General features: G+C 44.8%; 13 protein-coding genes and 1 pseudogene across 17 annotated transcripts; 5 read left to right on the forward strand and 9 right to left on the reverse strand.

The window, feature by feature from the left end:
• Positions 1-2,567: 2,567 nt before the first annotated feature.
• On the reverse strand, positions 2,568-4,429 carry LOC128459100 (MOB-like protein phocein; annotated as a pseudogene).
• A 227-nt stretch (positions 4,430-4,656) lies between these two features.
• LOC128459156 (methionine-R-sulfoxide reductase B1-A-like) lies at positions 4,657-6,883 on the reverse strand. Its single transcript, XM_053444262.1, has 4 exons — positions 6,724-6,883; positions 5,869-6,011; positions 5,656-5,770; positions 4,657-5,242 (listed from the first exon to the last, which is right to left on the reverse strand). Exons 1-4 carry the CDS (start codon positions 6,776-6,778, stop codon positions 5,223-5,225), a joined length of 333 nt encoding a protein of 110 aa, XP_053300237.1. The 5' UTR covers positions 6,779-6,883; the 3' UTR covers positions 4,657-5,222.
• A 6,216-nt stretch (positions 6,884-13,099) lies between these two features.
• Positions 13,100-20,846, forward strand: LOC128458611 (testis-expressed protein 2). The gene is made up of 11 exons (XM_053443510.1): positions 13,100-14,412; positions 15,358-15,558; positions 15,948-16,227; positions 16,315-16,502; positions 17,615-17,815; positions 18,293-18,392; positions 19,027-19,159; positions 19,274-19,411; positions 19,987-20,196; positions 20,285-20,405; positions 20,557-20,846. Exons 1-11 carry the CDS (start codon positions 13,219-13,221, stop codon positions 20,701-20,703), a joined length of 2,913 nt encoding a protein of 970 aa, XP_053299485.1. The 5' UTR covers positions 13,100-13,218; the 3' UTR covers positions 20,704-20,846.
• A 541-nt stretch (positions 20,847-21,387) lies between these two features.
• On the reverse strand, positions 21,388-25,646 carry LOC128458613 (60S ribosomal protein L3). The gene is made up of 10 exons (XM_053443511.1): positions 25,511-25,646; positions 24,704-24,896; positions 24,252-24,420; positions 23,561-23,696; positions 22,773-22,959; positions 22,515-22,675; positions 22,280-22,381; positions 21,896-21,991; positions 21,608-21,727; positions 21,388-21,458 (listed from the first exon to the last, which is right to left on the reverse strand). Exons 1-10 carry the CDS (start codon positions 25,511-25,513, stop codon positions 21,399-21,401), a joined length of 1,227 nt encoding a protein of 408 aa, XP_053299486.1. The 5' UTR covers positions 25,514-25,646; the 3' UTR covers positions 21,388-21,398.
• Positions 25,647-26,682: 1,036 nt separating this feature from the next.
• Positions 26,683-28,310, forward strand: ndufb10 (NADH:ubiquinone oxidoreductase subunit B10). The gene is made up of 4 exons (XM_053443514.1): positions 26,683-26,914; positions 27,210-27,348; positions 27,864-28,003; positions 28,175-28,310. The coding sequence occupies exons 1-4, from the start codon at positions 26,767-26,769 to the stop codon at positions 28,261-28,263; spliced, it is 516 nt and encodes a 171-aa protein (XP_053299489.1). The 5' UTR covers positions 26,683-26,766; the 3' UTR covers positions 28,264-28,310.
• A 493-nt stretch (positions 28,311-28,803) lies between these two features.
• On the reverse strand, positions 28,804-30,904 carry rps2 (ribosomal protein S2). The gene is made up of 6 exons (XM_053443512.1): positions 30,698-30,904; positions 30,514-30,603; positions 29,790-29,897; positions 29,365-29,698; positions 29,018-29,109; positions 28,804-28,927 (listed from the first exon to the last, which is right to left on the reverse strand). The coding sequence occupies exons 1-6, from the start codon at positions 30,887-30,889 to the stop codon at positions 28,847-28,849; spliced, it is 897 nt and encodes a 298-aa protein (XP_053299487.1). The 5' UTR covers positions 30,890-30,904; the 3' UTR covers positions 28,804-28,846.
• A 1,243-nt stretch (positions 30,905-32,147) lies between these two features.
• Positions 32,148-34,327, reverse strand: rnf151 (ring finger protein 151). Its single transcript, XM_053443513.1, has 4 exons — positions 34,204-34,327; positions 33,490-33,659; positions 33,268-33,364; positions 32,148-32,756 (listed from the first exon to the last, which is right to left on the reverse strand). Exons 1-4 carry the CDS (start codon positions 34,204-34,206, stop codon positions 32,301-32,303), a joined length of 726 nt encoding a protein of 241 aa, XP_053299488.1. The 5' UTR covers positions 34,207-34,327; the 3' UTR covers positions 32,148-32,300.
• Positions 34,328-34,738: 411 nt separating this feature from the next.
• On the forward strand, positions 34,739-48,555 carry tbl3 (transducin beta like 3). The gene is made up of 23 exons (XM_053443065.1): positions 34,739-34,911; positions 35,041-35,092; positions 35,898-35,993; positions 36,189-36,236; positions 36,352-36,493; positions 36,585-36,669; positions 37,184-37,354; positions 37,492-37,567; positions 37,705-37,801; positions 37,889-38,109; positions 38,491-38,629; positions 39,083-39,141; positions 39,309-39,415; positions 39,551-39,686; positions 41,909-42,148; positions 42,434-42,504; positions 42,725-42,881; positions 43,251-43,309; positions 44,351-44,454; positions 45,961-46,032; positions 46,184-46,342; positions 47,201-47,294; positions 47,793-48,555. Exons 1-23 carry the CDS (start codon positions 34,880-34,882, stop codon positions 48,160-48,162), a joined length of 2,787 nt encoding a protein of 928 aa, XP_053299040.1. The 5' UTR covers positions 34,739-34,879; the 3' UTR covers positions 48,163-48,555.
• Positions 48,556-48,724: 169 nt separating this feature from the next.
• Positions 48,725-53,697, reverse strand: LOC128458286 (NADPH oxidase organizer 1). The gene is made up of 9 exons (XM_053443066.1): positions 53,578-53,697; positions 52,112-53,491; positions 51,950-52,030; positions 51,786-51,858; positions 51,520-51,691; positions 50,842-51,026; positions 50,636-50,749; positions 50,410-50,527; positions 48,725-50,093 (listed from the first exon to the last, which is right to left on the reverse strand). Exons 2-9 carry the CDS (start codon positions 52,175-52,177, stop codon positions 49,343-49,345), a joined length of 1,560 nt encoding a protein of 519 aa, XP_053299041.1. The 5' UTR covers positions 52,178-53,491; positions 53,578-53,697; the 3' UTR covers positions 48,725-49,342.
• Positions 53,698-54,024: 327 nt separating this feature from the next.
• gid4 (GID complex subunit 4 homolog) lies at positions 54,025-58,718 on the reverse strand. Its single transcript, XM_053443067.1, has 6 exons — positions 58,364-58,718; positions 57,648-57,707; positions 56,582-56,689; positions 56,388-56,489; positions 56,165-56,295; positions 54,025-56,043 (listed from the first exon to the last, which is right to left on the reverse strand). The coding sequence occupies exons 1-6, from the start codon at positions 58,586-58,588 to the stop codon at positions 55,980-55,982; spliced, it is 690 nt and encodes a 229-aa protein (XP_053299042.1). The 5' UTR covers positions 58,589-58,718; the 3' UTR covers positions 54,025-55,979.
• Positions 58,719-59,323: 605 nt separating this feature from the next.
• On the reverse strand, positions 59,324-62,478 carry drc3 (dynein regulatory complex subunit 3). Its single transcript, XM_053442695.1, has 12 exons — positions 62,291-62,478; positions 62,092-62,208; positions 61,842-62,008; positions 61,598-61,744; positions 61,352-61,471; positions 61,151-61,263; positions 60,879-61,053; positions 60,570-60,701; positions 60,365-60,435; positions 60,146-60,269; positions 59,698-59,829; positions 59,324-59,575 (listed from the first exon to the last, which is right to left on the reverse strand). Exons 1-12 carry the CDS (start codon positions 62,448-62,450, stop codon positions 59,468-59,470), a joined length of 1,566 nt encoding a protein of 521 aa, XP_053298670.1. The 5' UTR covers positions 62,451-62,478; the 3' UTR covers positions 59,324-59,467.
• A 615-nt stretch (positions 62,479-63,093) lies between these two features.
• On the forward strand, positions 63,094-80,178 carry LOC128458072 (TOM1-like protein 2). 4 transcript variants are annotated; one of them, XM_053442696.1, is made up of 16 exons: positions 63,094-63,201; positions 67,267-67,351; positions 68,289-68,367; positions 68,846-68,995; positions 69,437-69,571; positions 69,658-69,801; positions 70,062-70,178; positions 71,018-71,151; positions 71,602-71,644; positions 72,528-72,699; positions 73,177-73,291; positions 73,728-73,803; positions 74,688-74,762; positions 76,806-76,865; positions 77,436-77,472; positions 77,614-80,178. In XM_053442696.1, exons 1-16 carry the CDS (start codon positions 63,150-63,152, stop codon positions 77,757-77,759), a joined length of 1,620 nt encoding a protein of 539 aa, XP_053298671.1. In that variant the 5' UTR covers positions 63,094-63,149; the 3' UTR covers positions 77,760-80,178. The 4 variants fall into 4 exon arrangements, with proteins under 4 accessions (XP_053298671.1, XP_053298672.1, XP_053298673.1 ...); XM_053442697.1 differs by lacking the exon at positions 74,688-74,762; XM_053442698.1 differs by lacking the exons at positions 74,688-74,762; positions 76,806-76,865.
• A 968-nt stretch (positions 80,179-81,146) lies between these two features.
• On the forward strand, positions 81,147-96,073 carry srebf1 (sterol regulatory element binding transcription factor 1). Of its 2 annotated transcripts, none has more exons than XM_053442701.1 (19): positions 81,147-81,832; positions 83,805-84,563; positions 85,458-85,633; positions 85,748-85,885; positions 86,051-86,269; positions 87,052-87,166; positions 87,419-87,576; positions 87,939-88,155; positions 88,244-88,428; positions 88,577-88,838; positions 89,119-89,285; positions 89,489-89,657; positions 89,809-89,917; positions 90,170-90,279; positions 91,156-91,288; positions 91,424-91,589; positions 92,690-92,905; positions 93,588-93,699; positions 94,307-96,073. In XM_053442701.1, the coding sequence occupies exons 1-19, from the start codon at positions 81,727-81,729 to the stop codon at positions 94,525-94,527; spliced, it is 3,738 nt and encodes a 1,245-aa protein (XP_053298676.1). In that variant the 5' UTR covers positions 81,147-81,726; the 3' UTR covers positions 94,528-96,073. The 2 variants fall into 2 exon arrangements, with proteins under 2 accessions (XP_053298676.1, XP_053298675.1); XM_053442700.1 differs by adding an exon at positions 86,377-86,421 and having other exon boundaries at positions 93,588-94,310.
• A 2,367-nt stretch (positions 96,074-98,440) lies between these two features.
• LOC128459101 (retinoic acid-induced protein 1) lies at positions 98,441-109,642 on the reverse strand. Its single transcript, XM_053444211.1, has 6 exons — positions 103,148-109,642; positions 102,848-102,941; positions 101,625-101,717; positions 100,460-100,620; positions 100,264-100,322; positions 98,441-98,540 (listed from the first exon to the last, which is right to left on the reverse strand). Exons 1-6 carry the CDS (start codon positions 109,640-109,642, stop codon positions 98,441-98,443), a joined length of 7,002 nt encoding a protein of 2,333 aa, XP_053300186.1.
• Between the last annotated feature and the right edge of the window lie 29,201 nt (positions 109,643-138,843).

Consider the following 138,843-nt stretch of genomic DNA (forward strand, 5'->3'; position numbering starts at 1 on the left):
AATATCTTGGACTTCGGCCCATGTTTTTTCAAACAGGTTTTGAGAGACGTCTTTTGGTTCGCCAGGGAGAAAGGTCACCTTGGACTTTAAATACACTCGAGTGACGAGCTGGTCGATGAGGAGACTGAGATACATCTTTTTGCGGGACTCTTCTCGTTCCTTCGCAGTGTCGATCTCTGAGACCCGAGACACTACGATTGATTCAATCCCCATTAAAGCGGAGGTCACCCTCTTGGTGTAGTCACCGGCCTCTTTTGAGAACCACCAGTTCATCAGGGGCAGCGAATTTTTCACTCTCTCCTTTGTGTCCGCGTACATCTTTCTGTGGGACTTAGGAACAGACACTTTCGTCACATCAACTGGATTCGCCTCGAAAGTGTCACATGTGATGTACCTATAGAGGACATTGGAGAGGACGGGGGCGTTTTCAGGTGAAACTCTGTTCTTGGTCTCTGTCAGAAGCAGAGACCCCACACTGTCCATCAGAGACTTGACTGACTCCCTGCTCTGGACTTGGGTCCCCTTACAGAACTTCTTCCGGACTTCTGTCCCCATCTTGAGCATCCATGCTGTGCAAAAAAGCTTTGCAAAAAGCTTCCTGATCTTCTGCCCCACTCCTTTCCAAAACCCTTTGGGGCTCTTTGTGAATTTGGAACCTCTACACGAATCAGATGATTCACTGATTTTCTGACAGATTTCATCTGCAGTAGATTTAAGCTCCAGAGACGATTCAGTTATCAGCCCACTCAGGTCCGATTCAGCCATTTCATCCACAAGGAGTTCGATGATGCCTCTAAACTCCTTCATAAGGATTTCCTGGACAGCCTCACTTTTTCCACTGTCCCTGGTGCGGATGGTTGATCCTGAGGATGATGCTCTGTCAGAGTAACGACTGTGTGATGTGGAGTCAGAGTCTGAAGAGGTTGAGCTTGTTCTACCCTGAGAAAGCTTATTTAAAAGATCCAATGTCTTTTGACTACGTAGTCTTGGCTTTGACAAGCTCTTGATGTCCAAAACAGAGTCCCTAAATACTCTGCAAAGACAACTCACCATTTTCTCCACTTTGTTGGCTGTGGTCTGGTGACACCATGGTGGTCCACTGGACTGTATGCTGGTGGAATGGGAATGCAGGCTGGCGTTGATGCTCTCTGTCACCTCCTCTGCAAACAACTCTGTGAATTCATCCAAAGTCTCACAGTTGGTTGAGCTGCCCAGTGCAAAAGAGAGGGCGTCTACCAGAGTGGACTTGACCTTTTCTACGGTCACGGACATGCCTTCATTTCCAAGAGTCGCTAACAGTTTGGAGGAAGCAGTCGATGTCATGTTTATGACAAGTTCTGCCAACAGAAACCTTGTGACACTGTTCGGTGTACTTAATTTTAACAGCCTCCAGTCCTCCGCAATTAGGTTGTTAAAGACATTGTCAATGTGCGGGCGAATAGTTTCAAATGTTATATCGGGTAGCTCTAATTCATGAGATGGACCCATTGTGAAGCTGAATAAGAAACTCTTAACTCAAATCTGTCTTTTTACTTATCTATTGCAAGTCTTGCAAGCTCTTCTTAATAAATCCTGTTAGTAGTTCGGTTTATAGTCAGGTGAAAACCAACGTCTGAGTATACCACATCTCATCATAGACATGTACACGGTCAAAGGAAACTTTAAAGGAAGCTATGAAAGATGAGATCCTATATATAGTGACACACAGATAAGCCCCGCCCCCATGAAAGACATCTTGACAACCTTGTTGGTTCAACTAATTATTTTGCTTTCCTCACATAGGGTAATAAGGGATAAGTAACGCACCCTGACATTGGATGCCACCTGCCAATGAACCGAACAAAGAAGCAGCAGCAACGGATTTTTTGCATATAACCATAGAGAATAAAGATTAATTTAATGAACTTGAAGAGCTGTTTTGTATGTGAGGTGTATGAGTGTTTAGCTGCTTTCAGACATGCACTCCAATCCAGACATTTTGCTGAAATCTCTCCAAGGGGCTGTGTTTGAGAAAGCCAATTAACTTGTCTGTTGCTCCAGTCATTTTCTGGAACTTTTCCTCCCAGACCCCAAGTAAGTCCTTGAGAAAATACAGCTGGAAAAGATAGCGGGGTGAGCGTGTTGATGACGTCTGTAAATGTGACAGACGTAAAATTGGAAGAACATAAATATCCCAGGATAACAATGAGGAACCATACATGTGGAAAACGCAAACGAAGTTGTAAACTTGGAAAGACAGACAAGATTCAAGAACATTTTGCAATACAAGCCAACTTCGGTGTCTATGGGCTCATAAAAAAAACGAGTCATGTCTCCTGCTGCTCTACCCATAGCCACCTCTCACCTGAATGTTTTCAAAAAAATGTCTGATTCATGTTGCGACCACATCTGACCTGGATAATCTCCTGCTGTCTTTTTCGTATCTGAAAAGTAAACTCAAGAAACTGTCCGGACCCAATTTTTGGGATATCGTTAAAAAATATAATGTCTGACCTAACTGACCCTAACCCTGGGAGAGTTTTATAACTGGACTTTGTCAGCAAATTAAAACAAAAAATTCCCACTATTAGCATTTTGCTTTGCAGAATGATCCATACAATAAATGGTTTGTATTTATATAGTGATTTTTTAGTCTTGATGATAACTCAAAGCTCTTTACAGTACAGTTATACTTTCCCCCAGACACAGTCATGCAGTGCAATCTATGAGCAGCACTCTTCATTCTGATGGGCAATCTGGGGTTCAGCATCTTGCCCAAGAACATATCAGCATGCAGATGGGTAAGACTGGGATCGAGCTGCCAACTTTTGGTTAAAGGACGATCGTTTTACTCCCTCAGCCACAGCTGTCCAAAAAGCACTGCATTCATTACTGGCTGAACAGAAGCCTTTTTCTAATGATACCGAACTCATACTTGACAAATATCTGGCGGTGGTGGAAGTAGGCATGAGAGAATATCCTATAGATGCGATGACAGCCGGAGCCGAGTTTAGCCACTGATGACTCTTTAAAGCTCACCCTACAAGGACAATCAGACATAGATGGCAGCTGTTTAAACTATATCAAGTCAGGATCGGGTCAGTTTTCTTAAAGCAAAGTGCCTATTGGATCTCCTGTCAAAGTCCAACCTTCTAAGATTCACTTCAAGACTCTGTGAGCAGCAGATTCAACTGAGTATTATCTGTAGGTTCATCACTACGAGCCAAACGTTTCACATTATTACACTGACATTTAATACTTTATCAATCATAGTGGCTCAGCTGCAGGAGACTGACCTGCTGGGGAAGTATGTGTTGCTATTGAGAAGACAGGCAGCTCTGTCCAGCGTGTGCCTGGTGTAATCAATGGCAGGTCACTATGGATGAAGCAGAACAAAACCCACACACTCACAACTGTGAGTAAGAGCGGTTTCTACTTGTTATTTACACACAGGCAGATACAAATAAAAGCAGAGGGGTTCATACAGGACGGACTCACCTCTTTGGGTGTCTTGTGGGCAGCACATCAAAAGATCCACTGCTCTGTGGCCGTCATCTGGGTGCGGGTGTCTGGGTGGCACTCGCTCTGCAGGAGGAGAGACAGTACAAAAAAAACTAGTACCACAACGATACTAGTCTAGACTTGTCTGCCTCAGGACAAAATCCTTTCAGTCAAAGTGTGTATTTATTCAGTATGATCACTCACCTGCAGATTTACAGCTAGTCCATTGAGCTCCAGACAAAACTGGCTGAAAAACCGGACATAACCAGAAAGAACAAAACACAGGCATGAGAGTAATTCTGTCAGATTTTATTTTGAAACCAGTGGCTTGTCAAAAGTTTGAGATCATTGCAATTATGCAAGACAACTGGACGGATTGTCTCAAAACATTGAAGGATGTGGTATGGATCAGGAAAGAACCCTTTGAATGATTCTATATTATAAGTTATTAAAAGAAAAGATTACACCTGTAGTGGTACAAAATGGAATATGGTGGGGGCATTTTAGGCCTTTATATGTCAAGACAGGTGTGAAAGGGGGCGGGGGGGGGGGAGGCCGCCAACGGTCAGGAGCTGGAGTCGAGCCCGGGCCACTGCAGAGGCATGAAGCCTTTACTTCAAATGTGGGTTAACTAATGCAGGCTGACGAGACCATATTCAAAAATGTACTCAAAGTACTTTTTGCCCCACTTACCTGAGGTGTACTGTCATACTTCCACACCCCCTCACCCTGACCCTCCAGAGGTTCCAGGATTTTGTCGATATTGGAGCAATCTGATCTAATGTTCTGCTGACTGTACTGAAACCAGAGCCAATAAACACATATTAGAAGACATCCTCATTCAGCCACAGCTTTTAATGATGCGACCGTTGCGTTTGTGTTTGTCAACCAGCCCCTGCATGTCCAGGTCATGCGTCAACAGCTCCCTTCTGCTTGTGAAACACCTCATCTTATTCTCTTTGCGTCCACATGATGGCAGTGCTTACATGGCTGAGCAGTAGTGGCCATGTAAAGGCCAAGTGGGCCGTCGCGCTCTTGAAGATTGGTTATTGATAACAGTGCCATTTAATAAATATAATGATCACATAATTAGTACGCCAATTATTAACAAGAAACGGAAAACTTGAATTAGAGCGCTTTCATTTCCTCCAGGAAAAAGAAACCAGATTAACAGCATGAATTTTAGTGTTGTTTTTTATTCAAAGATATTTATTCTTGTTCTTTTTGCATATTACTTAGTTTGAACCTTCACATTTCAGGGGTGACGGCAGTAGCCAGAGACACTGTTAGCATTACCGTCAGAATTATTTCATTTGAATGAAAATGTGATTTATATATCGTGATTTTCTACACCATCAAACTGAAACACATTGTTGACAATTTAATTAATTAAAAACATTGTGAGTCCATTTGTAAAAGGTTAATCTCGTCTTAGATTTCAGTTTCCCAGTGAGATATAGCTATACAATCAATGTACATCAGCATTCAGTTCAAACTGTTAAAAGTGACTGCGACATAAGGAAGTGTTCCGGTTTACTGAGTGTATGTTGATTGCATAATACAAAAAAGCTGCTGAGACCCGTCTTCTGTTCTAGCTGTCCAGTGAGGCCATCCATCCATCAGAGGCCTGGAGCTCCCAGACCGGGCTTTCTTCCAGGACTCCTCATCCGCTGGCCACACCTTCAGCCGCACAAAGACACTGCTACAAGTCCAGCAACGCTATCTCCACCCACCAGCTCACCTTACTGTCCATCAACCTTATCTGGGGAGAGCAAAGAGAGGCAGGGACATGTGGGGTTGTGAAAGAGAAGTTTTCCGGCAAGTGCATCTAAATCTTTACCATCTGTCGAGTCGGGAAAGACGGTAACTGTCTATGACAACTTTGGGGAATAAATGAATAATCAGGTCGACTTTAACTGCGTCATTTCATTTATGACACATACAAAATAAGCGTCGAGTTTGACATAGTTTTATAATAAAGTATATAAAAATCAGTTCACCAGCCTGAATTCTCCATTAACAATTATTTTACATGGTATATCGTGGAAAAAACTAAAAACTCGATATCAAAACACATTTAAAGAGTAAAAATGCCTGTATAGGAGGCTGCATTACTACACTCAAGTTATTTCTGCTCAATGGAAACGTACACAACTTATGATCTGACTGTTGTACCTTTAGGGACGAACTTCAGTGAGCTGCTGAATATTCAGAAGCGAGACGACCCTTTGGATGGCCCGTCATTCACAAACTCATGGCCCAGTCCATTTCCACACTTCCCACATAGCACCTGGAACAACACGTCACACACACGTGAATCAGGAGTTTTCGTCACGCTAGAGTTTTACCCTCCACATCCTCGGAGGGATTCAGGTTATCTGAGGGTACCTTGTACGCTCCAGGTCTCTCCTTGTGTTTGGACACACTGTCTTCCTGGACGGTCTCTGTGAAGGCCGGCCAGGGGGACGAGTGCTCATACTTGGAGCGGCTGGAGAACAGCTGGTGATCACACTGGGAGCAAACATAAACACCTGAGAAGTAAAGGATGGGAAGTTATTATGAGAGTAAATATAGGAAAAGCTATCAGACTTCAAATTACTTTTACACAGGGGGCTATATAAGGATAAATACATTGAGGTAACCTGTGATAATATGAGGTTGCTGTCACTTTGGAATATCTTTTAAATGAGCTTAGTATATTAATGCATCACAGCTAATATTCCCTTCTACTAATAGTAGCTTCTTATGTTAATTTTAACGTTTGCCAAGTGTCTTCTAGAACTGTGAAAAGCGCTCTATAAATACAATTTATTATTATTACTATGAACATTACATTTGTGTTTATTTAAAAAGGTGAGTTTCTTTAAAAGTTGGTGCAACTTCTCGTTACTTAAGTTAACTAACATCCTGTTTTATAACACAGCTGTTGTGTAACAGCAACATGCGTAACCAAGGTCTAGGAGCTAACAAAGTTTCCTCGCTGTTTCCCTGCCTGTAACTTCATTTTCTGTCACCGTGTAAAAAGTGCCACAGCTCCTTAAAGGTTTATATCCATCGCTGCAGTCTGCAGGAGCACAGAGGGAAGATACAGACAAATACACACTGATGTGTACAAAGTTATTCGCTCTCACAGGTGGTGGCTAGCTAACTGTGCTGGTTATGGTTCACTCCACGTCTGCTGAACAGCAACTGTTCCGCGTGGAAACTTGAAGCAGAGTGAAGTCGTGAAAGTTGTGAACGTACCTGGTTTAAAATGGTCTTTAAAAACCTCCCCGCCGAAGAAGGAGCAGAACGACATCACTTCGCCGCTGAGTTCGTCTGAGGAGCTTCTTTCTGTGAGCGGCGTAGACACCGGTGGCAAGAACACCACTTCCGGTGGATGAGTCCTCCTTCAAAATAAAACCATTGACCGCCATGAAGCCGCATGTGTGTGTGTTTGTCGGGTAACCATGGCGGTGCGGTCATGTGAATGAATGACGTCACATGAAACTGGCTTCACTTTTCATTTTAAATAAACGATATTCACAAGGTTACACATAGTACAACAGTAAACAGAGTACTGCACCAACACAGAGTACTACATTACAAAGGGCTTGTGCACGTGCAGTACACAGCGTACTATAGAATACAAATAATTACAATATACAGAGTACTACCCTACACATAGTTCTACATTGCATTTAGTACAGCAGCACTCACAGTATTACAGCTACACAGAGTAACGCAGTACGTAGATCACTACAGTACTAGGAGTACTACATAACACAGAGAACGGCAGAACATATTAGAGTCTTACAGGACACATAGGACTGCAGTACAAAAAGGAGATCATTTACACAGAGTACTTCAGTACACATAGTATTAAAGGTACACATAGTACTACAGCTGCAAGAGTACTGCAGTGCATATGGTATAGCATTTACACAGAGTGTTACAATCACAGTGAAGGCAACCATCCATTTTGATATGACGCTCTTATTGTGAAGGATGGAAACCTGATCCCGCTTCCTGAACAGAGCCTGTGTGATCTTGTTGGAGCTCGGCTGTTAAGAAGAGGATGAAACAGTGGATCTTGAATATTTAATATTTTCTATTTACTATTTGAGCCATGAACCCCTCCAGGTTTAACCTGAAGTCCTTCCTCCACCAGCGGCTGTTCCTGGCGGGGGAGGAGATCGTCGGAGAGATGGAGAGTACCATCACCTCAGCGAGACCCGTAGCCGGAGTGAGTGTATCCACGTGGGGGTTGGAAGGTGTGGGACACCGGCGAATGGCGGCAGGTGAGTGGGTGTTTGTTGCAGGGGGACGTTGTTGTTGTTGTTGTTGTTGTTGATGTGGCTGCAGAAGTAGCCTAGCTTAGCCTAGCAAGTTGGCAGGGAGCACTTCCTCTGCGCATGCGCACCCCACCCCACTCTCATATTGACTCTGCAGCTGCAGCATCAAAAACTAAAGGTAAATCAGAGAAAGACAAGATGAGATGAGACTGTATTGATCCCACGCTGGGAAATTCCCTTATTATGGCAGCAGAGAGTCAGAAAGATGAAGGCAAGAGATTAAAATAATCACAAATAGTTAAAACCAGGGTTCAAATCAATAAAACCTAATCATGAAAAAGTTTAAAATGTACAGATATCATTTTAACACCTGTACCGTGATATTCAGCAGATATTCACAACAGCATAAGTGCATAATAAAGACTACTTTAAACACTGAGCGACCTGCAGTGTTAGGTGGTGTAGAGTGTTCAGGAAACAGCTTTGGGATAAATTCTATTCTGGAATCTGGTTGCTCTTGTCTTTATGCGCAGGCTTTGTGTAACTTTTTGTTTCTGTCTCTGCAATGGCTACAGCTCGTCCACTAACCAGCAGCACCACAGAGCCAGGAGACCAATGTGACCCCCCACTGATGCAGCAGAACCCAGGACCTTCACAAACCAGCGCAGGCCTGGACTGTAAAGACTGGAACATCAGCCCGGAAGACCCAGACCTGAAGATTTGTCAGATAAAAGAGGAACTTGTGGACGAGAGTCAAACACAGGAGATTGTTTTTCCTTTTCCTGAAATCATGAAAAGTTAGCAAGATCAGCCAGCGATACAAGCATTAACATCCTGTGACGTTTGTGGGATAGAATTCAAATCCACAAAACTGTTGGTACTTCATTTGAAGCATCTTCACAAAAATACATCGTTTTTTGGAGATTCATGAGAGAATGCATACAGACATGAAAGAGTTTCCTTGTCAGGAATGTGGCAAAACATTTAACAGTAGCCATACTTGGGGAAACCCGTATCAGTGTGATATCTGTGGAGAGACATTCAGTCAGAGCCAGGACCTCACAGTCCATAAAAAAAGCCATTCTGACAAAATGCTGCATAGTTGCAGCCTGTGTGGCCAGCGTTTTAATAAGAAAACCATTCTCAAATCACACATGAGATGCCATTCAGGGGGAAACCCGTACCCGTGTGATATTTGCGGTAAACGTTTTTCCCAACCTGGAATGTTGAAGAGCCACAGGACCACGCACAAGAGGAGGTTTGCCTGTCAAGTTTGTGGCAAGCGATACAAGTCTATAAAGACTGTTAAGGTGCATCTGAGAACTCATGAAATGTCAGATGCTGAGTGAAGACAGTTGAATTCACCTGACCTTCTCACTTTGTAACATTGTTAAGAGAAGTGCTATGTTGATAAAGTTTTAGTACTGTTATTATATGTCATAGATTCTGTGTGAGTTGTAGAAGAAAGGTTTACATGTGTTACATGATTCACCCATTTATATATAAATCATATGTTCTTACTTTACGGTCATTCATTTCTGAAAGCATACCAGGAGCTGTTAATGGTTTATATATAATATATACACACACTTGCTGATAATTATCAATATTTGGGTCTGAAATAAAAGGTTGGATCTTTAAAGTGGTCTTGTTTTACTTTTGCTTTACTTAGAATTTATCAATAAATCCATTATAAGTTATGAATTGAATGTGTAAATCAGATTAGAAGAAGTGGTAAGAATCCCGAACGTTTTTTTAAATGTAAACAGACACTGAGAAATTGACAAAAGAATTTTTAATTTTAAAACCAGTAATTTTACCAATTATGACAAAGAGAGGCAAATACAATAGGAATAGCTATTAAATATGAATAATTATTATTAGCAGTAGTGGTAATTGGCTGTGGTATCTTCAAAAGTTGTACAAGTACGTAGGCATCTGGACTTTACTTTGTAGTATTATTATCGAATAACAGCAACAGTAATAATAACTATTGTTAATAAATTATATTGTACTCAGTCCGGGTAAATAATGAAAAATAAATAACTCTAACTGTTGTTATTACTAAGGATGCACACTGGGATGTTCTGGAGCAGTACAGTTCCAGCGGGTCGGGTAATTACATAAGTGTGCGCACAGGACTGCGGAGTCAGCGGCTCAGTTTGTGTTTTGACACTGAGCCGTCAACTCCCGGCCCCTCGGCACTAATCTGGATTAGAGTTTGGTCCGTGCTGCAGCCAGGACGCCAATAATCACATTATTCTGCGGTGGTACTGACGCGTCCCGAAGCGGAAGGAAGGAGGAGCGACGTCAAACGGTGCCAAATGCCTCAGACGCGTTCAGCTCACGGACACACGGTTCGTTTGGTCACAGATCTTTTTCAACAGTTGGCTCGTATCGCGACGATCTGACTGAAGTTGGCCCCGTGTCTTACCTGTTATTTTTTTGTTGCCTGTAAACGGTCGGGGTGCGTGGTGCGCATCTCCTCCGTGTGCACTGCAGCATCCACACCGATCACTGCAGCCGAGTCCTGAAAGCAGATTCCTGCACAACCCGATGCCTTGTTTCCTCCGGAGTTCCCGCAGCCTCTCTGCCGGTGATCTCCCAGCAGCAGCCGGTGAAACATGGCAGATTCACGTGAGTGCTCTTCTTTCACTTACTCGTCTTTAAAGTGCCTCGATCCGTGCAGCAGTTAAAACCTGCCTTCATTTTCAAATAGGCTGTACAACTGGCTGTGGACTGTGCAGGTTGGGAAAGATAGAAAGAGTAGTGGTGCATTTCTTTATCTCTGGAACCTCCCAGGAAAGTTGGCGGTGATTCGCCTGATGGGATAAAGTAGAGCTTCATTAACATTGACCATGTGATTGATACCCAGACAGAGCCAGGGCCCAGGGCCAAATGGTTCAGCCAGGGTCAGACGGTAGTTTTGGAACAGCAAAGGAAAAGCTAAATAAGAACCGTGTCACGCTAAGACATGGCTTGGACGGTCTTGACATGATCTCGGATAAAAATGTATCCCCTCCCGTTTGTTTTATTTATTTAAGCCGGGATAGAGGAGGATGGAGCGGGACAGACGTGGTGGTAGAACCACAGGATTTGATCTCATGGTCAGGTCCCATCATCCCCTCCATTTTAACCTGTTTTAAGTTATACTACTCACAGAGAGACTCTTAAATCTACCTGTTACATTACAAGCAAATTTCAAACATATTCAGTCATCAAAGATTTCTCAATTTGACCTCAACCTTATCCTTCTGATTGCATCAGCACATACTGTGAAATATACGGACGTGAGCCTCTTCAGTCGATGATGCGTTGCTTCTGGCCTTAGTGTGGCCCAAACCAAATGGATGTGAACCTAAAGTGGTCTGTGGGAAAAAGTGAATATGGCTCAAATAGATTTGATGATCTGGCAAACAGGAGCGAACCGCCCAAGTGCCGTCTTTCCATGAAGTAAATGGGCCAGAAGTGAGATGTGGGCCGAATCTGGGCCAAACCAAAAAAACATGACTTACAGTTGAAACGTTCAGTTGATCGATTGATTGGTTGATACAAATTGAAGCCTTGCAAGATTACCTTGTAGCACCGAGAAACTGTGATGGGCTTTCTTTTAGTATTTACACATAATCAATTATAAACTGAGAGAGAAATATGCAAACTAATCAATAAAGGAAATAGTCTTCGTTTACGGTCCTGATGTGACCTTTTCTTCAATTTAATAAATCCAATCGTTTGTGGAAAAGATCAGTATTAAATACATTTCTATTGGACTAGATGGCAGCTCTGTTTTTCTCTAGATAATCCCCTTTTCTCCCTACATGTTTGATCAATTACTTAATATAAAACAATGATATTTGCTCCACTTTCCATGGCTCAAACCAATCGACCTAAAGGACTCCAGACACCATCAATCCCTGTGTCAGTCCTTTAGTGCTGACTTGTCTTTCTTTCATCATTTCTGGAGGAATCCACACACAGGCCCGATTGGAGAGCTTCCAAATCCCTGCCGACTTTTTCCCTGGGCGGCAAAAGTTGTCTCCTCCCTGTCAGCACCAACTGATCCAAAATGACTCTGTAGTATAAATTGATTCGAGTAATGCAGGGCCGTTCGGAGCTGGTTAAGCACTGCCGGGGCTTTTTTGGTTCATAACATTTGACAAACAGTGCAGCAGGTTGGTGCTAAAAATTCATATGTGTACCTCTGAACAGGGTGCAGGGCAGAGGGAGTCAGTGGGAGGTTAAATCAAGTCTGCAGCATGTGACTGCATGTGTCACTGCATTCTATGTGTGTGTGACAGTTAACACACGTGAATCCGAAGACGTATGTGGAATTTGAGGAAATGCCGATTGTCCATTCCTTAGATTTACTTCCTGTCTGGTGTTTTAATGTGCTGCCTGAAAATCCTCTTTAATGTGTAGGATTGGAGTTAATCTATTCTCAGTCTGGATCGAACTGTTTAGCTGTTGATTAGAGAATCCGGCTGTGCAGGGTGTCTGCTATGATACATGTCAAACAGTGACTCTTGTGAAGGGAATATTTTGGATTCATATTCCCCCCCCCCCTGATTTCCAGAAAAGACAGTTTTATTGTTACGCTTTTAAAGGAATAATGGGCAGTGGTAAGGGTCGGTTGCAGAAAGCAGTTACTCATGACAAAGAGAAGCTCCAGCCTGGCTAATTGTAACTGAGCTCTTCCTCTGAATTGTAACATATTCCTAATCTGAATAAGGAATGTACAACTGCCAAATGAGGCTCGATCACAGACTGTATTTAAAGATGGACGACATGTCTCCACTTCCTTCTACTTTCCATAAATGAAGCCAAAATATCCAACTTTCGCAGTTGAAGCCAGATGCAGTGGGGATCAGGGGATGGAGCCAAGCCAACAGACATGATGTTTCTTTGACATACATCCATACATGTCCAATTACTTAAAATAATGACATTTTTATTTGGGAGTAGCTGTGAATCTCTGTGCTAATGACTTCCTGGATTATCACAGAAACAAAGCATTGTCACCCCTAATCTTACTTCAGACTTGTGCTGTATGTGAATTGATAGCTCACACAGCATGAAACACATAAAAGCCTGTAGAGGAATAATGAAAAGTGCTGGAGAGAGTGCGTGGGAGATTATAAAAGAAAGGTCTCAAGGTGAGAGGAGACAGAAACTTAGAGAAGGGACCGAGAAGATGGAAATAGGAAGAGGGTCCGAACAGTAGGTGAAGAAGTGGCAGAGAGGTTGAATGTTTTGCTGCCATTAAAATAAATGTTGTTGAAGAAGTTTGAATAAACACATTCTGATAATTTGTTCCTGTTTCTCGTGTTCCCAGAATCCAACGTGATCGGCTCCTCGAGGAGGATCTTACAAATCCACATGCAGTCACAGACATCCAGTGATAGCACCGTGCCCCATGTTTTGGAAATCTTTTGGTTCACCAGATTCTCACCATAGTTTGTAATTGATGGCCAGCATGGAGGAGAGCAAGCTCATCTTCAGTCTGGACCTCCACAATGATGGTCCCACTGTGGCCTTCTCCAAAGACAAACCCTCACCTGGAGAGAGCCGGTCTGACCTCAGTCTAGGGATCGATCTGGACCTGAGCCATGGCCATCGCTCCCAGGCCTCCTTCCTTACTCACTCTCCTTCCTCCCCAGGCTCTTTAGCGGACTTATCTGCATCGTCAGCGGGCAAGGTCCTCACCACCAACTTGGTGAAATCCTCCTCCACGGACCTGGAACCGAGGGAGAGCAGCTCAGTAAGAGGTAAACCTCTCCTCAGCCTGGTCAAGTCCCTGAGCACAGAGATCTCGCGTCGGGTCGAGCCTGAGGTCAACCTCTCCAAGTCTGACTCCAAGCTGCATTTGCATCCCTGGAAGCAGCCTACCCAGCCAAAGATCCCCGGGGTAGGGCCTGATGCTCGAGTGCTGAATCAGTATGACGACTGGGTGTCCCCTCCCTCCATGGGCAGCATGTCGCCCACTGAGCCCCGGGGCAGCTCGCTGATCGCTGAGTTTGAGGACACGCGGAGGAAGTTCTCGGAGGCCATGCAGGATCCTCTGAACATGCTGAGTAAGATGATGGGGGATGAGAGCTCTGGCAGCCCCAAGCAGGGGAGGGCTTCCACTGCTGGAGACTCACCAGCCTCCCAAGGAAGCTGTGGGAGAGAGGGGGGCAGTGATGACACAGACTTTAAGTGCCGGAGGAGGACTGAAGAGCATAAAGGCTTGTGTGACACTCCTCTCAGAAGACTCCATAAGGGTTCATTAACAAAACCCTCGGCCTCCCCAGAACAGCACAGCCACAGCAGAGACAGCCGTTTAGAAATTCAAACTTACGGAGATATGATTCAAGTGGTGGAGCTCCAGAGGGAATCCAGAGGGACACATCGCAAAGCGTACATCAAGTCTCAAGGCTCATCGCTGCCTATTCACTGGCTCCTTCCCGTGGGTCTTCTAGCTTATGGGTTCTTTGTGCTGCCCCTCCCCTCCTATCTGTCCGGCCTGTCGGTGGGGGTCGCATGTGGCTTTATGCTGGGCCTGGTGGTAGTGTTCATTTTTGCCCCACGACGCTCAAGCGCTAGAGATAGAAAGAGCCCTCGGTTCAACCCCAACATGGATCCACTGGATGGGAAGCTCACAGATACTGAAAGCCTTGAGGTAATAAATTTGTAAAATATAGTAACATCTAAACAAACATGATTTAAACAAAAGCTTTTAAACCCAGTGATGGCTAGAGCTATCAACTTTGATGGGTTTCACTTCTTGTTCATTCGCTTAAATACAATAGTTTATTTGAAATATTTCAATCTGAAATATGTTTATTTTTTTATTTTTCTTAGATTTATTGCCAACGTGTTCTTATTGATCATTTTATTTCATGTCTTTGTGCGGTATGAAAATTATATTTGTATTATTATATTATTCAACTATACTACTTTCACAGTCTATATAAAAATCAGCTTGTTAGCGTTGTCATAATGAGCAGGTTAGCATTTACTTCCAAGCACCACAACCTGACAGATCCAACAACATGGCTGAAGAGTCTTTGTCTTTAGAAACCTCTGCAGCTGCTCCCACAGAAGGAACCTGATTTTTGCATGTGACTGATTTGCTTTTAGGGAAATTAACTTCAAATCCCAGTGTTAGTTTCACAGGGTGAAAAATCGAAACAGCAAATAACAGCCGCCATGTGAAGCACTGGATTGTACTAAAGAGAAAGCTGGTGCTCAGCATTTAAAGAGAGCTTTGACAGTGTTGCTATCTGCTACAATAAATTCAGAGAGCAGGTTCAGATGAGGTGAAGTTTGTGAGAACAGAGGAGTTACTACCATGAGGCTGAGGTCGGCCCTTTCCAAAACACGTCCACAGTGTTAAATGAGCCGGATGTATTCTCCCGTGGCTCATGTTTCTCTCCTGCTGAGCCGTATTGTCACCGTTTGCATCTCTCTCAGTGACGTTCACCTGCCAGAGTGGAGTCTTTGTCAAGTTGACATATTTTTCTGGGTGATATTAAGTTCGCAGTCGAGATTGTTCGAATTCTGAAAGGATCATGTGACCTGATTTGTTACTCACTGTGCTGCCGCTTTCATCATTTCCCCCCAGGGCTGGATGAATGAGACGTACAGCTATGACCCAGAGACCTTCCACCCCTCCATCACACACTCTGTCCACGTCACACTGGAGGGCAGCCGGCTGCAGCTGAGGCACCCGCGTGCCAACATACCTCGCTGGGCGACGTTCAAGGAGACGCCGTGCGAGGCTGCGTTTGTGTGTTGGCGCACATTTCAGCTGGCTAACAGTAAGGTCAGTGCGTATGCAAGAAGTTTGTGTTCCCAACAGAGCAGTCATGCCCCTCGGATAGAAGTGAGAGAGAGAGAGAGAGAGAGAGAGAGAGAAAGAGAGAGGCAAGGTCATCAGGGACCTCCTCACTCTCATCTCTCCTCACCCAACTTGTCATCCAACACGGAGGTGAAAGACCAGAGTGATTACAACTGAAGTGATGATGCTCTGAAGGAACTTAACCCCGTCACCCCGCAGGTCACATATTGAGGCAGGCCACAGTAGCATCCGGTGGGGGAACAGAAAATATCCGACACACAATCTAATTAGTCGGGGAGGAGTGAACTGTCAACACAGTTTCTGCCTGCGAGCATCTCTTAAAGTTTAGATTTCTGTTCATTTTTTTATCCCAGGTGTCTTTGTTGCCTGCTGGCCTGGCTCGCAAGAGGCTGTGGAACAAAAAGTATCCCATCTGCATCACCCTGGCTGAGGGGGAGGTGGGGGAGGAGAGTGTGGTTGAAGGGCAGGAGGAGGAGGACAGGGCAGAGAGACCCCCCGCACTGGACCCCCAGCTTCCTGTCACCCTCTACCTGTTTGGCCGCACTGGAAGAGAGAAGGAGGAGTGGTTCCAGCATTTCTCGTCTGCCACCAGGGCCGCGGCCAAGAACAGTGCGGGGAGTGAGGAGAACGCAGGTAAGACAGTGTTATGGTGATATTACAGAGATCAGCTCCTTCGGCTCCTCCACTCACTTCATATCCATATTCAACCTGTCCCCCTAGAAACACCATCCGGTGGAGATGCAGCTAAAGACAGCGTGGAGGAGCTGCAGGATTTGCCAGGAGCCACGAAACCGAGAACGCTGTTGGACTACGGCACCTTCATGACACAGCTGATTGGCTCAGAGAGTTGCAATCGCACCCCGAGCCCCTGCCGCAGTGAGACGGGAAGCCCCACCACCCTCAAGAAGGTCAATAAACAACACTTTTATTCACTTTTATTGTCTATAGCCTCGGTTCCCAAACTGGGGTACATGTACCCCAAGGGGTACGCGAAGTGGTTCAGGGGGTACGTGGGGAGAACATTTTATCTGCGTTTTCAAAGTGAAAAAGCCCATTACATTTTCAAACTGAGCTATAAATAATCGTGCAATATTAAATAGTCTGAATAGCCAACTCGCATTGCCAAAAATACCCATATTCAGCAAAATAATTACACTGCCAAAAAAAGTTACAGGTAGGTTAGTGACCGTTAGTCAAAACTAGGGATGGGCATAATTAATCGACAATCGATTAATTGATCCTTAAGAATTTCGTAGATGACATTATTTTATTTTATATTATAAGTCCTGAAATCCCTGACTATTTCAAAGTTTCAAGTGTTATAGACTGTATACATGCGTCGGGGGGGGGGGGGGGGGTACGTAGCTGGAGATTGAATGTCTGAAGGGGTACGAGACTGTAAAAAGTTTGGGAACCACTGGTCTATAGGGTCACAGCCGTGGCATTTGTAAAGTGATGGAAACTTTTAGCTCTCCTCCTCGCTTTATCAGATTCCAGTTCGAGAATCAATTATGAGCAGACAGCCTTTCTTCTGCTCTATTCATCCCCTGGATGTGGCGTTAATACTCCACATGACTCCCTCTGATAAAAAAAGAAGGGCGATATCAGCTATTGTTCTGCTGCTCTGCGCTTCGTATCAGCCTTTTCCTGAATGCTGGCTCAGCTAAATATCAATGTGCAGATATATCAGCTATTTCCCCACTGTGGGACTATTAAAGGATTCTATTTATCACCTGGCTGGAAGGTGCTTATTGAAATTTAGTGTGGTGCATCTGCAGCATACCTGCAAATCCTGCACTGGATGTTTTGGATTAGCACCCTTTGTAGAATCGCTCCATCTTGATGTTTAGAGGAGGTAGATGCAGAATAAGCTTCAAAGTCTACGAATATTAGGTTTGGTTGTAGATGGATCATAGAAATTGAAAAGATTACTTGTTGCCTTTTGGTTTTATCAGGTCATACATGCTGTAAGAACGCCTGTGCAAATGTATTAACCTCCCAATGTCTAATTTCTCTGCAGATTCACAATGAAGAGCAGGACTCTGAAGGTCAAGCTGGAGCTGAGTGCAGTGCAGGTGCAGGGGGAGGAGGAGGCTCCGCAGAGAGCCAGCCCACCTGGGTGAATTCCATAGTGGGAAGGATTTTCTGGGACTTTCTCCACGAGAAGTACTGGACCGATCAGGTGGTGCACAAGATCCAGAAGAAACTCAGCAAGATCAAGGTGAGGGAGAATGAGTTCACTCTTTTGTTTCAAGGTTAGTCGCCAAATCCTTGATTCTTCTCCATATTCACAAAACCATCATCAGTGTCATGATGAATAATGACGTGGCAACAGTGAGTCGACTGGAGGCCAGAGCTCGGCAAAGTGTATCGCTCCAGCATCAGTGCTGGATTGTACACAAGGTCAATACACATGTCATTAGCTAAATCGGTGCTGTGTGTGTGTGTGTGTGTGTGTGTGTGTGTGTGTGTGTGTGTGTGTGCGTGTGTGTGTGTCTGCGTGTGTGTGAGTGTGTTTGAGAGTCTGCTGATAATGCACTCCCTCCGGAATGGAGGAGCACTGATGGCACCAGAGCATCCCATTACTCATTTCCTGCTCTCCTCTCAGACATACATCATCCTTTCTTCTCCCTCTCTCTCGGTGTTGTCCTTATAAATAAATAAATGACAATGAAATAGACCATTTGTCTCGTTATAGTTGCCGTACTTCATGAATGAGCTGACTCTGGCAGATCTGGACATGGGCACTTGCTTACCTCAAGTCCTCAACACCTCCAAACCTAAACTGGACCACAGAGGTACACTGTGTGTATGTGTATTATGATTTTGTGTATATTTACCTACACTCACCTTTGCTGATTTGCTGATTTGCTTTCTTCTTATGCCTTTGTGGTGGCGACAGCGAGTGGCCAGAGTCATTTTGTTTTAAATCTAAAATCAGTTTTTGGGGAATTTCTTCAAATTGGGACCAGTTGTCACTTGGACTCAAACATGTAATGGTTATATGTCAGTGGTCAAAGGTCAGATTTGTGTAGACTGAAACTGCAGTAATTTTGGTTACTTATAGAAGTTTACCTGACAGTCTCTCTCCAGATCTTTTTGTCAGTCACATCCCTGACGTCAGCTCAGGCCTTGATCTCATTTATTTAATTACAGAGTTTGTGGTCCCTGCCTTTAAAGCTTTCTATTGTCTGCTGCTGAGGCGATTAGAAATCCTCTTAGCCCACAAGTAAGCTCAACCAACAATAATAACAGGCCAGGGCTATACTCTGTTTGTCCAATGTTCACTCTGCAACAACGCAGATAAACATGTTGTCTCTGAACCAAACTCTAAAGGGTTAGAACAAAGCTCCTTAAGCAATCCAAAAGCATTACCTGCTACCTGTTACATGTCCCCTGCTCTGTGATGAACTCCCTCCCTGTATGCCCCAGGCCTGTGGCTGGAAATGGAGTTGATGTACACCGGCTGCCTTCAGATGACCCTGGTGACGAAGATGAACCTGTGTAAGCTGGGTAGAGAGGGAGAGGATGAGGCTCATGCCGTTCCAGAGATGCATCAAGTGGGGTGAGGCCCGTCTCACGTTCATGTTCCTCAACTGAGAAAGAGAGTGTGTGGAGGCAAAGAACAACATGAACAAGCTTTGTTTGCATTAAGAGATACCGCTGGTGTGTTTTACAGCTCCAAGCCCAGGATGTGTGTTCTGGCTGATAGCGATGAAGAGTCATCCAGCGCAGGCTCGTCTGATGAAGAGGAAGTCCCTCAATTTGAGCCCCAGGGGTCTGTGGGAGATAAGAACACAATGGTTGGAGCCGATGGGTAAATTTAAAAGTTCGTTGTTGTTTTACGAACCTGGATTGATCTGTCCAAAAATCCAAGAGTCTCCCTACCCTGTCTAGTGCCCCTGAGCAAGGCACCTTACTCCCCCAACATCTGCTCCCCGAGCGCCGTACGCGGCTGCTCACTGCTCTGTGTGTCCAGCACAAGATGGGTCAAAAGCAGAGATTAAATTTCCCTACCTGCATGAGTGTGCCTTTGCATGACTGTGCATGTGTTTGGGACGAATAAATGCATCTTATCTTATCTTAAATAGGTCACAAAACTGTGAATCAGACAAGAGGACATGCAAAAGATGTATTCACAAAACTAAACAAGTACAATGTATCGATTTTAGACAGGAATGATATGTCCAGCTGCTTTTATTAATCATTTATACATGTTTGCCGAATCCAAAATATCAATTTGCTCTCACTGTCGGAGAACTTTGTTTTTTCTGTGTTTGGATCAAGTTTAACAGCCATTTGTCATATTCACAAAAAAAGAGAAATGTGTGAAAAGAAACTTGCATTTACTTTTGAATTTGCAGGATACTAATACATTCCTTATTTTATCAGGCACACTGGTGGCAGCACAGGCAGGAAATTCCTGAGATTTGTGGACAAGATTGCAAAGTCCAAATACTTCCAGAAGGCCACGGAGAACGAGTACATCAGAAAGAAGATAGCTGAGATGTCCAACATGCCTCTGCTGCTCAGTGTGGAGGTCCTGGAGCTCTCTGGCACTCTGGCCATCAACATCCCGCCTCCTCCTACTGACAGGATATGGTACTGCCTCTTCACACACATTGAGTACACACTTCACTATCGTTTAATGCATTTATTCAAATGTTTCGTCACAAATGTTCTGTCTCAGGTACAGTTTCCAGGGGCCTCCCAGGTTAGACCTGCATGTGCGTCCAATGCTCGGGGAGAGGGAGGTCACCTTGACCCATGTCACCGAGTGGATCGAGAAAAAACTGCAGTGCGAGTTCCAGGTGAGTCCGTCAATGAATCTGTTTGTCTGTTCACACAGAGTTCTGATCATATAACCCTTTTAATCCACATTTTACTGTACATGCTCTTTGTGACAGTATAAAATTAGCACGTATGACAAATTCCTGACATGTAATCATTGCTAATCAACAGAAAGTGTTTGTCATGCCCAACATGGACGATCTGTATCTGCCCCTGATGACATCCGGCCTAGAAAGCTCCCCTGCATCCCACCACTCTTCAGTCCAATCCACATCCCAACAGTCCTCCATGGAGTCCCAGGAGTACATGTCCGAGTAGTGCCCCCCCGCCCTGAGTCAGCAGATGCATTCATAATGCAAAGGAACTACTGTGCAGCTATTGTCATGACTGTCTAATGGACGCTGAGGCTGCAGCTGGGTTACGACTTATTTTTATCCTGAGCATGTTTGTAGACAGATCCCTCTTGAGAGCACAAGGTACATGGTACAGGTTTTGACCTCATGACTGTGACGATGGTGCTACACTGCCCCCCACTGTGAAGACTATGGAACTGAACCACACACGCTCTTCACCAGGGAGAGCAAAGCGTCTGCTGGATTTCCAAAAGGGATTTTATCTAATGTAAGACTGAAAAATCTGATGCACAAACAGGAAGTCTTGTTGGTGGCTGCTGTTTAAAATGAATGTATGTTGAGCTATCCATCCATACATTTTCTGATCTACTGATCTGGTTAATTTTTTCTGAGACTAAACCAACTTTAACATTAACATGTTAAAAAATGGTTGATGGTTGGTCAACCAAGCTGCCATCGTGCATGTCATATGCATGTCATATGCTCATTGGTTTATCAGTGAACAATAAACTTGTCCAAAACTTTAAATTTATGGTCATTGAATATGTATGATGCACTTAAAAGACACAACTGCTGCATTGAACTACTTTAAATGGAACAATTGCTTTGTATTTAAATGTCAGTTTTATTATTGTTTGACAATATTATACTGTTTTTTCCTCAAACATCCTCAGACAGAGGCTCCTGCAGTGTCTTGAGGGCGTCTTTTTTCATCGGCCCCTGCAGGTAAACCAGAGGTCAGAGGTCAAAATAGTGCAGAATGACAAAACTTATGTCAATGCATTTGTGCAAATAGAGGCTCTAGTCATGCAAGTCCAGACTTCCTGGTATTCACATTCGAGTGTAGGCACCAAATGTTTCACACTCACCATGAAAGCCCTCTTCTCCTGGGCAGTCTGGAAACGGCCATGACCGAATTTGGAAGCAGTGTCGATGAACTTAAGCTCAATGGTCTCATGGGACTTGCGAGACGTGTGCACGAGTAAAGACTTGGGAAAAGAAGGAACACACCGAGACGTTCATATGTTATAAACACATCTGTGATGTTCTCCAACACTGTCCGAAGAGCTGTGCTTGTTTTCTCCGAGCGGAAACCAACATACAGGGTGAGAAATGCACTGATGTCTAGAATTTGACCTGCAAAATTTAGAGTGTACCTTTCTGAGGGTGAGCACGCGTTTCTTTGTCCCGACAACGCAGCCTTTCAACATGATGAAGTCATTATTAACTTCACCATAGTGGGGGAAACCTCCCTACAGGGACAAAAACACGAAAAAAGAGAAGAGAAAAGAAAGAACGAAGGGTAGATGAAGACTATTCAGGGAGAAATGTTCTTTCAAATCTATCATTCTAAATTGATAAAGCAACTACAAGTCTTTTTGACTGATATACAGTAATACTTCCTGATATGTTATATAGACAAAAAAAAAATCCTCTGACATGCAAATAATTGCTTCATAGAAAGCGTTACTTTAAATCCAACATGCTTTGAGAATCCATTCATTTCATTATTAATTTGTCACAGAAGGATTTAAGATTACCATTGGGTTTATGCTCTTCTGGCTGGCGTCATAGTTGGTAGAGGCACTATTCCGAATCACCTTTCCGTCCTGAACATGGATGCCCTGACCCATACGGTAGATCTGAGAACACAAGTGAGGATAAGGCCTCAAGCATGGACACACACCTATATATACTCATATAAATGCTTATGATAATTCATTGGTAAAAGCTTATTTCCCGTGGGTGAAACCGAGCTCTTAACCGGCAGCTAACCTTCTTGTTGACCTCAGTGCGGTGGTTATATCCCTTCTGACCGGCACGAGCAATAGTGTAGGCCACGCGGGCGGGATGCCAGGCTCCAATACAAGCCACCTTCCTCAGGCCCTTGTGAGTCTTCCTCGGGAGCTTCTTTACGTGCCAGCGGCTCGTCACACCTGTCAACCCAAACAGCAATATAACTATGGAATTCAATCAGAGTACATTTGGTTTACCGAGTTCTTGGACGAGCGGGACCAGGAGCACGTTTCGTACCTTTGAAGCCGTGACCCTTGGTGACACCGATGACGTCAATCATCTCATCCTGGACGAAGACAGCAGAGATGGGCACAGCCTGCTCCAGATGCTCCTTCGCCCAGTCCACCTTGTCTGAGATGCTACCCCCATTTAGCTGCACCTCAATGATGTGGGCTTTTTTCTGCTTTAGGGGCAGCAGTCGCATCTGGAAATGGACAAGTTACACCTTTGAGGGCTGAAAAAAGGCTGGGAAATATATACTTTTCTATGAGATTCAAAAGCCAGAGAGTATCTTGTATTGAACTTATTGTGTTTATAAGTCTTGTATTTTTAATGAGATGTATTGTTCAGCATGAAAAAACATTTAATAACTTCAGTAGCATCAGGTATTTACCACAGCTGTCATATTTATAGGAATATTTGATTTAATCCCCACTGCACAGAGAAAGACTGGTGTTAGCGACACTGTTGGGAGTGAAGATCTTGTCTGGCCTCCATTTTCCTTGCTGCCAACATAAAGGTCCTCCCTTGGCCCACCCTGCCTGAGCAGCCAGGTTGTGCTCTAAAATGTATTTTTAAACTGCTATTTGAAACGACACCCTCAAGAGCCCCTTGGCAGCCAAGGGGTAGTGGATGTGGCAGCTTTTTCTTTCTGTTGCATGCGGCTCAGGTCTCCGCCTCTGCCCTTTTGCAGGGAGCATTTCAAGAGGAGTAGAGATGGGGAGTCTTGTGATAAGAGACCACAGGGGTTGGGTTTTTTTAAAGCTATATTTTGCTTTCTAGGAATTGGGATTCGACCGGCCCACCTGGGAATGAATGATAACCCTGATGACGGAACAGTATTTCTTCAGCGCACTAAAATCCTTATCCAGCTGTTTCTTCCCAGTCTCGTCCTGCCACTTCTTACTGTACTTGGTGAAGGCCTTCTTCTTGCACTTGTACCTGAAACACGGCACAAAACAACACTGACATTTGGAAACACCAGTCCACTGTCAAAAACCAGGTAGTACTTCAGCTGAATAAAAAACCCTCTTTATAGCCTACTTTATTCATTTAAAATTATCTCAACTTAAAATTCATGTTTCTCCAACTAATAAACATGATTTGTAGCTTCTTTTTTTTTAACCAGAAACATAATGTGTTGAACTGGTGAGTTGAGCAACTGTCAGGGGAGAGTTCAGGGAGCTCATCAAATTACATTTCTGAAGAAACATCCCATCAGCCAAAGCAGCAACAACCACAGCTGTGCTTTGTGTCAAATGAAGAAGAGACTGAAACCAATCAGTCTGACACATTTGTCTGTGTTGCTGTTAATTCAACCTAATACTTGAAATTGTTACCTTGAGTTCTGTTAACTAACCCTGTTAATGGGTTTTACATTTTTTCGTGAGACAACTTTGAATTAATTGAACTAATATTAATGTCGGTTCAGCTGTACGTGCATAGCAGCTTGACTGAACATGGAATATGCTGGGGAGCAATAACAGAGCTACACACCAATTTCTGTAGAATCTGCGCTTGCACTCGTCACTGAGGTGCTCGGCAAAGACGGTTTTAAAGGAACGTAAACCACGGATGGTCTGGATGTATCCCACGATCCCCACCACAATGACAGGAGGAGTTTCGATGATGGTGACCGCCTCCACCTCCTCTCGCTTAGCCTGTTCTATGAGAGGAACGTGGAACACAGGAGGACATGTCAGTCGTCAGTGAAACTCAGTCCCCCACTGGATTTTTACCACGAGATATTGTAGGTATGAACAAAATGTACAGCAGGGAAAGGAAAAAAAGTGCAACAGAACAGGAGGTGACATTTGAAGAACAGATTTTTTAGGCACCACCACAAAGCAAAAATGAAAATTGTATTCCATGGCCTCCAGGAGCTTAACACCATTAGGCAAGGTACCATCTCACAAACATATAGCAAGAATTATTCCAGCTGTACATACTTAGGCCGGTGCGGTGAATATCCCTGAGGGTGTGGGTCATGCCAGCCTTGTATCCCAAGAAGGCCGTGAGGTGGACGGGTTGGCTGGGTTCATCTTTGGGCCACGTACGCACCCTCCCTATGTGCGTCTTGCTTCGCTTGTGGGGCAGAAACCCCATGTGCCCGTGGCGTGGTGCATGGAATTTGCGATGAGACTATAGACAAAATATAAGCCAGAGGGCAACACGCATATGTCACAAACACACTGCAGGAGCAGTTTGCATGATGTCCAGACGTGTGACCATCCCCTCGCCATCTATTAAACTGAAAATACACGTGTCTCATTCTATACTCAGTAATGTCCTATTGGTCTCACTTCCTCGTTTTTTTCACAAATTCAGACTCGTTCAGGGTCCCCAGAGGTTGTTATCATGCAAGACATTCAAACAATATAATGCAGTCGACTTCCACAGTCTTCAGATCTCTGATCTTTCTCTCCAAGACCTGTGTTTGTACTTGATTTCAAGGTCACATTAAGAGTGACTCGGTGATCCAGCCCAGCTCTATTTATAAAGAGAACTCAGATCACAGGATGTTGGATAAAAAATAAAAATAAAGTTTCAACCATTACAGGATTTCATGTTGTATCCTCACAAGCAGCCATTATCAGATAGCTTTACTGCACCTGTCGCCTTCCCCTTGATAATCCAGATGGCCAAACAAACTCATAAATCACACAAACTTGCCCGACGTGTACAAGATAAATTTAGATTAAACGGCACCATGATGTATTGTTTATAAAAGAACCAAGAAGACAATGAGTACTGACCATGTCCGCACACTGTCCAGTCGTGAGAGAGAAAGAGAGAAGAACCAGCGCTGACGATTTTAGACGTGCATGAGCTCTAATTTGGTGATAGGCCCAGTTGGGGAGCCGTATTTGCTTTCAGACGAAGCAATCTCTGCCAGGTTCTGACAGGGGGGGTGGGGGTGGGAGAGGGGTGAAGTATTAGGTCTGAGGTGGGGGTGGGAGGGGGCAGTGGACGGGAACCATGCAACCAAGAAAGGAGAGTTCTCGTTTTCAAGGGGCCAGCCTGGTCTGCCTCCAAACTACTGCCTGCTATTCTCTGTCTTTATAGAGCAGCGATACTGAAGTCAGTCTTTGGAAACCTGTAGCAGATGCCACACAGCGTCAGAGTGTGAGAGCTCCATCATTACCCTCTGCTGCGTGTGAATGCACGTGACACTGACTGATCCGAGTGTACACTCTGCTTAATTAGGTTGACTATGGCTGGGATTTAGCCGTGTGACTTTCTCACCCATGCACTATGTTGATTGTTTATTCATTATCTGTGGGTAGGTACATACAGCAGCATCACATATAACATTAACTTCAAGGGAGAGTGAATAAGTGGCAAAGTCGCCTGCCACAATGGGTCTCTCAACACAACCAGATGACAGCCGCTCACCAGTAAACTTCTTACCGTATCTTTGACGTTCTTTTCTATATATTTGACGTTCCCTCCTGCATATTTGTGTATCTTTGTGGTTCTTTTCTGTATGTACGTAGTTTATTCTGTAGCTTTATTGTTCTATTCTCTATGTTGTAGTTTTCTTCTGTATCTTCTAGTTATTATCTGTTTCTTTGAAATGTTCTACTGCATCTTTGCAGTACATTTTTGTAGCTTTGTATTTCTCTTCTGTATCTTCGTATTTCTCTTATGTATCTTTATAGTTCACTTCTGTAGCTTTGTAGTTCTCTGACAGTGGTTGAAGGTTATTAGCACTGCAACGCCCCCTGCTGCCTTTAAACGGAACAACAACTCAACCTTTAACTGTTACCCTTCAACCTTCAGGGTTTTTAAATCATGGTTAATGGCTTCAGCTAAATTCTTAATTAAACATCAACTTTCCACATTGTAATTATTTAAGAGTAATGTAAATATATATAAAGAGTAATAAAATAAAGTTTACATTTGCTGGTCGCCATTTCCGTTCTGTCTTCTGCGCATGCGCCCCACCGGAAGGAGCGCAGCTGAGGTCGAATTGGAGGATTTCTCAAGTCTCGGCTGAAATAAGGCGAAAATGCCGGCGGACTTTGACAAAGGAGCTTACCCGGAGCCTCCCCGGCAAACCCCGGTGGTGGACAAGCAGACAGCGCTGCCGAACCCGGCGGTGATCCTGTCCAAACTCTTCTACTACTCCGTGGACCTGCCTGTCACCACATTTAGAGGTAACCGACGCTAACGCTGCTAACTGCTAACAGGACATCAACATGGCTAGCAGGTCCCCGCGGTCATTTAGTCACTAAAACACTTGTATTCAGGCATTTAACCATGTTGTTACTTCTACGAAATGTTACATCAACTCAACTACAAGCCTCTTCTATGTAGAATTAACATGATAGACTTGAGTTAATCTGCCATGTTTGCCCCTTTTAGCTAGTTGTTGTGCTAGATCCCCATGCTACATAGCCTGGTCTAACCCGGTCTAACGCTGCAAGGGACTGTGTCTCCTCTCTCATCCAGATGCTGTGGACAGCATTCGCTCGAGCAACAAGGCCGTGTACTACCACCAGAAGTTCCGCCGCGTCCCCGACCTGGCTGATTGTCAGCATGGAGATTATCTCTGCTACTACGAGGCAGAGATGCAGTGGAGGAGAGACTAGTAAGTACCACGTCCTACACACACACACACACACGAGTTGTTCATCCTAAACACAGACCAGCCTGTGTTACTCCAAAATACTCCACTTTCACTTTACGGTAGTTAGTTTAGTCCAAATATCAGGGTTAAAGCAAAGTGGAGAGTAACCCTGGAAAGGCCAAGCTATCTCTCAAACTACAGGCAGAGACAGTCAAGTTTATTTCTGTACAATATAGAATGCAATGTTATAACTGTGTCATGGTGAGAGTCATCACGTATAATGTTAAAAACCGGACTGGAGACCTGCTCACTTGATCCACCGTAACAGGGGGGCTCTTTTGGCTGAAGAGGAGAAAACACCACCAGCTTGTTGTTCAATCATCATTCTGTCGGCCATGTAGTTAATCTGTGGAGCCTTACTTTTTAAATTGTCGGCCTTTTACAATGAGACAAAACAGGGTGAAAGTGTTTTTGTAATTACAATTATTCAGGATTAAAACAGAAAATAATGGTATTTGCATCTCCCCCCCCCTCAGTAAAGTGGACCAGGAGATTGTGAAGGTGGTCCAGGAGCGCATGAGGGCCTGCCAGCAGAGAGAAGGACCCAGCTACCACCAGAACTGTGCTCAAGAAATCCAGCAGTTCAACCAGACAACCAATAACTTCCAGTCACGCTGTAAGTACTGTGCAGTTTGGAGCGTGAACATGTGTAGTGCAATACAAGGAAAACATGGAAGCAGTGATTTTGTAATAGTTAAGCAGCTCTCGTTCATGAATCATACTGACATTGTACTTGGTTTGTCCGCTACCACCCACTGGTTTTGATCTGTGACCTGCCTCTTTTCAGATGGAGATCTTGGAGCATACGCGACTGGGAGGAAATGTTTAATGAAGCAAAAAGAACGAATGATGGCACCTCAGGCCCAGAGCGCTTAAGTTCTCTTCCTATGTAATAATTGTAAAATAAATGTACTTCAAACCAAGAGTCGGTGTGCTCTGTCCTCAGTGATAAAGGTTCAGTTGCATTACATTTAGTTGACGCTTTTATCCAAAGCGACTTATAAAGTGCATTCAAGCCAGAACAAAACAAGTAAATTTTCTTCAAAAATAAAGCAAAACTACGAAGTGCTATACGTAAGCCATTTGAGTGCTACTAAATTGTTCAAAAAAAGTTTATTCAAGGTATAGCAGGAAGAGTTTGCGGCGGAAGATTTGTAAACTCATTCCACCATTTAAGAGCCAGGACAGCAGTCTTTATTTTACTTAGACCTAGTTGACTTTAGTTGACTTCAGTTACATTAAAGTTTGGATGTTATACTATGAGGCCACTTTAGTTTAATTACAGATCTCTTGATAATTTACCATATTGTGAGTTATCCAAAGCACCTATTCCATGTTGGGTGCTTCCTTCAATTTCTAAACCACAACAGTTTCCATGAGCTAAGTTCATGCAAAATGAGACTAGTGCACAGATAATTGTTTCAGAATTGTTTATTCAACGATTCATTGTACAAAAAGTTTAGGAGGTAGGCGGTGGGACAGGCTGCCCCCTCTGCACAGACACCCTGGTGTGAGTCTTGGCCAGATGGTCAGTGAACTCCTGGAATAAGAACAAGGAAGCAGAGAGTCAAATAACTTTGCATATCAATGATAGTAACGAAAACAAGTGAGTCAAAGCTGTGTACTGTACCTGGTATGGAGACTTGGTGAAGACAGTCTCCTTCCAGAGATCAGGGGTCAGGTAGCTGTAAGTCTTTGAGATGGCATCAAAGGTGGCCTTGGCTGGAAAGTTAACAAATAAATCAATTAACATGATGCTCCAGCACGTGTCTGCAGTGTCACTCTTAAAATAAACAATGTTGAGCACCGTTTGAAACAGAGGAGACCACTTAAATGTCTTTCTGCTGTGGATTACAATACTCGTTTATTTATCTCCCGATTGACGACAACTACACCACGGCAGGAGGTGCGCTGAGCAGAGCGTGGAGAACACCAGACACAGAAAGGATGAAGGTGCACAACCAATAGGAATCTTACCAAAGTTGCCGAGGGTTGCGGTGCAGCCCCTGGCAGAGGTGTAACAATCATCGATACCAGCCATCGTGAGCAGCTTCTTGGGGACAGGGGCAGACACGATGCCGGTACCGCGGGGGGCGGGGATGAGACGCACCAAGACGGAGCCGCAGCGACCGGTCACCTTGCAGGGCACGGTGTGGGGCTTACCGATCTTGTTACCCCAATATCCTCTCCTGACGGGGACAATGGACAGCTTGGCCAGGATGATGGCTCCTCGGATGGCTGTGGCCACCTCTTTGGAGCACTTCACCCCCAGACCCACGTGGCCATTGTAGTCACCAATGGCAACAAAGGCCTGTAAAACACAACCAGGGGTAAGACTAGGACACTGGATCTGTGGAAAGTGTTGAACAACAGGAAGCCTGTGAAGAATTTGCGACATTCACCTTGAACCTGGTGCGCTGACCGGCCCTGGTCTGCTTCTGGACAGGCATGATCTTCAGCACCTCGTCCTTCAGGCCAGTGGCCAGGAAGAAGTCGATGATCTCTGACTCCTGCAGGACAAGAAAAAAAGAAAACACAGAAGAGATGAGTAATATGCAGAAACAGCACAGAATTGAAAAGGAGAATAATCAGTCTTGGTATAACTTTGCATACTTGGTGTTAGGATTGATGTACAATCATTTTATGTTAACGTTACATTAAAATAATTATAGGACTTAAACTAGTACAATTTCATCACGTAATCAGCTGTTATTCTAATAATCAGTTTATAAAATCTTGAGACAGTGGAATGGTTTGAGCAGGTTTCTGTCAATAGTTACATATAAACACATCATTCAACATAGTGCTGGTATAATTTTTTTTAGAGCCCATTAGATTATCAATCTTTGATTATACATATGTTAAAATAAATTATAACTATTCTTTTGACATTTCTCCAAATTTCACATACACTGGTGACAGGTGTTATACGTGTAGTGATGCAAATACTTGCGTGTAGTGGTTAATTAATTCCATCCAGAGCAGTATTGTGCTACAGTAGCAGTAACTGTGCTGAGTACAATTGGGTCAGATGATGCAGACATTCATACACTTCCGTCTCCTCCACTCCCTTGTTAGCATTTAAAAGCAACAGTCAGCAGTGTCACGTCCGGCTCGCACACATACCTTGATGGGCAGAGAATACAGGTAGATCTCCTCCAGGGACTTGATCTTCATGTCCTTGACCAGGCGGCCCAGCTTGGTGACTGGAATCCACTGAGGGGACACAGCAGGGACTCGGTTAAACTCACCACCTCTTGAATCGGTGTCACTCTTACAACATTACAGTATCATCAGGTGTGAAACCTACTTCCTTGTCCTCGGATTTGCCCCGGGCTCCGCGGCCCCTTCCACGGCCTCTGCCGCGTCCACGGCCCCGGCCGCCGCGGCCTCGGTCGCCGAAGCCGCCACGGTCGCCGCCGAAGCCGCCACGGTCTCCGCCGCCGCCACCACCGCCGAAACCTCCGCGAAAACCTCCTCTACCACCGGCGTCGTCCGCCATTTGCTACCGGACAAATACAAAAAAACATTAAAAATAAATAAAATACTTGCTGATAATAATACACATGAATCTCTGGATGTCTCTTTAGACGTCATCTGCCAGAACACGAGCATGGCCGCCATATTGGAAGCTACACGTCCAATCAGTGAGTCAATCTACACGTTTAGCTTTTCTCCGGTAACAACTACGCAGCGTATTATACGCTACGTGTTCTCAGGTATTTTAATAAGTAAATTCAGTCTGTTTGTCTGAAGGATGCGTGAGATACAGATGGATAACAGCCAGGGTAAGAATCCGCCATGTCTACTTACGTGATCTGTATAACAGGAAGAAGAACCACGAGAAGTTCCGCTGGGTTTTATGTAGATGTATTATCGCGATGCTTCCCCCCACCCCGGACGAGAGTCTGCTCACTACTGTCCTTTAGTGGCAGTTTGTGGTCATCCAGCTTCACTGCTCGGGCCCTGTTGCTGCAAAGTTTCACCATAAACTCCACAAAAGAGCCAAATTTATTAATTCACAGAATATCAACGGTCAGCAAGTTTTATGATTTTATCCAAAGATTATATGCAACAAGAAAAATCACTTGTTCCAGCATCTCAGGTGTGAATATTAGCTTATTTAATTAGGGCCCGAGCACTGACAGACAGTGAGGCCCTATTAAAAAGTGTAAGGATTATTAATATTAGGCAAAATGCATGCAACGCTTCAAAATGCATGTGCTCGGGCCCGCTCAGTGCTGCTTTGCAGTCCTAGAAGTTTGGGTTAGGGTTAGGGTTAGGGTTAGCCCGCTCAGTGCTGCTTTGCAGTCCTAGAAGTTTTAGAAATTGTATTTTATAGCTTGAACATTCCATGGTTGAGCAATCCTGCTTTTAGTATATATTTGATTTCATATAGGTAATATCCAAGAGCACCATTGTATGTTCTACGTTATTACATATTTTTGACAGCCTTACTTAAAAGTTACTTTTATATTTTAGGTTTTGATTTATTTATTGTGAATAGATAAGGAAAAAATACTCCTTGTTATTTATACCTGGAGGCAAACTGATAAAATAGCCAAGTGATATGGAGTGCACCGCTAACTTAGATCTCGAAAGTTTGTATATTTTTAGAATAATGTTAAATGTTTGACCATTTCTTGTATTCATTCATAGTTTTCATCAGATATCAATAAATGTAATTCTCATTATCATTAACGAGTTAGCACGTTAATCACCCTTGTTCAACGTTCAATAACTCTCTCTTGACAACAGTGTGATCTTAAATACTTTATTTACAAAATATATGAAAACTACAGCACGAAATTGTGACAAATCCACGCAATTCAATCCTACATATTAAAAAAAACACACACACATCTTCAAAGAAATACACACATGGAGAAGAAACAGCGGCAGGAACTTGTCGCTCAGCGGCTGCCTAAGTTGCTGCCTGGCGTCCCCCCGGAGCTGCCACTGCTCTCTCCGAGCTCCTCCTCCTCGTCCATCACCTCCAGGCTCTCACAGATGAGCCCTATCTGCCTCTTCATGTACGCCATGGTGCTCTGCATCCTCCTCATCTTCCTCTGCAGGGCAGCAGCGATGGCCCTGTGGTTCTTCTGCCTGGCCTCGTAGTCCTGCCTCAGCTGCTTGTAGCAGTTGTGTTGGGCCCGGGTTCGGTGGGAGAGTATCGTCCCGCAGCCCATGTGGCAGGGCTGACGCCAGTGCTCACAGTGGCGTGCGTGGATGTCCAGATCCCTGCGCAGGAGCTGAGCCCGACAGCCCTGGTAGGGACAGGGGATGAGCTCATGCAGACAGCTCATACTGTGGCAGTACTGCTCTGAGAGGGGGAAGGTCTCTGGACAACCACGGATCTCATTCTTACACTGCAGACACACAGAAATATGATGTGATTTGCAAATAAAGAAAGACAATTTATTATAATGTATGAAAAAATGAAGAAGTAGAGAAATAGAGTAGGCGGAGCAAGTACTCAGATCCTTCAGTGAAGTAAAAGTAGCAATACTGCAGTGTAAGGCCTGATTTGACAACAAGAAAAATAATAAAGCATGCAAATACTACAATAAAACTTGCTTAAACTATTAAAGCTTCTCTTAATGTTCTGTGGGAAATGACCCCTATGAGTGTTTAGAGTATTATTACTGATATTGATGTCACTTACATCACTTGTAGATGGCCGAGGTGAAACTAATTTTGGCTCTTATATGAACTGTTGGTTGGTCAAACTGCAACAAGTCTCTTATTATTGTAATATATTCATCTGTATTAAGTCATGTAGCATTTGTTATCATGTACTTGAATAAAAATGCTCAGTAATAATTATAATAACGTTTATGTTCAAATGCACACAAATTCACACTATTTTCAGTTTCCCACCTTGACCTTCAAGCGTCCAATAGATTTGCTCAGCTTGAACATGACAAAGATCAAGCTCGGGTTGACGGACTTTCTGCAGCAGGGACATGTCTCCTGTCTGTTGAGGACAAATATCAGTTAGTTTGGTTTCTTTCGTGTCGACTAAACATGACTGAAACTCTAATTCAGCACAATTATACTAAGCTCTTCCTCTGTTGTACTGATCCATGTTGAGTTCCGTACCTCTTGAGCCACTGTAGGATGCATTTCTTGCAGAAGATGTGGTGGCACGCAGCTCTCACTGGACACCTGAGGACGCCCTGACATATGGTGCAGATCAGGTCGTAGTCTGGGGAGTCCAAAAACAGCTCCACATCGTAGCCCCCGCTCTGTGTTGACACCTCTGGATCCGCCTAGATGAGGCCAACACAAACACAAGTTGATCCTGGGTTATCATTCTGTATTGTTATGTGTTGTTTTTTTTTTTACATGTCAAAGATCTGACAGTTGATGGACAGACTGTGACTGGTTATGTACCAACAGCTGTAAAACATGCTCTCTACAACTGCTACAACCCGTCCACAGTGTTTTTCAACAGAAAGGCCGAAGACAACAAAAGAGAATTGTTCTGGAAAGTCATATGACTGATCACATGATAACAAAAAAAGACAGGTGCCTTCACTCTTTTTTTTTCATGTTAAAGATAGAAAATGCTAAAAACATGATATCTGTTGTAATGGAATCATTCATTGATTTCAAATTATGTATATGTTTAATTAAAACATAAGAATATAGGTTACATAGCAATTCAAACGCATTTCAGAGTTGAGAAAATATATTAGAGAGGTAGCTGTCCTAATATCATATTACAGTAACTTGGTCAAAAGCAAAGAATAAATAAATCAATAGAAGTGAAAACCGAGACTAAATAAACAAAGTTGTCTGGTGTCTACTCACCATAATAAGCTCCTGTCCTCACCGTGTTTCCATCACAGGCGGTGGTTCCCGTCCATATCGATCCTCTCACATGTCACACAGGGAACACACACACCCTCGTTATCAATGCAACACACACATGAACATTCCTGACAAAACGCGAAGGAGGGACCGTGTGTTTCTCTCTGCCTCTGTCTCTGTGCGTGTGAATTATAAAAACGAAGGCAGATACTTCCCTGCTATTCTAGCAACAGAGCTCAGCCTCCACAAGTCAAACACAGACTTTTAAACATGAATGGCAGCGGCTGAGTCCATTGTTTATGAGCGTGAGGAACAACAAATCCAAAAGTGATTATGACATTTTAAACAGTAATTATTTATAATGACACTCTGCACTTTACACGTGTTAATAACTCTGTTTACTTATGACCTTTCAAATCACAAGTCTATCCCTTTTATTTCATGGATTTCTGTTTATTTACACGTTGACAATAGAAGCGGGATTTCACTGTGAAACCGTCCAGCCAATCGCAGCGTCTTGCGCTCCGATGACGCGCAATGTGAGCGACTCGGGCCATCAACATGCGGCATGGATATGTTGACTTGAGCCAACGTGTGAAGTGAGAAATAATCATTTCATCATCGCTGCGGAAAGTATTTAGTTTGTTATTGTGGCATTTTCCTTTTCGCGAGCAAGATGGCGAACATCAACCTCCAGTTCAAGACAAAGTAAGTGTGTTTTGTCACGAGACGAGAAAACATATAAGCTAATAGCTAACACAAGCTATCAGCTAGCACACGCTCAGCTAAAGTGTCACTCCAAGTTTCCACAGTAACGTTCCTGCTCTTTTCTCCCAGTTACGATGTTTCCAGCAAGATCGAACCGTTTTACAAAGGAGGGAAAGTGCAGGTGAGTTTCCCCCACATATATTCACTGATTTCCACATATACTTTAACAATATTATAGACACAGGAATACCCCCACCCACTAAAATATCAGTACCTTTATAGTACCACATGTTATAAGAAAATAATAATGACAATCAGTAGGACATAATACAAACACGAATAAGTAGCTAACTTATGATATTACAAATTAGTAATAAATATATGTATATATTTTTCGTTTGTTGATAGTTTTGCTTGTAAAATGCACATATCTATGAGTTTTGGTTCAAATGTATATTGTGAGCGTATAACTGAATTATAAGTTCATATTTATTATATCGCATTAATATCTGATATGCACATCCTGGAGAGAGATTTTTTTGTTGGGCTTTAGTTGTTAGTTATGTAGCTATAAACTTTGATGCAACATTTTAAATATGTACTAATTATATAGATATACATTTTTTATATAGATGTGTATCTCCGTATATTAGATTTTTCTTACAGTTTTTGTCTTTTACTGGGTTTGAGAAGATTCCAGGTCAATTTGATCAAATTTGAAGAGAAACACTTTGTGAAGATTTAGTCTGTAACATAATAAAGTAGTAATGATAAAAAATATTATTAAGTATAAATACCATGCTGCAAAGTTGAGGTTTTAAGTGATGCGGCAGTGGTCAAAATGTCCTGACTTGTCCTGACCAGCTCGAGACAGTATCCTTAAACAGACGGACTTCTCCTCACAAGACATGATACAGACGTGTCCACAGGCTGACTGACCTGACTGGTGACTGCAGCTTTATTCTCTCCACCTGTTTGTTTTCCAGATCAGCAACGATGAGCAACACATCTTCTGCACGTGTGGCTCTCGTGTCAATGTTTTGGAGATCAGCACAGGAAAGATTGTCCACAGTGTCGAGCATGTGAGTCCACAAGATCTTTTAGGGCTGGAGTTACATTTCAGTCGATATCGATAATCATCACAATAAATGTCACTGTTATCATTTCATTTTATACTACATTTTAGAAACTTTTTTTTACTCCTGAGTGCTTGTTGTGGTCATTTGTAAATTTGTACTTTTGATCACCGAGATCTTTCCCTTCTTGTCTGTTTACAGGATGATCAAGAGGACATCACATCTTTTGCACTGAGCTGTGACGATGAGGTAAAGCAGACGCCTCGGCCACTTGTCATTACTTCAGTGTGAATTTTCTTGATGTTCTAATGTCAGCCTGTACAAGAGTGGTATTTATTAACCTCTGTACTGTGTCCCACCTCAGCTGCTGGTAACAGCCAGCAGGGCTCTGCTGCTGAAGCAATGGGACTGGAAACAAGCTCAGTGCACTCGTTCCTGGAGGGCCATTCACACAGTGCCTGTAGCCAGTATGACCTTTGACTCGACCTCCACGCTCCTCGCCACAGGTCAGCTGACACTGGAATAGAAGCTGTGACATTCACCTGCTGCATAGACAATTTCCCAGTTCAAAGACCGTCTCCTCTTGTTGTCCTGCAGGTGGCTGTGACGGTACCATTAAGCTTTGGGATGTGTTGAAGCAGTACTGCACACACAACCTGAAAGGGTCATCTGGAGTTGTGCAGTAAGTCCAGATATCTGTGAACCACAGCTGAGACATCATTAAGATTATTTCTTAAAATTCGTTGTTAATACAGAAGTTGTAGCTTGGTTTTGAAAAGTTAGACCCTCAGTCGGCGGGTAAGGTTAGTGAGTTTTTTCGTGAATAGTCTGCTGGAATGATAACAAATCAAGAAGTGTCACATGTTACAGTAACAGGATATAACTGGATTGCACATACAAGGGCTTTTACAGTGAGGTGATCTGTCATGAAACTCCACCAGTAAAAACTAAAGGCAAAAGGGATTTGAAAAATCAATATTTGATTGGATTAAACATAATCCCAAAAGTATTATTCAATACTTTTATGGAAACAGCTACGATTTAAGTAGCATCACATTTACAGCGGGAGTTGTCGTATTAAAAAGTTACAGATGTCACATGTTAGAGATTTCAGGTTGAAGCGGACACTACTGATTCTGTAGCTGCCTTTATGATCAAGAAGTGACGGTTGGATTAATCTTCGTGAATCTCTGCAGCCTCGTCCAGTTCCATCCAGACATCAGCCGACTGCAGCTCTTCTCCTCGTCTCTGGACTGCGGCATCCGGCTGTGGGACCTGAGCTCCAGTCAGTGTGTGTGTGTGCTGCAGAGCCATTACAGCGCCGTCACCTCCCTCAGCTTCAGCGCTGACGGTGACACCATGGTCAGGTACTGTGTTCCCACCCCCCACAATATCCCTTCTGTCATCTTACCTATAAACAGCAGACAGTTAGGATTTGTCTCTCTTCTAAATCTGCAGGTTTTAAAGCTGTTGTTTGTAACTTTGTGTTGATCCTTGTGTGCAGTTCTGGTCGAGATAAGATCTGTACAGTGTGGGACCTTGAGACTCGGAAAGCCAAGAGGACTGTGCCTGTCTACGAGGTGAGACTGTGAATCGGATCTTATTTGTTGGACGTAGGGTAATTCCTGAAAATCTTTTTGACTCCTCATGTGAAGCAAATGTTTCAGCTGTGACTCTTGACGTCTGAACTTGCTGTGTGTGTTGTCTTGGTCTCCAGGCTGTGGAGGGCGTTGTGCTGCTGCCTGAGGATAAAGATTTCTCTGAGATTGGAGTGAAGAGCAATGACTTGCATTTCATCACAGCTGGAAGCAAAGGTTCGATTTTAACATAGTTCTGAAAATCGAAGCTGAGTCCCTGTGCTTTGTTAAACTCACGTCTTCTCCCCCATCGTCTCTCCGTAGGGGTGTTAAGAGTGTGGGAGGCCAGCACGGCACGCTGCATCTACAGCCAGAAGCTCCTCTCCACCCTCAGCCCTGTGTCTGGGGAGGAGGAAGAGCAGGACGACAACCCTCGCAGTCTGACGTACCTGCTGCACCTGCCCGTCTCCTCTAGACTGGCCACAGTCACTGCAGAACACAACATAGTGCTCTACCAGCTTCCCGCCCTCACCACACAGCAGCAGGTGGGTCATACTTATATTTTTGAAATCTACATTAGATTCAATTAAAATTCCAATATATTATTGGCATGACATTACTCACTTTAATTGCTTTTTTTTTTTTAAACCAGACAAATGTCAAGTCGCAGAAACCTCACACCAGCTAACTTTAAATGATGCTTTAAAGAGGATGACATCTGTTCGCTGTCTTTTAAACATTAACAAAAAAAAGAAATGCTTTAGCTCTTTTGCTTCTTTGTCTGTAATATGCTAAACTATATTGGCACTCGCACCGTTTAATTCCTTGGAGAGACCTCGGCATCTCAGTCGGATGTTCGCTGTCACAGATTCAGAACTAATGAACGCTCTTCCTCTGTTGCCTGCCCCCCCCCCCCCCCCTCTCAGTTTGTGGGCTACAATGATGAAGTACTGGATGTGAAATTCCTGGGTAAAGACAGTCACATCGTGGTGGCCACCAACAGCTGCCAGATCAAGGTGTTTGAGCTGCTCACCAACAGCTGCCAGATCCTCTACGGACACACAGGTCAGTCCCCACCAGCAGAGGGCAGCATGTGTTGGTGTAGAGCCACATGTGAAACAATCTGCAGTTGGAAGTGTTTTTCCTGTTGACATGTGACCATACAGGTTAATAGCACAGAAATATAGTATTCTTTTGACTTTATTTGTATTTATATATTTTACACATTTCAACTTTTCGGGCGTCAAACTTTAAAGATGGTTTTGCTCCACTGGTATTACAACACTGGTAATGATGGCAACTATTTTTTGTATTGAAGTCTATGCTTATTGTTTTTAGTTAGTAGACTGAGTAATGTTGAAATTAGATGGGTTTAACACAGAAAAAGGGAAGGTGGGTTAGTGAATGATAAATATGATATAATCTGCTCAAAGTTTCAGCTTTGCATTCTTAAAAGTTGACTTGTTGAGCCGGTTGTGTTTTTTATGCATCGTACCTTTTCGCCTCTATCTTCCACAGACACTGTCCTGTCTCTGGATGTGTTCAAAACCGGCTCTCTCTTTGCAAGCTGTGCAAAGGTGAGCTCACCTCCTTGCACCTAACAGGGAACAGCAACCCAAGGATTAATGATTAGTTCCACACATTGCCCTAAAATCAACATGTTCAATATAAGTTAATCTTTAACTAGAGGACCGTTAAATAGCATTTATGTCAACATTTGTGTGGTGTGTGTGTTTGTCTTCAGGACAGGTCAGTGCGTGTGTGGCAGATGGACGGGGATAGTGGTCAGGTGAGATGTGTGGCCCAGGGCTCCAGCCATGCTAATGCTGTGGGCTCCATCACCTGCTCCAGGTAACACTTAACATTCCTCCACTCACACTTGTTTTCTTATCACATGTATAAACACAGATAGCGAGTTAGCTGGTAGACGAGTCTTTGTGAAGCTGCTTGACGGTAATGACCCTCCATCTTTGTCTCTGTGTGAAGGATGAAAGCGTCTTTCGTGGTGTCTGGCAGTCAGGACTGCACCGTCAAGGTGTGGGATCTGCCCGCAGACCTGCCCACGACAGAAGAAGACATACACGAGCTGACCGCCCGATGCACAGAGAAGGCGCATGATAAGGTACACGTCCAAAATGTTTGCACACTGTCCAGAAAGAATAACAAACCATTGTGACCATTAGTGGCTGGCACTCGCCCAATGAAAAACACATGTTTTTATAGTGTAAGCCAGATATCACAGCGCTTGGACAGTGAAGAATTTGACTTGAGAGCAGGGTTAAACGCCAAGTTTTTTAAAGCCCGACAGTGGAGACTTTACCTTCCAACAAGAGAGGCGAGCTTTCCACTTAACAAAAGGTTGAAAAGGAAATGAAACGTTTCTCCATAAAAGCAAAACAATGGACTTATGGTGACATGCCCACTTGGCTGTTAACATTCAACTAAAGTGAAGTATCTGATGCAACTGTGGGTAACCGCCAGTTATTTGTGGTAGCTCTTTATTTAATTACTACGTGGTTTCTAATGCATTCCAGTGTTTTCATAGCTGTGTCAACAGGTCAAAACATATCATTGAATTAGCGTCTGTATGCAGTGGGGCAGAGAATGTGATTCACTTTGGTGTGGTGGGTTTAGGTTTGTGACCTGCACAATCCGGATCTTTTAAATCGGTGACAATGGTCTATTCTTTAACTTAGCCCCGCTCCTTACCGGGCTCTTTCACCACTGCTCAGTTTTTTTATTTATGGAATGGAGATAATATCCTTTGCACACTTACGGCTCGTCCCATTTCCTGTTTCCAGCACTATCACTTGTCTTTGACCAATTTTCTGTAATTTGAGGAGCGAGTATTATATTCATTTCCCCACTACAATAGAAGGTGTCACTGCTGTCATAACAGCGTTAACCCCTTGGGCAGCTTCACTGAGAATCACTAGGGATTATACAAATGATTAAATGTAGGTCACACGATTTTAGCAGTTGCAAGGTGGTTCAGCCTTTTGTTACCGTTTTCAGGTGATTTTCAAACTCGTAGATTTGCCATATCTGAATATTTTGTATAATCTTTAATCAAATCAAATTAGCAACTCGTCCGTCTGTAACGTGTCACTGTCCCAGTGTCGCTGCTTCTAACTTGACAATGTCGCATGATACACAAACTGTTTAAGATTAAATGTCCTTATCTGAGAGTAACTAATGATATTTAATGTTTATTCATAATGAATAATATTGGATTACCATTTGTTAATATATATCATATATACTACTGCTACACTACTACTACTAATACTGTATAAGCCTGTTTGAACAATTACTAAATTATTATTAACAAAGATATTTACGTTAATAACCATGGCAACAATGAAAACTTTTGGATCAGTCTTATTAATCACATACAGCTAATCTCTTATTTTGTTGACATTTACACAGGAAACAAGGTCACTTATTGAAATCAGTTAAAATTACATTGAATGATTCCAGTTACTGTATAAACCTGACTAGGCCACTTTAATATTTGTATACACGGCTGTTCTTGGAGTTGTAGTGGAAACCAGTACAGGCAGGCTGAAGGTAACATTATAACACAAATTGTGGATGTGTAATAGTGTTTAAAGCCAGCTTACTTGTATATAACAGCAGCATTATATTTTATACGATTCTTTCGGCATTAGCGAGAGAGAGAAACATGTAAGTCACTCTCCCACTGTCTCATTTTACAAAATACAATGTGTAGGCTGGCTTTTCCCATCAGGAAGTGCAGGTGAAACCACTGATTACCGTTAGCAAGATGCGGGGGGAGAATGTTTACGCTCACTCAAGTTTCCTGCTGCACCTTCACACTCCCGACACAACAGAACAATTGACTGTCTGTCCATCAGCGGACCCTGGTTTCTCAACTTGTCTTTTGTTTTCATGTAAATTATCAGATCTGAGCAATGTCGGCTGTGATTGCGGAGAATTTAGACAATGCAGCTCTTTATGCCTCCAGGCTGGAAAGAGCTGTTTTCTTGTGAACATGATATCCTCTGGTTGCCACTATGCAGACTCTGGCTCCACATGTGCAAGATGGTGGTGTTTGTATCCCGGATATTGAGGCTTCTTTTGTGGATGGTGTAAGGAAGTGGACAAGCAGTTATTACGGTGTTTATCGTACCAGGAATGAGACTTTTCTTTCACTCAATTAACATACACACAAATGTACATTTAGTGTGTATGTTAATTGATATAAAATCTATAACTTTGATAGCTTCTGCTTGTAATCCTTCAAAGTCTTCACTTAAAACCTCATCAACTTTGTGAAGTCATTCCTCCTCTCCCCCCCCCTCCCCCTTGTCCTTTCTCCAGGATATAAACAGTGTTGCAGTGTCGCCCAATGACAAGCTGCTGGCCTCGGGCTCCCAGGACCGGACCGCCAAGCTGTGGTCGCTGGCAGACGTGGGGAGCCTGGGCCTGCTGGGGGTGTTTCGGGGCCATCGCCGCGGCGTCTGGGCCGTTTGCTTCTCTCCCGTCGACCAGGTGCTGGCCACGTCCTCGGCTGACGGCACCACCAAGCTCTGGAGCCTGCAGGACTTCAGCTGCCTGAAGGTGAGCCACTGGCTGTAAATGTAGTACAATGTGTATTTTATTACGGGAGCAGATGATTGACTGGATACAGTGGTCGTTTGAGCGCTCTTCCTGATAAGTGTAATAATATCTGTAATTCTGTGAAGATGACACTCGTATAAGATATGACAGAAGTGTTTATCAAAGCTTCATTAGTTTCCGTATCTTATTTTAACTGATTGTAATTCTCAGCTGCCAGAGATGGTTTTGATTGTGAGGCAGAAACGATGGGATCATGTGGTTTTTTCTGTCTTTGTCTTTCTTCAGACATTCGAGGGGCACGACGCATCAGTTTTGAAAGTGATTTTTGTGAGTCGTGGGACTCAGCTGCTCACCAGGTAAACCCATGGGAAGCATTCCTCCAAAATTCACCATATATACACAAATACACTTTTACCTACACATGCTCAGATGAGGCATTGAAATGAATGGATGTTTGATTATCATGTAATCTCAGGAGTCTGATCAGGCTACATCCACACTTATACATTTTAGTTTTAAAACGCATGATTTCTGCTACGCCGTGATGTTCACCCTACTCCGATTTTCTATCCTTAGTGGCTCCGACGGTTTAGTAAAGCTGTGGACCATCAAGACCAATGAGTGTGTGAAGACGCTGGACGCCCACCAGGACAAAGTGTGGGGTCTCCACGCCACCCGCAAAGATGACAAGATGGTGACGGGGTCAGCTGATTCTTTTATCACCGTATGGGTGGTAAGTGTGATTTGACTAATAATTACCAGTTGATTCAGAAGACATGGAGAGTGATTAGTAATAAAACCGCTAAAAACATTGATATTACCAGATTAAGAAAGAAATAAACTCAAACTTTACAAAAATGCCCCAAAAGGCTCACAGCTGTTCTTTTGGATGTTGTAACATCACTTAAGTGCATTCCTACGCCAAAGCCCAGCAGTCATTTCAATCGAGCTTGTATCAATTCTCACAACACTCATAGATGGCAGTTCCCTAAATGTGCCCGATTCTTTTCATCAGTGTCCATGAGTTATTCCCTGGGAAATAAGGAATTACTTCTGCAGGGATCGATCACAAATATGATGTTCTTGTTCTCTATCTAACTAGGATGTGACTGAAGTGGAGCTGGCAGAGGAGCAGGCAAAACAGGAAGATCAGATACTCAAGTAAGTCCACAATGTTTTAGATGTGAGAAAAGTCCTCCACTTTATCTTTTCTCTCAAACCAAAGTGATGCACAAACAGTCTTATTGTCTTATGTTGGAGGTCAGGAGTCAAGGAGTAGTGTGTTAGGCCCAGACTCCACCTGAGTCTACCTCTCCTCCTCCTGTCTGTTTGTCTGTCTTTCTCTCCCCTGATGAGTAAACAGAGGCTGTGTTAGGCTCAGGTGGGCCTCACTGGGTCGCTGGTCAGGTCTAGCAATGTTCAGAGCTGTTTGAGTGGGTGTGTAGGAATGTATGATCTGGTATTCTGATAATACAAGTGAATTTCAGATCCCAGACAATTGATCATATGTGTGAAAGTTTGTCCACGGGTTTGTGCAGTTGTTCAGGGAAATTGAAATGGCAGCGACAAATAGCGTGTCTGTAATATATTTATCACCTTTTCAAAACAAAAACAGAACTTGAATGTCATTAACATATTCCAAAAATGTACTTCTTTCATTCAGACTCTATTTTATAAAACAACTGTTAATTGTGTTTGTTGTAGTGGTAAATCGAGTGGAAGTGTAACGATGAACTGAAAGCCACTGGCATTTTTAATTCGTTAAATATAAAAAGTAAAGAGTTCAGTTGGACTCATGGATGAACTGAGTAGGGTTGGGAGTTCAGAGGAGGTTGTCAGAGGTTAGTTCAGAGGTTAATTTCACTGAGACGTCACCAAACATGTTTTTCTTGTCTTGTGAAGGCAACCTTTTCAGGAACACCTCCAAGACGTTTCTTTGAAATTGGTACAAATGTTCCCTTCAGCTGTAAAAGTTCTCAATAATTGTTAAAGTCTGATATTGTGACAGGACAGCCCTAATCTCGACCTACAGCTACTGCTGTCGATGTATTGATCTTTGTTTTGAATATTTATGTTTTGGTCGTTGTCCTTTGAGCTTATTTTCAGTGAATATTGATGTTTACTGTAACAGTTCTAAAACTGCACTCGGCTGCGTGTCGCCTGCTCCTGTTTGATACTGTGTGTGTGTGTTTGTGTGTGTAGGAAGCAGGAGTTGTCCAACCTGCTCCATGAGAAGAAGTATCTGAAGGCGCTGGGTCTGGCCATCTCACTGGACCATCCTCACACCGTGCTCACTGTCATCAAAGGTATTTAATCCGTCAAGTCTGTTCCGCCATCTCTAACCAAGAGACCAGATCAGATTCTCCTTCATGCAATCAATCTCTGTCCCTCATCTGTTCACCTGCAGTTATCTTGACACGGTGTCGGGAGCGTGTCGTCAGTCACTGCTCACTTTGAGAGTTGCATCACACTCGCTTTCATAGTGAACAGGCCCTTGAGTGTAAAACCCAAAATACCTGGATTCCACACTGCCATGGTCCATTGACTGAGAAATATGTGCTCTTTTGTTTGAGTCTTTTGTCCCTTTCTGTGAGGCACAGGAAGAACCTCAGGTCATGTCTCATAACAAGTGACTTTGTTCATTTCAAGCTGAGAACAGAACTGCGAGTGACAAAAGGTTTTCTGGGACAAATCACAGGCTGTTGATGAAGTTGGTACTGTTGAGAATTATTAGTTATGCTAAAGTTAACGCTGCTACTGTCAGGTCATATTTCAGCTGTCGAAATCTCACCATGCGCTCAGGCTTAAACTAGGCGTCCTCAAACCTTCACTTTTCAACAACGAAGCTTTTTCAACAATGGAAATGATCTTGGTTGCTCATCGTGTGCAGCTGGTGGATCAACATCCACATATTTCTGTACCTGTGTCAGACAAAAGGCAGATCAACACAGCTTTACAACGTGACGGAAAGTAGCATGAATTTTGCCAAGTCATTAAATATGAAAAGAAAGAACGTGGCCAAACCCAGCTTTGCACAATGGGATTAGGCAGAGTATCTGTTTACATAATCCTCATTTTCCTAAATGGTTGAAATCATAATTTAATTTGTGACTCCAATTGAGTTTCACCGATTTTAAAGTTTGTTCATCCCCCCCACTGATTTTCTTATATTGATGGAGAGGTGTTCATATTGAGAGAAAGAGGTTTCGGTGGCAGCAGACGAGTTTTACAGTGAAACTTCCACACGTAAGAACCATAACATAGCCACGCCCTTCTGTCTATTACATAAATTATTTTACCCTAAATGGACACGATGCGCAGGGTTTCAACAATGAATGAGGTGGAGATGCAATTAGATGTTAAATATAGTACCATGATCTCACATAGATGAGAATTAGATAAATGACAATGTGCTGGTGCATGTGTGTCTTCCTCTCTCCCCATTTCATTTGAACTGTGCCGTCAATAAAAGTGATTGTTGTCGAGTGATCAGACGCTTCCACTCAGACAGTCGGTAGTTCGATCCCCGGCTCCTCCAGTTTGCATGCCTAAGTGTCCTTGGGCAAGATACTGACTCACAAATTGCAACTGACAGTGTTGTGGGATAAGAAAAAACATATAGTAAACCTGTATGAATGGGTGGGACTCTATGGTGTGAAGGGCTTGTATTTGTGTAAATCGCAAATACCAGTGATCATCAAGGCTAGAAAAGCACTTTATACAAATACTGGGAAATACAGCTTGACATGAACAAATGTTCGCTCCTGAGCTTGGACACTGACTCTCTGCTGTCGTGTTCTCTGTTTTGTTAGCGATCCGTCAGGGGGAGGATGGACAGGAGATGCTGGAAAAGACTCTACTGAAGCTGCGAGTGGATCAGAAAGGTAAAGGATCACTGATGAAATACAGAAATAAGAAAAAGATGGGGAAAGCTCCACAACACCTTTCAACTCGATCCTGAATATCACACGTAGACCCAACACTTCCACCACTGGCTGCTGCCCGTCACTCAACCCTCTTCTCACTCCCTCTCAGAGTCACTCCTGCGCTACTGTGTGGTGTGGAACACCAACGCCAGGAACTGCCAGGATGCTCAGTCGGTCCTCCAGGTGCTCCTCACACACCTGCCACCCGAGGAGCTGCTGAAGTACCAGGGAGCCCGAACACACCTGGAGGGACTCATTCCTTACACAGGTCAGTAGATGGTGTGTGTGCGCGTGTGTGTGCGTGTAAGTGTTTAAGTGTTTAAGTTTAAGCTTCGGTGTTCAAGCAGAGTAACGTCTTCACTTCCTCCAGAAGCTCAAGTGGTGTGTGCAGTAAACGGATGAGACGTTTTTTACAGCTCATTGGTAAAGTCTGTGCTCACCTTTGGCTTTATCATCTGGTTCAACAGGTTCAAAGAATTCTTGTTTAACTCAGGCTTTAAAAATATGAAATTCCAACGAGGGCCTAGTTGATTAGACGCTGACTGATGAGGGGTTTTGCTTTTGGTTTTAATGACGGTTTTATTGACGGTTTGACAAGCTCTCTGCTTTCTGTTGTTATTTTACGTTCTTATGAATTTGAATGTTTTTCTTTCGTGTGCCCGAGTCTCTGTGCCCATGTTTTCTGAGAGTTTCTTTGTTTTGCCTGGCTGCCAAACGTATTTCCCTTCAGGGATAATGAAGCTGTTGAAGTGAGAGAGGTGATTCTGTTTGTATCTGCCTTGGAGCATTGGGTGTGTCTTGCAATGTTGTTGTGCACATAGTTCAATTGATAACCAATGGTGTTTACCTGTGTACCACAAAGTGACAGTGAAGTTTAGAGCTTAAGAGGACCTCAATGAGTCAGTTTATTGTTTGTGTAAAGGACATTTAACACTGATTCTGTGTTTCCTGGTGTCTCCTTTGCTCTTTTTTTCTGTGAGACGGTGTAGCAAAGGCGATGTGTATTATATAAACCACATTGTTGTTAAAACGGCTTAAGTTTCCTGCTGCGTTCACATCATTACCTAATCCAAAATCCTGAATCTAGTTTTGGCCGAAATAACTTCCTCTCTTCTCTCTCCCTCAGAGAGACACATGCAGCGGATTGGAAAGTTGCTGCAGGCGTCCATGTTCCTGAACTACATGTGGCAGAAGATGAGAGTGGCCGGAGCACCGTCCAGGTGAGAGAAACATGAGCCGCTGACACATTTCACATACAGGCCCTCTGGATACCTCTGGAGTTCGGTGCAGGTCTGAAAGCAGCTTTAGAGTCTCAACCTGCATGTTCAGTCTCTAAGTCTCAGACTGGAGCTCATGAACTCTTTGTCCACTGCCCTGTCTTTTCTGCTGTGAACAGGTTATTATCTTGTGATCCTTCATGTGTGATAATTAGCCATCGAGTCTGTCATCGTTGTGTCAAAACTTGTTTCCTTCTCGTGAAAATCGAGGAAGTCAAAAAGGTTTTCCCTGTTACTGAGATAAACAAGCACTCCTAAACCTTGGAATGCTGCCACATTTGTCTTTTTCACATAGAAACTTAAACTACCAGATTTGAATGATCCACAAAAAAAGTTCCCAGTATTAACTTGAACTTATTTTTTCTGTCTAGTCGCATGATAGATACTGGTTGAAAATGAATCTCCATTTAATGAATCTAACTCATGTTGTTATCTGTCCAGCATGGATCAAGATGAAGAAATGGATACCACTCCCCTTGAACAGACCCAACCTGTCTTCATGATTGACAAGGAGAAAGAAAAGGGCAGCGGCGACGAGAACCAGGATGTCGGGAGTGACAGCGATAGCGGACAAGATGAAGATCCAAATTGCCCGGTTGAAGACGAGGAGGAGAAAGATGAAGTCAGCGCCACCACAAAAGATGGGAGAATAGAAATCAAAGAGAGCAATGGAACGAATGGCAATCACCACTCTGACAGCGAGGAGAGTTCAGAGGAAGAAGACACGAAAGAAGAGGAGAAGGATCAAAGTACAACGGTGAAGTGTCTCCCAGTTTCTTCTGCTCCTCAGGGCCAGGCTCTCGCCAGCTGACAGGGATCACCGAGGAGCACGCGGTGGAAACTCTCCTGAAGAAAAACAGGAGATCCTCGTATCTTGGACCATTAGCTGGAGCGACACACTGAATGTGTGGCAGCGAAGGAAGAGACGTGTGTGGGACTTTGCTCTGATTTCTGCAGACATGATGTACAGAAAAGATGAGGAAGGAGTGATGAATGAAAGAAGGTTAAACAATCAGACAGGGTTGAGCCAGAGTTCTCTTCACGCACAGCAAATACCAGCGCCCATTGTCTGGCTCTGCAATGTTGCAAAGTCCGGATCTACTGGCTCGACCACAACACAAAAGGCTCCTTATATCAAGATTCTTTTTTTTATGTAATGACTAGAAATGTTTATGAAATAAAAATGCGTTTGTTGTCATTTAAATTTAGTTAAAATTTGTAATATTTTGTCAAAACAGGACTTCGTAAAGAAAACTGCAGGTTTTTAACCCTTTGGTTTCCTTGTGTTTTAGAAAAGGTGGGGGTGCACAGCTTTAGTATTCTCAGTCCAAACACGGGAGGACAAAGTCAATGAGCTGATTTCACACAAGACGCATGATACAAGTGTTTTTATTTGTTCCCAGCTCCACAGTAACACGTGAACACACTCAGCTATTCTACATGGTTTAATCTGGGGTTTAAAGTCAGTGTTAAGTATTTGCACACGTCCCATTCTTCAAGTGAGGTTTAGTTTTACTTCAACAATAGCCTGATTTTTTTGCAGGTAAAATAACAAACCAATCACACTCTTGCACTCAACACAGTGAACATGCATATAAGGCACAACACGGGTTTCCAGTATGGAAAATAAACGTTTTAGAGCGGAAAGTGAAGCTGTGGGCTAAGAATGTCTACCGTAACCTGATTAATCAAACTATTTATTCAAGTGAGCTGGTAAAATTTAGCAGACTTTATCGAAGTTGAAAACATAACTGAATAGAGACTCGAAGAGAAGTGTTTTTATGCAGTTTTAAAGAGACAAACTTAATTCCCGCTATATATTCCCACAATCCTCTCACACTATATGATGCAGTGACTCTTAATTCCAGTTAGTTTTCTGGACACAGTCCTTGTATTGATAAAGGCAGCAGAATGTCAACGTGTATGAGAATAAAATTAAACAAAACTCATCAGCATCTATAGAACAGGTGAGGTTCCTTGATAGTAAAAGGTCACTGGCTCAGTATCTCAGTTTGTGTGGGTGGCAGGCCTTGGCCGGCGTTCTTGCGGGTGATGGTGGTGCAGCGGGTGAGGATCTCACGAGGCCGCGGCCTGGGCGGCACCTTCGGCGTGGAGCTCCCCTTGTAAATGTTGGGATCAGAGACGCTGGGGAGCATTTTCCCCTCGGTGCCGTGGGTTGGGCTGAGGCCGCTGCTCTTCACGGGTGGAGGCGTACGGCTGTGGCGCAGCCAGTCACCAGTGGCGCTCTGGCTCAGGTCAAAGGTCGAGCTGGCTGAGGAGGAACTGAGGTCGTCGCTGCAGCTGAATTCGCTGCTGCTGCTCCCAAAGCTTGCATCGCTCTCTGCTCTCAGGCTCCGGCCACGCTCCTCCTCCCCTCCGGCCATTTGCACCATTATGGTTGGCGGAGGAACGTGTTTTGCAGGGGCGGTTGCTGTTGCGACCTTGGTGGCAGAGGTTCTCGGAGGAGCACGAGGTGGCTCAGACAGGATGTCGAGAGAGCGAGACCTCTGCATCGTGTCTGGTGTGAGCAGACGGGGGGTTGAGGACCTGGTGGGTGGAAGCTGCAGAAGGTTTCCTGAAGAGAGGCTGAGCTGGTGGGACTGTTCCAGCATCAAGGAGGAGGAGGAGGCCGGTAGCTCAGAGGAGGAGCGACGGCTTTGATGGTTGGCTGCCATGCGGACCTGAGGGTGGCTGTAGGGCTGCAGGTACATGGAGGGGATGTAACCTGCTTTACCATTGTATCTGTTAAAGGAAAGAAAGAGACGGGCAGGATTTAAAATCTTGACTTTATAAAATCGAGATACTCGTGTTTACAGGCTAAAGGACTTCAGGAGGAAAACATGAGCTCAGAGTTTGATGCACATTATCCCATCTCCTTTAACTCATTTAAGATTATGCTGCCGTTCAATTCAGTGTCTTTCTTTTCCTGAATTAAATCTATTCATCTTCAACCATCTGACCTTTCTACCATTTTGAGAAGAAGTCACTGTCCCACCATCCCCAGTAAAGACTTAACTGAATCCATCTCTTATAAAAAAAGGCCTGATTTAATAAACACCTGATGAGCCACCAGCCGTTGTCAGACTTCTGCAGGACCTCCACCATTGCACCGATGTGCACAGTCAGCTCATCGTCTTTGGTGGCCTTGTAGCTCTTGATCGCAGTGCACAGCGTTCCTGAGAGTGATACAAAAGAACTTTAGTGTCCTGTTGACAGACATGAACGCCGAGGTGTTGATGGTGTCTTGAGAAAGAGCACAACAGAACCTGTTTCTATGCATGTACCTCTTTCAGGAGTCCCATCGGTTTCATCTTCATCGTAATCATCTTCCAGCTTCTCCAGATAGGGGGCAGGGAACCAGGCCATGTGTTTGTCCTCGTTCTCCACGAGCCACCAGCCTGAACCACCAGAATGGCACATTATACTGATGCCAGCGAGCGCCTGGGCCCGTTACTCTTAATCATCAACGGACTGAAGTTTCTCTGCTCACCTGCTTTATCCTTTATCAGTACGTCCACTTTTTCATCCAAGGCCACTTTGAAAGGCTTGTTCTTGGTGTCTTTGGTCTCGTACGCGGCCACACATCTGTACGTCTCCGTGACAAACGGCTGGGTCACGTGGCCGCCGTGGCCTGTGTCGCCGTTGAGTTCATCTTCCGAGGGCATGATGATGATGCTGAGGAGAAGAGCCGCCGGTTAGTGTGCAGGTAAACACGCGTCAGTAAAACGAAGAGAGGTTATGCACGGGTCGGATTTTATTCTTCTGGCCACGTTATTTTTCTGTGCAGTTTGAAAGGTGGATAGATCCTGGTCGACTCTTCAATAAAACTAGTGCAGTGACTGTGCTAACCAGGAAATGGGCTGTTTGCTTGGCCTGTGGTGTAGTTTGCTGCTTTTATTTCCAGCCGCCCATGTTTGCAGGAGTAATCTGCAAATTAATTTTCAAGTCTGTTTGTGACAGCTTGTTATTTTTTGTGCATTGTTCAACACTTTCACACCCTTAGCATCAACAATACGGTACTATTTAAGACAAATCTGCCATTGTTTAGAAATGATACACGAGTTGGAATCTGGGTGACACCCTGAGTTTGTTGAAAAGGAAGCCCAGAGAGCTAAAAAATCTCCTCCTGCACTAAACTTTAAAAATATATCCCACTAGTTTAGCGTACCTGTTCTTAGGGAAGTCCGGCTGCAGGTCCTGGTCCTTGGGCTGGAAGAACTGGATGAGGTCTCCAGACTGAGTGACCCGCGGGTCGCAGCTCAGAAGCTCGTTGCAGTATTTTTGCAAGGATTTGAGGCGCAAGAGGGATTTCTTGGGACCGATCCGCTTCGTCTTCTTGTCTAAAAGGAAGCAGGACACACGGAGTCACAATGCGCAACAGCCTCGATGGCGCATGAAGAAACCAAACCGCAGCTGGGAATTACGCACGCTCACCTCGGAACTTTGGGATGATTCTGTCAGACTTTTTCAATTGGCTTGCTGCTGGGAATGCCGCCTTCATTTTTTTCTGTAAGTTGAGGAAAAGAAACAGCGGGTTGGAAAAAAGAAGAAGCCACTTTTACGCACGATTTTGATTTTTCCGCGCGTTTAATACCCACGTGGAATTTCTTGAACTCCCGAAAAGTTCTGTAAACAACGATGTCACTCTGGTCCGACCACAGCACGGAGGTGATGTACATCTGGAAACAGGAGAATGCAGATTTATCACACTGATGTTCTGGATGGTAACACAAACGATGGATGACTCCTTGTGCGCTTACTTTGCTCTTCTCCTTGTGCAACACTCCGGTGAAACGCACACTCATAGGATACCGCTGAGCCTCCATGGTGCGACGACAGAACCAGGACACAGGGTGAAGATGATCCCTGTTTTGACTCTGAGCTGCAGGTGTAGCCTCTTAGCCTCGACCTGGTGTGAGACCGAGGCAGTGATGGCGGGTTTATATTCTCCACAGGGGCGCGGGCGTGGCTGCCCGGTGTGAGTCAGATGGCAGAAACAAAACCTCTTAACTCCGTCACTCGCAGGAAACTCCAGGATTGCTCCAAAACTGAGAGACGTGGCTCAGGAAGCTTTGTTGGCTCACACAGGTGAGTGAGGCAGAACATTGTCCCATTCTTTGCTGATGGAAACATTCTTTAGTAATGAACCTATTGTTTCCTCTCACAAAGAATTAGAATCAGAATAATCCCCTTGTTATAACATGATTACTAAATGAGATGAGCTTCACTGTCTAAAATAAGATACAACCAACTTGAGTTTAGATAATAACGTCAACTGTAACACATCTTCTCTGCTTTGTTTGTTCTGTACAATAAAAACCAAACCCTCGAGCTCTGACAGACAGTCCAATGATACAACATGATTAATTGAAAGGACAAAAGACAAAGCAGTTCATGGAAAAAGAATAAATATATGAAGAAAAACAAGAGGATCATTCTATAACACTAGACGTAGATGAAGATTTTTCCCTTTTTGAAGTTGGCACAGGCTACTTAGTAATAAAGAATAAAAGTCACTAAATAAAGGGGACGTCTGCTCATCCTTTACTTTTTATTTTGTTTAATCTGTAATACTTAGTACAATACTAGAAGCGAATAAATCACAAACTCTTTGAGTTCATCCCTCGGGCAGGAGGCTGCGGGCCATCAGGACCAAAACCGCCCGCCACAAGACCAGCTTCTTCCCGGCTGGAGTTGGCCTTATCAACAAGGCCCGGGACCCCCACGTGACTCTGACTTTTATTCCGCCCCCACACCTCAAGGATATGTTAAATTAACACATTATATTATATTATTCTGCATTACATTGCATATTGCAATCTGACACTGTTCACTGTCTTGCATCTTGCATTTCACCTTTATATCTTTTATCTATTATATATATTTTATTTAGATATGTTTATGTCTAAATAAACGTTACTTTGTATAAATATTAGAAAAAGGGAGTAAATAAGATTGCTTTTTTTATGTGTGTTGTATTTATTATGTTTCTATGTTCATTGTATGCATCAATAACCAGAGCAAATTCCTTGTAGGTGTAAACCTACTTGGCAATAAATACTTTCTGATTCTTTGTTTCATTGATTTGCCTTTTTTTGAGATTCTGTGAATGTCTTGTTCTCGATTGGCTGCATCAGATGCTGAAATAATAAAACGAATATATTATTTTAAATCAAGGCCAAAGTGCATAGATGATAGAACGGATTGAAAGTAGAAAGCATCAGACCTGGAGACAGTGGGTGTCTTTGTCTTGGAGACAGTCAGCATTGTTAAAGGCACACAAGGAAGTTGTTTCCCTTCTTCTTTCCTGATTTGAGAAAATGTTACCTCATCTCCAGGCAGGAATCCTGAGGTGCTGCACGTACACCAAACACAAGCCACATTTATTGACATACTAAATCATGTCAAAGGCCCTCATCATTTCACTGAAGAAACCCAAACCTGTATTTAAGGGTTACAGGAACTTTCACCACATCAATTTAACCCGAAAAGGGAATGTTGACAACCTCTGCGACAATGAGGTGAGGCACACTTTACTGTGCTGCTGCCAAATGTTCAGAGGTTTGAACGTAGAACAGTTTGGTTTGATTCCCGGACATAAAAAATTACTTTTGTGGTCCACTACTGACATCTAGTGTCCGCTGCCATCTCAATGATCAGACGTACAACAGTGTAAAAGCAATACAGTATAAATATTTCTCTTTATTCCATCTCATACAATACATTCATAGCGGATTTATCACACATCTGACTTTTACAGACACACTCTCAAACAAACACGTTTCTTTACATTGCACATTTTTGATTTAGTCGATTAATTTTAAAAAAGCAAGCAAATTATTTTGAGGTCATTCAGACTGAAGTGGTCAGTCCACTTACTTGGGTTTAAAAAAAAAAAAAAAACAGTGTGTCAAGAGTTTCCCCCCCAAACAACTCCACAACTCCTTGTGTCATGCTGCGGGCCAGCAGGCCGGCTGAAAGGCTACGAGCAACACACAGGCAGGCAGAGGACATGCACTCTCCAGCACGTGGCCCACAGCAACACTTCTCAGGAGACTACTGATCAGAAGCTTTCATTTTTCTCGCAGAAATATACTTGAATATCTTCAAATAAAACATCACCAACCATATAACCTCGAGCTCTTGTATTGCAACTCTACAAAACTTTAAAATGGTAAGGCAGCGGGTTAGGTTCTATCTCCGTCACGTCTTCCAACGCGCCCGAGCCACACGAGGTGCTTCTGTTCATCACATTCCCCGGTGAGTGGAACGGTGGCACATCGTAGAAATGCGCGACTTGAATCTCCTATTTTGAGACGTTTTCAAAACCAGACAAATGTAGTGAAACAAACCAGTTCAGCCACACATGAACTACAATACACGTGACACTGATTTGGTCAGACTGCATGTGTGACATTAGATCTCCCTGCTCAATCTCTCACATGACCACAATCCTGAAAACACAACTCAGCAGCTGAGCTACGATACCCATAAGCCTCCTTATTGAATCCACCATTAAACTTTCATATACACTTTTCCTCTTGATTAAAAAAAATAAATATCTCACTCTTGAAAATAAAACCAAAGATACCGCCCTGTGGTTGTATGCCTCCGCCAACCAGTGCAGTTTCAGTCTACGTACATTTCTCTTCCAGACGTATGAGGTCACCACTGAAACATCTTTAAATCCAACTGGTCAAAATTGGAAATTTCCTAAAGGCAGACTTGAGATATCCTGTTCAAAAAGCCAAAAACACGTTTTGTGAGACCTTGATCCACCAAAATCGAAATATTTGTTGCAAATTTGAAAGGATTCTCTTGAGGTTTTCTTGAGATATTGAGCCAAGAAGAATGGAGGAACAACCTGACAACAGAGGCTCCACCAACTGGCTGCCACCGGCTCACAGACGTAAAATAATTTAAAAAAAACTTCCATTAGTGACTTTTGCATAGCGAAAATTCAACGTGTAGCCATTAACTGTTTGTGGAGACAGTGTTGAATAGAGGATCTTTGAAAATCCCAGCAGCTTGGAAAATATTAGTGATCATTTCGAGTTCTAGTTCATTTCCTCCCTGATCATCGGACCATGACTTAGTCTCACAGGACAAAGTAGATCACTGCTCATCATTGCTTTTGTTGAAAATCTCTAAAATAAAATAAAATAAAATAAAAGAGCTTACAAACCACCTCCAACACCTTTACTCTCATGTGACTCTTAACTAAAAAAGGCATATTATGCTCATAATGTCTCCACGAAAGCAAAACTGGAACTGTCTGGATGTCCAGCTACAGGGAGACAGATTCTGTGAAGAGTACACAGAAAACCGCTGCACAAAATTGAAAATAAAAACAGTTCAGAGAGAGAAATTAAAAATGAAATACGGGGCAAACATCAAGTTCTACAGCAGCTGTGAGAACCGTCTTTGGCCTTCAGGTCTTCTGTCTCGCTGCACCGTCTTTCCTTTGACTCCATCAGAAGACTGTCAGCCTTCACTTCCCCTGCTGTGAGGAAACAGGTCACCCCCCCTATTCATGGCATCATTAGCTCTCCGTCGTTCCTGTCCCATTTAAGCACAGGGCAATGTGAACTGTCCTTTACCTCATGCTGAACACCTGAGTTCTTCTTGTCACCGAAATTCATAAATGGGCACGCTGTGCTCTTGAACATGGTTTAAGATAAGAGACTGGTACCTGCAGGCGCAAGATAAAAAAAGAGAGCAATATTAACATAAGAAATATTAACAATTCTCTTTCAATCATTGAATTTAGCCTGGCATTCTGCAGCAGGGCCACAGGGAGGCGAAGTAGTTACCATTCAGAGCTCCTGTGGTAATAGTAGCCCTCGATAGTAGCTGTGGACTTCTGAAAGCAGATGTAGTAGAAGCCTGCGAAGGAGGCACCGCTGATGTCTTTGATAGTGTGGTCCGGAACCAGAAACTGCTCCTGACGGTGCAGGACAAGACGAGCGGAGGTCAGAGTTTAGCACCAACACGAGAGAGACAGGGGGAGACGTGAGAGAAACATCACCTACTTACTTTCCACCTCATGAAGACGTAATCACTGTTGTCCAGCGCTTCATAGTCAAAGTCGTCCGAGTTGAAGCTTTTGGCATATTTGTAAAAAGGCGGAAACTTGCCCTAGTGAAGAAGATATACAAACAGTTTGAGAAATGCCAGTTTCTGAAGCTGTATTAGTCGGTGATCACAAATACTAACTCAACACGGCGTACCCAGTGCTTTCTGTCCACATCCTCATCTGCGTCCCACTTCCTGGTTAAGAAAGGCCTCTTCTGACTGATAATTTCTCCAGCAAAAAATGTTGTGAGGGTGGGATACTCCTGTCACACAGAGAAACAAAGGTTAAGACGGAAGGAAAAATGCGGTGGAACATTTATACATGAGTGCAGAAGTCAGAGAAAGTATGAAAGGCTCTGTTGAACTGCTATGATGATTCAAGACTCCAGATTTTCAGCTTATGGTTTCTGCAGGATTCAATAAGTAAAATATAAATTTTTAATGAGTGAAATTTAAAGACCTTTGTCAAGACAGTTCTGAAGGAAGAAGCTGATCCTAAACATCTCCATTATTGAAGATAAGGTGAAGTAGAGAGTAACCCCTTGATACTCCACATTATCTCACAAACTACAGGCAGGGCAGTAGATATCTGTAGTCTATCCCACAGCCAAGCCCAGTGAACTGCTGATAACCTGTGTTTGCAGACAGTTATCAGTCCCACGTTGGTCTTGGTAATAGTTTTATTACAGCATGATGATATCTGTATCGTTGACAAAGAGCTGCAACACAGATAAGTTCCCAACTATGCACGGAATTTTTACGATGGAGGAATAACATTAAATGAACTTTAACATATCTAAGACCAAAGTGAATTTTATACCACAAACAACAACCTGTCAGCAGCTTGTGTTTTGTGCAGCAGGAAATTTTTAAATAACCGAAATGTTGGAAATGATTTATTCCATAGGAATTTATGATTTATTCCACTCGTCTTTCACTCCACTCTGCCTGAGCCAACGTCCCCCCCGAACCCTGCTGACCTTCTCTCCTGCACATGTTGCATAATGAAAAGCGGATTTGGTCGACACAAGAAAAGAAAATAAGAAAAAAAGACTAGTCTAAACACATATTTGTCCGCCCTTTAATCTTTATCACAGTTCAGTACGCATCAAACAAGCGGGGACTGGTCTCCACTCGCTGGAACAGTGAACCCAGTCCGAGCTCGTGCTCTGACAGAAAAAAAGGTCAGCCTCGTAACATCTGACCTATTTCACATCTCACCTCAGTTAGACCCTTTATCTTCAGGTAGCCACACAGATACGAGTCCTCCACGGTCACATGCTGCAAAAAAGACAAACAGGGAACACGTACAGTAACTGGCCTGAAATCACCAATGCACAAGATTCTTCTCCTCCTTCTTTGGCAGGACGTGTACATGTCAGTAGACTGGTGTGAACAGACGAATCACTATTAATCAGTGCACGAGTTATGTCTGTTTATAAAATAAGAGAATCCTTATTTAATCCCACAGTGGGGACACGTGTAATGTTTCAGCAGCAAGTAAACATGCTTAAACATTCCTTACATATGTAAGGAAATATGAAAAACCTATAAAAGGGAATAGATATAATAAATAGTGTAAACAGAATAGTGTGAGACTGGGTGGAGTGAAAGGGACAAGACTCATTTCACCCGTTGGCGAAGGTAGTTGTACAAAATGCTAACATGTTTGGGTTGTGTGTGTGTGTGTGTCTCTCTATGTGTGTGCTATAAAAGTAGTTGACAATAAAGTTAATTGTCAACATTTGGTCCAAATTCTAAATATAATACCACAGCAGAAACACAGAGCTCTGAGCTAGCTCGAAATGTGGGTCATCGAAACGAGCTAAGGGAGCTAACGTCTGCTAAGTTAGTCACTTAGAAACTAAGGCTACACATATGTCAACTTCATTGATAGAAGGACAATCACATCGACATGACGACGAGGCGGAACTCACCTGCAGGACGACCTCGACGTCGTAGGAGTTGCCTTTGCTCTTCTGGTAGCCTCGGAACTGCGAGCCGCTGTACAGCAGCGAGGTGGCCACCCCCGGCTGGTGGGTGTTGATCGGGGCGGCGGGCACAAGCGACGCCGAGGATGAGCGGGCCGGCTCGCTGGAGCTGCAGCACTCTGCGGGGACAGGCATGATGAGCGCGAGAGAGTCGCTGTCCGAAACCGTCATGAACTCTTCGACTGAGCCGCAGCGGGAGAGAGGAGGGTCCGGAGCCGTCACATCGAGCAGTGAGGGGGGAGACTTCGCTCCGGTTGACGGTTTCTTCTTCTGGAGCAGAGCGCTGCAGTCTCTTCTACTTCTTCTTCTCTCGGTTTACTGCTTCTTCTTGTGTTATGTGCGCGGGGCCAACAACGATTTGGTGCATCACCGCCACCTGCTGGTATGGAGTGTGGATCAGGCGGTGGATGGTTTTATTATCTATTGAGTTAAATAACAAAAGGAAACTTAAACTATCTCCATTATGTTCCACTTTCATCAAACTGTACTTTAATCCTGCCAAGGTTTACAATTATCTGTGTCCTTTGTGGCTCAGTGTACTATGATATAAAGAACTGTTCCCTCTTACTCACAACAATCAAATTATTTTACATCAAGACATATAATTAATGAAAAAAAGGTTTTGTGATAATCCAGCTTGTAGGTTTTGCGTTATCCAAAATAAAAAACATACCCCCCCCCCCCCATCCCCTCTATTGCATCCCTGCACTCAACCACATGGTTTTCATTTCGTCCCATATATTTTCAATTTGATCTGCACTCTTTGATGTTTGTCTTGTAATATTTATGAGTTATGTTCACCACAGTAAACCCAGATACATGTATTTGCTCATCTGGGGAATAAGGAAAGAGCTGAAGCAGCATATTGGTCATCAAAATGTCTTTATTGTCTCATATCAGGTGGAAAGAGACTGAATGAACAGATGAAATCATTCTGTTATTGGTTACTTGAACATAGTAACATTTGTTGTATGACAGTTGTCTCAGAAGGCTGTGGGAATGTCCTGTTCTATTTCAATCACAAGTATGTGAATGAAATGATTGTTTGCCTCAAAGATCTTGCCACTGGAACTCCTCCAGCTGCTCGTGCAAATGGTCGATATACTTGAGGGTGTCTGAGAGGCAAGTTTGGTTCCGCTTACGTTCTTTGTCTTGAGCCTGTAATAAGCCATAAAGAAGAAAGGCAAACAATAACAAGACAGTGAGATGCGAAGGAGAGGTTTTTCAATTATGAAAATATGGACTGGGCTGCTCGCTGTCAGGTAATTCCAGCTCCCTACCCCTTTAACCAGGGACACTTTCCAGGCCTCGACACGTGTAACACACTGAGCCTCTCTGTCACTGATCTTCAGCAGGTGGTTATCGTGGCCGGTGGCCAGTGCGTCCATCACCATGTTTTTGTCTGTAAACAGCTACAGAGAGAGAACACAGGTAAAAGAGGGTGAGGGCACTGACACTGGAAATGACCAATGTCTTTGCATCATCTGTACAACTGGAATTAATCTCTGTCATCAGTGTTCACATTAGATTATTATTCTGATATATCAAAGGAAGTGAGAAAACAGGTCTTAAGAGTGGCGGCTGTGGGATAACACTGGAGAGTCAACATGGCAGAGTGTGCAGACAGTAATAAGCTGTAATCAGTGCTTTTACTACGAGGCTATAGCAATCTACAGTGACCATAATATAATCATTTAGCCAGTTTGGTACAAAAGAGACCACACTTACCCATCTAACATCACCTGACATGTCCTCTCCCACGCTGTCCGAGGCCACTTTCTCCAGAGTTGCCGAAGCAATATCCCGCACTTTCTGATGATAAGCATCCTCCAGATCTCGAAATTGGGCAAATGTATGATTGTGTTAAAGGCATAATTTAGACAGGACTTAATAATTGACAATGGGACTCAATTTTGATATGATGCATAAAACAAATGAAAAGGATATATCCCTTGCACAGTTTCAGTGAAACTGCCCACCATGTCTGAGATGTTGATGTCAAACTCTTTGATGATGTCCTGAAATGAAAGAAAAGAGTTTTTGACTCGCAAACGTACGGTGGCAGTATTTAATCTAAATCTATAGCATCTATAATAATTATAACAATCAGCTTACAAAAACACAAATAAGAAAAACTCACACACACACTTACCTGTAACTGGCTATTGAGCTTAAGCTCCAGTGACATTAGGCTGTCTGAGAGCTGGTTGATTGCATCGTTGCATTGACCGATCTTGACCTGCAGCTTGTCTGGGTCTGATAACTGCCTGAGCTCCACCATCCTCTAGAAAGTTATAAAATAAAAATATACTTTATAGATTCCACACCAGAGAAATTCACTTGCGTCATGAACATAAGAAATGTTTATCTACTAAAAGCAGAGTCAATGAGCTATTATCTATTTAAATGTTCTGAGCATTACACGGCGCCTTTAGAAACATTATATAAGGGCCCGGCTAACCTCTTGGTGTTGCTGCTGAAATTCGGCCAAAACCTGTGATGCCTTCTTCTGGTAGTCTGTCACCATCTTTGTGTGACCGCTGAGGAAGGAGTTTACCTCTGCCTCTCTTCGTTTATGCTCTGCCAAGCCTATTTCAAGTACCTGCTCACACAGTTCCCCCATTTGATGCTCAAATGTAAGCGTTGGGTCAAGGAATTTAAGGACTGATTTCCAAAGATGAACATGTCATTAATACAACCACATGGACGAGAAAGCCCAGAATCAAAGGATATGTTTGGAGCAGATGAGCCACTCCTGTCACACATCGCAGTGTCTCCGCTTCTGGATCGTCTTTGAACATGCTCTTAAACAGATTGGATCCATTGAGGTTTTCCACAAAGGCGTCCTGTTGGGAAAAAATAACTGACCTGTCACACTGTCCATTCAGAGCTCAATGGACAATGATTGCATCACAAACAAGAGCTTTAGGTTACTGTGTGTAATTGGAGTTCTGCTTTCTGGCTTTGCTCAGCATCATCGGCTTGTTGTTTCTGCAGCTCTTCTTGTCTCATTTTCTCAACGGCTAGGTAGTGTTTGATAGATGCTTCCTTTTTCTGCACAGACACATCTTTTTTTAATACAATATTAACATGGAACGTTACAAATACCTATGATGACAGTTTTCCAAACAGACCTATATGAGCACAGTAGATTACAACTGTATCTTTGTTGAGACTTACTTTCTCCTCACTAAGTAATCTGAAGTCTAGGCACGTCAAGTTTGGAAAGAAGGCAGCAATGAAGTAACTGTATCCATCCTCCTTTGAGAGAGGATTTCCAGATAGGTTGATGTTGAACAGTTTCTTGAATTTCCTGAGGGAGAGCACCTTTAAAATGAATTAGAATTACATTATGGTATATGTTACATGAACATACACAAATGTTACACAGCATCCTAATTGCAATACTACTGTAATACTTTACATTATCCAGTTGTTCAAGGAGGTTGTTTGAGATGAGGAAATGAGTGAGATTCTCAAATTCACCCATGTTTTCAATCACAGAGATTCTGTTGTTGGACAAATTCAGATATTCAAGCTTCCGCAGAGACTCAAGACCCTCGATTCTTTCTATTCTGTTGAAAGACAGATCTGAAAGACACATTCAGAAGGATGTGTTGATCCCTATTTGAACCATTACATAAACAATGCAAATAAAAAAAGCTTCATCTTACTGAGCCATGTCAGATTCACCAGACGGTCCAGGCCCTCGATCCTCTCTATCAAGTTGTTGTTTAGACAAAGCCTGGTCAAGGATGTGAAGTCCCATAAATTGTCAATCTTCAGGATGTCTGCGAACAGAGGACATCTCACATACCGAAGCACAATTCACTTTCATACACTGATTGATGTCTCTATAAGGTATTTTCTTACGTCTGAAGTCCAGACGTATAGCGAGGACTTCATCGAGGTGTATTCCCTCCGCCCGGGCAATTCTCCCAGCTTGATCTCGAGGAGTTTGCTCATCAACTGCCTTCTGCACAAGCTCCTCATCCATCAAGATGGGCTGAGCTGCACCACACTGCCAGCCCATGCTACTGCTGGTCGGGTCACTTTAGCTCTCGGGCTAAAATAAACCGAATAAATCACAGTTTGTTCTTTAGGAGCTCAGTTTTATCACTAACCCAACTATCAAGGGGTAGTTCACAGACAAATGAATATTCACTTATCATCTACTCACTGTGATGTTATGAGACTTCGTAAACAATATCAAATAAACAACCCACCGGTGACAGCTTCGGATGTAAACAACAAGTTTTGTTTTATCCCGTTGATGAAGTCTCCGTTTACTCATTGTCACTTAGCAACCGACTCGCCTCAAGCCGCGTTCAAGGACAGTCAAGTCAATGGGTTTATCATAAACTTTCAATCTCCAAATCAACTTGCTTGGCTGATGAATATGGAATAACAACACATGTGTTAGCGATTAGCAAGCTAAGATTTCGTGCAACGTTTTCCTCTTTGGTCAAGTGCATATTTTGTTTAAGTAAAACATGTATTTCTTTATACATTTATACAGAATTATTTTTCGCCATCAAGTGGAACGGAAATTAACACGTCTAAGAATATGTCTTGAACGCAGCTTCAGTTGCCAAACATGACGGACATCGATTGTAGCCATACGTGACGAGCTCTGTGGACCGGTCGACCAATAGGGATGTCCTGTGGGCGGGACTCCTCCGGGCCTCAGCCTCCGTCACTCCAGCTCCTGATCGGATTGTTTGTTGTCAAGATGGAGTTTTTACTCGGGAACCCGTTCAGCACTCCCGTGGGTCAGTGTGTAGGTACGTGAGCCTCCCGGTCATTCAGGTGGAAACGTGAGACTTCCTCCGCGGCACCACAGACGTTAAACCTGGGTTCACATTAGTTTTTTTTTTTTTCAACCGGGGTTTATTCACGGTTTAACCGCGAGCTAGCCGGTAGCATCATCGCAGCAAACGTCATCTGCTCGGGTTGAGCCTCTAGCTAATGTTAGCCTGCTAGCCTCCACCACTTAGAGAGCGTTTGTGTGGACAGTGCTCCACAGTTTGTAAGGATGTGAAATGTTTGTTTGGAAAACTAACTTAAATTCACACACAATCCAAACAGTGCAAGTTGTGACTTCATTTGCAATGCATGTCCCACTGCACCTTTGAATGGATATAGTCTTAGTTGTGTATTTGTATTATATTTGAGCTTTTTTATATTCAGCTTCATCTATCTTGCTTTTATTTTAATTCAACTCTTGCACTGCTGAGCTGACCGGTTTCCTCTTGTCCAACACCCCTCACTGTACTGATAACCCCATGTTAACTTGCATTATACTAACCCTAACCCTAAGTGATTACTGGCACCCACTGTATGAGCTACAGAAGTTAATGTTAAAGTGTTGTGTGGTACTTCTTTATCAGTTTAATGAAATCCTGTGAGGTTCAGTGTTTCTGTAAAGAGGATCCACCATCTTGGGTTCTGTTAGATCATCTCTGACATTGACTGGCCTCTATTAGCCTGTATCCTCTGTATTTACAAACTCTGATTTCTGGTGCCAGTGTTTAAGAAGTAGTTTAAACCTTCAGCTAGGGCTGGGCAACAGATACATCGATATCTATCAATATAATGTTGATCTATGTGCACAGTGAGGAGGTATAACTCATAATTGATTGACTTCAGATGTTGTTTATCATATATTTGCCTATAAAGAAGAGATCAAAACCACAACCTTAACTCAGGAACAAAACGAGTCTTACAACATAAAATAAATAATAGTATACCATTGATTATTATACTCTGAGCACTACATTCCACAGACATTTCCTTTCCTCTTCATTTTTTTGAAATATTTAAACTCCTGCAGAGCAGATGTGAACCAAACATCAATTTCTCCATCTGCAGAATTTTTCTGTTTAAGTACATGCAGCTGTTAACGTCTTTTTCCCAGCTGTCATAGATCAAGCTGCTCTTTTATAAATAGTCTTTCTCGAACATATTTTTTTTTCACTTTCTCAAGATAGAAAGTAGATGACCATGCAGAAGTTTACTCAAGCTCCTTGATGTAATTCTGTCAGAAATAACTTAACACACCGACTGTGTGCCATGTCGTCCAAGACGGCCCTCAGGCACCAACTTCGAGCCTCGTCTCTGGCATTTTACTCACCGTTGTTCTGGGTCAGGCAGTGGGCTGTTTGCAGTACATTTAGGATTTTCCAACTTGTCAGAGATGCCAGGTATCTCCTGATCTTTTTGGTTGAGTAGCTGCACTGTGCACACTTCTACACCCTGCTGTCTGTTTGGCTGTTAAGGCAGCAGGGCGAGGGATCAACTTACCTGTTGTGATCAAAGAGAGAGAGACAGGCAGAGGAGACAGAGAGCAACTGATGGGGGATGCACTGGGTTTTGTTCAGAGACAGAGAAGGGGTTCGAGGTAGTGAATGATGTAGGGCCTCGGTTCCCAAACTGGGGTACATGTACCCCAAGGGGTACGCGAAGTGGTTCAGGGGGTACGTGGGGAGAACATTTTATCTGCGTTTTCAAAGTGAAAAAGCCCATTACATTTTCAAACTGAGCTATAAATAATCGCGCAATATTAAATAGTCTGAATAGCCAACTCGCATTGCCAAAAATACCCATATTCAGCAAAATAATTACACTGCCAAAAAAAGTTACAGGTAGGTTAGTGACCGTTAGTCAAAACTAGGGATGGGCATAATTAATCGACAATCGATTAATTGATCCTTAAGAATTTCGTAGATGACATTATTTTGTCATCTACGATTATTATAAGTCCTGAAATCTCTGACAATTTCAAAGTTTCAAGTGTTATAGGCTGTATACGTGCGTCGGGGGGGGGGGGGGGGGGGGTACGTAGCTGGAGATTGAATGTCTGAAGGGGTACGAGACTGTAAAAAGTTTGGGATCCACTGATGTAGGGGATAGGTTTCAAGAAGTTTCTCTTGTATGTATTCTCTCCTCTTCATGATAAAGCATAATGGTTAAGGCACTATGGCTGTAAACATTATGAAGTAATGAATGTCTGGAAGAGCAATCTTTTGGCAATTATGTGATGTGAAACTGCTTATAATCTGGAGCTCTGTACAATAAATATCAAACAAATAATGTAAAGAGAAAAGATGAGGACAAGTGAAAACTGTCTTAAAGGATAAAAGATGGAGAGATGGTGCCAGACAGGGACAGGGATCTGTAGCTTTGTTGGCAGTGCATGGCACAGCCTGCCACTGGTTAAAGCCATGTGATCGACTGGGTTCACTGGTTTGATGTAGATTCCCGGGACTCAGGGGATTGACACAACACCACGACTGAAAGCACTTAGCAGGCATTTAAGTTCATTAGCAAGGCTCTGTTTGTTCAGGGTCGTCGTAGCTCATTCCACATGGAGAGATAAGATATTTTGTTCTTCTCTGCCACCCATACTCTACCCTTCCTCGACCTGACAATCCACCTGAGGGGATTACATGGGATATTTTAGTGGTAGTGCCTGGTTAATTCTTCCAAACTCACGTTTATATACATTGTGTAAAGCCAAACACCAAGACACAGAGTGCTACTCATGCTGATGGGCACTTGATATTAACTATATTTATGCCGGTCTCTCTGTTGTTGCCCTGTCTCTGACAAGATGATTAGAGAGGGGGAGTGAGAGCATGAATAAGTCACGGCTATCAGGCTTGTCTAACTTTGAGCGTCCCAAAAGGAAGGCAACACAGCCCAGTGAGAGGCTCTTGGTCTGGGCATGACAGCCTGATCAGGGCCCCTGGGCGTCAGAGAGAGGAGCTCCTCCTGTCCAAGCTCAAGAATCCTCTAATGAGAATCTATTGACTGACAGCCACAGGAAGTCAGTCACAGCTCGCTTCAGCAACAGATTTTTTTTTTGTTTTACTGAAAATCTCACCCCAAGTGACTGCTTTCCTGAAAGATAGCAGCATTCACAGACATGATGGATGGATTCAGGGGAGAGGAGAGGAAGGAGGAGATGGAGCGAGGAATGCGTTGATGACTCCAGCGTCAGTTCATCACTGCAGCTTCCCGCAGTCTGGATCACATTATTACTCAACAAAATGCTATTAAATTGTAGGGTGGAGTGTGAAGGGGGGAGCAGGTCTCTGTGGCTGCTGTTTTGCATCTGTTATGACAGTTGACCGACTAAACAGATGCAATAAACTTCACTTTCCCTAAAATGTTTGCAGGCATTTACTACAAAGTTATAAAACATGTTAAAGAAGTGTTTATTATTTATTATTTTTAGATTACTAACACTAACAACAACAAATTTCCTTTCAACTAAAGCAGTTGTCATCAGTGACCGGCTGCGTACAGGTCAGAGTCAGTTCAGAGTTCTGAGAGCCGTCACACTACTAAACATTAATGAAGAGGCATGTGCACAAGCTGTTTTTCCAATAATATTCAATTATATCAATATTATGTGCAATGGATTGGGATCCTACACACAGTGTTCTCTGCCAAAGTGAGAATAGCTTGGTTAGAGAGACTGAAAGCACAGAAAGCTGTCACTACACGCTGACTTGCTCACACAACAGTTTTTACTCTCAACCTTATGCAAACCAGAGGTTGTTTCAATTAATGTTCATCAACTTAGCACAGGCGACAACTGAGCCTGACTGAAATGCAGCATCATGCTCACTAGTGAGACAGCTGGCAGTTTGCAAACAGTGGATCGGGTATCAAAGCTAAAGTTTTCTTCAGTGACAAACACAGTCGGCAGCTTCCTCTGCCTTAGCATCAGTATTAAAGTCACATAAAACCATTATCTTGCTATCTGAAAAAAGATTCAGTGGAGCTGCAAATGAATCCAAATGTTAATGATATTCTGGTTGAACTGTTTGTTTTTCCTCCAGAGAGGGCCACAGATGGAGGCCTGCAGAACGAGGACTGGACCCTCAACATGGAAATCTGTGATATCATAAATGAGACAGAAGAAGGGTGAGCTCCTCCCACACGACAGAAAGCCTATTGTTTTCCTGAGGTGTCTCCTTCTGAATGAATGAAATTCTTATTCCAGCCTCCTACACTGAAAGATGCCCAGCCTACGATGGTTTATGAAAGTTTCTACAAATAATTCATTATCAGTACATCATGATACATTTTTATTTAGATTTAGATTACAATTTAAAATGCCTTTTTTGGAATATATGTTTTTCCATTTTCCCCTCAGCACATTCTTTATGCCTACACAGACTCATTGTGTTGGCATGCGACGTGGGGCCCTCTCTGTCACACTCAGTGACACACACACAGCAACACAGAATAAGAGAGAGAGGGAGGGAGTTCAGCTTCACAGAACACAGAACTTCTTGTCTTACAGATGTTTAGCAGGTTAGACATCGTCTGCCTGGCTCCCGAGCTGGACTTGAGGTTCTGCCACTGAAAATACATTCTACTGTGATTTTAAAAAGTACAATATTTCAAGTTTCTTTTAGTTGCCAAGTCTCTGGCATGGTTATTTCAGGAGTCATGGGCTGAAAAGTTTGGGAAGCCCTGTCTTATCACATACTGACCCTTGCAGAGGACCGTCCAAGGATGCTTTATGTACAGTAACTTATTTTTTATAATAGAGAGAAGACAGATAAAAACGTACAAGAAGCTTAGTATTTGGTCTGATCTGCAGTGAAGAGATGAACAGTTTGAGACAGAAAGCCAACCTGGGCTCTTCATGCATGGACAGCTTTGATCCTGCCTTGGGAGAACCATAGTCACGCAGAACGAAGAAAGGAGAAACAGATGGTGCGACGATACGTCTCGTTCTAAGTCAAGCAGTAACACAGACAGAGCGACTGGCACGTGCTCTTATGGCACAGAAAAATAATTTATTCCAGCAAAGACAAAGATGTTATGCCCACTGTCTGCCATGTCCCTCTAGGCCTAAAGATGCCATGCGGGCACTGAAGAAGAGACTCAGCGGCAACAAGAACTACAGAGAAGTGATGCTGGCGCTAACGGTAAGACGATATATCAGCTGGCGTTGTTTCTTAAAAGTGAGTCTTGGGGGCATTTTGCCATCGTTTGATTCTCAGGAGGCTGCGTCCATGCTGTTGTGGCTTGGCAGTGTGTTAGTGTGTGTGTTTGCCACATTGAAAGGTTACACCCTGCATTAAACCTGACCTCTCCTGATCTTGTGTTCTTGGTCATTTATCCGTCTGCGTCTCTTCTCCCAGTCACCGTCGGGGATGTTTTTATCCGTCTGACATTGCTCGTCTTTCATTTTCTTTTATAGCATCTGAGCTTTTTGAGGTGTTTTCTCAGTTCTCAACCCCCCCAATGTCTTTGATGGCTCTGCTAGCTAAAAGCCCCCCTGTGTGAAGAAAGCATCCTGACTGAGACCTTTTATGAACAGTCTTTCCTGTTCTCCGCTGCCTCACACAGACAAACTTTCATCCTCGTCAGGTTTCTATCTCTGTTTCATCTCCCTCTCTGCAGGTATTGGAAACATGTGTGAAGAATTGCGGCCACAGGTTTCATGCCCAGGTCGCAACCAGAGATTTCATTGATGGCGTTTTGGTCAAAATCATCTCTCCCAAAACCAATCCTCCAACGATCGTACAAGACAAAGTGCTGTCGCTCATACAGGTACGGAGCTCTCTCTGTTCCTGCAGCTCTAAGTGCTCTGAAGCCAGGTGGCCACTGTGTCCACCACCTCCCAGGTGTTCTGACTGCTGCCCTTAGTGCTGCTATCCACTTACCTGAGATCTGTTCAGCCAGCAGGTGGTGTTCACTCTTTCTATTCCTGCTGTCCTCTAAATATTTATAGGGATTTGTTGAAGGGTAACCAAAGGGACACACCTCTTTTAGCCACTCTTCCTTGTCTGTTTACACCGTCAGTGAGTTTGCAATGTCCGGGAGGATGCAAGATATCCTTGACCATTAATTTGTTTTCTCACAGGACAGTAACAAAAAAGCTGTTTTACTTAGACTATGATATAAAATTATAAAATAACTATTAAACCCCCTATTTTAATTGCACGTTGTAATGTATATGTGTGTGTGTGTTTTTCCTGTGTGTTGCTGCAGGCCTGGGCTGATGCCTTCAGGAGTAGCCCTGATCTTACTGGGGTGGTCCATATTTATGAGGAGCTGAAGAGGAAAGGCATTGAATTCCCAATGGCAGACCTAGACGCATTGTCTCCAATTCACACGCCACAGAGGGTGAAAATAGAGAAAAACACAGACTGCACAAACACATTTATATTCACACACTAATATTCTAACAGGTTATTATTTTCTTCCTCCAGGGTACCCCTGAGGTTGACCCAGCAATGATCAAGTACCTAGCCCCTACACTCCCTGCTGCAGCGGCTCCAAAACCTGCCCCGACCCCTGCTCCTGCCCCACAGGTCACAAACGTGGCCGGTCCCATCACAGCAACAGCTGAACAGGTGACAGGCTTCGACAAGGGACCTTTAATGGACTGTATTGGACTGCTAAAGAAGCTGACTGCCACTAAAGTGAAGTCAGCTTCATTTATTTATATGGCCCGTCAGTCTGTAAATCTTAATCCAGACTTCAGTAATCAAGTGCATGATTTAAAGCAGATTATATGCTTTCACAACCACTCAGTCTACTGCTTTCAAGAACATCTGCTGCACTGCCGACACTGCACAAGTCCAAAGTGACCTTTGACCCTCTGTGCTTTCAGATTGCCCGGCTGCGCAGTGAGTTGGACGTAGTGAGAGGAAACATCAAAGTCATGTCAGAGATGCTAACAGAGATGGTTCCCGGCCAGGAAGGTGCCTCTGACCTGGAGCTGCTGCAGGTTAGATGAATACAATATGTGGTTCAGCTTAACCACACACAAGCAACTTCTTCACCCATTACTATGACTTTTCAATGTTTAATGTGCTTTTAAAGTTGCTTAAATCATCAAAACCAATCAAAGTAAGATATTTTAGAGCATTTTTTTGTTGTTTGTATGATATTATCTGGCAAGAGATCACAATAATAGTCCAGTTCTAAAAGAAATAACGAATTCCCTCACATTGTAAAAGGTGTCAGATGAAACATTTTGCCACTAGGGGGAGTGTTGTCTTCAGTTTTGAGAAGAAACGCTCAACTCCCCTTCAACTTCTTAAGAGTCAGTTGGCTGCGGTACAATTCTTAGAAATGGCAATTACCCAGAGGTATAGAAAGTCCTGGAGACTTTAATCTGTTGAGAGCAAATCCTCTCTGGTATTTGTGTCAGCCGCAAGAATCTGGCTTTGTGCTGAGGAACCCGTGCAAGTTGTAGTTGTTATGTGGAAACTTTTCTGTCTTAGATTTGTGTTAATTTGTTCCCAGTCGATCTTTTGTTCTGAGGAAATATTTCTGACTTGCTCAACACTGAATTTCCTGTAAAAGACATTTACTGTGAAGTGAATTTCCCCATTTCCGACAAAGCTCTCCACCCATTGTGTCGAAATGGAGCCGTATAATAGTGCATCTGTCTGACAAGATAATTTACATGGTTGAGTCATAATTCCATATACAATTGCTTATTTGTGTGGTTGTCTGACTCCCCTCTCTACAGCTCTCTTTCTCTCGTTGCTTCTGTTTTTATCTATTGATTTGTCAGTTAATGTATTGATTGATCTGTTGATGTTGTGCCAATCTATCAAGGAGCTGAACAGGACATGCAGAGCCATGCAGCAGAGGGTGGTTGAGCTGATTTCACGTGTCTCTAATGAGGAAGTGACCGAGGAGCTCCTCCACGTCAACGACGACCTCAACAATATTTTCCTCCGCTATGAGAGGTAAAGTCAACAGAACAAATCGGAATTAGCTCCTTTTGCAAATCAGGGAAAGAAAGGACATGCTTTTCTTTCTCAAGGTGCTTTGATTATTGAGTTATTTTGAATCATTAGTTAGGCTTGATATTTTTACTGGCCCTTAGACCAAGACTTAGGCTGATGAATTTAATCGATTACTAATTGTTGGATGTCAAGCAGCATCTCAAACCTAGATTTTAAAGATGAATGTGTATGTGTGATTATACGTTAGCATATCAATGTTTTTTAATTTGATATTTTGGAGTTAGACATCTACTTTGAAGCACTGTGCAACTCAGTAAAATAAATATATAAATCTGGCTTCAAACTGCTTAGATGTCACTTTCATGAAGTTTCTGAAGATTAGAGATGTGTAAACATTTGAAGCCCACAAAGGATGTGATAAAACACTCAAAGGTTCTTTGCTGTTCACAGGTATGAGAGATACAGGTCGGGTAGAGCTGCACAGAACAACGGGGTAAGTACCATCAATCGCATCTCCACGTACAAAGCCTCTATTTGAATGCTTTTAACATGTTTTCAGAAACATTTGAACGCAGCTACATGGTCTGTGGCACTTTGTCTCACATTCCGGTTGCTATGAGAGAAGTTTCCATCATAAAAGAGTTCAGTTAGCCATTTGTTGTGTTTAATTTATCGTGTCAGTATCTGAATTCATATTGATTATTTGCTTATAATATAATAGCATATACATGCAAGTTTGCTTTGCAAAACAGGAACATGTTCCAATCTGCTATTTAAAGTGTACATTTGCCAGTAACAGTGATTTGCCTAGAGGACCGACGCGTCTCTCACTACATCCCATATAGCTGTTTGTGTTTGCGTACCGTTGATCTTTCTGTGTGCTCTGTCTGTTTATGTTGTGGCCAGCTGACGGAGGCAAGTATCACACCAGCACCGTGTTCAATCCAAGCCAGCGAGCGGGGATGAACAGAGGGATGAATGTTAGCACGTCTGTTGTATGGAGCAAATGCTTAGACCCATACGATGTGTCAACATCAGTAGCACTGTGAAACTATATAATGTGCAGTGTCCTCCTCCCCTCTCCTTCTTGCCTTCTGTCTCTCACATCTGAAGTCTTGGACACTGTTTATTCACCCCTGTGTTGTCCCTGTGTCTAGCCTCCACTGACCCACAGTGTTGTCCTAGATTGTGTAAATTGTCAATCCTGTAGCATTTTAGTAGCTGTAAAGTATTTCCTCTGTATACAAAGGAAAGCAACAAACTCACATACTTCCAACTCTCTATTTGCTGCCAGAACGTTTGTAAAAGCTCATAAGTACTTCACTCCATCCATATTTGCTGACAGTCAACTTTCTCTCCCTCTCTTCCTCTTACAGATGTTGAATGAGGCCACAGAGGACAACCTGATAGACCTGGGCCCAGGCTCCCCTGCTGTTGTCGCGCCAAGGAACACATCCAGCCCTCCACCGCACTCCACTGCCGGGGCCACTGCCTCCCCAGCCCATAACCCCACTACAGCATCGCTCTCCACCACACTAGCTGGCCTAGGTAAGAACAGTATGATATTATGTTCCAGTGGGTAGGAACATTGTACATGGAAAAAAAAGGTTGCTAACCTGCACATACAACTGTCGTTTACACCTACTCTCATTAGAGGTGTAACATCCATTTCCTCCTCCGGAGTCTCTACAGACTTTCCAAAGCCGAAGCAGCAGAGTATAAAAAGGCTCATAATCTGGTTGCTAATGGGAAATAAGCCCAGCAGCATAACTAGCTGCTTGCACCTCTGATGGTCTCCTGGAAACCGTTGCACACTGTAGAAAGCTTGGATATATTGCAATTCTTATTTTGTGGAGAAGACACAGCCACATTCTGCTGAATTGAATAGTTGGGTCAAACCAGTCTGTACTCCTGAAGATGACTGATCTGCTTTTTCATCCCTTTTCTTATCTTTCTTAAAATCTTTCTTCATAATTCTCAATTTCCCCCCATTTTCTCCTCTCTTCTGTCACCATCCCACTTAAGATGTAGGTTCGGATAGCGTGAGTGGGACCCTGTCGTCTCTACCAAGCCACAACCGGGATGACTTTGACATGTTTGCCCAGACCAGGAGTAGCTCTCTGGCTGAACAGCGCAAGAAGTAGGTCAAGATTTAATTTTGCTTCTGGGGCAGCCCAGGTCCTCTTACGATGTTATTCAGGGTATCCTCTATTTCAATTAAATAGTTATTCATAGCCACCTTTTAATAATAAAATACACCCGTGGGCACTTTTATACTGTAATGGCATCCATGTTTTTTTTCTCACTGTCCCTTACTCTGCCCCTTATCTGCTTAAGTGAGTTATTTCCTTTGTTAGTGTATCCTAGAATGATCTTGTAATACTTTAAGGGGGGGTTGATTTTGATCTGGCATTTTCCCCTCATCAAAAAATGACACAGAAGACAGTTTTTTTTATTGTTTAACTAAGAAAAGTCTTGTGGGATCAATATTTTATGATGTAACCTTGAGTTGGTGTTTTTAGTTTTTCTGCTTCAGTGCCATATCTTATCTATTTTGTGTATGTTTTCATGCACAGTGTAAAGTATGAGGACCCGCAGGCTCTGGGTGGCCTGGCCTCAGCTTTGGATGTGAGACAACAGATCGCAGGAGGGGTGAGTACAATGAAGCATGTCGTTGATACATCTTTCACCTAAATGGCATTTGGGTGGTTTTACATGGGTGACAAGGCTACCTGTTCCAGTCTGTCCTGAGGCGTCGGTCACTCCTTGCATGTCATGGTCGGTTATAGTGTTTGTCCCACAGGGACTTTTGTGCTGTGTGCAGTGACACTTGAACTTTGAACAGAGGTTTAGGTTTGTGTCTTGATTTTTCTAGGTCTGATTAGCTCAAATAAATATCCAACATCGAGCTATTTAGTTAAAAGCATTGATATGAGTTTGGTGAGTAGTAGCTCAAAATGTCAAATATTTCCTTACATGCAGTTTCTATATCTAAACCAGTGGACATGGAATCGACTGTTGCATTCTTCAGAATAGATTTCAGCTCTTTCATGGTCTAGTGTCTGTTCTACCTTTACAGTTTGCACAGAAAGTCAAACCCAGAAGTCACGTGTTAGTTTCAATATTTTACGAGGTAGTCTCCATGTCTGTGCACAGGTTGCAATGCATTTGCATGGTTATCTGTGGGTACACAGATTCTGAAACCTGAGCTAGCAAAATCAAACACATACTGACACACACGAGCAGACAAACAGTGGTGATTGCACATGCCATCCCTTTTTTAGTTACCTCAGGTACCCTGTTTCTACTACTGCATTTCTCTTTATTTATATATTTTCCTCATTTTCATCTTTATGGAATGATCCCTTTGCAATTTTCTCTCTTCTCTCCATTTTTTCTTCTTTTGAAGTGAAAATCTTCTCTTACATATTTGACCTCTCCTCTGTCTCTCTCTCTCTGCACTGTATGCTATGCTGTTGTTAGGGGCCTGCTACCTTTCTTCTCTTGTGTAAGGTGTTGTTCTGTTGTTGATTCAGCTGAGGGTAAAAGGGGATGATAACCCAGCAGATCAGGAGCTGCCCATAGACAGCTGGCTTATTACCCAAGGAATGGTGAGGACTCCATCCTCAGTGTGTCCTCCTAATAACCTCCCCTCATGTCCAACATCACCCCCAACCTCCTCCAGCATCATCATCATCACCATCATGCATGCATTTAATATAGTTTCATCTTACTACTCTGTCCTAGAATACTCAAAAGACGACAAGGAATAACAATGTTTCCCCCCTTAAGACCACCCTTTCCATATCTAGTACAGTTATACTCTAGTGTTGGGCAATATAACAATACATTGAGATGATAGGGATTCGTCAACTGGTTCTAATTTAATTCCATATTTTGTAGTGGTTGTAAGCAGTAGGTAATGGTACAAATACGAAACCTGAACAGTTTTGTGATAATACCGATGGACTGAAACTGTATCTTCATTTGGTATTTCATTCACCAGATTAGTCAAAAACTGATTTTTTTCTCCAGAAAATGAATAATCATGACGCACTGCAATATCTGATTTTTTTTTTTTGCATATTGCTCACCTCTATTGTATTTTATTGACCTTATTACTCTGACGCTTTCCACAATACTATATCCTATCTGTGGACGAACTAATACGCTTAACTGGTCCCCAAGTGCATCCATCATCTAGATCCATCTTCTAACAGTCATACACTAAAATAGTGGAGGAGTACAGATACTTTCACTTCATAGCAAATTCCATGTCAACAAAGGGGATTACTGTTAAAGTACCGATGACATATCTTCCAATTTTCGACTATAGGAGAAGGAGGTTTGCTGTGTGGTGCTGAGTATTTGTGACCTGTTCTCTAACGGTCTGTGATAACACATTCAATGTTATTAATGTCAACCTCACTTTCTTCACTCTCAAAAACACAAATTGATTTACTAACAGATAAATCACTAGATCCAACATCTCTTAAGAGTCTAACAACTAAGTTGCTGTTTTGACTGAATGTTAAAGTGAGTATAAAAGATGAAACTTCTGTCACTGTTATTTAGAGCCATGACAGGGACAGACATCTTATTTTGCACTTCTCTACAACACTGTCTGCCCTTTCCACACAGCTGCATGCATTGTATTTTTTTTTCTACTTCCTGTGAATGACTTTCACTGCCCTGCTGCCTTGGCCTCTCTTTTGATTTGTCCCTTCACTGCGTCAACTGTGATGTCATGAGGAAACCACCCAAGTGTTTTCATTACAGGGCCTCAGGAAAAAGGGTTATTTGTTGTCTCTATTCCACTTGATATCAGATCAGTGTCAAAATTGATTCTTTACACAGGCAGTGAAAGGATGAGGAGGATTAGACTTAGAAATTGATGGCTTTTCTGCTTTTTTAACCAAAAAGCATGCAAGCAACTTTTTTAATTTCCCTAACTGTTACTCCTGGACTTTAAAAAAAAAAAAAAATGGCTAAAACATTTTTTAGCTATGATAAAAGTTCTCTTTTTTTCTCATTTCCCAGCCGTCCTGGTTGTTGCCCAACACCTACATAAGCACACATGTACACCATCCACTCTAACATGGCCTCCATCATCACAGTCACTGCACGCCATTCGGCATTGCTCAGGCTATGTGGTGTGTGCGTGCCCCAAGTTTTTGTGTATGCTGTGGGATTGCCCTGCTCCTCGACGGTCCCTGTGCTTTCAGCTTTTGTCGTCCAATCAATCTCTTAATCGCGTTCTAGCGATTTGCTCATTAACTAATGATGTGGAATGATTAACACTGCTGTGTGACATTAGCCGGCAGCTGTTACGCCATGTCAGCTCTACAGAACTAATGAGAACAATAGACAACCTGGTAACTCCTGTTCCCTTAGAAGACAGCTGAGTAGCAGGTTGTTGCACTCGGTCAAAAAGTAAGAGCACAGAGTCGAGTGGGGCTGAGTGTTTGCATTTGTTTTTCTTCATTTTGATTTGTTTCATTTCTATCATCTTCCCTTTTGAGCTTTTGGTGATTTCTATTGTTATTTGTGTTTGTGTGTTACATTTTTTTGTTTTTGTTGTTTTTTGTTTGGGTGTGTTTCTCTTGTGTGGCTTTGGTGCTGCCCCTTGGTTTGTCCATGGCTTTGCTCCATAGATCCCTGTATCGCAGTCCTCTGTCATGGATGACATAGAGGAGTGGCTCTGTGCTGACGTGGTGAGACTTCTTTACCTTGATTTATATTTTATTCGCTTCTTTCTCTCCTACGCTCACTTTTTTTTTTTTATATATATATATATGTATAGCACACTTTATCCATCCATCTCATAACTGGATATGTTAAGGTTGAGTTTCCTTAACTTCACTTCTTTTCATTCACCATAGCCTAACTTATTTCCACCAATGACTGATAGAGAATGGTTTATTATCGTGTGGTCTGGCCTCCTTCAGCTAACATGGCACTAATAGGTTCAAACAGATGATATGATCTTATTTGACTATGCATGTGAAGGTTGTGAAGTTGGACTCTGGAAAGCTTCTTGTTGCATCCAAAAGTGTGTGAGGGATGCATGACTGACGGATTTTTCTTGAGCGTCTTTGTATCGATCAGTCTCTGTGTGAACTTGACAGGCGTTCGAGTGGTATGACGCCTTTGTACATCAACTTATCATGTTGCTCAATGTATATTAAAGATTATTTCTGTCTTTTGAAAAAGAGACTTTTCAGTTAATAATAGTTTCTACAAACTTGTGCATTTTAACTTTTTACTTTTTTTCTTTTTAATAGAAAGGGGATGCCACTGAGGAAGGGGTGACCAGTGAAGGTACAGACTCAGACAATTGCATATGTTCCACTAGCTCAAACATGTGGAAGGGTTTATTACCCCCACCCCCCCACACACACTCCAATTCATTAATATAACGTTTGCAGGCGACTGAACATGAGCAAAATCTATTTATTTCAGAGTTTGATAAGTTCCTGGAGGAGCGAGCGAAGTCTTCAGACACCATTGCATCTCCCACGGGAGCTAACCCTGCTCTCCCAGCCCGAGCCCCTGCTGGCTCCCACAAGAAGGCTGAACGGACGGAAGATGCCCTGTTTGCCTTGTAGACTGCTCTCAGAGAACCTTGATGTCTCCCCAGGGCACTAAAGGTCCTCGACCCAGATGATTCCCCAACCACACAGCCTCTCAAGTCCCATTTCACAGCTGACTGGCAGTGTTGTTGCAAGATCTCTGCTCTGCTTTGTCATTCTCAAGCCACAGTGTTGCTCTAACATACATTACTGCACTACTCTTTTGCATTTAACTATAAATGCATGTATTAATCTGTTAGTGTGGGATGTATAGTCCCAGACAAGCTAATTTGTCCGATGTGGTTTTAAACAGAGGTAAATAACTGCGAGACGAATCACTGCAGGTCCATGCATTTGAGTCAGTATGGAGGCATACAGTTATGACAATATTGTGATGTGTTACTACATTCAGCTAATTGCTAATTTATTCATTTATAGTTCTAATGGTTTGTTCTGTACTCTGTACTAGCGCTGTTGTTATTTAGCGTTTTAGTCTTTTAAACATGAAATGTGTGCAGAATGGCAACGCGTGGTGTTACCCAGTTTGCCTGAGGCAATGTAGAGAAAATAGCTAGCAGGCAGATTCAGCTACCTGTGAGTATAATAGTTGAATCACAGCTAATCCGATGGGTGTATGCCAGCGTTTCTTTAACCAAAGGGAATTAAAAAAAACTAAAAACAGCAGTAGTTAAGATTCTCTGCTATGTATTTCAAATAGCTTAGGGGAAGGAACATGCACATAGATTTTTTTTTTGTCCTATGAAAAGACCACAACAAATGAACAAAGACAAATATGATATCGAACACTTGTAGCCATTCCAAAGAAGATGAAGGCTTTAATGACCAACTAGCACTTAATGTTGCCTGTCGAACAATAATCACATCCGGGCACAATAAATGTTAAGGGATCATGAACATTTTCCTTCCCCTGCTACTATTCATGTCTGTGCACTTTGAAGCAAAAACAAATCTGTATTTTGTCCTTTGTGTTTACAAGATGGTTACTATTTTTCTAGGGGAGGGGGAGATGGTCTATAGATTGACTCCGTTTTGCACAACATAACTTTTTTTAACTGTGTAACTGCAGCTCTTGTACCCACAGAAGTGGAGAGATTAACTGTCAACCTTATGATTGCAAAACCTTAGAGTATTAGGAATTGCATAAAGATGCGAGACAAAACATCTGTGCGCAGACGTCGGACCTGAACAAAAGACCAAAAGTGTAGCTTACAATAATGCGCTGATGTAAAGGATGTATTCAAATGAGTAGATCTTCACTTACCCTATACTATGTAATCTAAACATCTCAAAATACAGGAATTCTCTGGTTCTGTATCTGGTTGAAAATGAATGGGGTCATTAAATCTAGACGTCAGAGAGATTTATCCATTATTTGATCCCCTGATTGTATTTTTTATAGATCATTTGAGACAACAACAACAAAAATGTTTCTGCCATTTGATCTTTTGTGGTTTAGGCTGAAACATGCAGCAAACAAACACTTATTTGATTTGGGCCATCAAATACATTTTCAAGCTCAGTGTATTTTCATTCTGATTTGATTCATCTGCTGTTGATGGAGCAGCTGCCAAGGATTTGTGTGATTGACTGATTTTAGCAAAGTAGCTCTGACTTGAGTTTCCCTTTGGTGGACTTATCACATTTTGAGGCAAAAAAACAATCCCATCTTCGTTCCAGCTCTTTTGCTGATGCTCGGTTTTGTTTTAACATTTCTCTTAAAAATATTTTTTTGTTCTCCTTCAGTCCATTTAAGACCAAACGCCTCGTCAATCAGAGGCAGTCCATTTAAATCTCCTCCTAAATTGTGAAAGTCTAATTAAACTTTCCTTTGATCCGTTGTCAGTATAGTCCTCCCGCTGGGGGGAGATATTCATGAATTATTTTGTGTACGTAATCATAACAACTAAATATTTTATTACGTATTAGTTGAGAAGAAAATAAAGATTAATGAGCTTTAACTGTCTTAAATGCAGCAAGATGTACATGCACATGTAGGCTCAATATGGTTGCCAGGTAACTGAATTGATAGCGTTAAATTGGCAATCAACCATTGTGTCATCTTTGAAAACAGTTGCTAAAAATGTAACAGGAGATCCTTTAAAAGGGAGCTTTTGTCTGTGTTTGTGTGTTTGTGTATCTCTGGACCTGTAACAGAGTGTTTTGTGTTACTTGCTTTTATGAAGCTTACGTCCTTACGGCAACATGTATTCCTCTCAACATGGTAACTGAATGTCTTTTTAATACTGACGAGACGGAGCATTGAGTGGATACGTTGTGGACGCGGCGGAGAGAGGGGGGGGCTTGACTTCTAACCGTGGGGTTCCCGTGTCTGTTTGGCTGTGCCGCCTGCTGCCATTACTGATGGTCAGATTTGTGTTTGACCTAATGCACGTATATAACTGCCCAATAAAACACTAGCAATGTGTGACCTCTACCTCACAACTGCGCGTGGTTATTTTCCATTGAAGGTCTCTGTCAATTTTTTTTGTCTCCTTCACGCTGGTGCTGATGCAACCTGGCGTCAATCTTTCACTACACTGGTCATAAACTATCACACGAGCCTATCACCCCCCTCCCTCCTCCCTCCCCTCCCATTTGGTGGTTAGTGTGCATTTCATCCATTCTGTTCCACATGCAAAAATGTAAACAAATTCTGCTCTCGCAAATTTGTTTTGTTTTTTTAAAGTCACATGTTGCACACCTCCACCGTCAGGTGTCTCCAAATCTAAACTAAGACTTTATACAAACACACCACATAACCAACGAGGTTTCTCTATCACTCCGCCTCCCTAATGCAAACAACAACTTTGCGGTGCTTCTCTAGGTCACTGACCTACTTCCCCAGTGAGCCATTGTGGGTGTCCCACTTATGGTTGAGGCTTGGCATGTTCACTCTATAGTTAACTGATGCTGATCGGACAGGTTTGCATCGCCCGTGTTTTATATTATTAGTTATTCAAGTGTGTTGTTTACAGGAGGAGGCCTGACTGTGCCTATGATCAATTAAATGTGTAAACTCTGACAGGATCGATTTTTTTATTTATAATTTTTTTTTGGAGAGGGGGTATTAATTGGGCAAATATGGAAAATGTACCTCCTGTTTTGTATTATTTGTGCCCACCTGCATCCTTCCACCTCACCTCCCAGTGGCGGCCAATTCCATTTCAGCAGAGAGAGAAACACATGATGTAATTGCTGGACTCAGTGTTGTGACGTCAGATCACCCCACTCGGTTCCTGGTCTTCCCATTGGTCGGATTTGTCTGGTTCTACGGGAGGTGCCAAGGCTCCGCGTCGAACAAACTTGACTCTCCGGTTGACCACGCCCGCTAGTTTCTGATTGGCTACCGGGGGACAAGCCCACGATAAACACATGCACGCTGTTTTTTCCTCAATAAAAACACAGTTCTGTGAAGGATATGGTTGATGGGGAATATGGTGGTAGGGGGTTGAATTTTCATTGAATAACATATAACATTTGTTCTTTGTATTTAAATAAATGACATGCTGCCTTTCAGATGGATGCAATCAGACATAATTGATCCATTACCCGAGTTTGTTCCTTCACATTGCTAATCGCTGTCTTTTTGTGCAGTGTCATCCATTATTATGATCGGATGCTCCACATGCTGTCTCCTCTCCAGTCAACACACGGGACGTGGGAAATCCGCTGCGACTGCGCCGATTGGCCTGCGCGCCTGTCAGTCACCGGGCCGGCTGGGCGGGCTCTGCTCGGCACCCACGTTAGTGAGTAACCGCTGAATGAGCCTCAGTGTTTGACTTGGTTTGACAAGTTTCCCTGTGTGATCATGGCGCTCGGGCCGAGGAGCTAGTGGACGCTTCGTGTTTTCAGCTCCTGGCTCTTGATGTACGGAGAGACGCGTTTGCCTGCTTTCTTTTTGTCTGTGCCTGCCCATCCTCTGAGCGATACGAGCGCCGGGTCACAGTAACACACCGTGGGAAGACGCACACAGCGGTTCAAGATGGACAGCCTGTCGTTTGACGATCCCTCGCTGGATAACCTGGATCCGTCGCTGACGCTGAGCGATCCCAGCGAAATTGACACGGCCCTGTTGAGCGACATTGATGGTAAGCTAATGAAACGGCGGCTGCCAGCTAGCCCCCGTCGGGTTGAACGTGTGCTAGCCCCCCCCCCCAGCCTGTCACTGCTCCACTCATCCCCCCGACTCGTCTCCTGTGTTCTCCGGATAGTATTTACTCGATTCTCACTCTTCACATTCAACAGCAGCGAACCAAACACAGCGTTTAGCTCGTAGCTGGTGTTAGCCACTATCAATTAGCCCCACTAGCTCACATTAAACACTAAGCTAGCTGCTGTTCTTCGGGGGATATTTTAACAGATCAGATACACACCACGTGGTTGTACTGTGCATTAAGAACAACAGGGTTATTAGTGTGGGGTTTAATTAGATTCTGGTATTAATGGCTAAGGCTAATACGTGAGAATAACGTGCTGCTGGATAGTGGCAAGTGTGCCCCGCCCCCCGGCTGCTCTACATACTGGGGTTACTGGCGTTCATTCCTCTCCGCTGGGTTCGACTGGCCTCAGTTCACCGATCGGGCTCATATAATGGATTCATTTAGCCCCAAAAAACATTCATATTTATATTGTTTAATTACAGGCTGCTGTTTTGTCAATGCAATCAATACACTGGTTTGATTAAAACCTTGCTCGTATTTACTTATCCTATCACAAACGTCATTTTTTAGAAAGATAGAAAAAAATATTGTTTAATCACTTGTGTTATATTTTCATGTTTTCGGGACATTTCCCTGTAATCGGCCAATGTGCTGTTAAAACAACCGTCAACGTGTGTTGGTGATAAGCTGAGTAAACAGCCGCCGGGGGGGGGGGGACGGACAGCCTCACATCCTCGCCATCCTCCCTCCCGTGTATGACCGCCAGTAACCCTCGCTGCTCGCTGGTAACCTCGTGTGAAGCTGCGCACAAGCGCTGCCTCTCTTCCCAGTCTTGGGCTGATCGGCATGGCAAGTCTCCGAGGCGAGCTGTGATTGGCCAAGAGCGATCACCTCATACCAAAACACTGGCTTACAAACCCGGGCTGCTGCGTTGCACCGCTGCAGACACAACACTCAGCGGGGAGGGCGTTTATTTATTGCTGATGAGTTTTTAATCAGGGCCACAATTTGAGACTTTATTAGTGAAGCTGGCCAGAATATATCTGGCCTCTATAAACCTATGAGCTCAGTGCAGCCACATCTATCTGAGCCAAGTCATTCTCATATCAGAGGCGTAACATAATTCACCTATCTCAGGTTCATAACATATTTGGCTGTTTGTCATTGTCTCCTAAAGACGATTTAAAACCACAACCTTAGCTCAGGAGCCAAAATCAGCCGATAAACGGAACTTTATAGCGATAATTATCGATATCAAAATGTTCTCCTGATATAATAGATCAACTATTAGTCATTAGTTGCTATAGTTCATAATAACGTTGGTTTCCTCACCCTTCAGTATCAGTGTCAAAGCTGCCGGCTCATTCTTGTAGTACTCACACCATTCACAGCTCTGAGAGCTCACAGGTTGACGAACATTAAACAAACAGTTAATGTGCTTTCCATCATCGTTTGTCTTGATTTGATTGAATCCTGGTTTCAATTCCAATTTTTCCGAGTAGAAAACGAGACAAGAAAGTGTCAAATTAATAAATGCATTATTTAGATTCAAGCTTTTTTTAACACTGTTTATTTGCCTCACTACTATTGTTTTATTTACTTCTGCAAGCTTTGTTTGAGCTGTGGTATCATAAACACTGAGGGTTGATGCATGGGTACCTAGCAATGCAGTGGCAGATTGGAATTCCTGTTTGTTATTGGACAAACAATATAGGAAAGACATTATAGAATACTGATGGTTGGTTACAGTGAGACCAACTGAAAAAACAGTTCTAATAAAGTTGTCTTTCATAACTGTTTTTGATAATAACTCGGAGGCTTTGTTGATTTCCAGTGTGTATAGGGCAACAAAATGATCTTTATCTAATCTTTACCGTTATATTTTCTCTTCCATTTTTAGATATGCTACAGCTCATCAACAACCAGGACATGGAGTTTGGAGGACTCTTTGATAACCCACCATACACAGGACCCCCACCCCCTCAAGAGCTTCCTAGTTTGACCCAGCCCATCACACCAGCTGCCCCTCCAACCACAACCAGCACACCTCCATTTTCCTCTTCCATCCTAAGCAGCAACCCCCACCTGGATGCACTTCTGGGCCCTCCCATCACCCGTAGCTCCTCCACCCCAGACAAGGCCTTCCAGCCTCCGACTTTCCAGCAGTCCCCCTTGGCCCAGGTGCCCAGCTCCTCACCAAGGCAGCAGCCGGCGTCCCCGCAGCAGGCCCAGACCCTCAGACAACCCCAGGTGTCGCAGCCCCAGCCCATTCTCAGCCCGTCTGCACCAGCCCAGGCTGCTTCACCCCATGGCTCCCCTGGAACGAGCCCAGTGTTCAGCTCCACACCCCAGGCTCTCTTCACCTCCCCTTCACCCCAGACTCCCTTCACCCCCCCTTCACCCCAGACTCCCTTCACCCCCCCTTCACCCCAGACTCCCTTCACCTCCCCTTCACCCCAGACTCCCTTCACCTCCCCTTCACCCCAGACTCCCTTCACCTCCCCTTCACCCCAGACTCTCTTCTCCTCCCCTGCAACCCAGACTATCTTCACCTCCCCTGCAACCCAGACTCCCATGCAGCCCCAGCCACAGACACAACATCTGGCCCAGGCTCAGTCTCAACAAGCCCGGAGTAACTTCAGCAGCCCCATCTACACAAGTAAGCACTCACCATTGTCAAAGACATAAAGCTCCTGTGTCCAGTACAGTGTCTCTTCACGTGTGTTACATTTCCCAAGCTAAGACACAAGGTTATTCAACCTCATCTGATCGCGTGTCCAAGTCCTAATCTAATAGACTTTGCTCAGCAGTGCGAGTGTGTGAGCTCAATGAAAATGCTTTTTCTGGGAAAGTCCCATTGCACATGTACACGTCTGCATATGCACGTACTGTATTTGTATGTCTTTGTTTGAATATAGATGAAAAAGAAAGAGGCAGGCAGCGGACATGTGCACAGTAAACTTTTAACACCTGATTGTTGCTGTTTGGTTTAATGGGAGAACAAAAACTTATTTGGATGTAATACTTTTTTATCACTTGGGAGAATTCCCCGACCCAGACACTGAGAGGTCATTGCAATCAGCATCCCAGTGGGGGCTGATAAGAAAGATAAGGTGACACACTGAATGTTGCCCTCACTTTTATCTAATGGGATTGCAGTTCACCACCTTTGGCCTACAAATCCATAGACAATGGCTTAATCGGTGTGATGTGTAGCAAAAGTTACTCTCGCTTGTAGAGTTCCAACAATAACCAAAAACTGTGTATAATCATTGTGCAATTATACAATTACAGCAGAGGTTTATGACTACATTTTGGAATTCATCAAACAACTAACTTTAATTCTGACTCACTATAGCAAGGTTGAATAAATTAAGCAATTACTTCCTGCTCGGTAGAATTTCCTGAGTAACTTGTTTGTTGAAGAACGGAATTGCAATTGTGCAGTTGCCAAAAATAAGCATGTGATGCCATGGATTGTTGCTGTGGATATTTTGTATCCATGCTTTAGTTAAGGATTTCAAAACAAATCTGCTGCATACCTACTTTCCAGCTGTCAGCCCCACCAGCATCAGCATACCCGCCACCAGTTTGTCATCCTCGCCTCCGAACCTCCAGCCGGTGACCATCCATGCTCAGCTCCAAGGTCTGACCACCACCGCTTCTCTGCTGGCCACCTCGACCAGCCAGCCCACCCAAACCATCGCACAACACGTTCAGCAAGTACCGGTGAGTGAGTGTGACTGCCATGTGAATGAGCTTCACTGAGCAGGCACGGGCCAAATATTTGCAGCGTTGTCTTCGGTTTGTTTGTCATGTGACTGTTGACTGTGTGTTTCTCAGGTGTTGCTGCAGCCCCAGTTCATCAAGGCAGAGTCTCTACTGCTGACCACCCTGAAACATGACCCCTGCATGGTCACTACAATGGCCTCCACCACATCCCTGGCCAACAGCAACCCAATACAAAGCCATTCAATACAAGTAGGGACCTTGTTTTTATTGTTAGCTCAATGCTAACACCATGCAGTGCACCTTGTTTAAGGCATTGCCAGTGACTATAAACATGCTGGATGCGATGACAGAAAGGTTTCCACTCGGTTCTCCACCTCCTTATCTCCTCTCTCCTTTCCCCCCCTCTCCCCTCAGGCTTTTATGGGCAGTGGCACCATCCTGACCACTATGCCAGTCATGATGGATGCTGACAAGCTCCCAATCAACCGCATAGCCATCAGCGGTAAGCCGCTTGGCCTGCCCCACAAGGGGGAGAAGCGCACGGCTCACAACGCCATCGAGAAACGCTACCGCTCCTCCATCAACGACAAAATTTTGGAGCTCAAAGACCTGGTGTCTGGTGCTGAGGCCAAGGTAAGAAAGGCACATTTATCATATTTAGTTTATAGTTACATTTTTTAGCTAGTTTCGTGTAAAGGACATTTGTCTGAGGTAGCCAAGATCCTCTTTTTCATCTCTAGTCCCCGGACACAGTCACCCTAAAAACAGAGACGACAAAAAGACAGGTGAATATTAATCCATTAATTAGTAAAACATCATTTAGAATTTGTTCTGGTTACATTTGAGATATTGATATTAATATAGCTGTTTGCCATTTAGCTAAGTTAGCTACAAAGACTATGTCATCAGTTATTATCGCCCTTAAATTCATCATCATCTATGATGTTTAAATCTTAAAAAAAAAAAAGATAAATTACTCAAGACACACTGATTTGAGGGTGTGGCCTTTTTTTTCTTCTCCATCACATTCACTGACCCGTCTCTGTCTGCATGTCTGTTGGTGAGATGCTTTGTCAAGTCCTACATGTTGGCTCCGTTCTGCACGTAAACATCTTTTACAGATGGGCTTGCCTTGACCGTCGCATTTGTAATCAACATAATGCACTATTTTGCGTCTTACATCGGCCTTGTCAACCAACAATAGGTCTTGTATTAGCAGCCATGCCTCTCATCTTGTTGTTGTGGCCACTATGCTATAAGTGGAAGCAGAGGATTGATGCAACTCATAGTAAACAGACACTTTACTGATATCAGGGTATTGACTTTTTCTGGTGTCTGTATTCTGTGTAGCTCTGTCCTGACGTCATGTTTTGCATTGGGTTTCAGTCAGTCTCATTTTTTTCTTCTCCTCAAAGCTCAACAAGTCTGCAGTGCTGAAGAAAGCCATCGACTACATCCGCTACCTGCAGCAGACCAACCAGAAACTCAAACAGGAGAACATGGCTCTTAAAATGGTCGCCCAGAAAAACAGTACGTGCTTCGAGTCTTTCTCACTTCTTTATTCCTTAACGGTTTGCCGACAGCTCATTTCAATTCATTCAGAGTAAGTTGACCTTTTTGTGATGAGGTCTATTGATAGCTACTGTTCTACTGAAAGGACCAATGTGAAAATAGTCTTCTATTCCCTCTAAGTAAGTGGGAGTATAGGCTGAAGATGTATTTGCTGTTATGCCACTGATTGACCCTCGGTTAATATCCTTCTCACCTCTCCTCCTCCTTCAGAGTCTCTCAAAGACCTGGTTGCCATGGAGGTAGATGGACCGGCTGATGTGAAGAACGAGCTGCCGACCCCGCCGGCTTCTGACGTGGGCTCGCCGACATCTTTCTCACACTGTGGCAGTGACTCAGAGCCCGACAGTCCGATGGGGGAAGAGACCACGGTAAGCAGCTCTCAGTGAAACGGCTAAACTGCAGTCAGCAGAGGTGTTTCACATCGGATGAGGGGTTGGGTCCATGTTTTAACTTAGCAAACTGTCCTCAAGGGAGACAGTGAATCACTGCCTGCTCATGTGTTAACAGTTCACTAATTACCATAATGCCATAAACTGATGCATTTAAATTGTGTGGTTGCTCTTTAAAGAGTTAACATGAAGCAGGTTGACAAAAGGCTCTTTAAACCGTAGCAGATGCAGTCATTGTCGACACTTATGTCACATTGATGGTGCTGCATAAACGGAGGCTCTTTGTATCAGTATTCTTTTTAAACACACATTTTTATCTCTGGTTCTCTTCCATGTAACAGCCAGCTACGGGTGCAGTGGACAAATCGACAGCCAGCAGCAGTGCAGGCGGAATGTTGGACCGTTCCCGCATGGCGCTCTGCACCTTCACCTTTCTTTTCCTGTCTCTCAACCCGCTGGCTGCTCTGCTGTGTTCATCCGGCAGCAGCTCAGCTGGAAGCGCTGCAGCCGGCACCGCCCATCACGCAGGCAGGAGCGTCCTGGGTGTGGATATTGCAGGTATGGATGGATGGATAGATGACGGGAGGGTAGGGCTACAATTTCATGTAATGTTTTCTAAAATATGACACTGTTTTGTCCTCTACAGCGGAATCATGGGGCTGGATGGACTGGATGCTTCCAACTATACTTGTGTGGCTTCTGAATGGTATTCTGGTGTCGGGAGTTCTGATCCGTCTGCTGGTGTATGGAGAACCTGTGACCAGGCCCCACTCTGGATCCTCTGTTTTGTTCTGGAGGCACCGCAAGCAGGCTGACCTGGACCTTGCAAGAGTATGCATTTTTTGTGTTGATAAATAGGAAACATGTCCTTGAAATACTTTCAGGAGTTACTTTTATCGTCTACTTGTCTTTAGCGACTTACTCTGGGTCACCATTTATCTGTTCAACCTTGTCATCAAGTCTCCTTTACCTTCCCCAGGGGGATTATGCCCAGGCCAGTCAGAACCTGTGGACGTGTCTAAAGGCTCTCGGTCGCCCCTTGCCCATCTCCCAGTTGGACCTGGCCTGTGCTGCATTGTGGTCTCTGCTAAGATTCTGCCTCCAGCGGGTCTGGGTGGGCCGCTGGCTTGCTGCTAGAGCAGGAGGCCTGCGCTCTGACCGCCCCCTGCAGGAGGATGCTTGCAAAAGCAGCCGTGACGCCGCCCTGGTTTACCACCGTCTGCACCAGCTTCACATGACAGGTTGGTTGCTGGGAAAAAACCCTGTTTCTGGATTAAACCGTTGTGGTGGAGTGAACACATTTGAGTGGCATATTGAAGTGAGAAGATCTCAGGAGATTTAATAGAAACTCTGCCCCATTTTTTCCTGCGAGGGTAGGCTTATGTTTTCTCTGTGCCAAAAAAAGAAGGTTTCAAAATCCTCTGGCTTCAGTGAATATCACCAGCTTTGGCTCTTTTTTCCTTATTGCAGCATTGTTGTTCTCCCTAACAGTACATTTTTCAAATCTGTGTGTGCATACAGGTAAATTGAATGGCAGCCACCTGTCAGCAGTGCACATGGCTTTGAGTGCAGTGAACCTGGCAGAGTGTTCTGGCTCCTGTCTGCCTGTAGCCACTCTGGCTGAGGTCTACGTCTCTGCAGCTCTACGGGTCAAAGCCAGTTTGCCCAGGATCCTGCATTTCACCTCTGTGAGTCCCCTTGGTCTTTAAACACCCTTAAACAGCAACCAGTTCAGAGTTGACATTTAGTTCATTTGTTTTTACCATAACTGGGAGGTAGCAATGAAACTACAACAACCCAAATCAGTTAATGATTAAGCTGTGTGATTCTGTCCACACTCCTCTCGTTGAAGACATGTGCAGAAGTTAACTCAACCCTTTGTTTATCACAGCGTGCTTTCCTGAGCAGCGCCCGTCAGGCGTGCCTGTCGACCAGCGGCAGCGTGCCTCCGGCCATGCAGTGGCTCTGTCACCCTCTAGGTCACCGCTTCTTTGTGGACGGGGACTGGGCTATTCGCAGCACTCCCAAAGAAAGCATTTACAGCCAGGCTGGCAATACAGGTCAGTGTGTGTAAAAATGACTTAGTTAATGTGTAACTTTATTCTTGTAAAGCCAAAGTGACTTTGAAACCTCTAGAAATGTGTCACCTGAAACTGAGACCGATCTTGTATGTCTATCCCATAATAAAATGTTTTGCTGGTACTGTTGCAGTGGATCCTCTGGCCCAGGTGACTCAGGCGTTCAGAGAGCACCTCTTGGAGAAGGCTCTGTACTGTGTGGCCCAGCCTCATGGAGAGACCAGTCCCAGCCAGGGCGAGGGGTGAGAAAAACCAGCACACCTCCAGATAACTGTTTTTCTGACACCACTTAGATTTTTATACCATCATGATAGATTTACTATTCGACATTATTTAGGTGTGAATAGACTCATCGAGGAAAACAACAGTAAGGATAAGGATAGCATGACAGACTATGAAAAATAGAGTGAATTCTCATTATATGTTTTTGAAATGGTCATAACATGTTGATTATGACTCAGCGAAATAACCATTCGATGTGTGTTTGTCCTCAGGGAGTACGCCGATGCCCTGCAGTACCTCCAGCTGTTGATAAGCGCATCAGATGCTGCTGGCGCCACGTCCCAGTCCTTTGCAATCGGCTCCAACATGGCTACTGTGACTGGTAGGTCACGTTTGTGTTAAAGACACGTTTATGTGTCTGCTTTATGTATGAGAGTTTAAAAACCCACCACTGTGAGGACATTTTATTAGGATATTATAGAAAACTTTGATTTGTTGTTATTGTCAACAGAATCCTTGTGCAAAATCAGCTCCCTAAACTTTGGCCACTGAACACTCGCTGACTGAAACTACTTCTGTTGCTCGAGTACATCATCACATTCAATCCTAGATTTGCACTCCTGACTTCATTACTACTTAACTTCTTCCCTGAGTGTTGCATTTGCTTCTCATGCATCTTTTCCTCACCAGCCCGAGTGTCCCATTACCATAATGCGCTTGCAAAATAACGGGGCCGTGAGAAGAAGTTAACTTTTACACTACTGAGATCGAGTAGCTTGATTTCTGCAGGGCTGGCTTCCACCCGCCCACCACTTGCCTTTGTCCTCACTGATCACTGATCTGAGTGAAAGGGAGCTGGGTGAAGGGGAGGCATCCGCTAGATTGCTTCATCTATCTTCAGTGCTGTCAAATCGGTGATCACCTTGAGAGCAGCGAGGGAGAGGGATGTTGTGCAGGGACTTAATAGGAGACGTTTGTTGGCAGAGCCTCTGGTTGCTCACACACTGTGTCAAGTGCCTGTGTGTGTGTTTCCCAATTTAAACTGAGATGTCTTCCCTTAAGAGGAATTTATCAAATTGGTTACTTCCTCTACAACTATGCTAGAGGGCAGAAATGGATTGATTCAGAGGGCAAGATATAGAAAGCGTGTGTGTGTGTGTGTGTGTATACACTCAAGCATGTTAAATGTGAAAATGGACAGTGGCTGATTAGTCTTCTGCTGGTGTCTCACCTTTCGACTGATTTGTTCTTAAACCAGGCTGCGACCCGCACTCCAAGTGGTGGTCTTCTGTTGCTGTGGTTATCATCAACTGGCTCCAGGGAGATGATGCTGCGGCGGAGAGGCTGTATCCGACTGTGGAGCACCTGCCCCGCAGTCTGCAGAATGCAGAGTAAGTTGGACATAGACACACTGAAAATTCTACAGCCGGTCAAAGAAGAGTATGTTGCATTACCCCCATCTGCCAATACCACACTTCCACTGCTTTAACCTGTGTCCTCTGTCTCTCCCCCCCCCGCTCTGTCAGGAGTCTTCTGCCCAAAGCGTGTCTGAACACATTCAGGGCAGTGCGAGCTCTGCTGTCCAAGCCAGAAAACTGTCAACTGAGTCTGAGCTACAGCGACAAGGCCAGCGCTGTGCTCCGAGACAGCCTCAACCTAGGACCACACGGCCACAGCTCCAGCTTAGACAAGGTACACAGACACACACACACACACACACACACACAGGCACTTCCAGATTTGTACACATAAACGTCCTGTTGATGTTTATTATTCCGCTGAGTGGAATTTTGCAAAGGCGACCGCATCCGCATTAGAAATCTGGAAAAAAAATAACATTCGCACACAGCGACAGATGTGACCACACATCTGTTTGTATGAAATTGTAAACACAGGAAATTGCCCACACATTATCTCTTAAGTACACACACACTCTTTTCACAATACAAAGCCACACACACTATAACCACAGACAGCGGCTCCCCGACAGCAACTCCCACTCAGTGATACCGTGGTGTCCTTCCCTCTGGCGTTTAGCAGATGGTAATGCTGGTGGAGAGGCAGCTCACAGTGTGTGTTTGTCTACGGACAGAGCTGTAGTGCATTGTAGTTGCATTGCATGTGTGTCTCAGTAGAGTGCAATGTACCTGCTATGCAACACAGAGCTGGGCCACAAACAGCAGAACACACTATATGAAATGTCCTCCACCCATACGTTGACCTCTGTTCATGTGGGCTAGAGTCTCTTTCTTTTCAAACATACAATACTTGTTACTGTTAATACCACTTATGATATTTAGTCAAGTAATTATTGAATCACAGTTTTTCCACTAGATGAAATGGTGCAAATTAAAATATCCTATCACTCTTATATGTGTGGTCGTCCACTCACCAGAAGGATGGTGGTTCGATTCTCGCCTCCACGTTTGGAAGTGTCTGTGGTCAAGATCCTGGGAAACAAATTGTCCCTGTGTGCCAGAGTTTATGTCTGAAAACCGCTTAAGTTGACATTATGAAGAAGAGAGTAAAACAGAAAAAACATGACATTTTCTCTGATTCCTATGCTCTCCTTTTAGTCTTTGTTTATTAGTTATTATAATATTTTTTTTCTATTTCAAGATTATAATAGAGACAAACGTCCACCATTAACACCGATGTAAGGAACTTGACATTTGAGACCTAACTGCATATTTCTTATATTGCAGTCTCCAGGTCTTCAGTTCTTTTACACTTGCAGTGGAGTTATTTATGTCCTTCATTCCTCAGTCGTAATCCTGTTCTTCTCCCTCTAGGTCATCCAGCTGCTCTTGTGTGATCTGCTGTTGGTGATGAGGACCAACGTCTGGCGTCTGCAGCAACAAGGGGCCGGTCCCGTGGGGTCGGGGCCGGTGGGCACCAGTGGCCCAGCGGGGCCCCACCAGGCCTCTCCACCGGAGCTCCAGGGCTTTCAGCAAGATCTCAGTTCCCTACGCAAGCTGGCGCACACCTTCAGACCTGCAATGCGACGAGTATGTATGAGAGCATTAGTCACCACCTTGTAGGTTTCATTATATAAGTTGAGCTCATGCACACACTGTGAAAGTTCACAGTGAAACATTGTCACTGACACACTGCCGAACTTTTATTTCCTCTCTCTCAAACAGCACATTAATCTTTGATTGACACACACTAAGGGAATTATTAAACCGAGATCAACACACCAACGCAGCTCCGGTGTTTGTATGTTTCTATTGTCAGACTCTTTAAATGTAACTCATTAGATTGTGCCTTTTTGTAAAAGCTCTTTAAACCGCTTGTATACGATCGACACACCGGCATCAAGATGGATCCGTACATGCTGCACATACCTGACGTGACAGTAGAATGAGGAACGCAAACACAAAATGCAAAGCTTTAAGAGATGCACTCAGCATAGACATACAACTACTTCCTGTGCACATATTTGCAGGCAGTCCATGCTGCCATCCTCTGTGGAAATTAGCTGGGAGGTGTCGGAAGCGCACACACGCACACACGCACACGCACCCCCGAGGCAAGTGTTTAGCAGCGTTGTTCACAAGGCTTCAAAGTCTCTCTGAGGTAGAGCCGAACATTCTGTGTGAGTCATCATCACCCGCTCCCATCCCTCCTCCTCCTCTTCCTCCGCCTCCGCTTCTCTCATCTCTCTCCCTCCCCTCCACCTCTCTCCAGTTGTTTCTCCATGAAGCCACAGCCAGGCTGATGGCGGGGGCCAGTCCCACCCGCACCCATCAGCTCCTGGATCGCTCGCTGCGACGCAGAGCAACCCCTGGAGCCAAGACAGGTGTGTAGAGATGCTGATCTTTGGTTTGTCATCCCCTCTGCACAAGCACTTCTGCAGCATTGTTTTTGTATTAATAACTGTTCTTGAGGTTCTGAATTTGTGCATACTATTGTTTATCTTTCCACATTTTTCTGAGGGCCCTAATTAGACTAGGTTTGATATTTTCAATGCATTTCCCAACCTTATTTCCCCTGTACACTGGTATCGTGACACGTTCTGAACCTTAATCACAAGTTTACCCAGTTTTCTGTTGTCAAATAGCTCGAGTACAAAGCTCTAATTAAAGAGGGTTGCATAAAAAAAATTGAGAGATTACTAATAAACCTCAATCATGCAGATTTTATTGATTTCTTTTCAACATTTTTAATAAAAGGTGTAGCGCGCTGAGAGACACTGAATGGTTGCAATCAGTGGCTCTAATCAGCTCCTCGTCTTTTTTGGCCAATTATTCACTGCACTAAATCCCATCAGTAATTAAACAATAAGCTGTTGAAGTCTGATCTGGCTGTCGGCGGCTGATCACATCCAAAAGCTCACCCGGAATAGCGCGGCAGCAACGTTGATTGTTCCTTTTTGTGTGTGTGTGTGTGTGTGTGTGTGTGTGCAGAAGAGTGCGAGACGCGACCTGGCCAGCGGGAGCAGGCGGAGGCCGTGATGCTGGCGTGCCGCTACCTCCCTCCCTCCTTCCTGTCGGCTCCCGGCCAAAGGGTGGGCATGCTGGCAGACGCGGCCCGCACCCTGGAGAAGCTGGGAGACAAGCGGACCCTCCACGACTGCCAGCAAATGATCATCAAGCTGGGCAGTGGCACCACGGTCACCAACAGCTAGAGAGAAGGGAGAAGGGGAGGGGCATGAGAGACATGCACGGACACTGTATATAGAAACAAACATGCTCCCACAGACACACAACCACACAGTCCCTGGCATTTTTGGCGTGCAGCCACCGAACAGATTTATTATTCTATACCGATCCACATCAACCGAACAGGATCTTCTTCATGGACTGCCCATCTTACCGCCCCAGCACCACATCAGAAGGCACTTACCGTGGTCACACTGTTGTTGCTCCGGAGTATTATCACAATATAGGAAGCATTTTTCCTCTCTTACCGAGCTGAATCCCCCCCATGAGAAATTGAATTGCAGTGCCACTGTTTTCCACAGAGAGGAGCCATGAAGTTCTCCTGGTTGATGGTGTGTCAATGGTCTCTGAGTGAGTGAGTGAGTGAGCGTGCTTGTGTGTGTGGAGCGTGAAAGAGATATTTTCTCTGCATTTGCTCGGCATCGTCCCACCCCCAGTCTTTTTCGACACAGATGCATCCTCTACAGACAGGAGTGCTCAGTGGGTTGGAGTGGCGGGCTGCTCTGATTGGCTGCAGAGTGAGGTGTCTCTCGAGTGGCCAAACTCGTATTGGTCCAGCTGTGGGCTCGCACAGTGGGTGGCCGCTCCGCAGGTGGTCCAGATAGTACTGATCCCGTTTCACTGGGGCTGATCTGAGGGGTCCCACTGCACAAGCTCCGTGTCTGTATCTGCACTAGGCCCCGAGAGGCTGATTTCATTAAGTAATAATATGGCTTTATGAGGTTATTTTCATAGAGGTCCATGTTTTTTGTTTTGCCGTGTACATATTTTAAAATTGTATTTATAATCTGTAAGAACTTTAATTAAGCAGTATTTTTCCATAAGCAGAGTGAAAAATGCTCACATTCTTCCCTGGATTCAGTTTTATTGGGAACTGTTGATTAGATCCAAATAATGCAGCCACTGTGCTGTGTTGCCATGGTGACGAGTGTCAACATGTCGACCGTATCAAGGTGATATTTGCGGCACGTCGTCTGACTCAGTTGACATTTTTGCACTGTTGCACACGAAGGCAACTATGATATCAAAAGACATTTGGCAGAATTCAATTCTGGCATCGCAGAGCGACAACTCAAACTACAACGTGAACCTTTTCCAGCGTAATGACACAAGTCGGGCGGACAATTTCAAAATAAGAGACTGTTCTTTTCCAAAGAGGACCTGTAGTGCATCTTTTCCTGTGTTTTTGTTTGTTTTGTTTGTAGCTTCATCGTAAAGAGCAAGACTTCTTCTTCTGTCATTATGGTTTCATGCTCCTAAAGAAACACTGTTTATTACTTTTTAGACAAGTGTGAAAAGTAAAAAGTAAAACTTTGGCATGTGTTGTTTCATTTTGTCCCTGGAACAGTTTGTTTTTTATAGTGTGTCACTAATGTGAAAGACCGGCAGACTTTGGTTTGAGATGAATGTAAAGCAACAAACCACGTCTAAAGGTTCTGCTCACCGACATCTTATCATCTCTCCCTTCATCATTTATTCTGATGTAAATATTAAAACATTTTGTAAAGAAGACCTGAGCGTTTTGTCCTGGTGTGGTCCTCTGCAGCGGGTTAGTGCTCCGATGAGTCTGATACCAGATGATGCAATAAAGGTAGATAAAGTCTCTGTCCACTAACTTCAAAATGAGACAAGGAGGTCGGGGGCTTTCAACGTAGTGGGATCCAAGTTTTTTTGGGGGGGTTAATGAAATAAGTTCATCTTTCACAATATATCAAAACTCTATTATTTTGCCGAAGTTAATATCTGTAAAAAAAGAACATTAAGTGTGAGGTTGTGATTTCTTGCATTCAGATTGTGAAAGTTTTTAACTAACTCAACCAACGATAATGCAAAAACTATTGAGCAAGTATCTCAGAAAATTAGTAAAAGAATGGGACACGCACCAAGAAAGAATCTCTTACATATTGTTGTGGAACTCGAACAAAAGGAAAGACCCAAGAATGTTTCCTTCCCTTTTCTTAACATTGCAAGATCGGGTGTTTGTTTGACATTTTAGCTTATCTCCCAACGTTTGTTAGTTGACTGTATGCAACTTATTCCGGCTTGATTGACGATAAACATGTTAATCATGTTCGTACATTTAACGGCACAAGCTTTGAAATAACTTTGCTAAAGTGTCATGATAATTGGAAATGACTCGTTCATTCATTGTGGCATTGTGTTGTACCTCTGTACAACATCACAGTTTTGAGAAAATCCGAATTGTCTCGTGTGTGTGTGTGTCAGTGTCAGTGCACGTTCAGTAAAGACAAAAAGAGCAGGCGTCAGTCGTAGCAGCATTGAAAGGTGCTGGTATATTTAACATTGGCGTTACAAAAAACATTTCAAACAAAGTGATGCTGTGTCATCAATTCCAAACAAATAGACATGAAAATCAATAAAACGGCATGCTCCAACTGAGGTGACATTCCCAAAAAAGGTCGTTTTTTTTTTTTTTCATCAATGGATTCTTTTAATAACATTTTATAAGCAATAACATATTCCATCTTATAGAAAATAAACATCTCTAGGAAATACTATACACAGTTATATTAGTACATCACATCTTACAGATAAACAGCATCAAATACTTATATACACCATTAAATAATGAGTTTCATAATAAAAGAGAAAGTTTGGTGTGGCGTTTTTTTGCACTTTCTTTTATGCTCTAATACTTAAATATGTCTCCTTTTGATATGACCAGTACTTAAACTGACACCCTGTGCCGGGCGTGGTTACATAGCATGGCAGAGTGAGAAGCTACATTTGAAATACACAAACGTGTGTGTGTGTCATGAGATCTGAATTGAATGTGTATCTTTCTGCAGAGCTGTGAAATAATTATACATCATGGCAATGTTTAACAGTAATACTTGATGAGCTGTACATAGACATGAAGTGAGATGGCCTGACCCCCAGTTGGACCCTTGGAGCCCTGATCTGCAACCTGTCCAGTGATGACTGTACATATTGAATGTGCACACAGTTGGATGGACTTTTTTTTTTTTTTTTATTTTTTTTTTTTATTATTTCTTGTTTTTATTCTCTGAAGAACACAAAGCCTGACATTTACCAAGGGTGACGCGATGATGTCGTATAGTCATAATGCACATCAAAATACATCTCCGAAGATAAGAGCGTTATATTAAAATACTGCGGCCATTTTATTCTTAACTCTTCAATATCAGAATATTTAGAACCTGTAAAGCACATCATCATGTACAGCTTCCTTTTTTTGTTTTTGTCTCTTGTTTTGAACACAAACGCACACGTTGAGATGGGACACCCGGTGGTTGGGTGCTGCTTTTTTTTAAATGTACTCGAACATGAGACGCACTTCTTCACCCAACCAGACACATTTTCACATACACACTGATGATGAGACCGCAGAATGACAGATTCATGATTCGCACACACACGCACACACACGCACACACACACACAGACGCACTCACAGGCACACACGCCTCCTGGCCCACAGACAAGGTGGCCAGAGGGATGCTTTCTGTCCAATCAGTGTCGGCCAGGTGTCTGAATATGATAGCACGCCATCGAGAGGCAGAACACGCACACACACACACACACACACACACACACACATCCCTCACTCTGCATTTCAAACAGCCCCCCTGTGCACTGGGCCTCACAGGCACACAGTCTCTAAAGCGCAGGCTGTCCTCCTGTTAAACAGTGCCGCTGCCTTCTGCCTTCCAGTCACGGGCTCAGTTTTGAACACACATTTCCAGGCCAGGTTCAGGGAGCAGCTCCTCTCTGTGGAGCGGTCTGCCCCCGAGCTTCACCTCAGTGCAGCCTTTTTTTTGCCTCTCCCCGGCCCCGACGAGCCTGTCCATCATTAGTCATCATTTTTTTTGGTGTGTGTGGGGGGTGGGGGGGGGGTTATCGATGGCTGTTCGGACAGTGTTGTCCTTTGCCTGGCCGGATGGGTGGTGCTTGCTTGTTTGTGGTGGAGGTGGTACACTGGAATATCTTACAGGTCCTGTTGACGAAGGGTAAAGAGACGGTGACGTGAATGCGGATCCCAAACACACATGGAGCACAAACATGACTTCTGGAGTTTCAATTACATGTTACATTTCCATGCAACTTTATTAGACAAGTTCAAGGTAAAGGGTCACGAGGGGTTTTCATCGAATGACTTGAGAACACAACTGATTAAATCAAATCAAATCAGTGCCTGATGTTTCTCTCTCTGCTGCATTAGCCCTGAACTCATCTCCACTGATTATCCTCTAATTCCTCAGCCTTGATGATCTCTTGATCTACTGTATTTTCATCCAAACATTTTCATGCAGGTGTCAGAGCGTTTCTGTGCAGATCTGCAGAACGCAGACATGAAAGCGAGCTGGCTGCAGCGTGCACGGGCGGAGAGATGGATGCATCTGGCCAGTGAACAAGCGCCACTGTGAGAGACACAGCGGGAACGCCTACTAATTGTGCCGGTGTGCTGGTGCTGCTGGTGCTGGTGGAAGGCCTTCTTTCCCCTTATCCTCCTCTGCAGCCCCCGAGTATCTCTCACTCCCTCTCTGTCTTTCTCTGAACTGCCAGTTACCCATCCTCATGCCCTGGACTCAGACCAGCAGCTTTGCTCTCTGTCCTTCATCTGTTACTCTTTCAGTCTGTCTATTTCTTTCTCCCTCTCCCTCTTTGAAGTCCCCCCCCCCCCCCCCCCCTCTTCCTGTTTACCTCCCCGGAGTAACTCATCCCCTTTTTTTACGCCTTCAGTCTCATTTGTTCTCTCTCTACTTTTCCATCACTGAGTGTGTCTCCCTTTATGCTGCCTGTCTCTCTCGTTGGCCTTCTTTTCTCTTTCTATCTGTCTCTTTTACTCTGTCGCTCTCTGATGTAACTGCCCCCATTCGTCAACAGTCTGTTTCTCCCCCCCCCCCCCCCCCCCCCCCCGCCTCTGCCTCTCTCTCTCTCTCTCTCTCCCACTCCCACTCACATGTGCATGTGTGTATGAGCATAGAGGTAACCTGTTAATGAACCTGTGTGGAGAAGCAAAGTTTGTGTGTGTGTGTGTGTGTGTGTGTGTGTGTGTGTGTGTGTGCGTGTGTGAAGCCATAGCTGAAGGCAGCATGTGTTTGCAATGTCATTGATATGTGCGCTCCAGCCCTGAAACCAAGTGAACGCAGGCAGATAGAGAGTTTCTGAGGGGGACCCATGGGTGTGGTGGTTGCGTGCTTGTGTGTCTATGTGTGTGTGTGTACGTGTGCCTCTGCTCTTCCCTTTGATTAGGCTGCTCAGCGTAAATTGGCACAGCACAGACCCCCCCCCCCCCCACACACACACACACAGACCTTCAGATCCCTCAGCTGATGACAGCTCTGTCTCAGCCCGCTAACAACAATCTCTCTCTGTCTTGCTCTCCTTTTCTCACACTCTATTTCTGCTACTTAGACGTGGGAGTTGAGGTGAAGAGAAAGAGGGAGAGGAGGTGAGAGAGAGAGAGAGAGAGGGAGATAGAGAGAGAGAGAGAGAGAGAGAGGGAGAGAGGATGAAGGGAGGACGACTGAAAATGGAAAAAAGGGGGGCACACAGGAGATGAGAGGTGATGCGCGTGAGAGACAGAGGGAGCTGGAACAGCAGGGGAGCGCAGGAGCAAAAATAAGGGGAACAGGGAGAAAATAACAAGAGGCAGGAGCAGGGGGTGGGAGAGAGAGGGAGAGAGGAAGGATGGAAGGAGCATGTGGGGAGGATACCAGGCAGCGGTGGTGGGTGGGGTGTTTTGATCAAGAGCCAGCTTTTCATCCCTGTCAGTCTGCACAGAGGAGAACAGGAGAGAGGGAGGGGGAGAGATGCGGAGAAGGGAGGGAGGGAGGGAGGGCGGGAGGCTGCTGCCTCAATGCACCGCTGCTCCCTGCTGAATGTCAGCATCTCCCCCCTCCCTCCTCCCACCCCCTCACCCATCCTCCTCTGCATTTGACCTTCCGCTCTTGCTGCAGTGAAAATGCGCCACCAGCAGATGGCGTGTGTCTTGCAGGTGAGCTGACTGGAGTTGGAGGTGGCCCACTGTGATTGCAGTGGTGTACGGTCATGGCAGTGGGTGTGAGTGACAGCTACACACAAAGGGCACAGAACCGTTATTGGTTTAACTTGCCAAGGTCATTGAGTACGTATGGATTCAGTAACACACCAGGTCCGAGGTGAGATCCAGGCCTGTCTGTGTGATACTGACACAAGAGAGAACATCACCCTGAACCCTCAGGTTTTCCTTTCTCATTCCGTCTGTGTTTTTCAGGAGCTGACGATTGTGTTTCCTGTTCGGTATCATCTATTGTGCTGCTGCCTGTGACAGCAGCGTGTGAATTCAATTGTTTCTCTTCAGTGCAGGGAAGAGCGACGACGAGAGGAATGGACAAAAAGACGCTGCCGTGTTTGGGGGGTAGCGAGGGAAGGGAAACTAAATCTGAATCGCACAGTGGTTTTTAAAGCAGGGAGGTTATCAGTGTTGTTATGGGAACAATTTCATATCTAAAAGGTTATTCTCCCAGATGCAAAGACAGAACACCTCGGCTTCATTCAACCCCCACTTGTTTTTGTGTTTGGCTGTTAAACGTGCAATATGTAACCTCAGCCACTAGGGGTCCCTCAAAGGACCTAGTTTGATGACGTGAAGCAGTGTGGGATCATGGGAGTTCTGTCTTCTCCACCATTGTTGATGAACATCTACCTGACTATCTATTTGCACCTGAGTCACAGGTGCAAATCATGTTCAAGGATAAGGTAATGTTTTATCCATGGTACGCAGCAAATGGCAATGAGTAGTGGTGATTCGTTATCAGTGATACAAACAGTGGACGTGTATTTTAATTTGTCCCAGAACTTATAGCAGTGAAGTGACAAAAATGCTGATACGACAAAAATAAATGTGACAATGATGCGTACTGCCCCCTTGAATGAGATGGTGGATTTCTCTGGGTTTGATGATAGATCGATAGATAGATCGATAAATAGAATCATATGGCGATAGAGATGATAAAAATATATATGTTTTAGATATATTTTAACGAATAAGTGGAGTAGAATTCAAAAAGGTGTTAAAACCCCTCAAATATGGAACTATACGCATTTGTGGACTTGTTAGGAGTCTTTTGTTTTCTTACCTCGTGTTTTGGACATTTGATGGAGAAGTCGTCCTCGTGGAATGTGCAGCCTATTGGTGAGGAGAGAGAAAGCAAAGGAAAACAGAGAATACGTTTATACGCGGCAGAAAGACAATAATACAATAAACACATAGAGTGAGGAGGACACGCACCCCCCCCCCCCCCCCCCAAGAAACAACAAACAAATGCATAGTGGTCGGAATACAATGAAGCCGTTGCAAGAAGGAGAAAGAGCTAGAGAGCGCGAGACGGGGAGAGACACAGAGAGAGAGAGAGAGAGAGAGAGAGAGAGAGAGAGAGAGAGAGAGAGAGAGAGGGAGAGAGAGAGAGGAAGAGCCAGAGCGAGCAACAGAGAGAAGAGAGAGACTGAGTGGATGAGATGCGACGCAGGCAGGCAGTCAGATATGGCTGGTGCACTCAGCAGGATTAAAAGGGGCCTCGCTCTGCTCCCTGTGCTGGCTCGGCAGACGTGGCAGGCCTTCTAATCCTCACACTGTACCTCCTTGGCATGAGGTAACGTGAGGGGAAACCATACAACACATGTGCTGACACACAGACACTCGCTTACATTGGCAAGAATAGCCAGGGACGCACGCACACACACACACACACACACATGCACAAAACATTGAAGGGCTCGGACATAGTCCACATTGTTGCAAGACGTACATGGGGATGCATTCAGTCAGGAAGGCTCACACATACATGCACATTCGGTCCCAAGACAGCAGAATGGATGAATGGAGCCACAGGGGTTGTGGTCAATAATGCACACATACGCTCCATCCTCCCTCTATCTCTTCCCTGTCTCCCCCATGCACACTCCAGGGTCCCACTTTCCTCTTATCATCCCCTTTATTCAAAGCTCCCTCCCTCGTCCCCTCTCCCCCAGCATCCTCAGAATTCTCCTCTCGCTCTCAACAACGTTACTTCTTGGTGTTTTTTTCCTTCTCTCATTTTACCCACATCCACCTTCCCTCCCCTATCTTTCTTCCCTGTCCTTTCATTTGTCTCTCCTTTTTTCCTGCCTACCGAATCTGTTCCCCTCCTTATTGCCCTCTCAACCCACGTTCAATTTCCCGTTCCCAATTGCCCTCCTCATTTCTCCTCCCCCTCCCATGGCTTTTTCTTCACTTGTCATCCCATGTTGCTCTCCTCCTCTCATGCTGTGGTCTCTTACCTATCTCTTTGGCGCAGACATAATGGTATTTATGAGAGCAGCCTCTCCAACAGCAGCTGAGGGACGCCCCCACAATCTGGCACTTGTAGCAACTCTGGTGTTACAGACATTACGAACATATGGACCAGGACCCACGTAGACACAAACAGGTGACCGGGCACAAAGGGAAAGAGAGAAGAAGAGGAAAAATTGCAGAAAGTTAACAATAATTTCTCAAAACAGCCGTACAATGTTCTGTAGTATTCTCAATTCTGCTCATATCTCGGAATTGCACAAGACTTGTGGTCATTGTTAACTTACCGTTTGGGCCGAGTTGTTGGCAGCCTCCTTCAGTCCGTATAGCCTCCCAGCTACCATAATTACCCCCTTGGTCCAGATGGCACAGTTTTCATGCGCCCAGTGCTCCTTAGCCTCTGCCTCTGCCTGTAGCCTTTGGAACACGCTGTCACTGCCCTCTTGGTCACTGGAGACCCCTGCGCTGATGGCCTGGAGCTGCCTCATCCTCCTGAACCTCTCCCGGAGAGTTAATCTTCGTGAACCACCCTCCCGACCCGTCCTTTCTGTTCTCTCTGCCCGTCGGTAGTGCCAATGATGGGTCCTGTTACTGCTGCCCTCTTGCGAGGAAGCTTCTGGGTTGGCCTCCTTTTCTGCGATGTCCTCGTCCTCATTCTTTAAGCAGTTGCCTGGATTTTCACTGCTGCTACTGCTGTGTTCGCTGCTCTTCTCGGACTCACCCCTGAGGGATTCTGTGTGCGCGGTCGTCAAAAGCTTCCTTGGAACACCATCTTCTGTGTAGTAAGGGCCACACAAATCACCCAGGTCTCTGTAATTTGCCGGCTGTCCACACAGGCTGCATGTCAGACACTTCCCAATTAGATTTCTATTTACCAAGGGTCCTTGTAGCATGGCAGCAGTGTGCGGTACTACTTTTGCAATTGTGAAAGGGTTCTTCATTCTGAGTATGCCCTTTTTTCTTCGTCTCTGAAATATGACTGCATCCTCAGGCTTGTTGACTATGGCACACCAAGAGGAAAAGTCTCGAGAGTTGTTAATCCGTACATAAGGACAGAAAGACAGTTTTGAATTTTGATTTACTGGCCTGCGCCTGATTCTTTTCACAGTAATTGTCTCTGTCTGCTTTTCTGATATTGTCACCATAGGACCCACAATATATGTCTTCTCTTTTTCCTCATTCTCTCTTTCCATTCCTTCTTGTTCATCTTTTTCTCTCACTTCTTTTTCTGCCTGTTCACACCCTGCAGCCCTCACTACTGCCTCGATAACCTCAATGGCGTCTTTCATCCCAGGTTTCGGCCCAGGCTTTTTGTGGACCTTCACTGGAATGCCAGGAATCTGCTCCGATAAGGTTTTGCCTCGTTTCCTCTTGGTGGGGTTTGCTGATGGTTTTCTCCCTCTCCTGGGTTTCTGAATGAGTTCTGTGCTGTTCACCTTAGGGGGTTCTGTGATCTCATCTAAGGTGACTGGCACAGGCAGTTTGGACTCTACAGGCGATGCCTTCTCTTCTACCCTCTCCAGTTGTTGTTCGGTTGTTTCTGTATTTGTCTCCTCAACTTGCTCCACTTCTTCCAGAGGAGTTTGAACTTTTCTCTTCTTTCTCCTCTGTTTTAGATGCATCTCATGATTGTTTTTGATGGCCCTCTGCTTGGCTAGCCGTGGTGTTGTAACTATCAGGCTCCCTGCTTCCAAGGCTACTATAGACGCATCTGTACTCTCCACCATAGCCCATCTCTTCCTTTTAGTTCTGGATGACTTAGTAACAGCAGTAGAAACACCTTCTGAAGTCTGCCACTCTTCTGCAGCCTTGACTTCTACTGGGACATCCATTAAGCTCCAAACCTGGTCAGCTCCATCATTCAGTTGTATCTCTGATTTAATGTTTTTCTGACCTGCAATCGGTTTATTTACGACCTCCTCTTCCAGCCCTTGGCTCACCTTATCTCGTGTTGATGCTACTTGACTCGCCTCATGCGTTTCCCTTTCTCGGGTCACCTCCTCTTTTCTCGCTGCCCCTTGGTGTTGTTTTACCTCTTCTTGTCTAGACTCGATGCTTTTCATTTCTCCCTCTGTCGTCTCTGTGTCTTTTTTGAGCACAGACGTGTCACCTTCCTTTAAGACATGTTGAGACAAAGCCTTGGCTGTTACATCATCAGGTAGGTGACTGTCTATCTGGGGAATTGGAAGGTGTTTTTTTGAGCTTGGAGATGTAATTTTCTGCACCATGGCTTCATATTTCTGTCCCCTACCTTTTCTTGGTGGAAGAACTTTTGTTTTAGTCGGACACTGAGGCGGCACCACAGGCACATCCAAAGTCATCTCAGTTTCACTGATGTTAGGAGTGTCTTTGGTTGAGGGAGTGACCACAATGGCTTTCTTGGGCGGGCCTCGCTTTCGTTTGGGGGCCCGGACAGCCTTATCTTTAGGTGTAGAGGAGTTTTGCTCCAGCTGGGGGGGTTGAAATGGCAAAGGTTTTGGTTTGGGCTTTGGACCCCTCTTCTTCTTTGCTGTTGGTGTAGAAAGCTCTGTGCTAGGTTCCCGTTTTAGTGGAAGTGATGTCTTTTCTTCAGATTGTTCAGTTGGGACTGGTGAGGCAAGCGGTATAGGTGGGTCTGCTGGCACATCTGTATTTTTAACTGCATTGGTAATAAGAGTACGGGTTTGTTCCACAGTTACAGGTTCTTCTACTTTTGGAGAAACATCACTGGTTTTAATTTCTGGTACTGTGTGGGACATGATATCCTCCCCTATGATTTTTTCCTTTTCTTTTGACAGTTTTTCTTGTGAGGGTTTTCTGGATCTCAACACCATGTTCTTACCTTCCTTTTCTGGTGCCTTTAATTCACAGTTAGCTTGTTTCTCCTCCTGGTTTACTGGTCTTACATCCTGGTTTAATTGTGATATTGTAGCTTTAAGGCTCTTTCTGCCCCTGATTTGAAGTCCTGTCAATGGTTGAGTTGTTTCTTCTTGTTTTACATGCTTTGCTTTTGAAACTGAGCCTTTTGGACGACCCACAGGGGCCTTGATGATTGCTGGGTCAGTGATGGGCAAAACATCTGTAGGCTTCGGTCCGGGTTTTGGTCCTGGTTTGGCAGCTGGCTTTAGAGCTGGTTTTGAGCCAGGTTTTGAACCTGGTTTGGGTCCTGGTTTTCGTTTCATAAGAGTCTCAGTTTTCAGGGGCAGCTCCAGTTCATTTGGCACAGGTTTTGGTCCTGGTTTAGGACCTGGTTTAGGTCCAGGTTTTGCTACAGGCTTTATCCCATGTTTAGGCCCTGGTTTTGGACCTGGCTTTGCTCCTGGTTTGGGCCCTGGTTTTGGTCCAGGCTTTGGCCCTGGTTTTGGCCCAAGCTTCGAACCTGGTTTCGGGCCTGGTTTTCGCTTCACGTTAGGCTCGACTTTGGGAGGCAAGTCTGGTGCATTGAATGAACGAGTGCACATTCTTGAACGAAAACCATCAGTCAGCATTTTTGGAGTCTGTCTCATAATAGATTCCTGATGAACTAGGTCCATTTGATCTGAGAACAGCACTGTTTTGCTTGGAGACATGCAGGGTTTCTGCGTAGGTGAAGGGGCTCCTTCCTCCTCCTTCTCCATCTCCCTCTCCAAGTTGAGCTGTCGCCTGATTCCCACACCTGAATGCATGATTCTTCTTCTGCCCCTGGCATGCTTACGTCCAAACGCCCTCGGCTGAGCAGATGGGGCCATGGGCTCTGGCTTGGCCGAGGGGGTCACAGCACTGGCGCAGCTGATGCCTGGCTCCATGTCCTCATCACCTTTCTTCGGGGAGGGTGGAGTGTCTGCCCAAGAGGGGGGTGAGGGAAGTATTGACTTCCCTGGAAGCTGAGGAGAGTCTGGCTCCAGCACTTTAGCATCACTGTGATCAATATGATCTCTGGTCTGAGCTGGAGGTGTTGCCTTTTCATTGAGCGCTGAGAAGACAGGCATCGCAGAATGGGGCTGAGGAGCGGTGTCACCAATGGCTGACTCCCTTGCAGAAGCGTCTGCTGCTGCTGTTACTGCTGCTGCATTTGGATGGGCTGGTGTCCCTGTACACTCATTGTCAGTGTACAGGTCTGCAGGAGGCTTCTCTGACCCCTCTCTATTATTAATTTGCTCCTCAGTTGTTGACTTCCTTACTTCCTCCTCCTCCCCGAGTTCCTCCCTAGCCTCTGCAGACAGAGGAGGGGAAAGAGCAGGTTGCACTCTTTTCTGTATTTCATCTTCTTCATCTTCTTCATCGGCCTCCCTATCCTCCTCCTCCTCCTCCTCCTCTTCATCTCTGCTCTCTTTCTTGTCTGAATTGCTCTCATCCAAAGCCTCGACCTGGGGGGTTGGAGAGGTGTTCTCTGAGCTATCCTCTTTCTCTGTGGAATATTGATCCTGTTCAAGGTCACCTCCAGAAATGAAAGGCAGTGTTTTCACTGAGCTCTCAGAAGCAGTTGGAGACTCAGATTTGAATGTGTCTGATTTCATCTCTTGGCCAAATTGTTCTTTTTGGCTTGAATCAGAAAGAGCTGCCGGGGACTGTTCAACTAAGTCTCTAACATCATGGTCATATTTGCTCTGGACCCCTTGGTACAATGTCTCCTCATAGCAGTAGCTTTTTTCTGTCACCTCCTTGTTTACTTTGCTATACAGAGAGGGGCATTTCTCTGTGTCTCTCCATTGCTCCAGTTTCTCTGTTGATATAGTAATGTCTAAATCTGTGTCACAGTCAAGAGTTTTTTCTGTCGTCACCTCTTCTTTGTCGGCTGATTTCTCTGTCCAGGCCGATTCTTCAAAGTTCTCTTTGACAGGCTCGTTGTTATGCTGTATATCTAAAGGAGAGTCACTTTCTTGTTTCAATGGACTTGGGATCGTAACGCTTGTAGGAGACCTCTCGTCACTGATGCTCTTTGCTGGGGTACTCATGCCATCTCCGCCCTGACCTGACTGGCACCTAGTAGCATCAGGTGTAAGGTTGTGCAGACCTGAGTCCCCAGACCTGGTGGACATATCATCTGGAGATGTCATTGAGCATGAAGAGGTGGTGTCCAAGCAGAGGTGTGTGTTGTTAGGGGCCTGTGCAGGACTTCGGCCCTGGCCACAGTAGTAGTAGCCCCTCTCCAGTTGTTCATCGCTACTGCTAGAGTAGCCTCCCTCATGTAGTTCCATGGGCATTGGTTGGTGCTGTGGGGTAGAGTAAGGGTCCTGCATGGGGCCTCCACCAACACCCCCACCACCATCAGGATATGGAGGACTTTTGTACTCCTCACCCTTTTTGGAGGATGCTCCACTACCAGCACTGCTGTTGCTCCCTCCACTGTTGCGCTTACTTCCTTTTTTGTTGGCCACCATTGCCTCGGAAAGCAGCAGCTGCTGTACATTATTAGAGATGTTTTCTACCTGAGAGGTGAGGGCATTCAGGCTCCACAAGCTGGGGTTTGAGAGCAGTTTCTCTGAGAAGCGCTCTTTCATGGTGGGAACCTGCGGTGTGGAAGTATAGTTGTGCGGGGCCGCATGGGTCACGTTGGGTGACGGGTGTGAGCGAGGGGGCATCAACATGGTGTTGGTACTGGCTTGCTCCTGCATGCCAGCTGAAGAGGATGAAGAGGAAGAGGCTGCCCCAGGAGTCATTGGAGGTTGGCCATATTGAAATGACTCCGGATTGGTCATTAGTGGTGAAGGGGTGGAACTGTATGAGGGGGAACGTCCTACAGAGCGGGCAGGGGAGTGACTCGAAGAGGGGCTACAAGTCTGATAATACTGTTCTGGTGATCTGACCGACAGCTCTGAGAGACAGTAGTTTTGTTGGGGTTGGCTGTAGTGTTGGTATTTGGGATGGGGCTCCTGTGGGTTTGCCATTGTCTGTAAAGGAGTCTGCTGCTCATATCCTCTGGAGGGAGCCTGTGGGTAGCTATAACTGTTCTGGGCAGTCCTGTAACCTGCCTGCTTCAAATTGCTGTGGCTGCTCATTTGTCTGCCATACTGGGAATTTGGGGGTATGTTGTAACCCTTGTAACAGTGGGGCATAGGGCTACACTTTTCCATGTATGGTGAGGGAGAAGGTGAGTGCTGGGTGTAGTGCAGGTGACTCTGGGAATACATGAGAGATGAGGGGGCAGGGTTTGCAGGGTGGGACTGGTGGTGGGGGCTGGTATAGGCAGGGGCGGACGGCTGGTGGCACTGGGTCTGGGAAAGGCCCAAGATGTTCTGGTCCAGGTATTGGGAGGGGCCAGGTGTGGGGGTACCACTAGCCTCCATACGCCCCACCAACTCCTGCTCATACTGAGTTAATTGAGCTGGGTCATCCCATTTCTGCTGGAGGTGGCCCTCGCTCATATACTGAGCTGAATAATTCCCAGAACCCATATGGGTACCATAGCCCCCAGGACCCTGCAGGTGCTGACTGGGATTTGGTACGGGCACTTTGCTTCCTCTGTAGGATTTCTTTGCCTGCGTGGATGCTGAACCCCCATTTCCACTCGCATTCCCTCCACCATTTCCTGGGTAACCAGCATAGGCTTGTTGGCTGTAACAGTCCTTGGGTCCTACTCCAGTTCCTGGTCCTGCAACTGGAGGCAGGCTTGTGGGGTTTGTCAATGAATGAGGCTCATAGCCTGTCCTGGTGAGTGCTGGTCCTGGACCTGGATGTGGACCGGGGCCTGGGTGTGGGTGCTGGGGGTGGGGATGATGCGGATGTTGTCTGTAGGTCTCCAGGCGGGATAATTCATGGGGCTCCTGCTGGTAGCAGGGTTGGTTGCTGTGGTAACCACCGCTGCGCTCACGGAAGGACTGCATCTCTCCGTCTGTAGCCAGAGCAGGGAGGGGGAGGTGAGATGGGAAAGGGGGAAGGGGGGTTAGGGGTTCTGGAGGCAGGGATGGAGGGGAAGTGAGAGAAAAGAGAGAGACATTGTGAGGGTTAGCGCTGTTGAGCTGCTGGTTTATCCACTCTGCATGTTCTCATTTCCTATTCAATGTCTAATTCAACTTTAACATTCGCCAGGAGTCAAAGGCAAACTCTCCCTCTCATTGAGAATCGAAAATTGGATTTTCCCACTTACTCACACAAACTTTTGATCCCATGTATTATATAAAAAGAAAAAAAATCAAAAGCAGTGTAACATCACAGTAGTGGCTGTATTTTATATTGCTCACAGCACTGATAGTAGATTTCTCTCGTCCTGATTTGAAGAACAGGTGTGTGTATGTGTATTTTCTTCTTTTGTATTTATGTAAAATGGCCCCACAATAGTTCAGGCTTTCGGATCTTTCAGTCACTCAAGATGGAGGGGCAGGCATGTGATGCAGTCGCTGGTGCTCTGATTGACAGGTCCGGGATAGAGACAGAGAGAGAGAGAGAGAGAGAGAGAGAGAGAGAGAGAGAGAGAGAGAGAGAGAGGGCAAAGAGCGAGGGGTGTATGGCAACTGAATTATGTGTTGTGCTTGAGCAAGGTTGCAGGGTGACTTGGTTGTATGTGTGATTATGTTGGGTTCATGACTGAGGCCAAGCAAACGTTCAATGGCTACAGGGCACAGCAGTGAGATGATGTCTGAGGAGCAGCCATGTTGAGTCTTAACACTCGCTCTTTAAGTCTGAACTGGTATTCTCTCTGGAGGAGGTGCATGTGTGAACGCAAATGTCCAAGTGAGAAGCTCTGTAGTACAGACTCTATCTGCCTGGCCTCCCAGTATAAAGTCCGTACAAAGTTGACGCGAGAACACAGCAGGGGATCCCCCGCTGTTATCACCGCGAGCGAGTGGGGGGGAGGGGGGGGGGGTCGATGACGAATGAAATACCCCCTGGTGAAAAAGCTGTGACAAACACATAGAAGATGTCGAGAGGTTTCTTGGTGATGCGAGCTGACGACGGTGTGTTGTAAACATGATCAGGTGATCACGGCAGCGAGAGTCAACACGTCACTTCCTGCCTCCGTCCACTGCTCCCGGCTGCAGAGAACCTCCCGCTGTGTTGTGCATGTGTGAAAGGCAAACTGCAGGTACCCGGGGACCGTGTCGCACAACACTGCTACAGAGCCTCAGCACCACGATATAAAAATATATTACCTAAACAATATAATGTTTTTGATGCTGTGTTAAAAGGTTGAACTCAGCCTTGTTTTCCTTTTCCCTTCTCTCTGTTTCTCTTGCACGGACGCAAACTCCAATTTCATCCAAGGGGAAGTGTTACAGTGTGTGTTGGGTGCATGCTCTCAGTGTACCACAGGATGTCATAAAAGTGTGTTTGTATGTGTGTGTTTATGCATTCATAAACAAAATGAGGAAGAAGAAGAGGGGTGGAGCCTGCTCTTGCTCTATAAAAGGAATAGAGTCACCTGGAGACAGAGCGCTGAGCCTGTGAGTGTGTGTGTGTGTGTGTGTGTGTGTCAGCCAGTTCCAGCACAATATCCCTGCATTCAACCCGCCCCAGGGACAGCGGTGCATCCCACCAGACGCACAGTAGCATTATTCATCTCTGAAACACACGGTGTGTGTGTGTGTGACTGTGACTGTGTGTGTGTGTGTGTGTGAGAGAGAGAGAGAGAGAGAGAGAGAGAGAGAGAGCGAGAGAGAGAGAGAGAGAGAGAGAGAGTAGGTGTATTTGTGTTTATGTATGCAGGTTCACAGCTTTTTGGCAATCCCTTAAATATATACACACACACACACACACACACACACACACACTGACACACACACACACCAAACCTATATATTCCCCTGGAGACCCCCTGTCCTCCCTCCTATCCTACTTGTGCCTCACCCTACAATGATGCGTTGCGTTGCGTTGTGTGTGTGTGTGTGTGTGTATGAATAAGAGGATACTTGTTTACACAATGACCTGAATAAGATGCTTATAGAAGACAAGGCAGACCAAGCTGGCAGAGCAAAGCCGAGCAGAGCGAATGGACTGAGGTACACATTGCTGCTGGGATCCAGTTTTGTGATGCCATGTGTTTATCTGTATTTCTGTGTGTGTGTCTGTGTGTGTGTGTTTCCACTTGTCTTAACAATACCCTTTTCTGAGGAATAATTAATTGGATTTTTCACTGCTTGTGTGTCTCTCACCAAAAACAAAGCAAACAAACAATAAAAAGCCTTCTCCCCAATCAATTTACTTCACTGATCCGTCTGTCTTTACCCCATACATGCATGTGTGTGCGCGGCAAGTGGGGTCTACATTCTGATCACGTCTCCTCTCCACCATCACACTGCATCTCCTTCCGCTCCTATCTTGCACTGAGGGCCCTAGAAATTGTGTGGTTGGCCAAGTGGTGTGTTTGTGGATGCACCACGTCACATGGCGCTGCTCCCTTCTTTGGTAGGGGTCAGAGAGGAGAGAGGACGAGGGATACATGCTGAGATCGCCAAAATCCTTTCTGGTGATCTGTCTGTCTCTCTGTCTGTTTACCAGATAGTGCTTGCATTGATTTTGCTGCCCGGGCATAGAGAAAGGGGGATGATGGAGAAACGCACGCATCGCTTACTGTCTGTCATTTGCGTCCATGCAGAAGATGCCCACGTTGTCTGTACCTTGCTTTGCTTGTGTTACAAGTTTGTTTTTCTTTCTTTCCTGTGTCGTTTCTCTTTCGTGATCTCTCATCTCTTTTTTCTCCTCCTCCTCCTCCTCCTCCCATCTCTCTCTTTCTTTTCTAACTCACAAATCCTGCTCTCTGGAGAGGAGAATGGCAACGGATGCGGCACGACAACAAGGCGTTCGGGGTCTGATGGGAGGAGAGGGAGAGTGGGGGGGCAAAGAGTGATGAAATGATAAGGGTGAAGAGGAGGAGGATGAGGAGCAGGGGATGCAGAAGACAGAGGTGGATAGATGATTTACTGAGTGGGCTTTACAACCTGGGCTCTTGGGAAATTTGAGCTGTAGCAAGCACCGCACACATATCTGCAGGTAACACACACGTGCACATGCATACAAAATGGCAAGTTGTGCACGAGCTTTCCGAGGCAGACTGGTCCATAATTAGCAGAACTCGTCACCTCCACAGACGAACGTGAGCTGCTCGACGGGTGATTGATTACCTTGGGTTCCGCCCTCTTCAAACCTCATCAAAGCAGCTTCCCCTCATAAACACCTTCATCGTCACTGTAGATCTGTGAGCCTTAATTTGACAACGCAGTTCGGAGGTTTGTGTACTCATGTGGGTCTCTTTAAATGCTTTTAAAAAATGTACCCATGGGGGCATTTTCTGATCCTGTCTGCAAAAATAATATATTATCAGGACGTAAGGACAGGAGGAGAGAAGAGTAAAGGGAAGGAGGGAGGGAGGGAGGGAGGGAGGGAAGGGCGAAGGAGGAAGAGGAGGGTGAATCTGATTGTTCCGCTGGATGGTTCATAATGCGCTGAGCTGCGACTGGTTACAGTCCCCCCCTTCATTCTTTTTTTATCCTCTCTCCCTCTCTTTCATCGCATCATCTTCAGAGGCAGCTTGAGATGGGATTTATCTTCTTTCTTCCCCTTCTACAGATACACACACACGCAAGCACACATGCACACGCACACGCTCGCACACACGCACGCACACACGCACACAAAGACAAAAACAGACAGCCCTCTCATTCCATCAACTCTGGCTCTGAAGCACTTTCACTTCAAATCTTTTCCCTGCACTGTGTCTATCCGACACAAACACACACACACAAACATTCACACATTTAAATATGTAAACACGCACACGCACAGAACCCCACGCGCTCACACATACATCGACAGACACACACATAAATGGAGGCATATGGAGTGGAGGGATGGAACGTCTCCCTGTGTGTTTACCTCCCCAGTCATCCTGGTTAATTATGCATGCAGAGGCAGTGTGCTGGGGAGGTGGAGCAGCCTGGGAGGAAACACACACACACACACACACACACACACACATATTCACACTCAACCATCACACATATTCACAAACAGTCCCACTTTACCACCGCCGCCATCACCAGGAATCATCACAACACGACCCAGCGCCGCAGACACCAAAAGCTCAGCTCACATGCTCCCCGACAACCCGACAAAGCGCACAAAAATAACCCTAACATGCAACCCCTCCTTGCCACACACACACACACGCATACACACACACACACACACACACACACACACACACACACACACACACACCAATGTCTAACACATCTGCCTGTAACACCCTGCTTAACACAGCACGATCCAAAATAACACAGCAGCCCGCCCCGCCACTGGTCCCAATCAGCACACTGCTTTCTCCCTTTCTAATTACACACACTTCACCAGGGCTCGGAGAGTATTCAGATTGCCTGTCAGTCTCCTCCCCTCTCAGCGGACACTGTGCCCTTTTACTTGATAACCGCCGGTTCAACACACTGGACGGACGGACACACAGATGGACAGGGCGGGAACACGTCTTCCCTCTGTCTCTCTCCTCCTTCTCTCCTCTGCTGTGTCTGGCCATGGCTGTGTGGGTGGGTTCCTACCCAAGGGGAAGGCTCAGGAGACGGAGGAAGCCAATATGTGCTCTGACATTTGTCAGTGTCCCGTTGTCATGACACACAGCTGGAGGTCACGAGGGGTCACCGGCAACCAGTCACATAGATTATATGAAGAGACACAGAGGGGGCGGAGACCTGCTATCGACACTCGCAGACGGACAGACATAGAGATGGACACGCAACACTTTGAGGCTACTGGACAGGTGGCAAACAAACTGGATTGGAAGGATGACAGTGAGGAAGAACATCCAGGATGTTGAGTTGGTCATCAATGTTTTTTTATCAACATGGTGTCACTCATTTCTGAGAAACTGAGATCTCATCCTGACTCTTTCTTTTCTTGGCCATCCGTCGTTTCCATCTGTTAATTTCCCTGCTTCGGTCCAACTCATGGTGATACATCACAGTTTAGCAATACTGCCAAAATGAATGTGAATGAAATTGAACCAAGCTCTGTGTTTTCCTACCAAATCCTCTGGTTCCATTGATTAGGTCCAGAACTGTCTTTGGTGGAAGGTATCTGACTGAGCTTTGAAGCTGGAACGGCTCAATAGCATCTAAAAATGAGGAAACTGAGCCTAGTCCTGGTCGATCTGAGAGATCATTTTGGTTCTGTGAGGGAGGCCAGTTAATGGTGCGTGTGCGTGTGCATGTGTGTGTGCGTGTGTGTGAGGTGCTGTCTCGTCTCTGGGGTTCAGGATGACTCATCGGTATTCACAGACACGGCTGTCTATTTCATCTCTGATGAAGATGAGACTCTCGTCTGCGTGCAAAACACATAATCCTGAAAACCAACCACACACTCAAAACCGACGTTAGTCAATTCAGAAACCTGGAAGAAGAGGAGAGGGAACTCTTGACTGAAGAAAACAGACACACACACAGACACACACACACACACACACACACACACACACACACAGAGACAAACATACACCCACTGCTGCTGCAGCTTCAGCATGAAAGAATAAATAAAGGTCAGAGAGGGAGGGAGCAAGGCAGATGTCCGTGTCTGTCTGTGAGCGAGAGAGACGTGCATCAGCCATTACAGTTATCTGCTTTGCGGTTTCGGGTTTAGAATTCCTATTTGGCTCTGAAAGCAGGACGCAGGGGGGATGTTATCCCTCTCTTCTGTTGAATGACATCCTATCTCTCTCTCCGTCTCTGTCTCTGGGACGAAAATAAAAATAGGAGAAATTCAATTAATTAGGGAAGGCCAGACCGGGCGGTGTGTGGACGCGTATCTATTTCGTTCTATTGCCCTCCTGACAGGTCGGTGATGCCCAGTGACCTTTCAGAGAACAACAGCTTCACACTAGGACGTGTTGTCCCATCAAAACAACAAACAAAGAAAAAAAAAACGGGATCTACAGTCACCATGGCAACGGCAGAGCCACTCAGTCAAGTGAAAAACCCGGAGTATGCATGTGGCTCGGGGTGGGGTGGGTTCGGGGGGGTGTATTTGAAGCGGAAGGAGACACAAACACACAACACCCAGTGGCTTATATGGTGGGCGCATGCTGGAAATGTTCACACACACGCACACAAGCAACATGAACACAGGCACGAGTGAGAAGAATCACACAGGGGTTAGTTAGCTATGTCTATTGACTCGGATTCCTTTCAAAATAAAAGCTCACTTTACATAATCCGAATCTTTGCAAAAAGATTAGTCTGATTATGATGCAGATGAGGTGAATCGTATGCGTGCAACACCACGTTTAAGCCGCGTGGAAATCGAAGCAGAACGCCATTAATCCAAAATGATTGATGACATTTCGGAGGTATTTGCAGGAGCGTGCAGCCGAGCATCATTCGGTGTCGGGTCCTGGGACCAAAAAAAAAAAAAGAAACCTCGCTGTTCGTGTTAATACCAAACCAGCACCTCGTGTATTGTTTTTAAAACGCACGCGTGGAGGATTTCTTTTTCCTCACCCGGTCTGTGAGAGCTACATATTCATTGATCGGTTTGTGCCACGCAGAAAGGAGAAGGAAAGAGAGCGTGAATGTTTTCGGTGCCTCACAACCCCAGACTCTAATCGGCAGCATATGTTTGAGCGACAAGCTTTGATTCAAATCTACTCCATCTACATATATCACTTTAGAGGCGTTTGATGGTAAAACGTTGCATCCCGGACGACGCGGGCTGTGAAAGGGCAAATCCTGTACTTCCTATTTCTTGGAACATCTCTCTTTCCGCCTTGACACCAAAAATCACTCATCCCTCCCTCGTTCTGCTCCCCCCCCCCCCTCACAACCCTCCTCTATCTCACCTTCCATCTATCTTCCCTCCCTGTCCCTCCCTCCGTCTCTCAGTGCGGTCACCTCCAGTGGACAGCTGCCGAGCGTTGCCCTTTGAAGGACTAAACCTGGGCTTCGTTGACATGGTAACGGAGTGACGGGACGGGGGGGGACGGAGACGGAGCGAGGGACAAATGGACAGATGCGCACGCTCGTAATCAAGCCCTATAGGTTGTGTTATACCTGGGGCGGGAGAATCACAAAGATGAAACCTGATTGCTCATTACCCGATATGCATCCGTGCGCTTGTGTACCAACGTGTCGGAGTCTGTGTGTAGTTACAGGTGACCACAATCATGAATCACTTTCTGCTTGTGCAAGCGAGGGCTCATATATACGTGCAAGCATGAATGTGTTTGTGCGTGTGTGAGGGATGAGAGCTCTCATGATCAAGCTTGACTGCCCGCAACGCCCCTGCAGTCTCTGTGTATGTGTGTGTGTGTGTGTGTGTGTATAGTCTATGTGTGTGCACGTATGTGTGTGTAAGGGCAATGTTGGACTCCAGCTAACCTTCCAGAGGTGAAGAGGGAGTGAAGCACACAGACATAGAAGAAGAAGAACAAAGAGCTGCTCTGTGGGTTCATGTTCCCATCGCGTTGATAACCTCGACCAGGCCCACACACTTTTTCTTGCTTTCTCTCCACAGGCTTCTCTCATTTACACATACACAACACACACACATCCACACACACACACACATCCACACACACACACACACACACACACACACACACACACACACACACACACACACACACGCATGCATACACACAAGGGGGGTTGGGGTCCTGTAAAGTGGGCGCCGAGCTACTTGGTATTCCGTCAGAATCCTGCAGCGAGGGAGAGTGTGGAGCTCTAGAAAGAAATGATGCAGGAGGAGGATGGGACGAGAGAGGAAGACGAGAGCGAGGCAGTCAGAACCGAGTGTGTCTGGTAAGTTCTCATTCACACTGCGGACTGGAAATCAATTCGACCGCTTATTCTTGTAGGCAGATGCGGAGACGTATGGCACCTGCCGTTCTTCAACAAAGCCGCAAGAAACAGATGTGAAGCGGCTCGTATCTTGCAGTGACCCATTTTGGTTTGGTCTAGCACAGCACGTCTTCCTGCCTCATACACACACACACACACACACACACACACACACACACACACACACACACACACACACACACACACACACACACACACATCCCCCTTTTCCAGGTAATGTGGTGGAGGACTCCACTGAAGCACAGGGAGCTGTGTTTGAGCAGTGACAACCCTGCTGGGGCTCATTGTGTGTTCCGCTCCCATGTATTCAATCCCTCTACTCATTTACACGTACACATGGATACTCACACGTGTGCAAATGTACAAAGACTCCCACACACACACGCACACACACGCAGACACACATGCAGACACACACAACCACGCGCACACGCACACTGATTTGCACCTGCTCCCGTTTCGTGTCACTTTGGTTCGTCTAATTGATGATGCTGTATCACTCCTGCTGTCTCTCTCCAACACACACACACACAAACGCACAAACACACACGCACACACACACCTCATCCTCCCTGTTCTCCTTCTCTGTGTCCTCTAAGTTGTACCTTGTTTACACTGTCCTCTATCTTTCGAACACTCCTTGCCCTGTAGCCCCAGTGCAGCTGCTGGCAGGGCCTGTGTGTGTTTGTGTGTGTGTGTGTGTGTGTGCATGCATGTGTGTGTGTGACCTTGTCTTAGGTCAGACCTGTGCAGGCAGCTCTTTGGTCTGGCACATTTCATAGCCTGAAGGAGAGATCAGCAGTGGCGATGAGCAGCCTCAGATGTCCTCTGCAGCTTGTGTGTCCATAAATACAAATATAAACATATGTCTTTCATGTTTGTGTTTTTGCTGTTGGAATGAAGGCTTTTTGAGCAATAAAGTGTTTATTTTTCAGAGCGTATATGAATCCTGTGATGTGTGTCGTGATGTTTCTCCTACAGCATTTATAACAATCAAATGGGTTCACTGAAGAAGCCATACAGGTTCTGGGCATGTTTGTTCTGTTTGTATGTGGATGATACACAACATAAACTGTTAATAAAGATGAACGACACATCTCCATTTCTTCCCACTGTTCAAAGCTGAAGGCAAAACAACGCTGCAATCTTGTGCATTGGGAAGCATTGTAATTGTGCAATATATCAAATCTATCTAACATCTACACATGCATAGATATAAACAGGGGCGTTTCTAGGGTTGAAAGAAAGGGGGGGCTTAGCCCCTAAGGATGCTGAATGTTTGCGCCCGCAAAAATTCAGCATCCTTAGGGGCTAAAAGAAGTAGGAGTTCAATCTTGCCTTCTATTTTTCTTCCACAGATGGCGACATAATTCTGAAGACCCAAGCCTCCCCTGTGTTTACGGATGACGATGTCACCTTGTGTTATCAGCATCAGAGCGGCCAACACAAACAAACCAGCTTCTTTAAAAACGGAGCATTGATTGACTCTAACAGTTCGTCCGGTTCAGACCGAGTCGTAAAGATGACTCTTAAGAATGTGACACGGGAAGATGAAGGCTTCTACAGGTGTGCGTCAGACAGCTGCAGAGTCCAGAGAGCTGGTTATCAGTGAGACCGGACAGAGGTCAGCTGAACATCATCACTCTGCTGTGTGTTCTATAGAAGTGGATCAGTGTCACATATCAACTGTTGTTTCTTTTAGGAAACTTCACATCAGAGGAGACTCCAGCCTCCACTGTTATTTTTCTTATTCATATACATCTACTTGTTTTGGAGGAAATACTCAATATTAATCAACACATTTTTCATTATTGAGTGAAGCCTTTTGGTTGTCTGGTTCTCCTCCTGCTCTGTCTTTTCATCAAGGTCTAATTTCATCAGATGGATCCCTCAGGATCTAATGAGATGAAAGAAACTACAATGGGACTCAGTAGAGCGCATATTCACCAAGGCCCAGCAGTCCCCTTAAATACAATCAAGCTGCACCAAATTTCACACACTCATAGATATCAGTCCTCTACATACGGCAGATTTTTTTCATTAAGGTCCAAGAATTATTCCCTGGGAAAACGTTTTAAAAGCACAATGTTAAAGAAAGAGTTAAAAAATGACTGGATCGGCTTAATACCAAAATACAGTGGGCCCTTTCCTGACACTTACTACATCTGTCCGCCAAGTTGATTGGAAATCCAATTGTTGTTGTTATTACAACAGTTTTATTTATTTAAACAAGTATTATGTCGTCTTGATCAGGTTCCTGGAAATGGATCATTGCTTCATGTGGGGTTCTACTTCTGATCGTCATTCCTTTGACTGTTTGGCTCGTTTGTCACTACAGGTTAGTATTTATAAAATCTTCATCCGTCTTGACTTCCTACTTTCTACTGCATGAACGACAAGCCCAACAGGTGGTGAAGTAAATGATTCACTGCCTGTTGTATTTTCCTGAAGGTACCAGAAGTTCTGCACTTGGAGCTGCTGGCCTGTTTCCAAACAGGAAGTTCCAGCAGGGGTGCTTCCTGCCACCAAGTTGGATGTGACGGAGGTAAAGTGGGACCTGTCGTGGATGGAGATGTCCAAACTGTTGGAAAAGGATTCTTATTGTGACACTTAAAGGGAAACTCTCTTCTGAAGCCCAGAGACTTAGCTATTGGGTCAAACCTATGAGAAAGCTCAGTCAGTGCTGCAATTTGTAGTATTTGATGGTCACATGTCAAAATAGTGCTGCCTGATATATTTTTGAATTGAATTAAATGAGATGTTTAGGATTTATAAGGATGACTACATTTGCTGATGGTGCAGATTTGATAGCTTCCAATACAAATGTTATTGTTTCAGTTGTCACATTTGTCAATGTCAATACTCTTGCACATTTAAACGTCTCTCCTTTGAGTACATTTTGAAACTAAGAATCGTATTTGTTATATCTTATTATCTAATCATTAATATAATTGACTGTTCTAAATCATTTTACATGTATCATTTCTCCTGTGTTTGTTCGAGGTTCCATGTTGTTTGCTCCCTTTGAATCGTTATTTGCTATTTCTTGTCGTCTGAAGTTATAAAAGTCATGGAAATCGTCGTGCTTGTTTTATATCTTTTAAGGCAGAACAAACAACTACCAAGAAACTATAAATAACTATAAAGATTAACCAAACAAATGAAGTTCATATATTCCAACAGCCTCTATAGCGGTCAAACCAGTTAGGCCTCATTGATAGACCATGTTAGCTACCAATTTGTTGCATTTTGCATTAATAGATCACTACAAACAGTACACGTCTTCTTAAATAGACCTAAAATCAACTTTAGACAGAAAGATGTTAAGAATCTCCAGTACTAAGAATCTAAAACAGTAAAAATTAACTCCGAGATGTTATTGAAATCCGACCTTCAAAATCATACTGTCATGCCATGTGTAAGGTAGGGCAGTCGGTGGATGAACAGAATGTGTGTCCATTCATCGTTGAGGAAGATATCAGGAAGTCCTACTGACAAACATTGTTGTGCATTTTAAAGAACAAAGTATTTTCATGTGAGAGAACAAGCATTTCAATGAAAACTAGGGCTGCGCAAAATGATCAAAATGTCATATCCTCTTGTAGAAGTAATTTCATATCCAGTTAATCATATGTATTGTAATTGGTCATCCGTCTCCGTGATTCTTTAGGTTTTGTTTGAGCTCTGAGTTGTATTACTCTCATCCATAGACACCTAGGAAGGTATTTTCTGCTGCAAAACACTTGTGCAATGGAATTTGTGGTTGTAGAAAATCGTCTTATCTTAAATATTCCCCATACAGTGTGACATGAACCTCTTGGTAAAATAAATTTAAACTATTTAAGTCTGAATTTTGTTTGGAAATATCCTGGGTTGTATAATGTTCACATGTTCGTTTGTGATGAAATACTGCGGCTAAGAGTTACACGACGAAATGAACAATGTATTTTGTTTCATTTATTACATGCATATGTTAATGTATATAAACATATATGTAAATATATATTGTATATATATATATATATAATATATATAATATGTATATATATATATATATATATATATATATATAAATACTAAGACAAGAAGGTGATAAGACAGGAGCCATTAAAAAAATTAAAGATCAGATGCTGCAAGAATGACGCAATTAAAAGTCCACCAAAATGAAACGTCCTGTTTTTATTTACTGAAATAAATGATCGCAAAACTTCCTCATCAGTAGGTGGTTATATCACCATAGCAACCAGATGCTAAGATTTGAAATAGAAGATTATTTTGATTGACAGGGACACTCTCTCAATACCTCCTTTGATGCTTTGATGAACAGCATCAAAGTTGGTATTTTGATAGGAGACCTCTGATTGGCTGTTGATTGCTTTAAATACTGTTAAATTTTAAGACAGCTGCTATTGCACTCTGACCTTGACTGAGGTAAGTCATGTCTCACCCTCTCTCTGTGTTTACCCAGCATGCTAACCAATACAATTCAGGGTCATTATTCAAGTTTGAAATTAAACCACTGTATAATATGAAGCTTCTGCTGTTACATGTTGATAATGTGCGGTTTTCTGTTGCTTTTATGACAAATGTGAAAATATTGTTGCTGGCTTCTTTTGTGTTTTCTGCTGCTTATCTTAATGAGTGATATGTGTTAACGTGATGCTAAGTAGCGTTAGGTCACCGAGGCCAGGCAGAGCGAGGCATTGTGGAAAAAACACCTGTAGCACCAGGAAATGTTCCCATTTCACATCTTATTCTACCAAACGATGTGTTTTGTAACATTGGGAAGATTAACCTTGGTGTTTAACTTTAGTATTTAAGATAAAGTAAAAAAACAACAGCTTCCATCACTGCCAATCAAATTCAGATTCAAATTCAAATCAAAGGGGCTTGGTGCCATGGTGATTGATGAGGGAAGTTTTATTTCCCCAAAAAATGTACTGGTGATTTTTTGGTTAATGTGTAGTTTGAATGTGTTGAAGGACAAGTTGACCGAAGCTTAAGTTACTGCTAGGAGCACATTACATGAGGTGTGTAGCTCCTTTAAGGAAAAAAACAATCCCTCTCTATTGGGTCTAATGTTATTTCAGAGAAAACTTTTCTGGAAGGAGCATCAACTTGCATAACTTGCTCACACGGTCCCATTTTTTTACTCTCACAAATTTCAAATATATCTGTGTGTCCGGCAAAGTCTTGGAATTCTCCCGATGTCTTTATTTCACAGATAGGACTTATAGTTTCTGAATTATAGTTGTTTGAGTGGTGCACTCAGAGTTTAGATTTCTCTCTTCCCAGTGAGGAGAGAACCGGTGCATTCAGTTGAGTTTCCATGGCAACCAGATACACAAGTAGCAGAAGGGGAGTCTCTCTCTCTCTCTCTCTCTCTCTCTCTCTCTCTCTCTCTCTCTCTCTCAATCTCAATCTCTCGCTTAAACCAGCCAGTCTGTCTCTCTCTCTCTCTCTCTCTCATTCTCTCTGCGTGTGTCTCTCTATCTGTGTCAATTGTTTTATATTGAATGTTTGATTGATCAAATTCACCTAAATCTTACACACTATTTCATCCTGTCACCTGCAGACATAAAGCCTTTTGACTTCAAGTTCCAGACAAGAGCAGAAACTTCTTCGGAAAATAGTGCATCAACTCATCCAACAGCTTCTTCAAAAGATAGATCTACTCTCTGTGGTGAACCATGGAGAAACCAGATATTCTGAAGATCCTCAATGACGAACTCCTCACAGCCTACAGGAAGATCAATGCTCTTAAGGATGAGGTGTGGCAGCTGCAAGACCAGCTTCAAGACAGAGATGAGTTCATAAAGATGGCGGTGGAGAAGGAGAAGGAGAAGGAGAAGAAGAAGGAGAAGGAGAAAGAGAAGGAGAAGGAGAAGGAGAAGGAGAAGGAGAAGGAGAAGAGGAAGGAGATTGAGACCGAGACCGAGAAGGAGAATGAGATCCAGGCCCTGACGGAGAAGGTGGAGCAGCTGGAAAACCAGCTGAAAGAGAAAGATGTTGTCATAGCGAAGGAGGTGAAGAAACGGCGCGCTCGCCTCAGGGCCTATCTCGACTGCCTTGCTGAGCTAACTGACTGTCAGGCCAAGGTTAAGCTTATGGAAGCAAGGCTGCACCAGGAGCGACCCCAGCCTGATACAGGATGTAGCAGTGAGGTGGAGGTGGAGAAGGAGAAGGAGAAGGAGAAGGAGAAAGAGAAGGAGAAGGAGAAAGAGAAGGAGAAAGAGAAGGAGAAGGAGAAAGAGAAGGAGAAGGAGAAGGAGAAGGAGAAAGAGAAAGAGAAAGAGAAAGAGAAAGAGAAGGAGAAAGAGAAGGAGAAAGAGAAAGAGAAGGAGAAAGAGAAAGAGAAAGAGAAGGAGAAAGAGAAAGAGAAGGAGAAGGAGAAGGAGAAGGAGAAGGAGAAAGAGAAGGAGAAAGAGAAGGAGAAGTACAAGGACAAGGAGAAGGACAAGGAGAAGGAGAAACTTGTGACGATCTACAATGTCGAAATCCTCCGAGCCAACAGGAACATTTTGATTCTTAAGGAGGAGGTGTGGCGGCTGGAAAACCATCTTAAAGACAGAGATGATATCATAAAGATGGCGGTGGAGAAGGAGAAGGAGGAGGAGAAGGAGAAGGAGACGGAGAAGGAGAAGGAGAAGGAGAAGGAGAAGGAGATTAAGATTGAGACTGAGACCGAGAGGGAGATGGAGACGGAGAAGGAGAATGAGATCCAGGCCCTGACGGAGAAGGTGGAGCAGCTGGAAAACCAGCTGAAAGACAAAGATGTTGTCATAACGAAGGAGGTAGAGAAAGGGCATGCTCGCCTCAGGGCCTATGTTGACTGCTTGGCCGAGCTCACTGACTGTCAGGCCAAGGCTAAAATTCTGGAAGCAAGTCTGCACAAGTGAGCAGTGAGGTGGAGGTCAACATGGAGAAGGAGAACGAGAAGGTGCTTGCTTCAGGGCCGAAAGGAGACGAAACTGCAGCAGGAGAAAACTCCAACTATGGGACTGAGCTACAGAAAGGAGGAGGCCGAGATGAGCTGGAGGAGAGAGAAGAGGTGGAGAAGCCCCCGCCCTCACCCTTTTTCTACTCCTCAAAACAAACCCCTCCCCTGTCCCCCTTTGTACATATTTGAAATGATCTAATGATGTGTTGTAAATATGTTAAACTTTTTGAATAAAAATAACTAGTACAGTAACATCTACCTCTGTCTTTCTGAATATACACACAGGATTCATTGATCAATTAACACAGTGTTGGAGTGAAACAAATCAGTGTGATTCATTTAGTTTGCTACTATTCATATGAACACAGCAGAGCATAGACAAACAATGGTTCTTAACTTTTTTACATTTGGTCAAATCTATATATTAATTATGACAACAATACAATAATAATACTATCATCTCATCTGAGGGCCCACCCATCACACTGACCACGCCCATCTGACACGCACACACACTCACGCACACACACACATGCACACACACACACACACACACACACACACACACACACACACACACACACGCATACACACACACGCACGCACACACACACACACAAGTCATTATCATTTATATATTTACTGTATATATACACATTTATTTCAATTTATTCATGGTCGAGGTCAATATCAGATCAGAAGACATGTTCATGGCCCTGAAGTCAATTTAAAATGACATGTAGCATGTTAGAGTTATAAATAACTTGTCCATGTGTAAAACAATAGTTTAATTAAAAAAAAAAAAAATCACAATAATTATTTTGGGGGGCTGAAGCACATTTTAGGTGGGCTTCAGCCCCCCTAAAACAGGCCTAACGACGCCCCTGGATATAAACATTACCCTTTGAAAGTTCTTTTAGCTGTATAAGGTTTATGTGGTTAGGGATTATATAAGTATTCACTTAGTGGAAACTAAGTTTGTCTTTTCCCTACAGAACTACACCTCCCATAATGCTTAGGGGACGTAAAGAGGAAAATGCAACCAGCCTGCTGTTAAACTGGGGCTAGAACTTGAGCCACGTGTTTTGTTTGCCTGTATTCCTTCACATTTAGTGCCATTAAAACTCAGCCGAATTAGCCATTAGAAGTCCATGTTTCCAATTCAGACTTGGGTTGGAAGGAAACTACCGCGAGATTACACTGACACCGAGGCAAACTTAAAAAGATGACGATTCTCAAGGAAGTTCTGTGCGTCACGAGGAGCGTCTCTGGGATTTCCTGATTTCCCGGAGTTTCTGGACGTGTATTCGCACGGACACGGGATATCTGCAGGAAGAGTAAGTCACACTGAATCTAAAAATACAGCTGTCGTGTCTGTGTGTCCAGACTCGACTGAGTGAAGCCTCCGAGAATGAAACGAGGGGGAGGATTTAATTTTTTTGACGCAAATTCAGGCAACTGTGTGTTGGAGAGAGACTGAACAGGAGTGACTGAATTAGACCAAACAAATGTGGCATCAACCTACATTATTGTTATAATTATTATTAATAATTTCACCTTTCACAGTATCTTCATATCATGTCTCTCTTTTTCCCTGAATCAGAATTAAAGCTCAATGCTTTTTTTGCGATTGGATGTGTTTGTGACTGTTTTGAGTTCACTTCCAGTTTTACACGACTCTTAGGATCTTCCCAGAAGGCGTCCTTGATGGACTTCTCGCCCCCCCCCCCCCCTCCTTCCCTAAACTCGCTCCACTACTCTCCTCTGTTACCTGAGAACCAGACTGGGGAATACTCTCCTCCATCGGCAGACCCAGACAGACTGGAACTAAAAGGAGGCAAGCCACTGATACAGCGATGGCAGATAAGTGAAATGAGAGGAGGGCCACAAGGAGAGAGCGAGGGGAAGGGGACATTTGACCCAACAGGTTTGAAAAGAGCACAAGAAGGACGGAAGATGAGAATAGACGGTGTGTGTGTGTGTGTGTGTGTGTGTGTGTGTGTGTGTGTGTGTGTGTGTGTGTGTGTGTGTGTGTGTGTGTGTGTGTGTGTGTGTGTGTGTGTGTGTGTGTGAGAGGGAGATGGGGGAGCGACTGGAGGGCAGATGAGGGGGAGACTGGGACGAAATGGAAGACCAGCGAGGGGGTATAGGTGAGAGAAAGTGGAGCGACGGGAGGGGAGAGGGCGAAATTAGAAACGAGGAGAGGGAGCGTGTGAAGACAAGAGGAGAGACAGTGGGAGGGAGGAGAGGTAAGTGGCGAGATGTGAAGGGGGGATGCGGAGAAGAAGCGAGGCGACAAGGAGCAAAAGTGAGGGAGTGATGCTGCGAGATCAAGGGAGGTGAGGGAGGCAAAAGACAGGCAGCGAGATGTAGATGTAGAGAGAGAAGAGGAGGATGAGGAGGAGGAGGAGGGAGGGATGTGAGATCGAGGGCGTAGAGACGGAGGAAGAGTGGGAGGGAGAAGGAGCGATAGATTGAAGCCACGAGATCAAGGCAGATGGTGGGGGTGGGGGTGCACGGGTACAGCGGTGAGGCGAATGGAAAGATGCGGGGAGGAGAGGAGAAGCGGAGATCGTTATCGCAGGGCCGTGCTGCCTATTGATTTGCGTTAGTGTCTCGAGCCAGTGAAATAACAGCGGTGCTGGGATGCAGACTCCCTCGTCATTAGCAAACACAACTCTCAAGACGCCAGTGTGTGTGTGTGTGCGTGTGCGTGGCGCCATATGGCACGTTTGATGTCCACATGATTAAGACCAAGAATAGTACAAAAACAACGACAAAAAAAAAAAAGTAGAGAGACAGATGACAAAGTTACAGCACTTTGTGGGGGATAAAAACAGACTGGCGGAAGGGAGGAACAGATTGAGGGAGAGACCAGCCGGCTGTGTCGAATCGAATGATGGAGAGAGGGATGCAAGGGAGAAAAAAGGAGAAGTGATCATGCCATGCTGTCTCAGCTGACACACCTATCACTTCAGGTGACACTTCTATCGGTCACTTCTCACAGCCAGATGAAGAGAGACAAAGTTGGCTTCTTCTCTTTTCTCTTTCCTTCCCTTCACTCGCTTTTCCGCATGCGGCGCAGTGTGACGGCGGAGCTGATGAGTGTGTGTGCGTGTGAGTGTGTGTGTGTGTGTGTGTGTGTGTGAGTCTCGCCAGGGACCAGAGAAGTGTGAATATGGCTGTGGAACTCTGCCAACTGAGCTGGAGAGCTAAAGGGGGAGAGGAAGGAGGAGGAGGATGAGAAGAGAGAGACAGAGAGTGAGAGACAAGAAGAGGAGGAAGGGATGAAGAGGAGAGGGGGAAGACTCCATCCTTTGTTCTTTGTTGATGAAAGGAGGAATTGGATCCTCCACTCCCACTCTCCCTTTCTCTCTCGTTGATGAGCCTTGATGTGTTGGGGTGAGCGAGCGAGCGAGCAGGAGGGACACACGCGCACGCATACACATACACACACACACACACACACACACACTGTGCTGCCTTATTCCACTCAAACCAACTGACTCAGACCCAAATGACTCCTCGCTCACTAATTAAACTTTAATCTCCAATAGCGCGCAAATTACCTGCCATGCAACTGAGCGCTGAACTACAGGGAGGGAGGGAGAGATGGACAGATGAAGGAGAGGAGAGTTGGAGTGAAGGTCACACTGCACCTGCAGGAGGGGGTGGGGGGGGGGGGGATTCTTCCCGTTCCTGTGTTTCCGGTCTCTTTCATACCCTTTCTAACATCACTGTGTGTTTGTGGGTCTACATATGAACTTAAGTGTTTATACCTATGTCCGTGGTGTGTGTGTGTGTGTGTGTGTGTGTGTGTGTGTGTGTGTGTGTGTGTGTGTGTGTGTGTGTGTGTGTGTGTGTGTGTGTGTGTGTGTGTGTGTGTGTGTGTGTGTGTGTGTGTGTGTGTGTGTGTGTGTGTGTGTGAGTGAGTCTCTTGGAGGTACGAGAGCTGTAAGTGGAGCAGTCGACTGGGGCCTCACCCTCTGAGCACGTCAGTGTTCCCTCTCTCACCTGAATGTTATCACACACTCACACACACACACACACACACACACACACACACACACACACACACACAAAGTTGAGTTAGCCAAGTCCTCGCATCCTCCTCTGTCTGGCCTCATTCCCATCTCTCTCCTACAGACACAGCCTCTGCTAGGACACACACATACTCCGCCATTTTGTGCCACACAGCAGAGGGCATCACAGCCGTGAACAGTGTGTGTGTGTGTGTGTGTGCCACTTGGTTAACCACCAAGAACTAACGATAATTACCACCATTTTCCTACCTGCCCATTTCAAAGCCTGATTCGCAGTGTTGTTTGTATGCAAGCAGGACTGTGTGTGTTTGTGTGTGTGTGTTTGTGTGTGTGTGTGTGTGTGTGTGTGTGTGTGTGTGTGTGTGTGTGTGTGTGTGTGTGTGTGTGTGTGTGTGTGTGTGTGTGTGTGTGTGTGTGTGTGTGTGTGTGTGTGTGTGTGTGTGTACCAGCTTTTATCGATCATATCAGCAGAAGGGAGGAAGTCTCCTTTTTTTATGTAGTGGTGTATGAAATATCACAGTGTGACATCATGACGTCCATGCTCATGTCACAAAGCACACCACCAAACCAAAAAGCCCCACTTCACCAGTGCTGTGGAGCTTTAAGGCCGAGCTCTTCATTGCATCCACACACAGGTGGCGAGTGGGGAAGGACATCAACTGAATTAGCCATCATGGAGGTCCCATTTAGTAGATTAACGGCTGCCTCTGCTGCTCCAATACCCTGGGATGAAATTATTGGGTAAATACTGCAGTGCTAATGCAGGACCAGGGATCTGAGCATACGCTATGTTGTGAACACTTTTATCTTAACTACCTCACGATACCATCGAGTACACATATTTTTAGCCCGGCTGGTGCCGATGGGAATTAAAAGCTTTAAACTCGGAGGGCGTCGGTGCCGCACTTTTGTTGTCTGCGCCGTTAAATCACAACCTGCAGACGGAGTAACTCCATCCTAAGGCTGTCACTGTTTAGACCGTCTGCACTACAGTGACGGGTGTCTACGTACACACTGCACATTACCCACAGTTGGTGGTGAGACTCGCGGTGGGGAACATCAGGGGACAGTCAAGGATATGCCCGTCATGCAAGGTTGGCAGTGTGTGTTTTAGTGTGCGCGTAGGTGTGTCTGTCCTGCGCTGCTGGTGTGTGCGCACTGCCCGCCATGCGTGACTAGACGAGAGTCAGGGGCTCTGGGAGGGGCACTGGCACAGCGACGAGCCCATATGCTTGTGACTGAGTGGCGGGCACGGGGAGGGCCCAGCGAGGTAGGGAGGCATCTGCACTCTGCCTGCGGAGCATGACTTTATCCCTGCTGCAGGCAGAAGGGGCACTGGGACCATGAGAGGCCGGCTGACTTAGAGGGCGTGAACAGATGCTGCTGGACGGGGATATAGGCGCTGATACAGAAGGATAGAGGAAACAAATAAACCACAGATTGTCTGCATATTAGTCTTGAACACCACGCTCTCGTCATATGTCTCATCAATCCGACGTCATTCATTCTAAACACTATCATTGACCTACATGGACACATCCACAGCTTGTAGTGAGAGACAACTCATGACTCCTCTCATAATCATCGTATGTTTGTGTGTGTGTGCACATACACACGGGCAGTGAAGCATGAAAAGCAAATGATGCCATTGCCTCTTCCCGAGTGCCTCAGCAGGAGGCTCCTACAAACGACTACACAAACGAGGGACACACACAAACACACACGGAGCGCGTGAGAAGGTGGTGGTCACCTCTGACGACTGCGTGCAGGTAATAGGATATAGTTGTTATTGAGACATGGCCAATATGTTTACAACGGAGCCAATTATTACATCCTTCCATCATCATCCCCGCTTCATATCATTTAAAGTTTGCTAGCTTATCTGCTCCACCCAGCACCTAGCAACCAACCCACAGCCAATTAGTGCCAGGCGTTCTTTGTTTCCTTGGCGACGCACCACTGGCCACCGAATGTAAATTCCATTTTGGCGCCTATACACACCTCCGACAGGAAGTGTCACCTCAGGCGTCTAGCTCGTCACTGCAGTTAACATCAGTGAGTCATTACAGAGTTAATTTGGAGACATCAGTGAAATGATGATAAACAAACGCCTGAAAAGATTGGCTAATGTTCCCGGTGCGTGCAACAGGGTCGCGTTTCACCGAAAAATGTGCTGAGACCGCTTCACGGCCACAAAACCCAGAGCTGCTCTCCTCTCTCAGCAAATGAAGCCGGAATGGAGTTTTTTCTCACAACGGCAGATGGTGAAGGGAGAGAAAAGACCGATGGGAAAGAAAAAAAATCCCTTCCAAGATGTTTATTCTTTTCAGCAAAACGAAAAAGAAAACAAACGCATATGGATAGGGAAGGGGAGGAGGGACGAGTGGCCACAGTTTGAGGAAAATATGGACCTCATTTTTAAACGGGTAACTGAACCAACCGAGACAGAGGCTACTGATCACTGCATTTGTTTAAATCAATGCAAACCAATGAATTATAAGTGTATTCATTTGACTTGAAGGCTCAATATGCATCATAAAGACGGTGGGGTACGTGTATTATATGTTTCTTTCGTGAGCAGAAGTGTATGGGGTGCACGATAAATGGAAACCACACCTCTCAATGACCGACTGTAACCTGGAAGGGACAAATTGCCTGAATCTTTTCCCGTGTCACCCCATCTCCATCCGCCGGTGACCCTTCCTCACCCCCCTACCCCGCCTCGCCTCGCCTCCCCCCGCCCTCTCTCCCAGCCAATTTCTTCTCCCTCTCCGCTGCCGGTCCCTACCTGTCTCATTTGCATAGGATGCCTTATTTGCATACATATGAGCTAAAGAGAAAGGGGATTTGTGTGCGGGAGAAAAAGAGGAATAGAAGCGAGAGAGATACGCAGGCAGGCGGTGGCTGATGAAAAGAAATGAAAAGGAGCCGCTTCAAGAGGAAGCTGCGCGACCACCACCTCTGTCCCCCTGCAGCAGCCGGGCTCTGTGTTACCGCGGCGTTGTTGTTGATGTGGTGGCGATGGATGGCTGCCTCACAAGAGCAAACCTGATTGCCTGTGAGGCACCCCCCCCCCCCCCCCCCCCCCGTTTATTTCTACTGTGCCGGGGGCAAGAATTTTCCCTCTAGGAAGGGTGGCACATGACATGACTTCTTCTCCGCCGTTCACACGTGGAATATTCACAAAGATGCTGGGATGCAAAACATCATCACGCATGTCGCCACTGGTAGAAGAAGTGTAAAAAGATGACCAATCCCTACACACACACACACACACACACACACACACACACACACACACACACACACACACACACAGCTCCTTCCTAACCCTAACCTTAACCTTAACCTAAACCTTAACCTAATTCTAACCCTAAAAACAAGTCTTTACCCTCAAACCAGTCAAACTGTCCTCACAATGATGGTATTGAACCAAAATTGGCCCTCATAACTATAAATAGACAAGTGCACACACACACACACACAAACACACACACACACACACACACACACACACACACACACACACACACACACACACACACACACACACACACACACACGTCAGCCAGTACAATATTAACAATCTCCATCCCCCCCTCCCTGTCTCCACTCCAGGCCAACCCAGATGCATCCCATACAATCTGTCCCTGATAGGACACAACTACCCACACAGACACACAAACACACACACACAAACAAACAGGCATATTTATCCTTCTCGAGCTTGCTAATTGCATGTGTCTAATAACCTGGTGCAGATAGAAAACAGAGCAGTGCTCCTCTGTTTCTTGTCTCCCTGTGGACAGAGTCCAGGCGTGCGGCAGCTGCAGAAGCCAGGGATATGAAAAGACAGCAGGAGATAGGAGGAGACATAATGTGTTTCTGTTTGTTTGTGTGTGTGTGTGTGTGTGTGTGTGTGTGTGTGTGTGTGTGTGTGTGTGTGTGTGTGTGTGCGTGTGCGTGTGTGCGTGCGTTCATCCTGTAGTCTTTGTTTGATCTTTCCGTCCGGACCTGAAATGCAGCAGCGCACCAGGAATAATAACTTTCCTACCAGTGCACTCACACACACTCATGTATGCATACAATCAGGTGCACACACACACACACACACACACACACACACACACACGCGCGCACGCACACAACCTTCCCTTGCCGACGAGGGTCCTTGTGTATGTTTGTGTCTGCATGCACACACGTATGCAATCACTCATGCATGAGCCGTCTCCTGTGTATCATCAGGACCGGGTTGCCGAAGACGGAGAGAGGGAGGTGGGGGTGTGAGGCTGTGGGGGGGGAGAGAAAGTGATGAAAGATGGCAGGGGGTAAGGAGTGGAGATGAAAGCAGAAGGGGGGGAGACGGGTGCGAGGGTAAAAGGGCAACGGAGGGATATGCGGGGGGAAAAGGGGAAGGGAGAAACAAAGGGGGGAGGGTGCGCCAAATTGGGCCGAGGAAAAGAGGGAAGGACAGATGTGCTGACTGCTGATTGGGTGCAAAACAAGACGAAAGAGAGAGAAGAGAGAGAGAGAGAGAGAGACAGAGAGAGAGACAGAGAGCGAGAGCGCCTGTCACCTCCAGTCAGCGGCTATTAGCAGCAGCAGCAGCTCTGAGACACCATCCCTCATTCTGCTCTGGCAGCGCTGGCACAATTAGACACACACACATGCACACACCTTCATGCACACGCTCATCCATCCGTCTTTTCTTCCTCATGTGTGTAGGTGTGTGTGTGTGTGTGGCTGAGACTAATTGAGTGTGTGCGTGCGTCAGCTTGTGTCTGAGCTCAGTGTTTTTCTCTTGGTCTCTGTCTGCCGTGTGCGAGTGTGTAACAGAGAGAACGCGCGAATGTCCTTGTGTTTGATCTGCTTGTGTGCGTACATCTCATCGAGTGTGTGTCTGTGTGTGTGTGTGTGTGTGTGTGTGTGTGTGTGTTTGAGAAAGAGAGAGATAGTGTGAGTGTGTGCATGGTTCTGCCACTGAGGGCCCTGTGCCCAGGCCTGAGAGCGAGTGATAGAGTCCATGCCAACTTGAGCTGCATGCCACGGTCTCCACTCTTGCACCCGTGTCCTGCCACTGCCAGCGTTACCCCCCCCCCCCCCACCGCCGTCTCTCCTCTCTCTGTATCAGTCTGCTGGCCTCCCCCTCCTCCCCCTCTCATCCTTTTTTCAGTTTTTTTTATCTCTCTGCTCACTCTCTTTACCAATCTCCCTTTTTCTCTTTTTTAGCCAAATTGCTCCGTCTTTAGCTTTGTCTCTCTCCCCCTCTAATTTAATGCCCATGACCACTCCGCCCAGCCCTCTCATCCTCACACCTTTCTGACAGTGGAAGCTCTACCTGCCCTCCTTCTCTAATTTCTCACATCCCTGTTGTCTCCTGTTATCAGTTCATCTCACTGAAACGTTTCATCGCAATCTGTCTTTTCCACCATTTTATCTATACACCTTTTTTCCCCCTTCACCTGAAAATTTTATGTTGTTTCCTCTGGTTTTCACTTTCCTATCCTCCTTTCACCTCCTCTCCTCTTTCCTCTTCTGCTGAATTCATTATTTATTTCCACAGTCTGCCACTAGTGGCAGCTGTTTCCCATTCCCCTGTCCATTCATAACCCCTTCTCCACCACTTCATCTCCCCCCTTTCTCTCTCTCTCTCTTTTTGTACCTCTCTCCATCTCTGAGACGACTCTATTCAGGGCTCTCTATCCCACTCATCAGAGTCCTCATTATCCAACCCCATTGCACCACTCTCCTCTTCTTCCTTCCCCATCTTGCCTTCCCTCTTCCCTCTCCTACGCCCTCGCTCCTCCATCACCTGCTTCTCAGCGGTGTTTCTTCTAATTTCCATACAGCCCAGCAGCCTGCAGGCCTGGGCCAGCTCATATCTGTATCTGTAACACACACACACACACACACACACACACACACACACACACACACACACACACACACACACACACACACACACACACACACACACACACACACGCACACACACAGGTTTGATACACACCTTCATGCACAGGCGCTTTTCAGATCCAGAAACATATAGGTCAAGGAATATACGCGTATGAAGAATTTATACGCCTGCGCTCACACACTCACAAACGCTGCACACAAACACATTCATTCAGGGTATAATGAGATTTTGCCCCCACTGTCTTCATTTCTCCATCTTCCGAGCAATATCGTCACAAATTTGTTTACAATCATTATTTGTATATGCAATAAACACCAGTTTAGAGGCAAATTACAGACGGCTAAGTCCTTAAAACCATTTGCCGCTTCAATCTTTTCCCCCACTCTTTCCAGTTTTGGTACTGTGTGTATTTCAGCATTGCCTCATACACACAGAGAGCGCTATTAATTGAGTGAATGAGGCCTATTCTTCGCCTTCCTCCCCTGCACAGCCAGTGAGACAGAGCTGAAGGCTCTGCTGCTGAACCGTGGAGGCTGATAAAAATTAGAGCTCGCCGGATAGATGGGCTTTGGGCTGCTGACCGCTGCCTTTTCTAGGCCAGTTAGCCAGGGGAGAGCTCATTAAGCTTAGCTGGAGGTGGAGGTGGTCTTCCTTGTTAGTATCAGTGTGTGTGTGTGTGTGCGTCTTTTGTCTCTAACTAAAGCTGTGTCTCTGTATGTTTGATCATTTTAGCTACACTCTGTGTGTGTGTTTGTGTGAACGCACCAGTGTGCATACGAAGCCGAACAATATTTCACAGGGCACACAGCGAGAGAAAGGAGTAAAAGTCGGGAAGAGAAACCCTGCTTATTAGGCCACCGCTGACTGTGTGTGTGATTCATGGAGAGTGAGTGAGAGACAAAGACATGAAGCGGAAGTAAAAGAGAGAGAGAGAGAGAGAGAGAGAGAGAGAGAGAAACAAAACAAAAAGCGAAGGAGGGAGATGGATGGAGCAGTGAACTAGGGCGGCCCAGGATCAGGCAGCTTGCAGGATGGCTGTCTGCTGTCCTATGGGAGAGTGCTAGCTTGTTATTTTAAGGAGGGTGACTCTGGTGTTCACCTCGCATAGAGAAAGTAGGGACACACACACACACACACACACACACACACACACACACACACACACACACACACGCTTACACCTACACTAGTTGTCTCTGTGCAAATGAACCTGACAGCGAACGGCATACCAGCTAAGACAGTCCCTGAGAGGCCCACTGTGTGTGTCTCAGGTAATGGGCGACCTCAACACAGACGCGTGTGCGTTCACCTCATCACATCAACCCGGAGATGGCGCCCGGTGGTACGCAGAGCCCACGAGATCCTCATCTTTCTGTACATCGTGTGCAGCTATTTCCGTCTGTGTGTGTGTGTGTGTGTGTGAGAATATGTGCAGCCGCATCTGGTAAGTTGGTGAGAAAATACAAAAGCAATCCCATGCGTGTAATTCCATAAACATGTAAGCAGCCTCCGTGCCTTTGTGGAGGCGGGGGGGGGGGGGGGGTCTGCGCGTGATGACGTGTGTGTGTGTGTGCTTGTGCCTCAGCGTCTGTGACATTTGACACACTACAGTGCCTGCAGTGTCTGCTGCATGGGACTGCGGCTGCACTCCACTGACATGGCAGCTTCCCTCGGCTCGCACTCGTCGCATCGCATCTCGTCACATCAACAGTCATCACGTCACACGTCCTCCCTCTCATCCCCCTCTTCTCTTTTCATCCCGTCTTCTCATTGTCCTGTTGTTTCTGTCTCTTCCTTCTTTGCCAGGTCTTCCTTCCTGTTTTCCCTCTCTCAGTGTTATGCTCTGATGCTTCCATTTCTTCTCCGTTGCTCGCTCTGTTATTTTCTCCCTCTGCCTCTCTCTCTTCCTCCCGTCTCATTTCCTCTCTGTATTTCTTTTCCACCACATCCCCTCCGCTGTGTCACATCTAATTCTCTCCCCTCTTTTTGTCCAACGATTTCTTATTCTGCTCTCATTTCCTGTCTCTCATCTCTCCCCGTGACCCAGCACACTCTCCCACCATCTCCCCTTTGTCTCCTTCAATCCTCCATTCCCTCCTTTTTCGTTTCTCTCTCTTCTCCTTCCTTCAGCTGGAGCTCAGCTCCCACCAGGCCAGTTGGCTTCAATCAGTCCACTTCTCCTGGCTCAATAATACTGAGCCGGTAAAGTGGACTTCTATTAAGCAGGTGTGTGTGTGTGTTTGTGTGTGTGTTTGTGTGCATTTGTATGTGGGTTTGTTTACAAAGAAAGTCTCTGAAGGGTCAGCTTATGAGTCCTGGCGTATTTGCACGTGTGCATTCAGTCACACACACACACACACACACACACACACAGACACACACACACACACACCGACACAGACACACACACACACACTCACACTTACACACAAACATGCACTCGTACACATCTACTCAGCGAGAGGGCCCATCGTGCACGCTCCCTCGGCCAACAGATAAACAAGTGTGCCCGCATCTCCCTGGAGGTAACCATGGAGACCTCTCTCTCTCTCGCTCTCTCTCTCGCTCTCTCTCTCTCTCTCTCTCTCTCTCTCTCTCTCTCTCTCTCTCTCTCTCTCTCTCAGTATCTCACTCAGACTGAGCTGCCTGGTTGGCTGGGTGTCCTGGAGGCAAGACAATAGCAGGTTTCAAGGCCAATGTCACTTTTTTCTTCCCCCCCCCCCCCCCCCCCTCTCTCTCTTGCCATACAGGGAAAGAAACAAACAGCTCCCTGTATTGATAGATGTGATGTCACAGGTGGCGCAGCAGCCACGCAGAGCGGCGCTGGGAAAACATTAAAAACAACAACAACAACGACGGATTCAGCAAGATTTTTGCAATCCCTGTCCCACTCCCCCATGTACCCTCCCACGCCTCCCTCGCTTCCTCTTTTTGTATAATGTGGCCAATTGCCTTCTTCCCTTTGTAGGGCGCGAGAGGAAAAGGGGATTTTATGCAGGCTAACTAAGCCTCTAATCCTCTGTTTCATGCCGTTCTCTCTGTTTATTTATATATATTTATCTCTTTCTTCCTCTCTATGTTTGCTTTTTTTGTCAAGTTTTCAGATTATTTTTACTTGGTTTAAAGTATCAACAGTACAATGTAAAATACTGAATTTGAGACATTTTATACTATAAGTATTACCAGAAAAATTATCTGGAGTAAATACACTCAGTACATTGGCCCCTGGCATTGTCATTTCTGATGAGCAGTATTTTAATGTTTTTAGGCTAATGCGATTAAAGTAAAGGTCATTTTATGTTATGCATTAAAATTTGATTTGACAACAAAACAGTGTTTATCAATCAAAATGAATGCATCTTATTCCATAAACTCCTCATATGTTTCGTATGTACATGTTATGAACGTGTGTAAAACCTTTAACAGTAGGATAAATGTAATATAGTAAAAAAGTAAAGTACTATAAGATGGGAACACATGAAATCACAAGTACCAATAACGTTTTGGCCATATTGGGGCAGCAGAGAAGAGCTGTAAACACAGCATTTACCTGCTGTATGTTCTCCATTTAAAGTTAATTTAACCTTTTAACTATCTATTAGATACAGAGCAACCTTATGATTCACTATAAATCATCTGGAGTCTGTGTTTCTGTCCAACTGATGAATACAGGCCCTGTATCATTTTGTGTGTAGCTCTGGTTTGGTCTCCACCAACCCCTGGTAGAAATATCCTGACCATAGTGGTTAAAGCTCCACTGTGTTCACCAGCCAATCATTACCTCCACTGTGTGACGCAGAGCAATTGAGAGAGCAACTGCAGAGCTGGGTAATACTCAGTGGGTTGATGAGTGACCCCTTTCGAATGCAAGCAGTCACAGGATTCATAGTTAATATGAAAAATATTGATTACAGCAGCTTCCAGGAATAAATGTACTTCATAGGCTTGTGACAAGGTGGAGCGGGTAGTCGGAAGGAGACGGGAGAGAGCCGGCTGCTGCGTTGCTCTGTCAGTGTCTCTCCGTCTTTCCCTGTCTCTGTCTTCCTCACCTGCTCTGTATGACGGCAGAAGTCCCAGACAATCATTCTGTCCCGAATGTGAGAGAGAGGGAGAGAGAGAGAGAGAGAGCTGTCAGCCACTCTGGCTAACCATCTAATAGGTTGCCATACTGAACTGACATTTGAAGGCTACGGGAGCATTAGTCCTGAAATGAAAAGGAGAGATGAGAGAGGGAGGGAGACGGGTTGGGGAGGGGGGAGAGAAAGAGAGAGAGATTGGATATGCGGCGAGTGTTCCGTGGAGTCGGCATCCCTTATCAATGCATCTGTCT

This window comes from Pleuronectes platessa, chromosome 16, assembly GCF_947347685.1.
Source record: "Pleuronectes platessa chromosome 16, fPlePla1.1, whole genome shotgun sequence".
Lineage (NCBI taxonomy): Eukaryota > Metazoa > Chordata > Actinopteri > Pleuronectiformes > Pleuronectidae > Pleuronectes > Pleuronectes platessa.

Excerpts from the sequence above, each read along its gene's own strand:
- drc3 (XM_053442695.1), bottom strand. The coding sequence starts at position 62,450 with ATGGGCTGGCAGTGTGGTGCAGCTCAGCCCATCTTGATGGATGAGGAG. Across the intron at positions 60,702-60,878 it reads TTCAGCAGCAACACCAAGAG|AGGATGGTGGAGCTCAGGCA; the intron begins GTTAGCCGGGCC and ends ATAACTTTCTAG. Across the intron at positions 59,576-59,697 it reads AAGTGTCCCTGGTTAAAGGG|GCTCAAGACAAAGAACGTAA; the intron begins GTAGGGAGCTGG and ends GGCTTATTACAG.
- gid4 (XM_053443067.1), bottom strand. The coding sequence starts at position 58,588 with ATGACGGTTTCGGACAGCGACTCTCTCGCGCTCATCATGCCTGTCCCC. Across the intron at positions 56,690-57,647 it reads AGATAAAGGGTCTAACTGAG|GAGTATCCCACCCTCACAAC; the intron begins GTGAGATGTGAA and ends TCTGTGTGACAG. Across the intron at positions 56,044-56,164 it reads TACCACAGGAGCTCTGAATG|GTACCAGTCTCTTATCTTAA; the intron begins GTAACTACTTCG and ends TTGCGCCTGCAG.
- srebf1 (XM_053442701.1), top strand. The coding sequence starts at position 81,727 with ATGGACAGCCTGTCGTTTGACGATCCCTCGCTGGATAACCTGGATCCG. Across the intron at positions 88,429-88,576 it reads CTGACCTGGACCTTGCAAGA|GGGGATTATGCCCAGGCCAG; the intron begins GTATGCATTTTT and ends TACCTTCCCCAG. Across the intron at positions 90,280-91,155 it reads CAACATGGCTACTGTGACTG|GCTGCGACCCGCACTCCAAG; the intron begins GTAGGTCACGTT and ends TTCTTAAACCAG.
- rps2 (XM_053443512.1), bottom strand. The coding sequence starts at position 30,889 with ATGGCGGACGACGCCGGTGGTAGAGGAGGTTTTCGCGGAGGTTTCGGC. Across the intron at positions 30,604-30,697 it reads GCAAATCCGAGGACAAGGAA|TGGATTCCAGTCACCAAGCT; the intron begins GTAGGTTTCACA and ends GTGTCCCCTCAG. Across the intron at positions 29,898-30,513 it reads TGTATTCTCTGCCCATCAAG|GAGTCAGAGATCATCGACTT; the intron begins GTATGTGTGCGA and ends CTTGTCCTGCAG.
- LOC128458613 (XM_053443511.1), bottom strand. Across the intron at positions 22,676-22,772 it reads CAAGGGTCACGGCTTCAAAG|GTGTGACGAGCCGCTGGCAC; the intron begins GTACGAAACGTG and ends TTGGGTTGACAG. Across the intron at positions 22,382-22,514 it reads GCACTGAGGTCAACAAGAAG|ATCTACCGTATGGGTCAGGG; the intron begins GTTAGCTGCCGG and ends TTGTGTTCTCAG.
- ndufb10 (XM_053443514.1), top strand. The coding sequence starts at position 26,767 with ATGCCGGCGGACTTTGACAAAGGAGCTTACCCGGAGCCTCCCCGGCAA. Across the intron at positions 26,915-27,209 it reads GCCTGTCACCACATTTAGAG|ATGCTGTGGACAGCATTCGC; the intron begins GTAACCGACGCT and ends TCTCTCATCCAG. Across the intron at positions 28,004-28,174 it reads CAATAACTTCCAGTCACGCT|ATGGAGATCTTGGAGCATAC; the intron begins GTAAGTACTGTG and ends GCCTCTTTTCAG.
- LOC128458072 (XM_053442696.1), top strand. The coding sequence starts at position 63,150 with ATGGAGTTTTTACTCGGGAACCCGTTCAGCACTCCCGTGGGTCAGTGT. Across the intron at positions 69,572-69,657 it reads CAATTCACACGCCACAGAGG|GGTACCCCTGAGGTTGACCC; the intron begins GTGAAAATAGAG and ends TTCTTCCTCCAG. Across the intron at positions 70,179-71,017 it reads CTGACCTGGAGCTGCTGCAG|GAGCTGAACAGGACATGCAG; the intron begins GTTAGATGAATA and ends CAATCTATCAAG.
- tbl3 (XM_053443065.1), top strand. The coding sequence starts at position 34,880 with ATGGCGAACATCAACCTCCAGTTCAAGACAAA. Across the intron at positions 38,630-39,082 it reads GATCCTCTACGGACACACAG|ACACTGTCCTGTCTCTGGAT; the intron begins GTCAGTCCCCAC and ends TATCTTCCACAG. Across the intron at positions 42,882-43,250 it reads CTTTTATCACCGTATGGGTG|GATGTGACTGAAGTGGAGCT; the intron begins GTAAGTGTGATT and ends CTATCTAACTAG.
- LOC128458286 (XM_053443066.1), bottom strand. The coding sequence starts at position 52,177 with ATGGAGGCTCAGCGGTATCCTATGAGTGTGCGTTTCACCGGAGTGTTG. Across the intron at positions 51,692-51,785 it reads AATCATCCCAAAGTTCCGAG|ACAAGAAGACGAAGCGGATC; the intron begins GTGAGCGTGCGT and ends GCTTCCTTTTAG. Across the intron at positions 50,750-50,841 it reads ACTGATAAAGGATAAAGCAG|GCTGGTGGCTCGTGGAGAAC; the intron begins GTGAGCAGAGAA and ends CTGGTGGTTCAG.
- LOC128459101 (XM_053444211.1), bottom strand. The coding sequence starts at position 109,642 with ATGCAGTCCTTCCGTGAGCGCAGCGGTGGTTACCACAGCAACCAACCC. Across the intron at positions 100,621-101,624 it reads CAAGTCCACAAATGCGTATA|CTGTCACTCACACCCACTGC; the intron begins GTTCCATATTTG and ends CTTTGTGTGTAG. Across the intron at positions 98,541-100,263 it reads CCACCCACCACCGCTGCCTG|GACCTGTAAGATATTCCAGT; the intron begins GTATCCTCCCCA and ends CTTCGTCAACAG.
- LOC128458611 (XM_053443510.1), top strand. The coding sequence starts at position 13,219 with ATGGCCAGCATGGAGGAGAGCAAGCTCATCTTCAGTCTGGACCTCCAC. Across the intron at positions 17,816-18,292 it reads AGAAACTCAGCAAGATCAAG|TTGCCGTACTTCATGAATGA; the intron begins GTGAGGGAGAAT and ends GTCTCGTTATAG. Across the intron at positions 20,197-20,284 it reads CCTCCTACTGACAGGATATG|GTACAGTTTCCAGGGGCCTC; the intron begins GTACTGCCTCTT and ends GTTCTGTCTCAG.
- rnf151 (XM_053443513.1), bottom strand. Across the intron at positions 33,365-33,489 it reads ATCCTACAGTGGCTCAAGAG|ACAGGAGACATGTCCCTGCT; the intron begins GTACGGAACTCA and ends TGTCCTCAACAG. Across the intron at positions 32,757-33,267 it reads TTGGACGCTTGAAGGTCAAG|TGTAAGAATGAGATCCGTGG; the intron begins GTGGGAAACTGA and ends GTGTGTCTGCAG.